The 142,405-nt window shown below is 34.5% G+C and overlaps 12 protein-coding genes, 2 long non-coding RNA genes, 1 other non-coding gene and 2 pseudogenes across 23 annotated transcripts; 4 read left to right on the top strand and 13 right to left on the bottom strand.

Annotated features, from left to right (window-relative positions):
- The first annotated feature begins 3,086 nt into the window (after nt 1-3,086).
- Nucleotides 3,087-6,740, top strand: LOC106425481 (serine/threonine-protein kinase KIPK1). 2 transcript variants are annotated; one of them, XM_013866214.3, is made up of 3 exons: nt 3,087-3,250; nt 3,931-5,656; nt 5,745-6,740. In XM_013866214.3, exons 2-3 carry the CDS (start codon nt 3,945-3,947, stop codon nt 6,595-6,597), a joined length of 2,565 nt encoding a protein of 854 aa, XP_013721668.2. In that variant the 5' UTR covers nt 3,087-3,250; nt 3,931-3,944; the 3' UTR covers nt 6,598-6,740. The 2 variants fall into 2 exon arrangements, with proteins under 2 accessions (XP_013721668.2, XP_013721669.2); XM_013866215.3 differs by lacking the exon at nt 3,087-3,250 and adding an exon at nt 3,320-3,672.
- Nucleotides 6,741-6,943: 203 nt separating this feature from the next.
- LOC106425482 (putative pre-16S rRNA nuclease) lies at nt 6,944-8,485 on the bottom strand. 2 transcript variants are annotated; one of them, XM_022720722.2, is made up of 7 exons: nt 8,349-8,485; nt 8,121-8,272; nt 7,973-8,030; nt 7,691-7,759; nt 7,504-7,599; nt 7,323-7,372; nt 6,944-7,236 (listed from the first exon to the last, which is right to left on the bottom strand). In XM_022720722.2, the coding sequence occupies exons 2-6, from the start codon at nt 8,267-8,269 to the stop codon at nt 7,334-7,336; spliced, it is 411 nt and encodes a 136-aa protein (XP_022576443.2). In that variant the 5' UTR covers nt 8,270-8,272; nt 8,349-8,485; the 3' UTR covers nt 6,944-7,236; nt 7,323-7,333. The 2 variants fall into 2 exon arrangements, with proteins under 2 accessions (XP_022576443.2, XP_013721672.2); XM_013866218.3 differs by having other exon boundaries at nt 7,323-7,412; nt 8,349-8,478.
- Nucleotides 8,486-8,781: 296 nt separating this feature from the next.
- On the bottom strand, nt 8,782-11,913 carry LOC106425533 (growth-regulating factor 4-like). The gene is made up of 3 exons (XM_048778008.1): nt 11,314-11,913; nt 10,769-11,063; nt 8,782-10,037 (listed from the first exon to the last, which is right to left on the bottom strand). The coding sequence occupies exons 1-3, from the start codon at nt 11,501-11,503 to the stop codon at nt 9,623-9,625; spliced, it is 900 nt and encodes a 299-aa protein (XP_048633965.1). The 5' UTR covers nt 11,504-11,913; the 3' UTR covers nt 8,782-9,622.
- Nucleotides 11,914-25,130: 13,217 nt separating this feature from the next.
- Nucleotides 25,131-27,063, bottom strand: LOC106425542 (fructose-bisphosphate aldolase 8, cytosolic-like). Its single transcript, XM_013866264.3, has 3 exons — nt 26,865-27,063; nt 26,268-26,495; nt 25,131-26,204 (listed from the first exon to the last, which is right to left on the bottom strand). Exons 1-3 carry the CDS (start codon nt 26,890-26,892, stop codon nt 25,384-25,386), a joined length of 1,077 nt encoding a protein of 358 aa, XP_013721718.2. The 5' UTR covers nt 26,893-27,063; the 3' UTR covers nt 25,131-25,383.
- Nucleotides 27,064-29,908: 2,845 nt separating this feature from the next.
- LOC106425486 (delta(14)-sterol reductase) lies at nt 29,909-32,884 on the bottom strand. Of its 2 annotated transcripts, none has more exons than XM_013866219.3 (13): nt 32,642-32,884; nt 32,418-32,535; nt 32,267-32,337; nt 32,110-32,166; nt 31,937-32,028; nt 31,533-31,580; nt 31,280-31,400; nt 31,145-31,191; nt 30,965-31,046; nt 30,804-30,880; nt 30,602-30,721; nt 30,402-30,476; nt 29,909-30,189 (listed from the first exon to the last, which is right to left on the bottom strand). In XM_013866219.3, exons 1-13 carry the CDS (start codon nt 32,675-32,677, stop codon nt 30,036-30,038), a joined length of 1,098 nt encoding a protein of 365 aa, XP_013721673.2. In that variant the 5' UTR covers nt 32,678-32,884; the 3' UTR covers nt 29,909-30,035. The 2 variants fall into 2 exon arrangements, with proteins under 2 accessions (XP_013721673.2, XP_013721674.2); XM_013866220.3 differs by having other exon boundaries at nt 32,432-32,535; nt 32,642-32,875.
- A 444-nt stretch (nt 32,885-33,328) lies between these two features.
- TRNAF-GAA lies at nt 33,329-33,401 on the bottom strand. The gene has a single exon. It is a non-coding gene; the product is annotated as a tRNA-Phe (tRNA).
- A 1,268-nt stretch (nt 33,402-34,669) lies between these two features.
- On the top strand, nt 34,670-35,616 carry LOC106425470 (peroxiredoxin-2E, chloroplastic-like). Its single transcript, XM_013866204.3, has one exon. The coding sequence runs from the start codon at nt 34,767-34,769 to the stop codon at nt 35,454-35,456; it is 690 nt and encodes a 229-aa protein (XP_013721658.2). The 5' UTR covers nt 34,670-34,766; the 3' UTR covers nt 35,457-35,616.
- Nucleotides 35,617-36,057: 441 nt separating this feature from the next.
- On the bottom strand, nt 36,058-43,567 carry LOC106425527 (cytochrome P450 76A1-like). The gene is made up of 3 exons (XM_013866251.3): nt 42,504-43,567; nt 37,060-37,472; nt 36,058-36,934 (listed from the first exon to the last, which is right to left on the bottom strand). Exons 1-3 carry the CDS (start codon nt 43,012-43,014, stop codon nt 36,308-36,310), a joined length of 1,551 nt encoding a protein of 516 aa, XP_013721705.2. The 5' UTR covers nt 43,015-43,567; the 3' UTR covers nt 36,058-36,307.
- Nucleotides 43,568-59,878: 16,311 nt separating this feature from the next.
- Nucleotides 59,879-63,552, top strand: LOC106401932 (pyruvate kinase 1, cytosolic-like). Its single transcript, XM_013842547.3, has 15 exons — nt 59,879-60,111; nt 60,182-60,376; nt 60,454-60,609; nt 60,695-60,772; nt 60,879-61,010; nt 61,106-61,186; nt 61,301-61,372; nt 61,480-61,569; nt 61,658-61,802; nt 61,926-62,014; nt 62,104-62,199; nt 62,306-62,373; nt 62,468-62,567; nt 62,886-62,945; nt 63,193-63,552. Exons 1-15 carry the CDS (start codon nt 60,043-60,045, stop codon nt 63,343-63,345), a joined length of 1,584 nt encoding a protein of 527 aa, XP_013698001.1. The 5' UTR covers nt 59,879-60,042; the 3' UTR covers nt 63,346-63,552.
- Nucleotides 63,553-64,763: 1,211 nt separating this feature from the next.
- Nucleotides 64,764-68,455, bottom strand: LOC106400002 (annotated as a pseudogene).
- A 1,548-nt stretch (nt 68,456-70,003) lies between these two features.
- Nucleotides 70,004-71,592, bottom strand: LOC106402075 (60S ribosomal protein L24-2). 2 transcript variants are annotated; one of them, XM_013842718.3, is made up of 5 exons: nt 71,462-71,592; nt 70,985-71,060; nt 70,800-70,901; nt 70,551-70,699; nt 70,004-70,452 (listed from the first exon to the last, which is right to left on the bottom strand). In XM_013842718.3, exons 1-5 carry the CDS (start codon nt 71,470-71,472, stop codon nt 70,302-70,304), a joined length of 489 nt encoding a protein of 162 aa, XP_013698172.1. In that variant the 5' UTR covers nt 71,473-71,592; the 3' UTR covers nt 70,004-70,301. The 2 variants fall into 2 exon arrangements, with proteins under 2 accessions (XP_013698172.1, XP_013698173.1); XM_013842719.2 differs by lacking the exon at nt 71,462-71,592 and having other exon boundaries at nt 70,985-71,071.
- A 15,908-nt stretch (nt 71,593-87,500) lies between these two features.
- LOC111198911 (beta-galactosidase 15-like) lies at nt 87,501-89,982 on the bottom strand. The gene is made up of 2 exons (XM_048778007.1): nt 89,423-89,982; nt 87,501-88,278 (listed from the first exon to the last, which is right to left on the bottom strand). Exons 1-2 carry the CDS (start codon nt 89,783-89,785, stop codon nt 88,165-88,167), a joined length of 477 nt encoding a protein of 158 aa, XP_048633964.1. The 5' UTR covers nt 89,786-89,982; the 3' UTR covers nt 87,501-88,164.
- Nucleotides 89,983-113,345: 23,363 nt separating this feature from the next.
- On the bottom strand, nt 113,346-115,066 carry LOC106399842 (late embryogenesis abundant protein At3g53040-like). The gene is made up of 3 exons (XM_013840292.3): nt 114,041-115,066; nt 113,816-113,973; nt 113,346-113,748 (listed from the first exon to the last, which is right to left on the bottom strand). Exons 1-3 carry the CDS (start codon nt 114,959-114,961, stop codon nt 113,472-113,474), a joined length of 1,356 nt encoding a protein of 451 aa, XP_013695746.2. The 5' UTR covers nt 114,962-115,066; the 3' UTR covers nt 113,346-113,471.
- Nucleotides 115,067-115,256: 190 nt separating this feature from the next.
- Nucleotides 115,257-119,471, top strand: LOC106400549. The gene is made up of 2 exons (XR_007339183.1): nt 115,257-117,495; nt 117,580-119,471. It is a non-coding gene; the product is annotated as an uncharacterized LOC106400549 (long non-coding RNA).
- Nucleotides 119,472-121,503: 2,032 nt separating this feature from the next.
- LOC106409376 (paired amphipathic helix protein Sin3-like 5) lies at nt 121,504-124,103 on the bottom strand. 3 transcript variants are annotated; one of them, XR_007339181.1, is made up of 4 exons: nt 122,888-124,103; nt 122,721-122,795; nt 122,336-122,546; nt 121,504-122,073 (listed from the first exon to the last, which is right to left on the bottom strand). XR_007339181.1 is itself a non-coding variant. In XM_022693047.2 (2 exons), exons 1-2 carry the CDS (start codon nt 122,564-122,566, stop codon nt 122,026-122,028), a joined length of 279 nt encoding a protein of 92 aa, XP_022548768.1. In that variant the 5' UTR covers nt 122,567-122,708; the 3' UTR covers nt 121,504-122,025. The 3 variants fall into 3 exon arrangements, 1 of the variants encoding a protein (XP_022548768.1); XR_007339182.1 differs by having other exon boundaries at nt 122,725-122,795; nt 122,888-124,101; XM_022693047.2 differs by lacking the exons at nt 122,721-122,795; nt 122,888-124,103 and having other exon boundaries at nt 122,336-122,708.
- A 1,488-nt stretch (nt 124,104-125,591) lies between these two features.
- On the bottom strand, nt 125,592-127,955 carry LOC106402101. Of its 3 annotated transcripts, XR_002652769.2 has the most exons (7): nt 127,699-127,955; nt 127,481-127,616; nt 127,089-127,373; nt 126,908-126,989; nt 126,436-126,647; nt 126,167-126,309; nt 125,592-125,928 (listed from the first exon to the last, which is right to left on the bottom strand). It is a non-coding gene; the product is annotated as an uncharacterized LOC106402101 (long non-coding RNA). The 3 variants fall into 3 exon arrangements; XR_001280597.3 differs by having other exon boundaries at nt 125,592-126,309; XR_002652768.2 differs by having other exon boundaries at nt 125,592-126,309; nt 127,089-127,358.
- A 6,923-nt stretch (nt 127,956-134,878) lies between these two features.
- Nucleotides 134,879-136,152, bottom strand: LOC106398966 (annotated as a pseudogene).
- Between the last annotated feature and the right edge of the window lie 6,253 nt (nt 136,153-142,405).

Raw genomic sequence — 142,405 nt, 5'->3', positions numbered from 1 at the left:
GGCACTCCTTTCATCGACAAAGAGATCATGTAACCACCTTGGATGACCCGAGGAAACGTAAAATTGAGTGAAGCCACATTTCATGACACTTTGAGCAATGAATGAAGCACCTCTATTAGCATTCTTGTCGATCACTAAGGCTTCCCATTCACCAATACCTACCACCGCTCTACGGACATTGTCACCTTGCTGGCAAAAGGATGGCCACGCTGAGGGCCTATTTACAGCTCCAAAAATTTCTTTAAACTCCCCAGCGAAGATCACTCTACTCACCTTCTGACTTCTCATACTCTCAACCGCTCATAACACTATGGTCGGTCTCCTTAGCTTGTTCTTAAGAAGGAAACTGACCAAATGTACGACGACTGTGACATAACACCACTCCCTTTTCATCACGCAAGACCCAAGCCCCACCAGTTAGCAACGAGTACTTCGCCCAATCCACTGCTATATTGCACATAAACCAGTTCTGACGGGGCGGTCTCCACTTCTCTACAGCTACCACCGCTGGAGTTTCTTCCAACCACGTATCTTCTTCAATTCTCTGATCCATAAACCATTCATCAGCATCTGCAGCAGCTTTCCTAACTATCTCCGTACACGTAAAGGAGGTTCCTTCAAAGATCAAATGATTTCTATTTCCATAAGTTCCACAGGAGCCATGGCCATGATCTTCTGACGCTCTCTTGAATCCCAAGATTCTTGGACATCTTGAGAAGGTAGTTAATGTTTGCAAAGATGGAGGAATCACATAAACCATTACGTGGGTGAGGCATTCCAAATAAGGACATACTTGTCTTGCTACACAGCACTCGAAAAGGGTATGATTGATTGTCAATTGATTCTCCTTCAAGACCGCAAAGCTGACATCTCATATTTTCTTCGTTTCTCTACTTTTCTTATTTCTTTTTGGTGTGTTATTTTTCATTATCTTCCTGTCGTTCTCTTCTTCTAGGTCTTTTTCTTTTTAAGTTCTTTTCATTCAAAAACCTTGTTTTCAAATATTTTCAGTTCCAGCACTTCTTTGATATTATTTTGTTAGTAAATTCACTCTTTTTCTTCATTAAGTTTTTAGTGATATTAATTTATTTTTCTTTAAAATTTTATTTTTATTGAAAAATAATAAAAATAGATTTATATAATATTATTAAATAAAATATTAATTAATTATGCTTCCATTTAAAATATTTTATGGATCCGCCTCTATTAACAATGTAAAAAAAATTCCCTTCTCGGCAATTACTACTATACTAGGTGTTTTGCCCGCACATACAGACATAATCTTCTTATAGATATTTATTATTTTATACTTTGTTAGTTCAAAAACAATATGTTAAATTATTATTTATATTCTTAACAAGTTTATACCAAACATAAAATAATTTATATATGACAAAAAATTTCATTAAAATATATATACTAATTATTGTGTTGAAGTTTTTAAAACACTCATATATTAGAAATGTTTTAGACTATATTTTTATACAAAAGTTTTTTCTTCATTAATATTTAATTATATATTGTTTTATATCTTAATTTTTATAATAAAAATATTATTTAAAGATAACAACATAATATATAAGTATTATTTTATTTTTTAGAAATATAAATATTATTACAAGATAACAACAAAATATATGAGAATTGTATTTTTAGAAATTTAATATTATTAATATAAAATTCGTTTTTAATTAAATTATTATATATAAATTTATGAAGGGTAACAACGACATTAACATGTCTAACTTTTAACGTGAGAGTTCGATTCCAAAAATTTACTTTGCAAATAATAGTATAGATAGATGGATATAGATAGATTTATCTTTTTATCTTTTTATATTTTATATTTTTTTAAATATAATATGACTTATCAAATTTGTATTAACTATTATGTTTGCGGTAAATCTAGGGATTCAACCAAAGAATAACTTTTACTATATGACCATATAATAAGATATGAAATGTCATGAGGTATGGGGGTCCACCATGTTTTTCAAGTTGATCATCTCTTAACGCTATTCACACCAAAGAAACACAAAATTTACACCAAAACCGAGAAATCCCCTATATATTATTTGAGAAGCATTGCAACATTTTTTTGTAGCCATGTATCATCACTAGAATGATTCTTAGAATCCTTAGAGAAATAGGTTGGTCCATCTAAATATATAATAAACTTTTTATTAAACCATAATAAATACATTATTAATGTGCTTCATTATTTGCTTAAATAAGATTACGGAATTGCCTAATATGGCTAAAATATATATGACAATTAATGATTTTGAATAATAAATATTTGATAAAAATAAGTGTGTATTATAATTATATTTGTTTAATTTTAAGCTATTAAAATAAATTAAATAATCATAGTAACCATATAAAAATTAAAAAAAATTATATATATATATATATATTATATTTTTAATTTTTAAAAACGAGTATAAATTACTAAAACTGTTAAAAGTTTCACATTCAAATATTGTGATCTATGATTTAAAACTTTTGTTATGACATGATACAAATAATTAAAAAATAATATAAGTTGAAAGTCTCATTTAATAAGTATCAAAAAATAGATATATAAATATATGTATCATTTTAAATTAAACTATATGCCATATAAAAATACATAAATATCTTAATTTTGAAATTTACTTTGAACATTTTTTGATAAAAAGTTTGAAAAAATATTGATAACTTAATTTTTTTAAAATATTATAAATTACTTAAACCATTAATCTCACAATGAAAATTTTGTTATCACTAATTTAGACTTTTTACTATAACATATACAAATGACAAAAAAAAAGAGCAAAAAACATCATCTAATAAATATTAATATTAAAATATATCATATATATGTTACTATCATTTAAATTTAATTATATATCTTATTAAATAGAAAAAAATATTTTTTTTGATTTATAAAATTTATTTATATGTTCGCATCAATTTAATTATATAAGTAGTAGATAATGGTTTTTTTAATTATTCAATATATATTTATTATTTTATAATATGTTATAAACATATAATATATAAAATAATTTATATATATAATGTTCATTCCGCGCAAGGCGCGGGTTTAACCTAGTTAAGAAAATAAAATTAAAGCTTGTACTTTCTCCTCCTCATCTCTATCTCTCTGGATCCTTTTCAAGCTAAAGGCCATTGATGGTTTATCTGAGCTTCATCATTCACTAGAACTTTTCTTTTAGCTTCTCAGCAAAGCTTAGCTCTTTTCTCGGTAAGCCCTCTTCCTTTTATTTTGTTCGCGAGCGTTATATATTTATTGTTACTTTTCTTCTGCAACTCTCTTTTGATTTTATTTTTCTTTGTTTCCAAGAGATTCTGGGGACCGTATTTCAGGAGGGTTTTTCATTTTTGTCTTCTGACCTTTCATTTTCTGTAATAAGTGGTCTCACTTTCATTTTGTAATTAGCTTATTTTAAAAAGAAGAAAAAAAAACTTAGCTTTTGAAACCACTTGGTTCTCTCAGATTGCTTATGTGTTGTTTTCTAAATTAAAAAAGAAAAGAAAAGATTATGGAAATTATTAGCATTTAATTGGATTAAATCGAATCCTCCTCACCCCTGTCCTGCTTCAGCTACTCCTGTTCTAATGTATTTGAGTTTCATTAGATCTGAGAGACCTTTCTGCTTAGACGTGGTTTGATTTTACTCAAAGCTAATTTTACTTTCAAAGAGTTTTTGCCTTTTAAAAAAAAAATGTTTTTTTTTGGCTGTTTTAATTTTTGTGGGTATCTGTACTTGTGTGTAGGGTTCATGATCGTGTCTGCAAACGCTATAATGGCCTAAAGCTACTTACTTTTGCATTTGTTGTAGATCTGTTATGCTTCACCTTACATTTATCATTCAATAGACACATTGTTCTCTTACCAATTTTGTGTGATGGTTCTTTTTACAGGGTAACTATGATTGATGCAGGATCTTGGTTTCGGATACAAACCATGGAGAGTTAGTTACTGTGGAACAAAGAATCTGCAAGCAATGGGAGGCTCCTGTGAAATTGTGGAAGAGAGAGATGAAGCAACACATTCTGGGAGATATGGTAAAGCAGTTTTGGGTAATGATGTGGAGCAGAGAGAGTATCTTGAGTATGACATGGACAAGCTTTTTCAGTCTATATATGTCACGAGGCTAATGACCTCTTCTTTCCGTAACCTTGAGACTAGCGCCAGTGCAGGTCCAAGCAGCCCTTCAATGAGAATGGCCACGAGGACTACCCCTCACTCGCCTAGAGTTTTTGGCTCTCTTTCCTTGAAGCAGGCCCTGAGAGATCGTTGTGTTTCCAGGGCCTCTGAAATGGCTGCTCTGAAACGCTTATCCAACTCCGCAGCTGCGTCTCCGAGAGTCTCTGAAGCAGACAGGATCAAGAGTTTGTATAACCAAGTTTCCAATAACAGGTCTGTGGACAAGGGTAAAGGAAGCTTGGTTCAGACATCTCTGATGCCGGTAAACAGTGATAAAGCAAGCACTTCTAGGAGTGTTCCCCAGCCTCCTATCCCCATTCATGAGCCATCTCAAGCTGGAACCAGTTTGGGATCACGCAGAGTGAGAGATCAAGTGCTTGAGATAGAGTTAGATGAAAACGTTGCATCTCCTTCTGCTCTAGCGTTTGTTGAAGATGATGTGAAAGAAGTAGACAAACATGTTACCTCACCACCTTCTGATTCTAGCAAGAGAGATGATGCAAGGGAGCTTGAGAAGAAAATTCTCTCACCCACTCTTGATTTGGAGAAGAAAGGGAAGCTAAATAACAACACAGCTACCTCAGGAACAGAGAAGAGCAGAACGGTATGCAAGGTAACGCCAAAGAAGAAGATTCTGCTTAAGAAGAAGCTAAAGATTGGCATCGTTTCTGTAGCTAAAAAGGATGAAGAAGCTGATGTTTCATTAGATTCTAGTGCAACTAAACTCCTCTGCCAAAGATGTCACTGTTCCTTGAAGAGCACCAGCATCGATAACCATGAGATTTGCGCAGAGAGTACGAGCTCTATGTCAAATAGCATTGGTAAAGAAGCTCATCAAGTAGCCAGTGAGAACTCCTCTACTTCCTGTAATGTTAGTCAACGCTCTGAAGCTGAGATTGTCGTCATGAGACAAAATGTTTCCTCGAGGAATGACAGTGGTAACAAATTCGACTTCTCCTTGAGCTCAAAAGACAGTCTTGGGGGTGATTACAGCAGGAGCACAAGCATGAGCGAGGAGAGCAATCTTACCAGGTTTAGCTGCGGTAACAAGCCTCACATGTCGATGGATGTGAGATGGGAAGCGGTTAAGCACGCCAAGTTGCAATACGGCTCTTTAGGGTTAAGGCACTTTAACCTCTTGAAGAAACTGGGTTGTGGAGATATAGGAACAGTCTATCTCGCTGAGCTGATTGGTACAAACTGCTTGTTTGCCATAAAGGTTATGGACAACGAGTTCTTGGCGAGAAGGAAGAAGAGTCCAAGGGCACAAGCGGAACGGGACATACTTAAAATGTTGGACCATCCTTTTCTTCCTACGTTGTATGCTCAGTTTACTTCGGATCATTTGTCTTGTCTGGTCATGGAGTATTGTCCTGGTGGAGATCTTCATGTCCTCAGACAGAAGCAGCTAGGCCGGTGTTTCCCTGAACCTGCAGCAAGGTAATGATCATTAAAAGTTATAAAAGTGATGATAAAAAATTGTTTTCAGCTTTCCAAACTAAAAGTGATGATAAAAAATTGTTTTCAGGTTCTATGTTGCGGAGATTCTACTTGCACTGGAGTACTTACACATGCTTGGTGTTATATACCGAGACCTGAAGCCAGAAAACATTCTAGTCCGTGAAGATGGACACATTATGCTTACTGATTTCGACCTCTCACTTCGGTGTGCAGTGAACCCAACTCTTCTCAGATCAACTTCACCTCCCGGGAACAACCCCGCAAGAACTTCAGGTCCATACAACACATCCAGCTGCATACAACCATTCTGTCTCATCGAACCATCTTGCCAGCAGGCTTCATGTTTCAGCCCAAGGCTCTCTTCAAACCAACAACAAGTCCAAAAACCAAAAAGAGCTCATCAACACTTGCCTCAGCTCGTGGCTGAACCAACGGAAGCAAGGTCCAATTCCTTTGTGGGAACACACGAGTACTTGGCTCCGGAGATCATCAGAGGAGAAGGACACGGCGCTGCGGTTGACTGGTGGACTTTTGGAGTTCTCCTTTACGAGCTTTTATACGGGAAAACACCTTTCAAAGGTCACAACAACGACGAGACTTTGGCCAATGTTGTGTTGCAGAGCCTCAAGTTTCCTGATAGCCCGCTTGTGAGCTTCCAGGCAAAGGATTTGATCAGAGGGCTTCTGGTTAAGGAGCCAGAGAACAGGCTCGGGTCAGAGAAAGGTTCTGCAGAGATTAAAAGACATCCTTTCTTTGACGGACTGAATTGGGCTTTGATCCGGTGTGCAATACCGCCAGAGCTACCGGATTTTTATGAGTTTGGCGGTGGACAAGAGGCTGCAGGTTCACCTGAAGGCAATGATAATAGGTATCTTAAATGTAAAGCCATAGGCGATCATCTTGAGTTCGAGTTGTTCTAAGTTAAGTGTCTTAAAAGCAAGATGAGAAAATTTTTTGGTAAAAGTATTCATAGTAAACGTTGTTGTAAGTTAAGTCCTCAAGTCAAATATGTAAATTTTAGCCTATTCTGAGACATCATAATCATATACATTTGCCCCCTAAACGAAACTCATAAGACGCTTAAAAGCGCATAAATATTGGGAGAGGCATAAGAGACTTGTTGTAATAACAAAAAAAAAAGACAAAAATGAGTAGCAAGAATTCAGGAGCTGCTCCTGCTATAGTTACAGCTTCTGCAGCCAACACCAAGGTAAGCTTCCATGGAGGAGAATGAAAGAGAAGAGATGAAAAGTGGCTATAGCAGAGGAAGCTAAGAGATGCTTGACTCGAACATTGGAAGTACGTACATAGTAGTAACACAAAGGCCTTATTCATATTTGCCTAAAGTTTAAAGATATGATTACTGCCCAAAACAAAGGTCGTGAGAGATATTATTGTGAGATGATAGTTTCACAACAAATCATACTCATTTATCTGAAACTAGCTCTTATAGCTGATTATAGGAGACTGTTAGCATCCAATCTAACTTGTCACTACCCGTTTCTCTTTCACTCTTCTGGCTCAGTTTTTACATACCTGTTTGCGTAATCTAAATACTCCTGCAAGTAACAACCAAACATAACATAGGTTTCATCAGAAGACAGACTTCATCAGTCTCTAACCAATGCAGAACTAGTAACCGTACCTGAAGTATAACTACAGCGGCAAACTTGTCCAACATCGTCTTCTCTTGAACTGGATGCAGTTTCAAAGGCTTCAACATCAGTTCAACGGTCTGTGGCCACCATTACATGAGATCCAAAGGCTTCTATACTATATACAATGGCTTGCAAGATTTTTGAAAATCTGTAAAAGAAAATCTATACCTTTGATGATAACCGCTCGTCCCAATAAGTGTACTTCACATCCTTGAGTTTTTCGGTTTTACGAAGCTCCTCAATGAAAAGATTCACAATCACAACCTGTTCCAAGTTTGAAAAGTCTTCTTTTTATGGTTTATAAGTGCAAGTACAGAGCAGTGGAACAACACTGTCAGTGAAAAAGAAAACTTACGTCTTCTACGTTGTTCAGTTTGCCAAAAGGATAACCAACTACTAAGCCAGACACAGAAAATGACTTGACCTGCATGAGTAAAGGCAAGTGATTGGTGCACTAGAATAGAGTTCATAAGTAGATTTGTTAATAGATTAAACATCTAAGTATTGATCAACCATAACAATCTTGGTACACACTGATCTAAACTATCAAGCTATACACTGATCTAAAATCTCTGAATCTTGTTTAAGATCAAGTCTAGACTCTAGTTGAGAGTACAGGAAGAAAGCAAGCACGTACCAGATTCTGAAAATCTGTAGCCATCAAGTCAATGTTTGTTTTCTTCCTTAGCAGAACACTGAAACACAAGTTAAAGCATAGCAACAGCTTCAATGTTTGAATCAAGTTTGATATGTATATATATATATATTAGAAGGAACCTGTGTACCTCAAAGGAGACGCAATCATATTAGAAGGGTCTGAAACAGCTAATCCAACATACTTATCACCCACATCTAACCCGAGAAACCGACCAGGTACTGACACTTTTGTCTTCAACGCATCACCCAGTAACCTCAATGGCTTCACATACTTCATTTCCTGTACAAATTTGAGAATTAAAAATCAAATATTTGTAAATAAAGTGCAGAGCTTTGAGGGTTGCTGTATTAGAAACCTTCAATTAGACAATGAAACAAGTGTTTGAGAAGGTTTTTAGAGCTTTATACGAACAAAGGTTGGAACTTTAGATTGATGTTGGGACTGAAACGCGGAAACTTTGAAACTGATCAAATGGGCTTCTAGGGAAGCCGAGCGAGATGATGGAAGGGTTTAAGGGATGGACCGGACCAGTTAAGGTTTATTCCGGTTCGGTTCGCTTCTGTATAGTTCGAACGTGAAGGGTGAGATTCCAATCTTATAAGGTGGTGTTTTCTTTCTTAAACCCTTCAGTTAGAGCGGAGTGTTTCCTTCAAACCGTGAACCAGCTGATTGGTAATATACTGGTTCTCTGGCATTCGATCGATTTAACTTAAACCGGATTTACAGCATTCTTGTATCAATTCTAAGGTTTGCTTCTACACTTATATCTAGGCATGCGGATTCGGTTAGTTTCGAGTTATTCAGTTCGGGTAGTTCGGTTTTTGGTTAGTTTGGATTATTCGGTTCGGTAATGTAATTGGTTCAACATAAATCTTACTAAATTAACTTGAAATAAAGTTCAGTTTGTTTCAGTATTCAGCTAGTTCAGTAATCAATTTCTGAAAATTCTACTTTTTGATTTCCTTTATTTTTGGTTTAATTTTGTTAAAATTTTGGATAGATTTGGTTAATTTCGATTAGTTCGTTTATTTTAATTTGAAAGTTGGTTGGTTCGGTTTGGGTTCTTCAAAGAAGAAAATTGAAGTAACCGGTTGTCGAACCGAACCGAAAACTGAAGTTTTTTTAGAAAACCTACTGAATCGAACTGAACTTCTCACCAAACTAACCAAAAGTTTGGTTCGGTTCGGAGGTTTAGTTAGGTTCAAAATTCCAAGCCTTATTTAAATACTATTAACTTAATCGAGTTTTATGCTTTAACTCCCTTGTTCAGTATTTTATGTTTTGCTTCACAGATTAGTAGTGAAAGAATCCAATGTTCCCTTCTCGATTCACTTTAGGTATGATTTTCAGTTTTCAATGTAGGTTAGGTTTCAATAGATTAGAATGACTCCTAATCATTGACATTGTAACCAAATCTTTTCTGTAACCAGCAAATTCATGAAAACTTTAAAAGAAAGGACTGATAGGCAGCTTTGAATGCATAAAATATCTCACTGATGTTACTGGAAGTCTTGATTGTAAAGCTAAGTTCCATCTGCTTGTACAAAGACTCAAAACTGACATAATTTTTTGGCAAAAAGGCATATTCAAAGGTAGCTAAAAGAGGATTTGTTTCATATAACACTTTCTTCAACGAAAGATTTGAGTTGAGATTCCCATTTGTTGAAGAAGACTGGAAGTCGGAGAGGCTGACCTCAAGGCTTCAGCCAATGGTCCATCCATATTGTAGTCGTTTCCTCCACTGCTCAAACAATTCATGTTTTGTTGATGCTCCTTCTCATTGTTGTTGTTGTTAATCATGTTTGCTTCTTCTTCTTCATTGCATGTGGAAAGTTTTAGAGAAACATCTGATGAAGCGTAACTGGGCATGGAGATGGAATGATGACAAGTCGATGAGCTCATTGGACGTGAGGTTGAGTCTGATGATTGTGGCCAGTCCTCAAAGAAATGCCTCAGGATGTGACCATCGTTTGTTCTTCCATTATTGTGAGCTTCATATGGTCTCTTTTTGTTGTTGCTTTCTTGTTTCATCTCTGAAGAACAACTGTGAGAGACAAACTTTTGTGATTACAACAAGACATGAACATTTTCAAAAGGTGATCCAAACAAGAAAGTTTCGTATATTTAAGTAGAGATTAAAGATTGATTAACTCAATAACCAAGTACTACTAACTCTACATAATTTTCCATTATCAAAGAGACTTGGTTAGAATCTGAAAGCTTTTCCTCATATGTGTTTTAAGGGGAAGTGGTTGCAGAATCTGAGAGCTTTTTTCTGCTATGCAGGTTTGGTCAGCTTTCACTGAGGTCCTACCATCTCATCATTTCAAATACATCTCTCTCTTTCTATTTCTGTGATTGAAAAGTCTCACCCAACTAGCAAAATAATAGATTCTATCAAATCCAACTGTTATCAATATTATTCAACAAAGGAAGGAAAAGAAGAATATGAGTTTTTATTTTGTTCACAAAATGATGATAATAACTCTCTGTCACCCAATTGCCAAAAAAAAAAAACTCTCTGTCACCTAATTGCCAACATTACACCTTTCCTTACAGCATTACTTCACAGTGAAATAACTATTCACAAATCCCGAACAAAAAGAGTTATAACTACTTCAACACATCTACCAAAATATATGTATTCAATTCTTTGTAATTAGTCTTTCTGTCTTTTTTTTTACTGAAATAATTAGTCTTCTGTGCAATATTCTTGTCTGAAGACTCTTGACCAAAGCTATCAATGACTTGAATTAAACAAAGTGTTTTTGGTACCTTTGATGACTATTAAGGTGGAGATGCTGAGTTGAAGAATGAGAAGAGCTAGAGGAGAAGAAAAGATTGTCTGGTCCCTGCCCAAGCTTCTCGCCTAAGGCAAAAGAAGATGCGGCATTTGTGGCAGCATTTGTGGTGGTTTCCACAGGCTTTCTTGAACGGTTTCGACCACGGTGGATATGGCGGTCGCAATACTTGTAACTGGCTACAACATCCCTCGAACATCTCCATTTCTTCCCGTCCGTTCTCTTGCACCTCCCTGGCTCAGGATCCACTGCTCCTCTTCCCCAGTACCCTGTTTTATATTAGTGTGTGTTCATTAGTAACACGTTGTTACTAACATACTAATAACCAACGAAAAACGTACTCATGACATCAAGTTTCTCTTCTATGTTGCTCATAGGTCTTCTAGAAACAGGATTTCAAAGGAGCCCCATATATAATATATTTACTTTATTGTTTAGCGAGCTTATAACTTATAGTTTATATATCTTAAAGATTATATCAAAATTAGACGTATAGACAAGGGAGAGAGAGAGACTCACAGGGTTGGTGATGGGGGAAGTTATGTTGCAGAGGATAGTGAAGGAAGTTCAAATGAGATTGATGGAAGAGACTTTTCTTGATGGGCAAGAGGAGCTCTTGAGGAACAGAAGCACCAGCCAGCATGTATCTGTATATCAGTGCTTGTAGCTCAAGTTCTTGCCACTGTGCCAAGCTAAACAAGTTTCCCATCTCTACAAAATTCACATACAAAATTCACATACAAAATACAGACAAAACCCATACAAACAAATCAGCAATAGTTTCAACTTTTAAGTGGAAAAAATTCCTTGCACGCTTACTGAGCAACCTAGACGAGGAAGAATCAGGAGAGAAACATGAGAAGGATGAAGAAGTGGTGGGTTCAGGAACAAAGAGAGGTAGAGCAGTAGCAGAAGTTGCAGTTTGAGATTGAATCTGATGGGAGAAAGACTTGGACATCTTAGTTGCATAGCTTTGTTCTTCTGACTCATTCTGCTGCTGAATTCTCCATTGCTTCAGTTGCAAGTCCATGGAGTGGAGAGACAGAGAAAATGGGATAGTATTTCTCCACTTCTTTGTGTCTAAGAAAATCTGGCTTAATAAGCAAAGATACCCAAACAAAGGTCTTATAGTTGATAGTGTTCTTTAGACATGCGGGGTTTGGTTTATTAGGTTAGTTCGGATCGGTTGAAATATCACCGAAGTAAACCGAAAAATTTTTGGTTCGTTTCAGGTTTCGGTTTTTAAAAAATTTGCCAAAGTTTTCGTTTTTCGGTTAGTTCGGTTAAATTTTCGGTTTAAATATTCAAAAAAAATTGGTTAATTTCAGTTAGTTTGCTTATTCGGTTAGTTAGTTATTTCTGTTCGAATTTTGGTATGTCGCCTATTTCGGTTAGTTATGTTATTTCAGTTTAGAATTTGGCTAGTTCAGTTTGGAATTTCGATTAAGATTGGTACTGCTTGAATTTTTTTGTTAGAAAACCGAACTAACCGATTACCGAACCAAATCAAAAACCAAAAAAAATTACTGAAACCGAATTTTTCAATTCGGTTCTGCTAAAATTCCCAGCCCTCGTGTTCTTGAGTGAAAATAGTTTCCCTCTTTATTTAACATAAAGTTATGTATGTCAGAAATCTAAGAAAGAAAGCACTGCAAGATGTAGTAATAGTAACCTGCAGTGTTTATGGCTACCTGCCTTGGAAAGATCACTTCCTTTGTAATTCCATATGTAGTAGCTAGGGGTGTTCAATCCGGATATCGGTTCGGTTTCGGTTCGGTTTTTTTCGGTTTTCGGTATTTCGGTTAGTAAAATATAACTACCATTCTAAATCCATATTTACTCCGGTTCGGTTCGGTTTATATACCGTCGGTTTTCGGTTTATTCGGTTTTATACCAAAAAACATAATTATTTAGTTTGAGATCATATAAAATGAATTTTAGAGTCATATTGTTAGCACATTCATTTCTTAAAAATATATTACATGTTCAAATAAATGAACAAAAATGTAAAAATGTTTCTACCATCAAATAAAATCATCAAATCTATAATTAAAATCAGAGCCTGAAATTTTGAAAATAAAAATTTGAAACAAAACAGAAACATGAAAGAAAAGTTTTTCCACTCTTCCATATTTAGTGTTCATTAAAGTCATAATTTTTCGATTGAACACGAAACTATGTTTGTTTATAGATAAGAAAAAAGTTGTGAAAATTTTCCATTAATTATTTTTCATCAAATTTATCATCTTCATATTAATTTAGTGAATACTAAAATAAAGCAAAAAGATAAAAAAAAAGACTTAGAAAATAAGATGTATGAATTGCGATGTATTGTTATTTAATTATAGTTCAAGTGTTTAACAAATTATATAAGGTTATTTATTACTATAACATGATGGTAATAGTTATTAACACAAATTTAACTTATATAACAAATAGATTTTCATGTATTGTTATAAAATAGATACATATTTACATGTTTCTACTTATAATCGGTTTTGTTCGGTTTATTCGGTTTAATCGGTTATATACCAAACCATATCCAAATCCTACGGTTTTTATAAAATTATATCCATTCGGTTTATATGGTATATACCAAAACCAAACCATATTGTCTATTTCGGTTCGGTTCGGTTCGGTACGGTTCGGTTTTACCATATTGAACAGCCCTAGTAGTAGCTTAAGGATAAAAGAGAAGTGAGAACCCTATCTTACCCTATTAAGATAGTGTTATTAAGATTCATTCAATGTGATGTAGAGTAACCTTCAATTGATGTGATACAGATGTCATTTGTTTCAGAGATTGTGTTACAAATGTAGTATCAGATTCTGAGAATAATTAATCACTTTGGATTTGACTAACTCCATAGTCAACTGATATCCTTTAAATGTTATTGTAAACTCCACTTGGAGAGAGCTGCAGTATCAAGATCTCTAGATGCTATCAAATTAGACGTTGGGTAGCTAACCATGATTTTCTAATACAATGAATTGCTTGATTTATCTTTAGGATTTAGCGTTGTAATTTACCATATCACTATTTTAAAATTTTGCATTTCTACTGATTTAATTATGTTCATTTCTTTTGTCATGCAATATGTAACTATGTTTGTTTTTAGCTAGTAAACTATTTAATTTATTTATTAAATTTGTAACCGTCTTTACTTTTAACATTTTTATTCATAAAAACAATGTGTAACGTCTATGCATTTGGAAATTTTTAATTACTAGTAACATTTTTACTTGTATATTGAACATGGCTAACACTAACTGTGTGGTGGATTGGTGGCGATTAGTTTATTTTTATACAAATTATGCGATTTTTGTATTTTCAAAGAAATTGAAACTTGTTTACATCTTAAAAGTGTATTATTTCTGAGCGTTTATAGACTTGGAGAGATATGATATAGGTCAGTAATAGTATATGTAAATATCAACAACATGGAATGATATATTTACCATGCAAAGTAAAACTTAGAAACATCTATTAAAATGAAGTAAGAAACATTCATTTATTTCTTCACTTGGCTGAATAAATACAAAAAACATTCATTAATTTCAAAGTATGTTTATTTGGTGATGCCACGATAGTATTATTTTGTAGTTTTTAGGAAATAAAGTAATTATGTATGTCAGAAATTATAGTATTATTTTGTAGTCTTTATTTAACATAAAATTATGTATGTCAGAAATCTAAGAAAGAAAGCACTGCAAGATGTAGTGATAGTAACCTGCAGTGTTTATGGCTACCTGCCTTGGAAAGATCACTTCCTTTGTAATTCCATATGTAGTAGCTTAAGGATAAAAGAGAAGTGAGAACCCTACCTTACCCTATTAAGATAGTGTTATTAAGATTCATTCAATGTGATGTAGAGTAACCTTCAATTGATGTGATACAGATGTCATTTGTTTCAGAGATTGTGTTACAAATGTAGTATCAGATTCTGAGAATAATCACTTTGGAGTACTGATATCATTTAAATGTTATTGTAAACTCCACTTGGAGAGAGCTGCAGTATCAAGATCTCTGGATGCTATCAAAAGTGTATTATTTCTAATACATGATTTTTTAATACAATGAATTGCTTGATTTATCTTTAGGATTTAGCGTTGTAGTTTACCATATCACTATTTTAAAATTTTGCATTTCTACTGATTTAATTATGTTCATTTCTTTTGTCATGCAATATGTAACTATGTTTGTTTTTAGCTAGTAAACTATTTAATTTATTTAATTAAATTTGTAACCGTCTTTACTTTTAACATTTTTATTCATAAAAACAATGTGGAACGTCTATGCATTTGGAAGTTTTTAATTACTAGTAACATTTTTACTTATATATTGAACATGGCTAACACTAACTGTATGGTGGATTGGTGGCGATTAGATTATTTTTATACAAATTATGCGATTTTTGTATTTTCAAAGAAATTGAAACTTGTTTACATCTTAAAAGTGTATTATTTCTGAGCGTTTATAGACTTGGAGAGATATGATATAGGTCAGTAATAGTATATGTAAATATCAACAACATGGAATGATATATTTACCATGCAAAGTACTTAGAAACATCTATTAAAATGAAGTAAGAAACATTCATTTATTTCTTCACTTGGCTGAATAAATACAAAAAACAATCATTAATTTCAAAGTATGTTTATTTGGTGATGCCACGATAGTATTATTTTGTAGTTTTTAGGAAATAAAGTAATATAGAGAGAGAGAGAGAGAGAGAGAGAGAGAGAGAGAGAGAGAGAGAGAGAGAGAGAGAGAGAGAGAGAGAGAGAGAGAGAGAGAGAGAGAGAGAGAGAGAGAGAGAGAGATTCTTCTATTCATTCCGCACCAGTTTCGGCGGCATTTATATGCACTACTCTAAAATAACCCAAACCCGTAAGGCCGTAACGTTGCTGCTCTTCCATAAGAAACAAATATCAGAATACTAATTTATTAGAGGCGGGACCCGGCTGCTCTTACTCAGTTATATCATCGAGTACGTTCAGTATTTCTTTATAAACTTTTGTTTGAATGTCTGTGTTAAAATATGGATCTTTCGAATATTGTCAAGTAAGTTTTTTGTTACGTTATGACTTATGAGTCATGTGCACTAAGTAACACCTCTTGGCACTTCTTGCATCTTGACTATAGGGGAAAACAAATAACAGCCAACTGTGTAAAAATAATGAAATCTGAAGGAAACTAAGTGTGATTGTGTGAGAGCTTGAAACAAACAAAATACGGAGAAGCCACAATCTTGAGTCACTCACCAAACAAAGAACGTTTCATTTGAACCGCTCAAAACTATCCATAATTTCAAAAAGAATTATGAAAAATATACTATGATAACCATCACATTCTTATTTGCTTTTAGTGTTCCATATGCTTGTATAGAACAGAAAGAATTTTTTTTAGAATTGTTGTTGTGGACCAAAAAAAAGACGACCCGGTCACTCGATTTCTAGCGGATTTGAAAAATCTAGTGAGCTGAGCCGGACAACGAACGCTCTAGTTTCCGACGAGGGAGCAGACAAGGGTCCCACTATATAAAGTGAGAGACGGAGACCAAATAAGTGAATGATAAGTGATAACCAAAGAAATTATAAATACAAAGAAAATCAGAAAAAACGCACTTGAGTTTAGACACGTACCTAAAACCATGTGGTCCGGCAAAAAACGCCTTTACACAGTAGTGACTTTTTTTTTTTTTTTGAAACTTGGTGACTTTTTTGTTTTAGTTAATATTTTTATTTATAGTATACATGGAATAATCTGTATAAGTGTACCACTCTTCATTTTATTGTATGTGAATTCTAAACCAAAGAGAAATTTGTTTTCTCTCGTACTTATCAAGCAACATACATATTTTTAAGGTATGATTTGTAGTTTATAGAAATTATATAATATACATTAAATAATGTGATATAATATTGCACTACAAGAAAACACAAGTTTTACGAGGACAGTTTTCCTCGTGACTTCGTCGTAAAAGCAGTGTTACGAGGAATTAGCGAGGAAACTCGTTTCGTCGTTATACGTTTGTCGTAACGCATATATCCTCGCTAATTCGTCGTAACATAGCGAGGAAATAATTTCGTCGTAAAAGCGAAGAGGAATATTTTATCGTAAAGACCACGTAAAGCTTCCACGTAAGGACGTCGTTAAGTTTCCTCGTAAATACCACGAAAGACTTTCCTCGTAAAACCCACGTAAATAAATACTCGTAAAGTAAACGTAAATACCTTGATAGCTTTCCTCGTAAAGACCACGTGCACTTTCCACGTCATTTCCTTGTAAACAATTCCTCGTAAAAACCACGTTAAGCTTCCACGTAAAGAAGTTGCAAAATTAGCTACGAATTTACTTCGTTTCGTTATTTTACAGAAATATAAAAAATTATAATTAAAAAATAATTTAAATTATTTAAATTATTAATAAAATTAAAATTCTAAAAAAATCAAAACCAAAATATTTTATATATAAATAAGTTTTGAATTCATAATACAAGAACCGAAATTAAAAAGAACTAAGGGTCGTTAATCGCCCGATAGAATTCATCACTCCCCGCCGTTACATCCGCCTCGGCATGTGTGTCGGATGTTGACTCGCCTGGAATAGGATTTTGTTGTCGCATGGTCCTCAACAAAGTCTTCCATTCCGGATTTGTGGCCGCTACAACGTCCAAGAAGCCCTCGAGTCCACCCACACGAGCTGTGCATGCAGATCGCGTCGAGCTCAACTCGTGACGCAGCTCAGCAGACTCTCTACGCAGCTCACCGGACTCCCTACGCAGCTGAGAGACTTCATCATCCCGTCGCTGAACATAAGACGATGTCGCTCTCGGAACATCGTTGACAGAACCAATCCCTAACGTCCGTCCCTTTTTTTTAGGGACAACCTTAAAAACAAAAAATAAATTTTGTTAGTAAAAATTTAAAGTTAAATTAAATGAATAATTAAAAAAATTAAAATTTTAGAAAATTTACCTCCTCGTAAATCTTATTCACTTCAGGTGTGGATAAGGTGACGGGTAATCCATCGGTGGACTGCTGGGTCAGCTGGGTCTGGCGTTCTTCAACCCGAGCAGCCAAATCGTTGTAGATTTGCTCGGACTTGCCATCTATAAATCGGCCCGCCTTGTTCTTGTGGGTCCTCTCGTAAAGTTGCATAAGAGACGGGAATTCTCCCGTCTCTTTGGCCTAAAAAACATTTAAGAAAGTTGTTAGAATATATATAAAAATATACTAAAAATTTAATATAATTAAATATTTAATTACCATTTCCAAACGGACACCGGCGTGGGGTTTTTGGCCCGTAGTGTGAAGCATCGGCCCGTTCCCGTGCTCATCGACTGTGTTACGGAAGTTAGAGCAAGACTGGGCGACTCTAATGGAATCAGGAAGACGCCAATATCGGATGAGGCCATCCCAGACATCCGTGGTGAGCTCAGCGGGTTTGCCACGCTCATACCCCTTCACGATCCAGTCACCTTTCCAGTTGAAGACCGTGTCCAACAAGCGAACTTTCGCCTTCGCGATAAACTTCTTCCTCACCCTCTCAGTGATCCCCAAGGCCCAATTATATTTTTGTTGTTGGAAAAAATAATTTATAATTAGTTTTTCAGAAAGAAATATATATATAAATAATGAAAAAAATTAAAGATATATAATTAATTAATAGAAACTTACAGCGTAAATTTTGAACCACGTCTTTCTGACGTAGTGAGGCGTCTTACTCCAGTTCGGATGTGGCATGGAGAAGTAACCTTTTATCGTGTCGGTTACGTCCGATGCAAGACATCCGTCAATCCCAAACCTGGAAAATACAAATTTAAAATATAAATTATTTTTTTAAAGTTATATAAGAATTTAAAACGAATAAAAAATAATGAAACATACCACAAAGTGCCGTCCGGTCGGTCGGGGTCGATGACTGGTAAACCTTCTCTGCCTGGCAGACGGAGAATGTCCTCTACAATGTACTACGAGTAAGGAGCACTCGAAGGCACCATCAAATCGGGATGAATCTCGGCGGGCATCGGAGGTGCCATCGGAGGAGGCACAGGAGGAGGAGCCATCGGGGGAGGAGGAACCGATGGTCCACTAGAAGAAGGAGACCCAAAGACTCTCTGAGTGTACTGAGTCTCGGGGACAGTCTCCTGACCCGAAGAACCGGGAGCTGATGAAGACGACGGGTCTAAACGACTACCCGGCTTACCGAACATCTCTCTGTAATGGGCAGTAAGTCTACCTTTTCGAACCTGAGAAAAAAATTAATTTTTGAAATTTTCGTCAACAGTATATTTTCCAACATTATCCACCTAATCAACACTAAATAACATAAGATCCGTAAACTTATCTAAATTCCCTATACTAACCACCTAATCTACCTAAACTAACCAAATTAGAGAGGAATTAGAGAGGCTTACCATTGCAACGAAACAGGGAGGAAGTGGAGAGGAAGTGGAGAGGAAGTAGAGAAGAAAGAAAGAGTGAGCGCTCGGGGTGTATATATAAGATTACATTCCGTCGCAAATTCCTCGTAATTTTACGACGAATTACAGAGCCCGTGTTTTTTTTACTACGAAACAGCGAGAGATTACAAAGGCCCGCGTTTTATTATACGAGGAAGTTACGAGGAATTACAAAGGCCCGTGTTTTTTAGATACGGGGACTTTACGACGATTATGCTTACGTGGAATTACCGAGGAAAGCTTCCCTATAAATATACCCGTAACTCTCCTTCTCAACCCACACCCAAACTCCCAAATCACACTCTATCTCACATCATACTCTCAAATCCAATCCTATTCAAATTATAAAAATTTGAGAAAAAAGGAAGAGAAGAAGATATTGGAATTTATGTTAGTGAGACTTAAGTAATATAATTGCTGAAAATCTTGCCACATGTAAATTCAGTATCTTTCTTCTTTTTCTTTTTTTTTCTAGTTTTTACAGTACGAGGTGTTTACGACGATTTTGGTTACGTCGTTTTTACGACGATTCCGTCCTACGTGGAATTAAAGAGGGCAGAGTTCATCATTTACTTTACGTGGTATTTACGATGATTTATGTTACGAGGTTTTTACGACGATTCCATCCTACGTGGAATTAAAGTGGGCCGCGTTCATCATTTACTTTGTGTGGTATTTACGATGAATCTTTCCTACGTGGTATTTACGACGAATCTCTCCTACGTGGAATCAACGAGGACTTCGTCGTAAGTTCGACGTCAACATACGAGGAGTTAACGAGTATTCCGTTTAAATCCCTAAAATCTGAAACCCCAAACCCCATATTCTTTATCTTATACTTCATATATTCCAAACCCTATCTTTATTTTCATTCCAAACCACAATTCCTTATCTTCTAATTCATATATTCCAAACCACAATTCCCACTTTTACTTATTCATAAAACAAACTCCCACATTTTCTTATTCACAAAACAAACTCCCACATTACCTTATTCATAAAACAAACTCTCACATTACCTTATTCATAAAACAAACTACACAAAATCGAAAATACATCAATCGGATTCATCGACATTCTCGTCATCACTAGAAATGTCATCATTTTCATTAAACTCGTCTTCAACAGCTTCGTCTGTGGCATCATCGGTAAGGTCTTCGTACTCGTGATTATGCGGATCAATGAGAAGGATGTCATCAATTTCTTGTTCAGGTTCCTCGACTTCATTTATCTGTTCTTCTTGCAATGGGAGTTCTTCTCCAATGATGATTCGTCCTCGAGGTGTAACTTTGATCACTGCTAACCAATTTATACCTGAATCTCTCATCCGAGGGTATGGAAGGAAGCTAACTTGGTCTGCTTGTGAGCTAAGATGAAAGGCTCGAATTTGTTGTACCGTCGTCCACCGTTGACATCAACTACACCGAATTTGTTAGACCGAACACCTCTGTTGACGACGGGGTCGAACCATTCACATTTGAAGAGGACGCATTTCAGCTTCAGTATCCCTGGAAATTCGACTTCAATAATCTCCGTCAAGATCCCGTAGAAATCTGTTTCCCCTTTCACACATATTCCATAGTTACTGGTCGCCCGCTGTTGTGTGAAAAGTATAGCCTCGCGTGAAATACATCTGTGATGTGGTGACCTTTACAAGTGGAGATTGAATTACTTCGTGTAACCATTTAGGATAATCTGTATCGTCGTTATAATCAACGTGCAAAAGTAAAGAGAATGTTTAAATACCGATCATGTACGAAAAAAGAGTTTGAGATAATACCTGATTTCGCAACCACTTTATGAAGTGTTGATCTTTGCTTTTGTCTACGTCACTTGTGGATATACCAGGAAATGTTTCTTCGACTTGATAAACAAATAGGCTGTAAAATCACATTTTATAATAGGAATGAATCTCTCCGAATTAATATAACTTATTATAGTTAATTAGATGTGTTTCGAAGTGTCCATATATATGTTACCTTTCAAAATAACGCATCAATGGATCCTCACAATTGAGTAGAATATAGGTGTGTGCACTATGAGTGTCTTGTTCACTCGACCACCAAACCTCTTTAGACTTCCCACCGAGTCGCCCAATCTGGCTAAAGATGTCTGGAACACCAGCAACTGCATATGTTGGCGCAACACCACCATCATCATATCTTCTTGGAGCTCTTCTCCGGGTACGTACTTTTGACGCAAAGTAGTACGATGTGAAGTGAGAAACTTCTTCCGTCAAACTTCCAGCAATTATAGAACCTTCAACTTTGGCGAGGTTCTTTGCTTTTCCCTTCAAATATTTCATGGCTCGCTCATACTGATACATCCATCCGTAATGTACAGGTCCACAAAGCAATGCCTCATATGGAAGGTGGACAGCTAGATGCTCCATGACGTCAAAAAACCCGGGAGGAAATATCTTCTCCAGGTTGCACAATAAGATGGGAATGTTCTCCTGAAGCTGTTCTACAACTTCTTCTTTAAGAGTGCGTGTGCTCAGATCCCTGAAAAATACTCCAATGCCTTTTATATTCCAAAAACAATTAAACACATTGTTAGTCATATATTATTTTACAAAATAGACCGTTATAAAATTATTGTCATATAATACACTACGTACCTTCAAGTGCTTCATGTACGTTTGTTGGAAGTAGCTCCGTAAATGCAAAGGGCAGTAGTCGTTGCATAAAAATATGACAATCATGACTCTTCATCCCGGAGAACTTTTGACCCTTTCAACACATCTAGAGAGATTCGAAACATACCCATCGGGGAACTTCACTTCTGATGCCACCCAGTTGAACAATACCGACTTTTTTTCTGAAGACAATCTGAATATCGGAACGGGAATTTGTCCATTGCTTTAAATATGTAACTCGCTTCTTGAGCAAATATCCGGCAAGTCTAACCTCAATTTTATGTTGTCTTTTGTCTTCCCTGGGACATTCAATATTGTATTCATGATGTTCTCAAAGAAATTCTTCTCTATATGCATCACATCGAGGTTGTGGCGTAGAAGAAGATCCTTCCAATATGGCAACTCCCAAAATGTACTCTTCTTGTGCCAGTTATGATGAACAATGTAAGAATCGGGCATATTACGAGGGACATGCCAATTACCACCCCAACGAACTGTTTCATTAGCCTCATAGTAGTCGATTTGCGCTTCAATTTGTTCTCCAGTTAGATATGGAGGAGGAGTATCTCTCATAACCCTTTTGTGCCTAAACAAATTCTTGTTTCTTCGGTAAGGATGGCCAATAGGAAGAAACCGACGGCGACAATCAAACCAACTTGTCTTCCTACCATTCTTCAGTTGAAACGCATCTATCGTTCCATTACAATATGGACAAGCTAATCTCCCATGTGTAGTCCATCCAGACAACATCCCATAGGCAGGAAAATCACTTATGGTCCACAAAAGCATCGCTCGCATCGTAAAATTTGTCTTCATTGAACAGTCATACGTCCTCACCCCTATTGAACACAAATCCTTCAACTCTTTTATCAGTGGTTGTAAGAAAACATCCAGGGACCTTTTTGGATGGTTCGGACCAGATATTAATATGGTCAAGAATAGCAATTTCCGTTGCATGCACATCTCCGGTGGCAGATTGTATGGTGTAAGAAAGACTGGCCACAATGAATATTGTCTCCCTGACATTCCAAACGGACTAAATCCATCTGTGCATAGTCCGAGATACACATTGCGGCTATTGCTAGCGAAATCCGGATATACTTTGTTGAAATGTTTCCAGGCTCTTGCATCTGATGGATGAGTCATCTCACCATCCGTTTGATTATGCTCGGCATGCCATCTCATCTTCTCAGCAGTCTGCTCTGATTGATACAATCTTTTCAATCTGTCTGTAATTGGTAGGTACCACATCCTTTGGTACGGTATCCTATTACGTCCCCGTCCTTGCGGCTTGAATTGTGGCTTCTTGCAGAATCGACATTCTTCTAGCTTCTCATCATCTCCCCAATATATCATGCAGTTGTCGATGCAAACATCTATCATCTCCGAAGGCAACCCAAGACTATAAACCAGTTTATGAATCTCATAATAAGAATCAGCAGACACATTGTCTTCCGGCAAATACTCTTTAAACAAGTCAGCTCATTCGTTCATGCAACTTTCAGGTAGATTGTGATCAGTTTTAATATTCATCATTCTAGCAGCCAACGATAATTTAGAGAGACCTTCTCTACAACCACTGTAAAGTGGTTGATTCGCCGCGTTTAACATTTCGTAAAACTTTTTTGCATCTATATTACGTTCTTCATCTTCATCATGAGCTACGAATGCATCAGCTACCATATCATGAACCCTATCATAATCTACCATCTCCTCCTGATGGTAACTATGTTCATTATGCAAATGATGATCAACCGGTTCTTCCTGAAAATTCCTATTACTACTACTAGCTTCATTCTGATCATAATTAAAACATTTTCCATGTTGAAACCATATATGCTAATTTGGCGTGAAACCTCTATTTATTAAATGCTTCCAAACATTTTCACGGTTTGCCAGTTTCGAATTGTTGCATTTCCGACAAGGACAAAATATCTTACCACTTTCTTGGGCGAGCGGTGTTGAATCTGCTTGATGCATAAATGTCTCCAGCCCCGCAAGGTATTCTTTCGTCACTCTCCCGTTAGCATCTCTATGCATATACATCCACTTCCGCAACTCGTAAATAGTTCCGGAGCCAGCTATTTTTTTTTCTTTTACGTTTTTTGTTGTTGGTGTGTTTAAAATGATGCTCAAACATCCATATTTATAGGAAATTTCGAATCTGGTAGTTGTAATTTTCCTATAAATTTACGACGAAAATTAATTTGGTGCAAAAAAAAACGTGTGTCACTTACAAAGTTGGTGGATTCAAAATTTCCTCGCTAAATCCATGTAAATAGTTTCCTCGTAAATAACACGCGAAGTTTACGTCCACTTTACGAGGAACGTACGTGAAACATAATATCATCGTTATTTCCACGTAAATGACACGTCACATTACATCGACTTTACGACGAACGGTTTTTGTCGTTAGTTTACGAGGAAATAACGATAATACCGTTATTCACGTAAAATCCTCGTAAAGTTGACGTAAACTTACGAAGTTTGTTTTTCCTCGTTAATATTCCTCGTTAAGCTTGAGTTTTCTTGTAGTGTTGACATAATTAGCGTTAGTAAAATTGGTTAGTAATGATGTTAAATAATTATTGTAAACTGAAGTACTTACGCAGGTGATGAAATCAAATGTGTTAAGTCTTTTTTTTTTGTTTAACACAATCAAATGTGTTAGTCATATTTATAAATATTAATATATTTATGACAAGTGATCGGTAACTTTAAGCTATATAAATATTAGTTATTACATAAAATGTAAATTACAGCTATTTCATATATTATTTTAATATATTCTATATTTTATATCATTATTATTTTACTTTTAAAAAATTATCCAATACCGCAAATATATATCGTCACCAATCAAACAATATTCCGCACCGTTTTTTATTGAAAACCTACCACATTTCAATTTTGCACGAACTGCACTTGTACTGTCCCGCATTTTAATTTCGTACCGCTTTTATTATCAATTCCGCCGTCACCAATCGCAGCCATGTGTGGGTTCATAAATAGTTAAATACCTGTCTACCCACAAAAGCCACACTATATTTACGGACTATGCCATTTACATTCGTTTCCGGTGGGCCGGGGAATGAATGTTTCTGGTTGCTTAAATTTGATCCTACAAACAGAGACAAACGTGCTAGCAAACCATATTAACTCAACATTTTGGTCGAACATGACAAAAGCTTCAATGATAGTTAGTGGAGAACTTAATAACACCATTCAAAGAGTAGGCCCAATTTACTTCATGTTCATATAAGCTCAACAGAAATAACCTCACATGGCCTTTTATTTGTGCGTTTTTTTCTCAAACACTCACCATTCTAAACAACACCCAACGAAAATCAAACACAAATCGAAAACAAAAATCGAAAAAAGCATCGTTAATCCGATATTGTCAAGCAAAAAAAAAAAAAAAAAGTAGAAGAAACCCTTAGAAATATATCGAGGGTGATGAGTACGTCACAACAAGGACGCTCCTCAGTACTTGTAGTCCTTCACGTGAAGGCTCTCCGCGGCTCCATCACCAAGCTTAGCATCACCTTTGTATGTTCCGAGCGTGGCTTCAGAGTTAGCCTTGCACCTCACATACAACGCCTCTTGAGCGGCCTTGACGTTCTCCTCTTTACCCGCCCATGTCTTCAAAGTGCTCTGCTGCAACGCACGTCCGAAAGAGAAAGACAATGACCATGGCTTCTTGGTCTTCAACTGGTTCATCGCGTTCAAGTTCTTGGTCGCCTCCTCCTCGCTCTGTCCTCCAGACAAGAACACGATAGCTGGAACAGCCGGTGGGACGGTTCTCTGAAGAGCACGGACGGTGTGCTCAGCGATAACCTCCGGCGCAACCTTGGCGCTGTCGGAACCAGGTGTGACCATGTTAGGCTTCAACAAAGTTCCCTCAAGCAAGACGTGGTGGTCGCTAAGAGCCTTGTAGCAAGCAGCAAGGACACGCTCAGTGACGGCAGCACACTTGTGGATGTCATGGGATCCGTCAACAAGAATCTCAGGCTCAACGATGGGTACAAGACCGTTCTCCTGGCAGATAACAGCGTATCTAGCCAACCCGTAAGCGTTCTCGTGGATGGAATGCTCTGATGGCTCGTTCTCGCCGATCTTGAGAACCGCACGCCACTTGGCGAAACGTGCACCAGCTTCGTAGTACTTCTTGCAACGCTCACCGAGACCGTCGAGACCCTGAGTGGTGGTCTCACCGTTGGTTCCGGCTAGCTCGACGGTACCCTTGTCGACTTTGATACCTGGAAGAACTCCTCCTTCCTTCAAGATGTCAACGAAAAGCTTGCCTGTGCAAACCAATCACAATCAAAAACCTCTGCAACACACATAAACAAGATTTGATGCCTTACCATCGGAGCTCTTTTGGTAAAGAGTTTCCTCGAAGAGGATGACACCGCTGAGGCAAGGGAGAGCACCAGGGGCGGTGAAGAGAAGCTCACGGAGAGCACGTCTGTTTGTCTCAACGTTCTCGACGTTGATGCTCGCAAGACGCTTTCCGATGGTACCGGTGGACTCATCGGCGGCGAGAATACCCTTCCCGGGTGTGCCGATGTAGGCAGCGTTAGCGATCAACTCATCTGTACACAAACGGAACAAATCATTACGAGAAAACAACTGAAAACCTTCAGATCGAGAATACAATTTGATTCGATCTTTCACTACAAGTCAGATCTACGCTAATTTCCAATAGAATTCAACTAGAGATTCAGTTTCGATCCACAGAGCAAGCAACAGTACCGCACAAGCAATCACTAAACGGAACAAATCACTACGATATTGAAAATAATTTGAGTAGATCGTTCACTATTAATATACATAGTCAGATCTACGCTAGTTTCATCGAGAGATCCATTTCAATCAACGGTAACAAATACAATCCAGATCTAGATAGTTAACAACGTGAACACGAAGCGATTACAAGTGAATACGATGGAGAAAGAGTATACCGGCGTATTTGCTGGTGAAGGCAGACATGGTTTGTGACGGATTGATCGAGAGAGAATATCAAAAAGATGCGGAATAAAGCAGACGAGAGAGAGAGATGTGAGTTGGTGGACCACTAGAAGGGAAGGCTTTGGTATTTATAGATGCAGGTGAGAGGTTGATTAAGGGTTTAGATCTCTGGCATCTTCTCCAAGTAACAGTTTTTCAGCCGTTGGATCTCTCTCACGTGGTTTAGAGTTGGCAGTTTTTGGCTTATTCTCGTTTTTACCCCTATATTAGTTTATAAATAAAGGAGCAGCTTACGGGGGTAATTTGGTAACTTAGAAGTATTATTTCTGGAAATGCATGACTCCTACCGCACCATGGACGGCCCAAAAATAAACCTTCTCTAGCTCCAAACCGTCAAACGAATTGTAAACTAGTTTGTGTATTATATTTCTTCTTTTCAACTCTATTGCATCATAATATTAAGCATTTAGACAGTTTGACTTCGAAATTCCATAGAATATTATTTTCTAGAACAATAAGCCTTTTTTCTAGATTCGCAAGAAAAATGCGACTTTGATATCTCTGAACATAGAAAATTAGATCCGAGATTTAGACAGAGACAGATCAACCGTAACAACGGCAACTCTTCGTTTGCATGTATCATCAGCATCAATCAAGATATCAAACTCATTTGCTTTTCTAACAACATGACCGTAGTATACAACTTGTTTTGGTAAGTCTTAAACGTGTCTTGTATGATCTCTAATTACAGATTGTACTGTACTTTCATTCCTTTAGGCTTTTGGATTTAAATCATACATGTCATTTTGACAATTATATTGTGGTATATAGTGCAAATCCTACTATATATTAATTGAGAAGTCACTTTAGTGACTTTTGCTTACGTATCGATTATAGGTGACTTCTTACAAAATTGTTATAATTTGATTAGTCGATAATTTTAAAACTTTTTTTATTTATTTAGATCTAAAAAAAAGGTAAGTCTATAACCAATTAATATCACTTGCCAAATAATTTACATAATTAAAAATAATGATTTATGGTAATAATTATAGAAAGAGAAATAAATTCATCATTTTTATATTTATAAAATACATAAAATAAAAAATGACAAACATTTTATATAAATCATTTTTAAAAACATTTATCAAATTATTTCTCTTTGCTTATTGTATATTTTAAATTATTATAAAGTTTGTATGTCATCTATGAGAGCTTATAAATTAATTTATAAAATTTAACTTAAAATCTCATCCTACTATCCTACTATATATTAATTGAGAAGCTTTATAAATCATTTATAAAATTCATACAAGCTTTATAAATCATTTATAAAAATTATAAATATATTTATAAATTTTTTTATCTTAGCTTATCGTATGTTTTAAATTATGATAAGAGGTTTTAAGTCATTTATACAAGCTTATAAATTAATTTATAAAATCTATTTTGAAATTACATTTTATATTAAATGAGAAATCACTTAATTAATTTTTTGTTAGGTGTTGATCATATAGAGAGTTTGAGAAATAATATTATAACCTATTTGTTAATGATTTTCAGTTTATTTTATTTTATGAGTAAGAAAATCAGTTCTAGAACGAGTTTTATCATTATCCAAACGACCTAAATATATTACAAAATAATTGATGGTAATTAAATATTTGATTTATATAATATATATAGTGCTTCATAAAAAAACAAGTTTTAGTCAAATCCGTACTTGTCAAGTATTTCTAAACTATATAAAATATTTCAAAATTTTCAGTATTATATATACCTTCAAAACTTAAGCAGGTTTATTAAAAACTGAATCATGAATATTATATATAACTAATTTTAATAAAATTACCAATACAAAATATCAAAAAGTATTTAAAATATTCATATTTATCCTTTTTTAAAAACAATCATTTTTAGAAAAATATTTAACAAAAAACACATAATGATAAAAATATAGTTTAATTTAAAAAAATATAATAAATATATTATTACAAAACATTCAAAACCGCGAAATCGCGGACATCCACCTAGTTGATTATGAATAGAAACAAATGTTCCCGTATTTAATCATACTTAAGAAAATAAAATAATGTTTGACTTATAATGTGGTGTATTTCACCTATAAACCCTTTTTTTATGAGTTCTCTTTATTCTCTTTATACAATTCCTAAACTTCGTCATCGATGACCAAGAAAAAGACACCCTGTTTTATTTATCTTTTTGCCTTTTTGGTATGCATCAATATAGTGCTTTTCATTTCCATAAAGTATATTATTATATTGACATCCACATCAGAGAAATGTAAGAAAATTTACTTTTAAGATACATATTTTTAGATCTAGATAATGGAGATGGTGCTTTGTCTACGATTTTGGACCTGTAAAAACTAGGGCTTCAATTCCGAATATTTTGGTAATACAAAAAAAAAGCAAACAGTGACCATAATAATAGCAAGTTACTTGTTTTCAACTAGTAATTACTATTCTTTTTAATTTACAAAAAAAAAAACTATTATTTCTTGCATACAGAGTTTGTTATGGATCATGAACTCTGAAGAAAGTCAATTATGAATCTGGTGAATAATTCTTTTTGAGAATTATTGATGTTTATGCATCTCGGAAGGTCAATTATGAATACATGACATGTGATTTTGGATTTATTAATTATATCTGATTTGGTTTTTCAACTGTTCGTTTTCAATAGAAATTATTGTTCAATGCCTTAACTTACAACACTGTCGGTGTTTGATTAGCTAAAACCTTACTTTTTACAGAGATGGAAGTACTGCGTGTTGTCTGAAGAAGAAGGCCAGTCCTAGCATCATCCACAACATTACTTCAAGTTTGTCGTCGTCTTCAAAATCATTTACGTCTTTTCACTGGTCATATGCGTATTCTTGCTAATCGTGGCTCTTGCCAAACGTAGAGCTTGGCGTGGCGCGCATGAGAATCTCGAGCCTTGCAAGTAAATATTTGATTTATGGTAGTAAGTAAAAGAAAACATGAAAAGAATAGTTTAATATGGGAAAAAAGGATTTGCGATGTGTAAAAGCTATAATGGAATATACAATATTCTAATGTCAGATCATGAAACAAGAAAATGAAAGAAAGACACAAGGATGAATATATCTCAAAGGATCCATGACATTGCACTATCATTAATTAATAGACATAAGGAAGGATTCTATAGGGAACCAGTCTAAGATACTTAGGCCAAATCTCCTTGTACTTCTCTGCACATCGTTCCTCGTCTCTTCGCTCTCTCCATATCAACAGTATCAGGAGGTATATCGGGTAGAAATATGGAACCGGAGAACTGAGACAATGCACAAGAACAACATCGTAGAAACATCTTAGATTAGTTTTGTCTAAGTGATAAAACAATGAGCTTGCAAACCTTTTGGAAAGTTCAAATGGTGTTACCAATCAAACTCTCAGGTTACAGATCAACATTTAAACGTTGGACACAGCAAGCATCAAGTCAACATATCTTAGGCTTTGTAAGGTGCACTCAAGCAGAAAATTTACCTTATTCCACAGGGCAAACTGAAAGACAGAGCAAGCATCAAGTCGCCAAGGTAATTACAGTGCCTTGCGATTCCCCTGCCATGTTTAAAATAGCATCTAAGTTATCGTAGTATTGTTGACCAGTCCCAACATGATGGAGAATCAAAGATAGAGACGGTGAAACCAAGAAAAGAAACTAAAGAATGAGAAAAGGACCATACCAATAGCCTGAAGCAAGCAACTTTCCACCAACCACCACTGGAGGTTTGCCCCATATAGGTGTTTTAGGGTTTTTCTTAAAGATATGTTTTTGTTTGTTAGCCCCTCTAAAAACCATGTACCTGCCAGAAAAAAAAAAAGAAATGTGGGTTTCTTAGTTTAGTTTCTGAGAATGTATATATAACCCAATAACAAAGAACTTACCCTATCAAGAACACAAAGCAATTGGCTACAATACCAGGAACAGTTAGTTCTACTTTGTTGTGCAAAAGCCACCATCCCTGTACCAAGTAGAAGACAATCCAGTCACAGAGTGATCAAGCATTCAAGAATGTTGTTGTGTCCTACAACAACTGTTTACATGCCTGGATGCTAAAAGTGAAAGGAATCCACAGAAGATCTCCAAACACCAGCATAAAGCCCAACCTCTCTGCAATTATGTCCCACCTGCGGAAAAAAAAATGACAATCCGTACTTAGAAAGACCCAACTAAATGAGATAATAAGACAATTATGTTCTATTTGCTCAAGACGCCATGAACTTACGTGGAGGTCATATATTCTTCATGAACAAAGTAGTCCAATATATATAACTGCAATCACAAAGTTAATCAAAGCTAACAAAACGCGAATGATCAGAGAACTTCAAGAAGTAGGAGTTGCAAGTAAAACCAAATGTACCGCACAGAAAATCTGGTAAAGAATCATGGACTGACTCAAGGAACCATCCTGGACACATTTTGCAAGAATAGAGAGATTGATAAGCAGCCATCCCATCATCCCGGCTCTGACAAAGAAAAACCTACACAACAACACACGTAATAACTCCTATCATCAGAAACATGTGTAAACGAATCAGTGATCCTGAAGCAAATCGAAGCAGCGATCCTGCCCGGGCATACACATAGAAGAAGAAAAAGGAAAGACGGATTACTTGAGATCAATGCCAATAAACTGAGGATTCAGCTGTATTCCAAACCACCTATCACATGAAACAAACAAGATGAGAACAAAAAAAAAAGTCAAAGCAGCTGTTTGGAAGTAGCAAGTGAAGACAAAAAACCATAACTGACAAAGTGCAAAAGCTACGTCACTGCTAATTGATAAGAATAAAGAGCAAACTTTAGTCTTCCTAGGAGAAAGAAACAACTCAACATTCTGCATGCTTCTATACCAATCATTTCCTCCAAATCGTTATTTCACACTCATATCATACAACAGACTATGGATTCTTCCTTAGTTTTGCTCTTGCCCAAGTAAAAAAATAAATATAAATCTAAAACAACGGTTTGTGGAATAACGAAAACATGTATATCTACAAACGTATTATGACAGTACCAGTCGTGTACAAGATATCCTGAGACGTGAGGTTTTAGGGAAGAACTCTTATCGGAAGAACTGCGCCCAGTAATGTACAATACCAGTGTCACCTGAGCCACATTAAGAGGCGCAAATCTGATACTGTTGTACAAGAAGAAGAATAAGATCAAAGCAAAGCAAACCAATCTTACCAAAACACAGAAGATAAAAGTAGCTGAGAGCAACTCAAGTCCTCTATCAGCAACCACCTAATCAAAAGCAATTACAATCTTCAACTCAATTAAAAAAACGAGTATATCATTACAGTCTTAACATTCGTCTTGATTTGATCATGGTAACAACACTTACAAGAGGTGACAAAACGCCGAGTTTGGCAGAGATTCCCAAAATAGCAACCAGCAATGACAGTGCGAATAGACCTAAACATGTTTTGGGAGAGATTAAACGTTTCGAGCTCAAATAATCTTGTATATAGTAGAGTAGAATCAGATCAAGTAACCATTGCATCGGTACCGAAGCTGAGAGCCATCTGATAAAACGACGCCGCGGATAACTTTTCCGGGGAGGATTTCTCCGGCGACGGCCAAGTAGACGAAGTAGAACACCAGCACGCAAACCTAAATCTCGGAGAAACCGCCAAGGTTACGCAATTTGATCAGAAGAGCACTAAAAATCGCTTAAGAACAATGACGTTGAATCAAAAGGTACAGAGTGATGGCTTACGGATTGCGATGATGGTAGGAGAAGACGGGGATCCATATCTAGCAGAAGGATTCAATGTAGAAGACGAAGCATTCGAAAGTCGAGTGTATCGCCCTCCTCAGCTCAGATGGCAGTAGGGATTCTTTTAGTGGGAAGCTCCGTGGACTGACTCACTTGTTTAATTAGTTACATTTGCAAAACAACCCCTATACTCTTTCATTTCATACGAACAAAACCATAAACCAAATAATTGATTTTGTAATCCCTAATCAAGGTCTTCCCCTTTTTCCGGAACGGTGGGTGGCTGTGTGGTTTTTGGTTTGGTTGCATATTTGGCTCGTTAGCAATCTTAATCACAATCTGGAGAAGATTGTTGTTATCAGTTTGAATCACGACCAGTATATACTGTAATTATATTTTACATCTGAAACAATATACAAGTTGGTTTTTAGCAAAAAAAAAAAAAACAATATACAAGTTGGTAGGTTTTCCGAAAGGTTAAGGGTGAAGACTTAAGCCCTTCTGCACATTGGTGCGCTGGGTTCGAACAAATGTAATGCCTAATGAGGAAACACGGGCTTAGTAAATGAGATACGTTATGGGCTTATGAAAGAACTTTTTTCGGACCCGTTCTTCAAAAAGCCTAGTTTTAAGTTTTTTATTAATACGAAACGACATCGTAATAATTAAGAGAAATAAAAAATAGAATGCGGTGAACGTGTATCGAACACGCGACCTTCAGATCTTCAGTCTGACGCTCTCCCAACTGAGCTATCCCCGCAAGTTGTTAATAAGGTACATATTTTGATTATAACTAAAACTATATGACAGCTTATACTATAATTAGTGTATAGCAATTGGGTTTAACCACCATAACTCATTATGACATTCCAGTTCCACAAATGTATATAGGTGTATTCATTATATAAAGGTGTGTGTGCAATTGTAATGTAACAAAAATATCTATACAATACTAAAAATGATATATGAACTCCATTGAACATATCCATGTCAGCATAAAAAACCAGCCAATCAGAAATCTTCAAATTGCCATGTCACATATGTTTTTACTCTTCACAGAAAAAGTCGGATCATATGTATAGGCTTACAAAAATTTGAGATAGTCCGTTTTACGCCCATCTCATCTCACCCTAATCTTCAACGTCATCGATGATCGTTCCGGCTCTTCCTCTTCGTCGGAATCGCTTTGCATCCCTATCAATTGCAGTTACCATACATCACTCTGAATCATTCAGTATGCTCAATTCCAAATGGCCTTTCATAAAATGGAGAAACATGAAATAGTTTGACACGTTGGAAAACTTGAAAGTTTTTTAAACCAAAAAAAAACTTGAAAGCTCTTTGTGTGATGCTTTTTATTTGCTTTTTTTTTGGGCAGAGATGTATGAGCCGAGCATTTAAAATTGAACAACAGAGCGATATGAAGTTTACAAATGGGTTGAATCAGGACTAGAACAAGATTAAAATATTGGAAACGTATTTGACAGCTTATGACCATGATTACTTTTATTGTCCAAAATGTTCAGTAATTGAAATTACTACTATATAGGAACATTATTTCAAAGGTGATAGATATGACATGACAAAATTATGGTTATTTAGGAATTATAAATAATATTTTTAGAATAATTTATAAATAATATTTTTAGAATATTTGGTTATTTAGGAATTAAATATAATTAATATTTGTTAATACATAATTTATATTTTAAAAATTCAAATACACATTTGGTTCTTAGTTCGATTTCAATTTAATTTTGGTTTTGATTTTTTTTAGTTCGGTAGAGTTTGGTTCGCGGTTCCAGATAAATATATTTAGATTTATCCACTAGCTTATATACAAATTCATTTAAAATAAATTTATCTAATTTTGAAAACGTGCTTTCCAAATGCAGATCACTAGTAAAATATTAAAATCTAACATTTATTTTTATGTTTTTTTCTCAAATAAATAAAATCAGTACACCCTCGGGACCATTCCCGAACAATAGGCCCATTTACAAACAAAAGGCCCAATTTTTGAGCTTCCTAGTTTCCCCCTTACTTTTCTCATCCGGGAAGTCACCATCTTGAGTCACTCACCAAACAAATAACCTTTCATTTGAACCGCTCAACACTATCATCCATGGCGACTTCTATCTCCGTCTCCAGACTCCTCTCCTCCTCCTCCTCCGTCGCCAAACCGTTACGTTCCCCAACCTCCGCATTCACGGCGCCGCTCTCCTTCACGCGCTCTCTCGCTCCTAATCTCTCCCTCAAATTCAACACCCGCCGCAGCAGCTCCGTCTCCACCACCAGATCCTTCGCAACAACCATCACCTCCGCCATTTCCGTCGGAGACAAACTCCCCGACTCCACCCTCTCCTACCTCGACCCCACCACCAACGACGTCAAAACCGTCACCGTCTCCTCCCTAACCGCCGGGAAGAAAACCATCCTCTTCGCCGTCCCGGGAGCCTTCACGCCCACCTGCTCGCAGAAACACGTCCCCGGATTCGTCTCCCAAGCCGCAGAGCTCAGATCCAAAGGCGTCGACGTCATCGCGTGCGTCTCCGTGAACGACGCGTTCGTGATGGAAGCCTGGAGGAAGGACCTCGGGGTCAACGACGAGGTGATGCTTCTCTCCGATGGTAACGGAGAGTTCACGGGGAAGCTTGGCGTGGAGTTGGATTTGAGGGATAAGCCCGTGGGACTCGGAGTTAGGTCACGAAGGTACGCGATCCTTGCGGAGGATGGTGTTGTGAAGGTTCTGAATCTTGAAGAAGGAGGTGCTTTTACCAACAGTAGTGCTGAGGATATGCTTAAAGCTCTTTGATTCTTTCTGTTTGTGTTCTGTTTTTGCTGTCTTCTCATATGTTGGACTTGGAGCTTTCAGATTCTATGTTTCAGCATCGGATAATGTAATAACTAATCGGAATGTTTAGACCGTATGTTTGTTTCGAGTTATAGCTACTTTGTGTGTGCTTTGAGTTTTCCTTTGGTTGATTTAAGGTTATCGGTGAATCGACATTATTGTCCAATGACAATTGAGAATGTTTATATCTCAAGATGAAGTTCTAGAGAAAATAGTGGTACTATGCTGGCTATTCTATTTCTACTCAAAAGTTAAAAACAAAAAACAAAAATCGCGACAGAGGTCTGTCTGCAAATTAGCTCATCGTTTTGATAAAATTCACATCTTGGGGTAATCTACTTTTCAAAATCAATGGCTCTGATACATGTTAAGAAAAAAGTTTACGTTCGTTCTTGAGTGTGTTCTTGGGTGAGGCTATTATACTGTTTTCTTTTATTTTAAAGTGGTGACTGGAGATGAGAGGGCCAAAAGGTTCCGACTTTTGGAAGGGACGATGGGTTGGTAGCTAATTACATGTCACGTTTGCATACATACATTCTAGTAATTGCTTGCTACGTATTCATGTAAGCACAATAGCTATTTAAAAACAAAATATTTAGTTTTTATTTCCAACCAACAAAAAAAAAAGACAAGATAACGACAAATGTGATCAACTTAACAACTAGATCAACTATATCGTCAATCAAATTCTCCAAAACAAACTTAAATAACTACTCACATTTTAGATCCGTTTTATTGGGAGTATATGCTTATTGGATCCGGTTTTGATGATTGAAGTGTTAAACTATACATCGCCAGAAGCATGCCCAAATCTAATCCCCTCGATAAGGAATGGGAATCGCTTCCAAAGGAACAGCTTTCTTCAATGTAATACCAATCTTTTCTCCCATATCCATTTCTTCTCCCTTGAGGCCATCAGCTAAGGCCCAATCAAACGATCTCACCATAGACCCAATCGCCAACGGCAACACCCGTGACGCCAAAGGCAAAGCCGGACACATCCTTCGTCCCGACCCGAACGGTAAGAACTCGTAATCTTGTCCTTTGAAGTCTCTTGGATTCGGGTCGGTTATAAATCTCTCGGGTTTGAACATATTCGGGTCCACCCATGTTGCAGGGTCACGACCAATGGCCCAAACATTGACCAAGACTTGTGTTTCTTTAGGGATAGTGTATTTGTCGAAGATGTGACAAGTGGACATGGCCTTGTGTGGGACCAGGAAAGGAAGAGGTGGATGAAGCCTTAGGGTTTCCATGATGACCGCCGAGAGATACGGAAGGTTCGGGAGGTGTTCCTCTTGGAGTTTCTGGTTCGGGGACTTGAAGTAGGTTCGGAGTAGGTTTTGAAGTTTGGTTAGGGTTCTTGGGTTGTGTAGTAGCTCAGCTAATGCCCACTCCAACGTGCTCGTTGTTGTGTCCGTCCCCGCCGTAAACATTTCCTATCAATTCAAACATTGAATAAACGTTACGTTTAGTCATACATTAAACAAAATATGAATATATTACTTACGAAAACAAATTTGAAATAATAGAATAACCGTTAGAAGTAAAAATATATACTTACGAAAACAGTAACGTTGATATCTCTTGCAGAGAACCTAGCAGGTTCTTCGTCAACTCCATCGCCACCGCGAAACCCGAGAAGAACATCTAAGTAATCCTTCGTTTTCTCATCGCTCCTTTCTCTCTCCCTAACCTCAGCTCTTTCTTTGATAAACTCTCCGGCGATCTCAAACGCGCGTTCCACGTGAAACTGCGTTTTTCTTCTGATGCCTTGTGGGTCAATAAACCTTAGGAGTGGAAAGAAATCGGCAACGTTGGGTTTTCCAGCGAACTCCATCACTTTTCCGGTGTGGTATAAAAACTCGGAGCCTCTTTTTGAATCGGGATCAAGCAAATCTCTTGAGAACATAAGGTTTCCTATGAGGTTAAATGCCATCAAGAAGAAATATCTCCCCACGTCGATAGTTTTTGTACCTGATACATATGTAAAATATAAATGGTCCACGTTTTAGTATTAGTTTCATGATGAATATTTAAATATTTTAGGTTTCTTTACTAAACTTTTGAAACAATAAAATCCTATCAAGAAATCACTTGAATTTGACTAAAAACCTACATAGTTGAATATCATTTTTTCTTGAAGTGAATGTGACTTTATACAATGTAAAATAGTATTACTTGATATATGTAAATTATGAATAGTATTTTATTATTATAGTTTCATGATATAAATTTTGAATGTTTTGGGGTTTCTTTACTAAACTTTTGAAACCTTAAATGCTAACAAGAGATCACTTGAATTACTATTATTTTGAATCAAAAGCCTATTCTATCACTCAACCTAAAAAATTATATAGTTAAATATAATATTTTCTTGAAGCGAATGTGACTCTATAATGTAAAATAGCATTACTTGATATCCTCTCTAGACATTATTTAAAAATATAAATTATTAGCAATTAATAATATAATTACTATTTATTATACATAAGAGTTTAATTTAATGACCCTTAGTTTAATCGTTTTTTTTTAATTCTCACCAAAAAAGATTGACATAACTTTGAAAATTTGTGATATGGCATCACTTAATTGTGATATGTATAATTTCCTTTATAAATGTTCATTTTAGCAAAAATAAGTAAATATGGTAATACTAATAACTAATAACTCGTAAATCAACCATGAAAGTAAATTTTCTTTACAAAAAATGGGAGGCTTGGATGGTGAGCAAAAACCCTTTTGGAACTTCAACTCTTACATAAAGGTCGAGACCTATGAAACCCCACTGAGCTTCCGGTGTCTATGAGTCGCCGGCTCATTCTTCAACATGCACGCTCTATGATTCGTTTTGTTAGCAAGTTTATTAATAGAGATTAATCATTTATTTCCAATGTAGATCCAACTTTCTATTCACTCGTGGGATCCGGGCAGTCCGCATGTTCACCAATCATTGATGGTTACAAAAAATGTCATTTTTAAATGTAATAATGACTAATTATTATTTCTATATCTGATATTTGGTTTAAGTATATATATTTTAGGAGCAAAGTTTGTCAGCTACACGGAGTATGCTCTAATACGGTAAAAATCATCCAAAGTATTAGAATATGTCAATAACTACATCATGTTTATGTTAATATATGCCATATATACGAACTTAAATTTAATATGGTAGCAACATCATAATCTGGTTTAATTGAATTTAGAATTAGTTATTGAGATCATTTTGTAATTTTATAAACATGCACCTCTATTAATAAAACCTGACCTAAACCCATAAACCGACCCGACATAAATATTCTTTCCTTACTCGATTTAGTTAGGGTTCTAAAGGAAAAAAATAGGGGTTTCGAAAAGAAAGAAATTTAGAGAGATTTGAGGGACAGAGAGAGCCTCTTTCTTCGATTGACACTCTAACTTCGATTAAATCCAAGTAAACAATTAAGGGTTCACAGTTGCTTACTTCATCGTGTTCTTCGATTCAACAGTCTGTCTTTGTTTCTCAAACCTGAAATCGATTCTCTCTCTCTCTCTCTCTCTCTCTCTCTCTCTCTCTCTCTCTCTCTCTCTCTCTCTCTCTCTCTCTCTCTCTCTCTCTCTCTCTCTCTCTCTCTCTCTCTCTCTTTTTCTCTGTCTATATTATGAAGAAATTGAATCTCTCTCTGTCCTCTTAAATCTCTCTCCAGGGGCGGATGCAGAGTCATTATTAGATGGGGGCACAACATTTTATTTCATTATGTCTAGTTATAGGATTATGGAGCATTTCTTAAATTTAAAGTAATTACTGCAGGAAAATAAAATTTAGTTGGGGGCACGTGACCCCATTCCTCATCACTTGCGTCCGCCACTGTCTCTCTCAGTCTCTCTTTTCGAAATCCCTATTTTTTTCCTTTAAAACCCTAACTAAATTGATTTGGGGAAAGAATAGTTATGTTGGGTCAGGATTATGGGTTGGGTCGGGTCGGGGTTTGTTATTAGGGTTTAGGTTTATAAAATTACAGAATGACCCCAATAACTAAGTTTAGAATAAATTAAACTTGATTATGATGTTGCCACCATATTAAATTTAACTTTGTATATGTGGCATGTATTAACATAAACATGGTGTAATTATTAACATATTCTAATACTTTGGATGGTTTCCACCATATTAGAATATACTTCATGTAACTGACAAACATTTTTCCTATATTTTATAAAAATTATTTGTAAGTGTGCCTTACAAATATAAAACTAAAAAATATTAATCAAATAAATTTTCTGTTGAATATTTAATTGGCTAAAATTTTATTTAAATTTATCGGTTCATTAAGTAAATTAACAAATTTATTTTACCAGTTTTAAAAAATTATAATAAAATATATCAAAATCCAGAATTTATTAAACATATATATATATATATAAATTTAAAACTAGGGGATAACACACATATTTAAATAAATATTTATGATAATATAAATAAATTTTTATTCTTAGGAAATATAAATTTAATTATATTGAAGTTTAAATAAAATAAAATTAAAATAATTAAACTAAATAAAAAGAAACAAGAATACATATAATTACATTTATGATTTTTTTTTGGTCAAATCCATAAAATTAAAATATAGAAATAACAATACTAAAATGTAAACAAAACAAACTAAAACAAATTATATTTAAAATTATTATTTCAGCGCATCGTGCAAGAAAACTCATAGTATGTAAATTACATAAGTAGACATTTTATTATTAGTTTCATGATAAGATTTGAATATTTGGGTTTTCAATTAACTAAAATTTTCAAAACCTTAAAATCTTATGAAGAGATGACTATAGTTAGCTAAAAGTCTATATATGGGTGAATATATATAACATTTGCTTGTAGTGAATTGACTCTATACAATGTAAAATAGTATTACTTGGTATATATGTAAATTGTGTATAATACACATTATTATTAGTTTCATGATCAAAATTTTGAATATTTTAGGTTTCTTACCAAAAGTTTTGAAACCTTAAAATCCTATCAAGGATCACTTGAGTTGGACTTAAAGACTATGGGTGAATATATAATATTATTTTCTTATAGTAGATGTGAGACTATACAACGTAAAATAGTATACGCGATGTATCGTACCACTGCACGAGAAATTTAAACAAAATTTATTTACATACCCTTAGTTTATATATCTAATTTAATATGCGCCCCATACTAAATATTACTCTAGATCCGCCACTGACTGCACCCTAGCGTAGCTAACACATAAAAACCACATGAGTCTAAGCACCGTCTCAAACTATGGGCTATGTTAAATCCACCAATTACACATACTATACTAGCCGACGGCCACATATATAGTGGTGATGATTGGTTCGACTGTGGCTATAGAATGTTAGCCGTAAAAGTATAGCTGTAGATAAATTGGTTGTATTTGTAAAGTTGTTACTGTAGATTATTTTTACAGAGACTTTTGCTGTAGTTAAATTTGTTGTAGCTATAAGCTATAGGTTGCAAGTATTTTAAAATAAAATATGTGATGTATATATAAATTAATTATTATTTTATCACTTAAAATAATTTTTATTAATATTTTTAAAAATTATCAAACTTTATTGTTATTTAAAATGTGATATGTAATTAATATTAATATTATTTAAAATATTTCAATAATTTAAAAGCACCCAAAATTAGAGTAAAATATTTATAGATGTTTTTTAATATGATTATCTTATTTATTTGATATTATAGATATTTTTTAATTCTACAGTTTTTACAGCCTAAAAATGAAAGATGTAGATTTTTTAACTAAAATACATAAGAAAAATGTTTGCTTTATTTTTTTTTGTAGTTTTAAAAATAAAGCTAAAGCATGATTGGTAAAAATTAATAGAAATTTGATGTAGGCTTTAGCTTTGAAAAATAAAGCTAAAGCATGATTGGTAAAATTTAATGATTTAGAAAAAAATAAAACTAAAGTAGGTAGATAAAGCCCAACCAATCACCCCCAATATATACTAGATCTCGATCCGCGCAACCGCGCGGGTTTTTGTTTTCATTTATTTTTATATAAACATTTTGTTTCGATTCTAAATTGGTATATATTATAATATATATGTATCTATCAATTTTTAAAACATAATAAGTTTACGGTATATTTTTTTCATTGAATAGATTGTTTCAAACTTTCACATGTATTTGTATCTTTTTTATATATATATTTTGGATTATTATTTCATTATTAAAATCGTAACTATATATATAAAGATTCGTAAAATATTGTTTTGTTATCATAGTCAAAAATATTGTAACATTTCACAAATTTAGAAAGTTTTAAAAAAATTAAAATTTTTTCTTCATAGATTTATATTATCGAGTAAATAATTAAACATTTAGTTTTTGTTTAATTTTTAAAATAAAATTTATAGTTTAAAATTTGTTTTCATTGGTTTAATGTAGTAAAGATTAATCATTGTTAGATAATATGCTTTTCGTTATTTAAAAAAAATATTTATAATTTTAAAGTTAACATCGACAAATATTTAAATAATTAACATATGGAGGTATAGTATTACACCATTAAATTATATCTACTTAATTTATACTATCTATAAATCCAATGGATCATCTAATGTTTAAATCTAATTATTGATAGTCCAATAAATATTTCTGGTATGTTCAAATTTTAAATGATAAGATTAGAGATTAGATGTAACATGAATTTTTAGGAATATGTCCATTATGTCTATTTTTTAAAAAAATCACACATGAATCAAATTTATGACTTCTGTTTTAATATATAAGATATTTAACGAGTTGACTTTGCATATATTTCTTTTAATAGAAATGGTTTAAAATAACATTAGTCATATAATTTGCATGTTCATAAACTTTGTCCTAAATTCAAATTCGAAGATGGCCGTAATACCGAAACAAGAGTACCGAGCTGTGAAAACTACTGTGTTCCATCTATATTTGTAAATTGTAATAAAAACCTTTGATTGTATATTATTAATACAACGTACCGTTTTGACCGCCCTCCTCCACGAACCTAAGCATCTGATCGACGCACCTAGAGCGTACGTCACTCATAGCATCAAGACGGCGCGTGACAAAGAACTGAGTGGTACAGAGCCGACGCAGCATCCGCCAATACGGACCGTACTGAGCCGTGATCAGCGAGCCATCACTACTCTTCCCTCCTTTCATCGCCTCATAAATCTTCCGACCAGCCAAAGCTGCGTCGTGCTTCTTCAAAATCTCCCGAGCCACTTCGCTCGAAGAGATCACAACCGTCAGCATCGAGCCGAGCCGCAAAGTCATGATAGGTCCGTGACGCCGCGAAAGATTAGTCAATGAGTGGTGCGGCGGTAAACCAGCCAGCTGAAACATGTTGCCTATCACTGGCCATGGATTTGGTCCCGGAGGCAGGTTCACACGACGTCGTTTGGTGTGAAAGAGACATGCAACATATATGAGGAGGGTAATGGATGCAAATATTCCGATTAGCTCGTGCATGGTTAATAGTTTGATCATGTTTCTTGTTTTGCTTTGAAAATCTTATACTACAAGACGTCTTTGCTTTATAGGCATCATCAGGTTTCTCGCGTGACACTTAGAAGATAACTGGTAACGTACACAAGGAGAAGGTAATGGATGTAATTAAATTCCGATTAATTAAGTCGTACTCTTCGTTAATTGTTTAATCATTTGCTTTTAGTTTGTTTTATCAAAAGTAGTACGAAACGGTTTGGCTATGCAGGAACCAGATTTTGTGCCATTTAGAAAATACTATAAAGTTGATAATATTGATTGATGTTTTGACAAGTTTGTCGCTACTATGTTAGGAATCTTTATCGAATAATCGATTTGAAACCAAAGAGAAGAAAAAATCGCGTAGAAAATGTGTGTTACGATTAATTTGTAGGCCCATTTAAGCAACCGATGATAACTGCATATTTGACTGGGCCGAAACTAGAAGGGGGCAGTAGACAGAGAGATTGTGTTTTCTTCGAATCCAATTCCGGGTTGTACTTCTTTATAAAGAAACTGTTTTTATTTTATTTTAAAGAGTGCAATAGATTTTGATCCGCCGTTTCAAAAGGTGGGTTTATCTTCAAAAAAATGAATATATTCGATATAATTTTTTATCGTGTATCTATATTTAAATGTTAAAATTTTATATTTGTGCAAATTATTACATGTGTAATGTAATGATAAAAATAAATTTGACTATAAAATATGTAAACATGTTTTAGAATATACACAAATATAGGTGATAAAATATGTTATTAAGCTTGAATAAATTCAAGTAGATTTTCTTGTATTTATTAGCATTTTGAGGTATTAACAACGTTAGTTAATAATATCTGCATCCGAAAAACATATATACCATATGAATAAAAAATACTTTTTTCCTTATTTTGATATCCATATATAAATACTTTGATATAATATAAAATTTAATTTGTTAAATACTAGTTTTAAGGACATAAAAAGTATGGATATAAAAAACAGGGATAAAAAAAGTGGGGACATACATAATATGGAAAAACGTTTTGTTGACTAGGGAAATATGGATGAGAGAGTTGTGTACATGTAAATGGTATAGAAACCCAAATTTGAACATGGTTAAGTACATATTGAGTGTGTGTGGATGGATATTTGTGGACGGTTATTTATAGACGAGTATGCATAAAAAGAATGTAAGTATGTCAATGTGGATGGTTATTTGTGGAAGGTAATTTGTAGACGAAATTACCGCCGCAACACCGCTGTTCGAATCAGAATCAGTCTTATTTGTGTACAGTTGTTTGGTTTTTGCAGCCACAGTATTAGACCAAACATCGAGCCTAAATCAAAAACTTTCATGAATTTTTATGGTTGTACTTTGACTTCATCATCACAAAAGAAATTCCATCGATTTATACATATTCCAACACGTGAAGTACTATTATATTGGAAACAGAAGCACCAAAGGTCTTAAAAACATGTAAGAAGAAAGCTAATACTAAGATAAGAAACCTTCATACCTTCAATAATAAGGAATCCTAGTCTTGGTAGCATTCTGTTCAAGCCGATCGATTGCAACAGCCCTAAAACTATCGACACATACCGAGCTGGTTTGTAAACTTTCTTCTGATGATAATAAGCATACTTGGCACACATTGTGGTTTTACCAGCGCCTAAACATTAATAGTCAACACACGTTTCAATACCAGCGTTGTTACCATAGACTAACACATACTCATAATCAGATTCTTGGTATTCTTATAATTAATACGAACATAGAAAAGAATCTACTAAAGTTAAAGCTTTACCTCTTTGGTATTCTCGAACCCTAGGACGGATTGATGTAGAATGATGTGACGCCGATGGAACTGGCTGTTGGATTGGCTCCCCACAGAAAACCTTACAACAACACAAAAATGTAAAAATCGATGAGAACACAAACAATTTACCCAAGAACTGATTCCATAAGCTGCAATATAAAGCAGTTGAAGCACAAAAACAACATCAACCACACTGGCCCATAATATAACACAGTGCTCCTCCGCCTAAGCCACCATCGGATAAAAAGGCAGAGAAGTTGTGGACTGAATCAAAGCAACGACATATGCTTTTAATACCATTGCTTGTCATTACCAAAAACTAGAAGTAGAGAGAGAAGAAGATGCTTCTTTGGCTCCATCGTCCGGAAAAGCTCCAGTGACACAGCTGATTGTCAGGTGATGAGAACATGGTTTGCTTATGGCCATATTACATAACAATTCTACAAAAATCTAGTTTTAAGTCGACTCAAGCGAGAGTCATCTCGAGTCATTGGAATCGCCGCAAAAGTCAGATTCTCTCTGTTTAAGGTATTTTCTCTTTTTTTTTTGAACGCTGATTTATTATGACATTACATTTATGAGAAAAATTACATAGACAATCGACAATACTACCTGTCTTCTGAAGATCTACGCCTAATTGCATCAAATGAGCCGTCCTATGAAGATCCATTCCTGACCAGATTTACTTGCACCATGTTGAAGATTCCTTGTAAATCTTTCTTTTTGTAGTCTGCATTAATAAATCGCTCTTCTCCGGGACTTGAAACCTAGATTTCTTGTAATCTGCAAGAAATTGCATAGTCTGGGATTCAAACTCCATACCTGGGTGTAGAAGCCTTTAAACTTTAACCAATAGGCTACGATGCTTCCACGTTTTCTCTTTCTCTCTCTTTTCTATCAATGTGGAGGAAGAGAGGAGGGTCTCCGAATTAGGGTTCTGAATTAGGCAAATAATTCTAAAATTTAAATCAATAATGTAAACCAAAGATTCAATTTAGGAATAAAAAGTAACGAGCGAGATGTTGGTTTGCATGATAGTATGGACATTCAACAACTAAAATGTGTGTGTTAGTGTTAAGTGGAAAATGACTTATTATGTAATTTTAAAGTCAAAATGTGACTCAGAAGGTAATTTTCTCTATTTTAAAAACTAGTGACTAGTGAGAGAGATATTCTTACCCTCTAACTACACTGTTTTTCGTGAATCATTTGGTATAAAAAATATCATAAATGATAAAGTTCTAAGCAAAAAAAAAAGGCATGGAGCTGAAGATCCATGAATGAAAGAGGCATAAGATGAAAAGGAATCCGGATACCATTAGTTGCATTGTATCCTTCAATGATCCTTTAAATCTTGACTTGATATATTAACAACACGAGCTGATGTTGTGAAGTTTTTAAAAGATAATAAAGTGAGAGTTGTTGGAATTGGGCTGTTTGACGATTCGGTCACAAATAAGACGGAAGCTAATGTCCATCTAGACTCGAGGGAAGATTTGGAGAAAGCTATGAAGCTGACTGGTAGAAGAACATATCCAAGTGCAAATGAAAAACACAATCAAATATTCTTTAAGAGAACAAAAAATCGCTTACATGTATTCTACATCAGTAGTTATGATCATAGACTTCCTGAAAAAGAAATTATCCAGCAAGTCAAAGAAGTTTTTAGGAGCAAAATAGTTGATGCTGCAGTTGTCAAGAAGGTGGTTAGACCTAAGAACCAGGAAACCAGTGATTTGACGGTTTTTGTTACCTCATCATGGATAACATAATCAAATACGGCTGATGTGCTATCTGTGACTACTGTTGGCGATATGAAGGTTGAAGAGTGCATTCCAAAGGATGGTGTCTTCAACCCCTATCTTGATTCTCGGGAATTCTCTAATGGAATGCGTAATTTTAAATTTTTATTTGTCAATCATATTTTAAATTGGTAATCAAAATGTTAAATTCCTATAAAGAAGATTTTATCTAAGTCGGTGTCAATATTATCATTTAAATCATATGAAGTTTTTACAATTGAAGATTTTATAACCAAAGCTTAATGTCAACGTGAATAGTTTCTTTGCCTGAAAACACTATTAATGAACTTATGTGGGGTCTACGAAATAATATAAGATGTGAATCTTTTTGATACCAAAGTTACAAGATAAATTTATCAGATTTACATGTGAAAATGGACAAATTGATTTGGACAGTGTCATTCTTTCGGAAAAGGATTTACGAAAAATGATTGAAGATCTCGTAGAATGTCAAGCGTTCAAGATAGAGACTGAATATATTTGTGACATTAGCTAGTTCGAAATTTGTACTTTAGATCTTGTTCTTTTTATTGATATTCTCTATCGGTTGATTCAGTCGGTCCAAAAAACACACACACTTAATATCTATACTATTATTTGCGAAGTAAATTTTTGGAATCGAGCTCTCACGTTAAAAGTTAGAGCGGTTAATATCTATAATACCCTTAATGAATTTTCTAAATAATTAATTATATAATCAAAAACGAATTTTAATTAATAATATTAACTTTTTGGAAAATAAGATAAGTCTTATATATTGTGTTGTTATCTTAAAATATATTTTTTAATTATAAAATTTAAAAATAAACTATAAAACAATTATAATAAATTCAGTGGTTAAAGTCAATGTTATCTTTAATAAATTTTAATTAATTTATTATATTATACTATTATTTGCGAAGTAAATTTTTGGAATCGAGCTCTCACGTTAAAAGTTAGAGCGGTTAATATCTATAATACCCTTAATGAATTTTATATATAATTAATTATATAACCAAAAACGAATTTTTATTAATAATATTAACTTTTTTAAAAACAAGATAAGTCTTATATATTGTGTTGTTATCTTAAAACATATTTTTCAATTATAAAATTTAAAAATAAACTATAAAACAATTATAATAAATTCAGTGGTTAAAGTCAATGTTATCTTTAATAAATTTTAATTAAACATACATATTTAATTAGATTTTTGTCATATATATATATATATGTTTGATTTAATTTTTTTGAAAACATAAATAATAAGTTATTATGATGGTTTTTGAATTAATAAAAAATAAACTAATAAATATTTGTTAAACGATTAAGCCCGCATATGCGGGCAAGACACCTAGTACATAATTAATTAGCTATTATATTGTTTGATTCGAGTTTCTAGTGTTTTTTGACTAATGTATAAGATAGCCATAGAATCTATTACTCCACCTGTTCCAATATACATGAAATTTTAGGCTATTGCACAATTATTAAAGCACTTGTTTTTCACCTAAAAATCTTATTAAAATATGAGTTCAAATTTATTCAACTAACTAGTATAATTTCCTGTGCTTCGCACAGTCATGTTTAATGTATAATCAAATGAATATAAAATATTGATTTTTATTTGACAAAACAATAAAAATTATTAGATACTGTGAAAATTAAGCGAAAGCATTTCTCTTGCATAAATACAACTAAAATATTAACATACTTTTGTAGATAATTGAAGTCGGTATTTTTTTGTAGTCTTTTCGTTTTTTCATGTATATTTTTGTTTTCTCGTATTACTTTTTTTTTTAATTTTCTTCATTTCCAATGGTAGATTCAGTTTGAAGTATTTGTTATAAGAAAATCTACAAAATTTGGTAACGTTATATTAAAAAAAGTGTGTCAATCCGACAGTAAAACTGAAGGGTTTCGTAGAGATCTCTTGCACAACTTATCCAACCATTTAGTTCCTGTAAGGAAAGCTTATTGCTTAATCATCGTTTCATCGATTGAAGAACATATTTTACCCTAACAAATATGATTTAGTTCAGTTGTTTCACGAGTGGTGAAGTAAATGGATTTTCAGATCCGATGTTGAGTGTTTTGTGTTTGTTTTTAGAAGAAAACAGAAATTGAAATGCTTTTGTATTGACAACGTTTGTAATTTTTTTGGGTTTTACAACTTTACACTAATCATCATTGGTTGTGGTGTATAACAGGTACATCCAGTTGCGTATTCACATACTGACAGACCCAATAAAGAGATGATTCATTGACAGAGATGGGGTATGCACTTAAAAGACTGGAGAGCTCTAGCTTGTGGTATTGACCATGAGATATGTTGGATTTAGTGAAAACGAATAAACAAAATAAGTTAACAAGAAGAAGAAGGAGAAGAAACAAGAGAGTTTGATGAACTGATTAGTTTTATGCCCCAGCTGTTGTAATGGAGTTTGAGTCATGTGATGATGATTATAACTACCATAACTGCTACGCTACACAATTTGGGTTTCGGGTTAGAGTAAAGAGCTCATGGTTCAAGCCATGTAGCAAAGAGAAGTACGGTGCTCTGCTGCTGCAGCCTAGGTTTCAAGAGATTAAACGATATGAATCATGTAAGAAATGCAACTCGAACTGGCTGTACTGCTAATGAAAAGAATGAGGCAAGTAGATTATAAGGGTGTAGGGTTCTTGAAGTTTAAAAGGACATGGAACCAAGAGGAAGTGTGTAACTAAGATATATAACGTTTAAAGGACACGGCCCAAGAGGAAATGTTGTACTAGCTCCAGACTCAGATGCTAAGACGATGAAGTTGTACAGGGCTCCTTATGAGATTAAGAGATCCTTAGAGTAATCAGAATATAAGTGAGAGTTTAAGTAGAGATTAGGAAGAGTTTATGAAAGATTAAGAGACTAGAGAGCCGTTTAGTGTCTAAGAGAGAATCATTGTGTCTTAAGAGATTTGAGAGACTCAGAATTGCTTAATGTTATTAATGAGTGAGGTTACATATTTATAAGAGAGCTACAAGGGTTTCCAAGACTCGAAATGGGCACTATTGAAGCATGTGGAGTCAAAGGTTGCTTTAGGGATGGACGGATGAGAGGACTCGCATGCTTCCTCTCTTTACAGCCTGTCACAGCCTGGCATGCTCTTCCCTTATCCTCTCAACGTTCTGATCCTTCTCCTCTTGAGTAACTCTTCCGCGTTTACCATTTCACTTGGGCAATGCACGGTAAGTCTTGGTCGAGGCTTGGATGGTACGGACTGTACGGCTTGTACGGCCTTGTACGGACGTCCGTACCATACTCTCTCTAAACTCTACTCTGCCTCATCTCTTCATTTCCTCAACCCCTCTTCTCTTCTCACTTATATGCTTAACTCAACTCAACACTCCCCCTCAAGCTTAGCTTTGTGAAAGCCTAAGCTTGGAAAGCCACAAGATCTTCCTCATTAAAAACCTCACCAAAGAAAACCCAATGGGATAAAACTTTGATGAGGGAAAAAGAGTAAAGACCTTGCAGCTAAGGGGATTAGCTCCTTCTCTTCCCAAGATCAATGAGGCCCAACCTGATGTGAATGGACTCCATTGTCTTCTGTCTTGTAGCCTTGGTGAACACATCCGCTAACTGATCTTCACTCCTTGTGTAGCATGGCAAAATGACTCCTAAGATGATCATCTGCCTCACCTTGTGACAATCAACTTCAATGTGCTTGGTTCTCTCATGGAACACCGAGTTGGATGCAATGTGATTGCGGCTTGGTTGTCACAATGCATGGTCATTGGCGTGGCTTGATCAATCTCCAAATGCTTCAAGATGCCTTTGATCCACACTAACTCATTGGTGAGCTTCAGCATAGCTCTATATTCAGCTTCTGCACTTGAGCAAGACACCACCTTCTGCTTCTTACTCTTCCAAGTCACCAAGTTGCCTCCAATGAATGTGCAATAGCCTGTGGTTGATCTCCTGTCTGCTCTATCTTCAGCCCAATCCGCATCACAGTATCCCACCACTTCAGTGCTTCCGTTGCAGCCCATCCATACTCCTTGATCAGGTGAGCCGTTGAGATACATCAAGATCCTCTCCACCATGCGCCAGTGATGCTCCTTAGGCACTTGCATGTGTTGACTCACCTGATTCACAGCAAAACAAATGTCAGGTCTAGTTATAGTAAGATAAATCAATTTGCCAACTAGTTTTCTATAGAGTTTAGGATCCTGATAAGGTTTGCTGTCTTCAATCTCCCCCTCTCGTGGGACTTTGTAGCCATCCTCCATAGGCATCCTTGCTGTCTTGCCTCCATAAGCACCTGCACCTTTCAAAAGATCAAGTGTATACTTCCTTTGGGACATGAACAAACCTTCCTTGGATCTACATATCTCAATTCCAAGAAAATATTTCATTTCTCTCAAGTCTTTAATCTCAAACATGGATTTAAGAAACTCCTTGGTTGCTATGATACCTTCCTTATCACTTCCTGTGATAATGATATCATCAACATACACAAGGAGTGCAATCATACCTGAGGAAGTCGTGAGTGTGAAGAGGGTGTGATCTAGTTCAGACTTTTTGAAGCCTCGGCCATTTAGAGTAGTGCTCAACTTGTTGTACCAAGCTCTTGGTGATTGCTTCAGCCCATAGATAGCTTTCTTCAGTCTCAACACATTCCCTCTCTTCACTAAGTGTTCAAGACCTGGAGGTGGATGCATATACACTTCATCCTCAAGTTCACCTTGTGGAAAAGCATTCTTCACATCCATTTGCCATAACCCCCATCCAAGATTCACAGCCAAGCTTAATACAATCCGGATTGTGTGTAGTTTAGCTACTGGTGCAAAGGTTTCCATGTAATCTTCTCCATAAGTTTGAGTGAAACCTCTTGCAACTAGCCTTGACTTCTTCCTCTCAATCTTTCCATCCGCTTTGTACTTGATTGTGAATATCCATCTACTAGTCACAGCCTTCTTCCCTTTTGGTAACTCACTCTCATACCATGTATCATTCTTGATCATAGCTCCTGCCTCAGCTCCAACTGACTCCTTCCATTCTTTATCCATGATTGCTTCTTCATAGCTTCTTGGGATGTAGTTCTCATCCAAGTTAACCATGAAGGCACAATGTTCTTCTGGATATTGAGCAAAGGAGCACACGGATTGAGAAGGATGCTCCACAGCTTGGGCATTGTAGTACACTCTCGTGTTTACCCAGCTAGAAGGATCCTTCCTTATCCTTGTACTCCTTCTTAGTGGCTGCACAACCGGTTCTTCTTCCTGTTGTTCTTCTACCACTTCATCTTGAGAAGGTGTTTGTATCACACCATGATCATGACCATGACCATCAGAGCCTATGCTCTCTTCTCCTATGCTCTCTACTCCTCCTTCATCCTGATTAGCCTCTTGCCTAGGCTCCTCATGCTCCTCTCCTCCCTCATGATCAAGGTGGGATGGTGAACCAACTTCAGGAGGTGTAGTTGCGTGATTCCTCGGATCCTGGGATGTACTGATTCCAAGACCTTCAAGGATGATCCGCAGGGTAGTGGCTTTGTCTGATGTTAAGTCCTTCAGGTCTTCTTGATTCTTTTCTTCATAGTATCCTCTATCTTCCAAGAACTTCACATCTCTAGATACAAGAACCCTCCTTGCTATAGGATCATAGCATTTGTATCATTTCTGTGTAGCTGAGTATCCTATGAACACAGCCTTAGTACTTCTTGCTTCTAGCTTATTGCGCATCTCTCCTGGTTTGAGCACAAAGCATAGGCATCCAAAGACTTTCAAGTAATCAAGAGCTGGTTTGTACCTGTTCAGAATTTCAAATGGAGCTTTCTCATTCAGAACCTTGGTTGGAGTTCTGTTTATCAAGTAACAAGCAGTGGCAACTGCATCACTCCAAAATCTCTTTGGAACATTACTCTGAAACATAAGTGACCTTGCCACTTCCATGAGGTGCCTATTCTTCCTCTCAGCCACTCCATTTTGCTGTGGAGTATACGGACAGCTTGTTTGATGTAGGATCCCATGTTGTGATAAGTGTTGCTTGAATGCATGGCTTGTGTACTCTCCTCCATTATCTGATCTCAAAATTTTAATCTTAGCATGATAATGGTTAGTCACATAAGTTTGAAAGTTCCTAAATGCATCAAGCACCCTATCTTTGGTCTGAATTAAGGTTAACCAGGTGTATTTGGATTTTTCATCAATGAATGTGACAAAATACTTATAACTATCTCTAGATAAGCAAGGGGCAGTCCACACATCTGAATGAATTAGATCAAAGCAATTATCATAAACGGTAGTAGACTTTTGAAACACAGTTCTACAATGCTTGCCTAAAATACAAGCTTCACAATCTTTGTTCTCAAACACAACACCTGGTACCATTAAGTTCAAAGCTTTAACATGAGGGTGTCCTACTCTAGCATGCCACAATGCATTTTTATTCAACAAAGAAGCAGAAGTAAACGAGCAACTATAATCAGGAACAGAAGTGAGTTCTTCAAGCATATATAGATCTCCCTTAGTCACCCCTTTCCCAATCAATCTGCTGCTCTCAATATCCTGAAACTTCACATCATTAGGACTAAAGATCACATTGCATTGTAAATCATTAGTACATTTCTTCACAGATAATAGGTTTGATGTGAATTCAGGCATGTAAAAAGCTCTAGATTCTTTGTTAAACAACTTAAGCTTTCCTATTCCCTTAATAGGTATCTTATCCCCATTTGCTATCATCACATGCCCATGAGTAGGTTCTATATCCTTAATCAAGTTCTCATCACTTATCATATGATGTGATGCACCAGAATCAACAATCAATGGTTTATATACTCGTTTAGCATTATGACATAGATTACTAAGTGATGGATGCATCTTATCAGTTTTAGCAATGTGTGCATTTCTATACTCATTCCTAGCTTCTAACCGTTCTACTAGTTCTCTAATCAAGTGATCATCCTTATATGCAATCATAGAAGCTCCAAAGGAATAACCATAAGTGTTACCGTTTTCCTTTAGCATTTTGAAGAGAGCATCAAGGTCTGATCTCTTGATGTAGTCATCATTGCTGCGTGAGCTTGAGGCGCCCGTGTAAGCCACCAGCGACTTCCCATTCCCATCATTGCCTCCAAGCCCATCCACTTCACTCGTCTTGCTGGTGCCAGCTCCACTTGAACCTTCAGTCACATTTGCCCTTCCCTCACGCTCCTTCATGAACTTGGCCGGCTTGAGGTGTGGGTGTAGTATCCAGCATTGGCTCTTCTTATGACCATGCTTCTTGCAATGATCACAGTTGCCATTGAACTTCCTGTCCTCATACTTCCCGTGAGATGCCTTGTTTGCTTGTGGAGCTTCGGTTGAGTCCTCATGAGCTGCTTGATTGGCAAGAGAGAGCTCCCCCTTTCCTCCAAACAACCCCATAGATCCCTGCTCCCTTTGGATTTGTGTACACACCTCCTCAAGGTCCGGAAGCTTGTCTGACCTCAACATGTGCTGGATGAGTTGAGTGTAGGCCGGGTTCAGCGTGAGAAGCAGCCCAAAGACCTTGTCTTGCTCGCGCCTCTCATTCAACTGATCTGGATCAGTTGTGCTCGGCCTCAGCATCTCCAGCTCTGACCATAAGGACCTGAACCTCCCCAAGTGCTTAGTGAACTCCATATCCTCTTGCACTAGACGGTTGATCGCTTGCTTCACTTCAAACACACGGCTGAGGTTGGAAGTGTTCCCATACACCTTCTTCAGCGTGTCCCACAGCTCTTTGGCTGATTCACAGTAGCTGTAGGCATCCAAGATAGCTGGGTCCAAGGATGCGTGTAGAACCGTCATCACCAGCATGTCTTCTTGTTGCCATTTCTCCACAGCCGCTTCATTGGAGACCTCTTCTTGATCTCCTCCCTGAGTAATGAGTTTCGGAGCCTCCCCTGTTGTGATGTGCCCCCACAAACCCTTACTTCCCACCGCAGTCTTCACCATCCGAGACCACACAAGGTAGTTGCTACCTTTGAAAGTAACCGCTACCTTCATCCTCATGTTCATCCCATGTTCCATCTTTGCTCAGCTTGACTTGAAAAATTGAGTCTTGAATCACGTACACACCAACCTTGAGTCTAGAATCACGCAAACACACATAACATAGCACAACTTCAACTAGAACGTATCACAGCTTCAACACCTTCAAAGCTACTCGTGTGTAGCTTCAAAGCCTTTAGCTTGTAACTCTCTACAGATCAAACCCCAGATTCAAATGAACCTGGCTCTGATACCATATGAGATTAAGAGATCCTTAGAGTAATCAGAATATAAGTGAGAGTTTAAGTAGAGATTAGGAAGAGTTTATGAAAGATTAAGAGACTAGAGAGCCGTTTAGTGTCTAAGAGAGAATCATTGTGTCTTAAGAGATTTGAGAGACTCAGAACTGCTTAATGTTATTAATGAGTGAGGTTACATATTTATAAGAGAGCTAAAAGGGTTTCCAAGACTCGAAATGGGCACTATTGAAGCATGTGGAGTCAAAGGTTGCTTTAGGGATGGACGGATGAGAGGACTCGCATGCTTCCTCTCTTTACAGCCTGTCACAGCCTGGCATGCTCTTCCCTTATCCTCTCAACGTTCTGATCCTTCTCCTCTTGAGTAACTCTTCCGCGTTTACCATTTCACTTGGGCAATGCACGGTAAGTCTTGGTCGAGGCTTGGATGGTACGGACTGTACGGCTTGTACGGCCTTGTACGGACGTCCGTACCATACTCTCTCTAAACTCTACTCTGCCTCATCTCTTCATCTCCTCAACTCCTCTTCTCTTCTCACTTATATGCTTAACTCAACTCAACACTCCTTTGATGGATATTGGGAACAACGTTAACACAAATTTGACTATGTAGAAACAGTTTTCAGCGTTGTTATGTGTTGCCTAATTTGCTGGACGTTGGAAGAGGAGACTACGTGCCTTATTCTACCACTATTTTTGCTGTATGCAGTTGACTATCCCAAAATATTTCTAGCTGATGGTCCATGGAAGAGGAGACTTAAGTAATAGATATAAACGATGCAGACCAACTAAGGAATGTATTCTGGGCTTATGATTTCTCTTAAATTTCTTTGTCCACAACTAAGGAAGAAATGTTTACTTCTAATGAGTTTTTCCTTTGTACACATCTAAAGCATTGACTCCAATCTATGATTTGTCAGTCTCAGTATCATTTGAATTAGTAAATTTTAGAGAAAATGTTTTTTTTTCAAAAAATTCCAATGAATTCAAAAATAAGAAACATTATATATTTATTTTATAGAATCTACTCAACTACCATTAAAGATTTTAATTCCAAATACAATCATAATCAAGAAAAATTTGTGAACTCTAACAAAATAATTAGTGAAAATAACATTTATAATTAAAATATATTTATACAAATGCTCATTCAAATTTAAGAAGTTTTGAAATTATTTTGAATTTATCATCCCGCCGTATGGTGGGTTAACCCTAGTATTTCTATAAGATTAGGAAAAAAAAAGCTAACCTGAGGCTCGGTTTGATCTAGAGAGTAAACGTGAATCTTTGTTTCTACCACCGCTTCTTACGCTCTATTTTTGCCTTCTAGTTATCACCACACTTTCTTATTTTTTTGTTACTTGTAGTGCTTCTCAAGTATGTTAGGAGCCTTGTAAGTCTGGTTTAAGGTGAGCTTCTAGCTTTCCTTCATCTATTTATCACCACATCCAATAAACATTTCCTAGCAAATCAAGATTAATTTAATATATTTTAAAAATTGATCACACGAATTGCTTTCATAAGGATAAATATTAAAAGTAGGTTAGAGGAAATAAGGATTCATGGAAAATCAACATGATGCAAATTAAGATTGAAGTATTGAAGAATTTGGGTGTTGTATTTAGACACTAACTTGTATTTTACTCTTCAGCTGCCTTTGCACTAAGCTTCCCATAAAACTTGTGTTTTTTTTGAAACTTAAAAATTGTGTTTTTTTAATCATTGAAAAGAATTTCTCTGGAAGAATATCATCAGAAGCCATCGCTTTACCTGGTTAGAAAATGAAATTTCATCACTCTTTAACATGAAGAGTCAAAATGGAGGCATTACGATAATTTTAGAAAGTACCTTGAATGCAGTAAGAGATGAATTTATGACAATAGCATTGTGAGTCAAACCTCCTTCAACAAGAAGAGTAACTGTTACAAAAATCGTGTGATAACGAAGTGGTGTGAGAAATATAAGAAAACTTGAAGAAGAAATTTTTGAGGAGTTCTCTCTCTTAAATCCTCCCAAAAGAAACCTAGCTCCTCTTTGCTGTTAGGGTGGCCGGCGGCGCCTCCATTCCTCTTCCGTCGCCGGTCGCCCCCCCCCCCCCTCTCCCTTTTATTTTCTTCTTATCTCTCATCTCTCCTCTCCCTCCTCTCCTTCGGTTCCTTTCTTGGAGTTCTAAGGCTATGCGTCGCCGCGGCTCAGATCTGGCGTTTGGCTTCGGATCTCTGGAGAATCGCAGCGGGGGAATGGATGTGAGGCTCCTTTCTGATGGTTCGTGGTGGTGGTGGTCTAGATCTGGGTCAGATCTAGATTTTGGTGGCGGGTTCTCTCTCTTCCTCTGCCTCCTCGTTCTGTCTTCTCGGCTTGGGTGAGTCAATCCGCTAGGCTGGTGACGTTTCTGTGTCTCCGTGGTGGCTGAGAGGCGGTGTCTCTTCTGCTTCTTCAGTGGTCGTCGGTGCCGTTGTTTTAAGCCAGTCGATCGGTCTCTCGGGGGTTCGTCGGAGTTGCCATCGGTTCCAGTCAGGTTGGTCTGTTACGGGTTCTCCGTAGCGGGGGCGCATGCGAGGAGGCCAGTCGTTGGACTTGTCAACCACGGCTGTTCTTCTCGGTGGTGGCGCGTGCGGGATTGCAAGTATCAGGGGCTTGATCTAGGGCTTCCTCCTGGCCGCTTTGACTCAAGGCGGAGCTTGTTCTCTCCGTCATCTTGATGCAGGTTCGGTGGTGTGTGGCAGCTTTGGTGGCTCCTTCTCCAAATAAAGCTCCTCCTTGTCTGCGTGGGTGCCTTGGCTACGGGTGAAGGCTTTGATCCGTGAAGGCTGCCAGGCAAGTTGCTTGCATAAGCTGTTCTTGAAGAGCCCTATCATAAAGGACTGATCATCGGGCATGCCAAATTCTACCGGGTTCAGTCCTCGGAATCACTGAGGGTTTCATTTTGCAGCAAGTGTTAGTTCAGTTTGTCTTGTATCTTTTGCTTTTGATGCTTAGCTTAGAGTTTTGTTCCCTGCATAGTTAGGATTGAGTGTGTGTTTAGCTTTGATTTATGCATTCTGTTTCTTTGTTGCTTCAGTATCTTTCTGTAAAAAAATTAGAAAATGGTAATAACATCTTACCATTGTTACCAAAAAAAAAATATAAGAAAACTTTTATCTAAATTTTTTATTTTATATAGAAAAATAAATGGATCAGTTACTAAACCAAACTGTTTTTTGGCTTCGAAACTGATTTTCTTTTTATTGATTTAAGTTTTTCTTTAGGGAAAATCTCCAAAATAGCACATTTCTAAGTTTATATCACAAAAATAGCACTCAAAAACTAAAATGACCAAAATAGCATTTTATCTTTTGAAAAATTTAAATTTTTTTATTTTTCAAAATTTGAAATCTTATCCCCAAAACCCCACTTCTCAACTCTAAACCCTAAAACCTAAATTCTAAACCCTAAACCCTAAATTTAAAACCCTAAACCCCACCCTTTGAGTGCTATTTTTGTGACTTTTAGCCTTGAGTGCTAGTTTGGGAACAAAAACTTGATTTAATGCTATTTTGGTCTTTTTCTCTTTTCTTTATTTACATTTTTTCTTTAAAATTTTAAATATTATCCATTTGTCAAATTTTTATTGGTGAAATGACTTGTGATTTAATATATAAGAAATTACAGTATAAAATAGACTACAAAATATGATTAGATATGCAAAATTTGATAAAAGCAAAAATTAAACTGAAATATGAAAACACCTTATATTTTGAAACATGAAAAACTTCCTAAACCATTGTGTATTTTGAAACGAAAAGAGTGAATTGTGTATTTTGAAACAAAAAGAGTGTTATACTAATAACAACAATTTTTTTTACAATAAAAATTGAACAACTTTTTTTCTCTGATGATCCATTTGCTTTAAAAGCCCAAATAATACTCTACTTTTTTCATGCAGGGCGTATTCGTTTGATGGTTTTGGATTATACGGATTTAGAAACCATGGATTAATAGTAGATTAGAAAACCTTGGGCTAGCTAGAGCTGTATATATAATACTATGTTGTTGACTTGTTGTTCACGTAAAGTAGCATGCGTGAGGGCTGTTCAATATGGTAAAACCGAACCGTACCGAACCGAACCGAACCGAAATAGATAATATGGTTTGGTTTTGGTATATACCATATAAACCGAATGGATATAATTTTATAAAAACCGTAGGATTTGGATATGGTTTGGTATATAACCGATTAAACCGAATAAACCGAACAAAACCGATTAAAAGTAGAAACATATAAATATGTATCTATATTATAACAATACATGAAAATCTATTTGTAAAACACTTGAACTATAATTAAGAACCTTATATAATTTGTAAAACACTTGAACTATAATTAAATAACAATACATCGTAATTCAGACATCTTATTTTCTAAGTCTTTTTTTTTTTTTATCTTTTTGCTTTATTTTAGTATTCACTAAATTAATATGAAGATGATAAATTTGATGGAAAATAATTAATGGAAAATTTTCACAACTTTTTTCTTATCTATAAACAAACAAAGTTTCGTGTTCAATCGAAAAAGCATGACTTTAATGAACACTAAATATGGAAGAGTGAAAAACGTTTTCTTTTATGTTTCTGTTTTGTTTCATATTTTTATTTTCAAAATTTCAGGCCTGATTTTAATTATACATTTGATGATTTTATTTGATGGTAAAAGAATTTTTACGTTTTTGTTCATTTATTTGAACATGTAATATATTTTTAATAAATGACGGTGTTGACAATATGACTCTAAAATTCATTTTATATGATCTCAAACTAAATAATTATGTTTTTTGGTATAAAACCGAATAAACCGAAAACCGACGGTATATAAACCGAGCCGAACCGAAGTAAATATGGATTTAGAATGGTAGTTATATTTTACTAACCGAAATACCGAAAACCGAGAAAAACCGAACCGAAACCGAACCGATATCCGAATTGAACACCCCTAATGCGTGGTTAACAGTAGCGAATGTAAAAAAAAAAAGGTACAATTTGCATTAAATTAAGAAAACGTGGATTAAAACAGAAAAGAAAAAACGAGGACTTGTTAGGTCAAATCTCAATCCCTTAAAACTTTCCCCAAAACCTCTCTCTCACTTTTAGTTTTTTTTTTTCACTCTCCGATCGAATTCTCAGCCGGCGAACATCTGAGATCTCTCTTCTACTCTAAAGATGCATTCGAGCCATCTTCTCCTCGAGGAGCCCATCAGGATGGCTTCAATCCTCGAACCATCCAAATCCGTAAGCTCTCTCTCCCATTTCGATTTGCGATGTTCAATGGATGGACTGCTAACGTGATGTATTGTCTCAGAGTTTCTTCCCGGCATTGACTAAGATCGTCGGGACTCTCGGTCCGAAATCCCGATCCGTCGAGACTCTCTCCGGCTGTCTCAAATCCGGCATGTCAGTGGCTCGTTTCGATTTCTCTTGGGGTGACGCTGAGTATCACCAGGAGACGCTTGATAATCTCAAAATCGCTGTCAAGAGCACTAAGAAGCTTTGTGCCGTATGTTGTGAATCATTTGTTTTTTGATGTTTTTTTTTTTTGCATAACCTAAAAATGAGATGTCTTTTGTTTGTTAGGTTATGCTTGATACTGTGGGACCTGAGCTGCAAGTTATCAACAAGTCTGAGAAACCTATCTCTCTTAAAGCCGATGGTCTTGTTACTCTCACACCTAATCAAGACCAAGAGGCGTCTTCTGAAGTCCTTCCCATTAACTTTGATGGGCTTGCCAAGGTTTTTTCTTTATATATATATTAGATTACTTTATTTCCTTTACTTATGTAGCTGTCTAATGTGAGTTCCTGTTTGATGTTTTCAGGCGGTGAAGAAAGGAGACACTATCTTTGTTGGGCAGTATCTATTCACTGGTAGTGAAACAACTTCAGTTTGGCTAGAGGTATAGTAATATTCAAGCTTGACAAATGGGAGCTTTAGGTGTTTCTCTATATTGTTGTTTTGGACAATTTATGTGTTGTAAGACTAACCTACCAACGAACCTGCAGGTTGATGAAATTAAAGGAGATGATGTCATTTGCCTGTCAAGGAATGCTGCTACTCTTGCTGGTGCTCTCTTCACTTTGCACGCCTCTCAAGTTCACATCGGTCTGCCAACTCTTACTGAGAAAGATAAGGAGGTCTGAGAGTTTCCTTCTCATCTACAAATCCAATGATTTTTTTTTTCACACACATTCGTATCTGACCAGATTGTTTTTATTTGGTTGCCATCTAGGTTATAAGCACATGGGGAGTTCAGAACAAAATTGATTTTCTCTCACTTTCCTATTGTCGACATGCGGAGGATGTTCGCCAGGTCTGTATGTTTACGCTATACTTCTTGTTGTGTCGTACAAACACATATTCTATGTTTGCACTGAGCTTCTTTGTACTTTTTTGAACAATAATCAAAATTTGTTTCATAACACAGACTCGCGAAATGCTTAAAAAGTTGGGTGACCTCTCTCAAACACAAATATTTGCCAAGATTGAGAATGTAGAGGTAAGTGCAATGCATGTATTGATTTTTTGGCTTTATACTATGTCTCTGTTACTTATTCTTTCGTTTTTCTGTAAGGAGAAATCTAATTATTCTTGTACTTAATTTAGGGACTAACCCACTTTGATGAGATTCTACAAGAAGCCGATGGAATTATTCTTTCTCGTGGGAATTTGGGTATAGATCTTCCCCCAGAAAAGGTATATTGGTTTGGTCATTCAATTTGATTTTTCGGGCACTTAACTTATACATTCTGTTGTAATATTATCATGGTGGGTTCTTGTGCAGGTGTTTTTGTTTCAAAAGGCGGCGCTTTACAAGTGCAACATGGCTGGAAAGCCAGCCGTTCTTACTCGTGTGGTTGATAGTATGACTGACAACTTGCGACCAACTCGTGCAGAGGCAACCGATGTTGCTAATGCTGTTTTAGATGGTATGTTTATTTTCACGTATGCTTCTTTAGTGGTGCTTTCAACACTTCTATATAAAAAACTTCTTGGTTTGGTAACCGTTACGAAATTATGGAGGTTCTTACTCCAATTTACTCTTACTGCAGGAAGTGATGCAATTCTTCTTGGTGCTGAGACACTACGCGGATTGTATCCTGTTGAGACTATCTCAATCGTCGGAAAGATCTGTGCTGAGGTAAGCTTTATGACATATTTCTTTAGTGTCATTTTGTTGCTTGTGTCTTCATCCGTTTTGCTCTTACATAGTTTTTAAACATTTCATAGGCCGAAAAGGTTTTCAATCAAGATTTGTACTTCAAGAAGACTGTCAAGTATGTTGGAGAACCGATGACTCATCTGGAATCCATTGCTTCTTCAGCTGTAAGTCTGTCTTCTGTGTTGCGGAGACATAAGAAAGGGTTATACTTTTTGGTTTTAAGACGCAAATTAGCATCATAATTTAGAATCAAGATTCACGTTTGTACAGGTACGAGCAGCTATCAAAGTTAAGGCATCTGTTATTATTTGCTTCACGTCTTCTGGAAGAGCAGCCAGGTTCTTAGCATTCGTTTTGCCTGAAATTGTTCTTCGTTTTGTTTGTTCTGTGCATATTTTTCTAATGAATTGCTATCCTTTGATCTTTGTGCAGATTGATTGCCAAATACAGACCAACAATGCCGGTTATTTCTGTTGTCATTCCACGGGTTAAAACAAATCAGCTGAAATGGAGCTTTAGTGGAGCCTTTGAGGTATGTTTGCCTCCTGATCTCTTAAGTTTAGAAACCACGGCCATGTCATTCTCTTGTAAAGTTTCAGATAATCAAAGACACATGATTCATAGCTATTGATCATTTGATTGTGGCCTTCTTTTTATCTTACTTAAATGTGTTGTATCAATTTTAGGCACAGTTCAAGAAATACGACTCCTCAAATGTGTTGTATCAATTGTTGTTTGTGATTGTTTACTTTGTAATGTCAGAATTTTAGGGAGGTTTCTTTTTCTACCGTACACATATATGCAGTGCATGTGATAGTTTAAGGTTACTAACCTCTGTGGCTCTTATCAGGCGAGGCAGTCACTTATTGTCAGAGGACTCTTCCCCATGCTTGCTGACCCTCGTCACCCGGTAAGCCATGTTTATTGTCTTGTCTTTTGCATGTTGTCTCTCCATCTCTACTTGAGAAACAGTCTCATATGTGGTACACTTATATCACTCTTTTGACCAAGGTTGTTGCTACGAATCGTGCATGATATCAGAGTTTGATTCTCTGGTTGAACATCTCAGAGGCTCAAACAAGTCTTTAAGAGTTTTAGTTGGAAGTGTTTTGGTTCAAATTCTAACATATGCAAAACTATGATGTTCTCCTTGTCAGGCGGAATCAACAAGTGCAACGAACGAGTCAGTCCTGAAGGTTGCACTAGACCATGGGAAACAAGCAGGAGTGATAAAGTCGCATGACAGAGTAGTTGTGTGTCAGAAAGTTGGTGATGCATCTGTGGTGAAGATCATCGAGCTAGAAGATTAATAAATGGGGAGGATAACAAACTGCTACCTACTTTGTTTTTGCTTTGATCCATTGCCGGAGTTAAGTATATACTAATCTTCGGGACTTGTGGTTTTTGTACTTAGGAGATTTCATGTCTAACGATTCCCTTTCTTTTTTCTTCGCTATACATTTGGTTGCCTTCAGATTAAGCTACGGTAAAAAAGTATACAATGTTACAAATTTTCATTTGATGGATTATGTAACATACAAACAAAGTATTTACTGTGTAGCTTAACAAAAACGAATTTATGGGAGTCATTTGTGCCACTTCGAACACACTCATGGCTGAGTTTTGAAGCCGTTAAGGTACACTCGTTTTGACCTCTAATGGTGAAGATGTATCATGTGAATATTACTTGGAGGATGTAGGGAGTGAAGAAGCACTTGGGAAACACAAGTGCAGTTGCTGGATGGAGTATAGGGTTGGGAGTTCGTAGTGACAGGATTGGAATCATAGTCTGAGATCAAATGGTCCATGAAACAGATTGACTGCACACACTCGGAAAGAGGGGATATATGTTGATTCATTAAACCAAAAAAGCTTGAAGAAAGAAGATTACACCAAAAAACTTTTGATTCTTTGAATGATAAGTCTGATGTTTGATTTCTTAGTGCATTTCATCGAGTTTTGTTTTGTTCTACTTCATACTCATTTTGTTACATATGTTTATAGGTTGTATAAATATACGTGTATGGCTAATTTTAGTTATTTTGTCGTGTGCTTTTTCTTAAATCGTATCCAATCAGAGATGTGGTATGGTATAGGATTGTGTCGAATAATTCAAGTTTGTTTTTCGTTGTTAAACCAATATATTTTATATCATAACATGGGGACAAAACTTGGGTTCACCCCATAAGGTGAATTTTATAATTCATCCCACTTCTTTACACTAATTAGACTGGCACATACGATTAATGAAAAAAATATTAAATTTAGAAAAAAAGAAAAAGAAATATAGCTTTAAAAAAGGAACTAACGTTGTTAAGCTATGCTGCCGTTAACAGTTTTGATCTGATTTTTTCTTCTTAATCTATCGGCGTTTTCTTCTTCTTTCCAAAAACTCCTAAATATTTTTTCAGTTAACTTACAGGTTTGAGATACGTCATCACTCAATTAACATAATTAATCTCAAGTTTAATTATGGTTTGTTATATATATCTCTTGATCATATTAGGGAGATTGAGTCAATTAGGTTTTATTGCTTTATTTTGATCGTGACAAAAAATCGATGACTAATGATTATACATCATATTGTACCCATGCCCATTTTTATTCAAGTTTAGCAAAACTCCAAGATTCTCTCTAATAATTGGACCAATATATCTTGAAGTATCTAAAATTGTTAAAGTTGGTCCAAAAGAATACTATAAAAGGTTTTTTCAAAAAAAAAAAAAGAATACTATAAAAGGATTAACGGAAACAGAACAAGGACAGACAAGCCAGAGAATAATTTGGCTGAACTAGGAATGGGCCGAATGGCCAAGAAAGCATCAACCATCATTTGACCAAGCCGGACCTGAGAAGATGTTGTCAGATGCAAACCGTCCGGTTCAAGAGGTAAACCCATTGCATCAACACAATTCACGTTCTCAAGATCTGTCTCCAGTTGTGCTTTCCTTACCACGTCAAGATATGGTCCTGCGCCTGTAGCAAGAGCCACCTTTTTGTTGTTTATTGTCCAAACCATCAGAAAAAACATAAAATATATTAGAAGAATGCCTTGTTCGGAAACTCGCTAGGCGCTACGCGTGCGGTGCACCCGGGCCTAGCGATTTATCGAAAAAGCGGGAAAAAATCGGGGAGTACGCGGGGAAGAATTTTTTGTATTTTTATACGTATACTGCTCCATTTATACGTATATTACCAATTTTTATGTATAATACATGTTTTTTTACAAACAAAATATATGTTTATGTAAAAAAATTGTTACGTGTTAATGTATTCATGTTGTCATGTTGTGGGTTCATGTTTTGCTTTCGTTCATCAGTTTGTTGTATATATAAGATGTATCAAAATCTCTTCCATTCATGGTGAATGAAACAAAACCTTCAATTCTTCTCTCGCAACTGATTAATTTCCTTGATATGCATTATAAATGTTGCATATTAAAACGAAACGAGGAAGTTTAGAGGTTGTCTTCTCTTTCACATTTCTTTATTGATAAACTCACACAGATTATAAAGTAAAGTTCTTAAATTTATAAGACATCATTAAAACTGTATTTTTCTAAAGCAATATTACTCGATTTTACAGAAAAAAAGAATTAGCCTCTCACTTCACATAACCACCACCATCATCATCATCATCATCATCATCATCATCATCATCATCAACACAAACCATTGTAACAAGGTCAAGCCTTGTCGACTCCGCCTAGCTAAAACGCCAGACATCAAGCTCTAATTCATTCAACAAACCCAAAGACAACCCATTTGTCCTCATAATGAGCTTTCATCTCTTCTCCGTCTCCACCGTCCGTCTCGACCACGAATCTCAAACAATTTTCCACTGTAATTTTTGCTTCAGACTTTAATAGACGCTCAAGAACGTGGTAGTCCACGTCCGCCTAATGGCCGAGTTTTAACTTTTACGTATTCCACGCTTCTTACTCGGCCTTCCGTATAATTCAACCGAAGAGGCCCAACTCGCCACGTCCACCACCCGAATCACGTTTAATCGGCCGCTTAATCGCCAACTCGGCCGATTTTTTGAACAAGGGAAGAATGTATTAAATTTATTGGGATTCCAACTTATAATAATTGTCAAGCTTTTCGGTCCGAACAAAATAATCGTTTATATATGATGAAAAATTGATATTGTTTTTATCGCAGATTAAAAATTTCTCTATGGAGTTGAACCAAAAATTTTTTTTATCTATAAAAAAAAAAGTGTTCGATGTGAGATTTTCTTTTTCTATCGAGATAATTGTTTTTTAGCCATTAATCTGGACATAATTTATCTTATTTTTCTGAAATCATGTTTTTGTTTTCAGTTTATCGATGGAATTGAATTTTCTTCAGGCCATCAATTAGTACTAATCAAATCATGTCTAGTCTACTCTAATCAACATACCTGAACAATAGGAAGATTTGGATGTTGTAAATCACTTCGAAGATCACTGAAAAACTTGACTAGTCTCCTTTTATAATCCGAAGCATCCACCATATCCACTGTATCCGACTCACCTTGGTACCACAAAACCGCTTGGTACGAGCCACCTCCACTAGCCACTGCTGCTTTGGCCCTTTTCACTGTCTCCTCGTAAAGAAACTCACCCTTTTGCCATTGGCTTAGTTTAGTCCCACCCTAGCAGCCCCGGGACCGGGACGGGGACCGGAAACTGGGACGGGAGCGGGGACGGGAAACGTCAAACTTAAAACTTGTAGATACGGGTACGTCATAGAAACGGCGACTATATTATAAGAAAATATAAAAATATCCATAAGTCTGAAACATAAGTTTTAACAGAAGCAAGAAGAAGGTAAAGAAAATGCTTACGTGTTTTGTTGCTTGTGATATAAACAACAAAGAGACAAGAAGGGAAGGAAAGTGCTTATGTGTTCTGTTGCTGATATATCAGCAGAGAGAGAATGGTCGGGACTTTAGTTTCAAAGAGAAAGAAGAAGATGGACGTGCAAGAGACTGAGAGTGGAAGAATCGAAGAGACATAGACTATTACTTTTTTTAATTACAACTTTTGATCTTTTCAAAATTAATAGAATAAACACATTAAACATTTAAAACATATATGGTTTAATTTTTTACACTTTTATAACACAAAAATTCATGGATACGTCTATTTTTTTTTGCAGAAACGTTTCCGGAACGTCTCCTTCTCTGCCCAAGCCCGTACCCGACGATTCTTGACGTCCCGGGTTCACCTCACACATATTGGGGACGTTTCCTATGCGTACCCGAGACGTCCCCGTCCCCCCGACGAACCCGATACGTGAGACGGCACCAAGTTGGAGTACCCGTGCAACCTAGGTCCCACCTACAGAGCAAGGAACCAAACCTACCTTATCAAACCGGTTTACCACCAGGTTTGCGAATGACATTCCCGGTCCAACACCATTAGTCTTGTTAACGTCAATATCAGCATGGAGTGGCTCTTTAGCTTCTTCCCATTCAAGCTTAGCTGTGAGGTGGAGGATTGAAGGGTTTGATCGACACTCGGGAGGAATTACACCGTCCCACACGATGATGTTTTTGGTGGAGTCGTTATAAACGCCGCCTCGACCTGCCATGTTGCTTTGACCGGCCAATATGAAAATGCTGATGTTTCTTGGAATGGTTTGGGAAAGGATTCGTGGTGGAGAAAGAAGAAAAACGATGAAGTAGAAAAAGATCTTGTTCATTGTTTTCGAAATGAGGAGACTAAGATCGAGAGATTCAGATTAAAGACATAGTTGAAGTAAGATGCACAAGAGAATAATGTGTTTTACTTTCTTAGTCTTCTTGTTTTGTCTCTTTCTTAGTACTATTTAGTTGAAAATTCTTGTTTTTCTTTTCAGATTAAGTAAGACTAATTAGTCTGGCTGACTTTATATCTTTTCATGCACAACTTGATCTTATAATATCTCGACTCCTACACATATATGATTTTAAACATTGAATAGTTAATAATAATTGCATAAACTTCTGGGAACAACCGGTTGAAACATTGATTTTGGCTTCCAAATTTTTAAATATATTATACATACGTCCTATAACTGTTGTTAAATATTTTTTGTATTAAGATTAACATCAAAATATTTATTTCACTAATTTCAAATCCAGAGCTGGAGTATAACAATAAACTGTGACATAAAATAAAAATTCATAACATAATGACCTAATCCCACTCAAACCAATAGGAATGATTCTAATGTCAGCAAACCTTAAACCAAAAATTTCATTCAAAAATCATTGTATATTGGAAGTTTTGCTCAAAAAGAAACCAGTATATTGGAATTTTATTAGGATTTTTACTTCGTTCATGATTCTGAAAATCCAACAATGTGAAAATCAAACCCAAAACTAACTAATAAACACTTTGATCATGGGTTTGTAAACTCTTTATCTTTGGCATATATGCTCATCATCTTTTTCTCCTTCGAATTATTTTTCTCATTTAAACACCTAATACTTTGATCAAGTATCTGGCGATCACAAGAGAGTAAAGTCAAGTATCCATTTTTGGGTATGTCAAATTGAATATTTTATCAAATTGGAAAAACGGTTTTCTGGTTTAGTTAATTTAATAAAGTTAAAATTAAATTACTATTTTTAACTTCATTTAGTTTGATTCATATTCTTAGAGCTCTAAATATATTTAACAATTATAATAAAATTTTATATATGTTGTTGAAAAATAAAAATATAATGTTGGCCTCGCATTAATAAACAATTAATAAACATAGCATTTAATATTTTTGAAAATTTATGTACATATATGAATATATATATATATATATATATATATAATAACTAAATCCTATTAATTGGTTAATAACTTGTAATTTGAAGACATTTTATAATCTGTATGCATGAAAATTTAAGTAAAATCTTGTTTAACAATTTTGTATTTTCTTTTTAATTAGGAATCTGATGTGAGAAATCTTGAAATTTTTTTTAATCATTTGATCAAAAATATAATCATACAAAGGTTTACTTAAAAACAAATATCTCAATTATTTTATTTTGTTATTTTTTTAAATTATGTTTAAGATATATATATATATATATATATATATATATAAACCTATATATTTTGAAAATTTATTGATTTTTTCCTTTTTTATTTATGTTGTTTAATTAGGAAAATAAAGTAATAAAAATAAAATTTGTTTTATATAAACAAAATATTTATATTGTATATTTCCGTTTTCTTATTCAGACGGTTTTATAGAAAATGAAAATAAAATTTTCATTAAAAAGGAAATAAAAAAACTGTTAGTAATGAAAAATTTGTATAATTTTTTATTCATTAAGGGTATTCATGTAATTGATTTTGTGAGTAGTAATGTGAGCGTGAAACATATGAAACCAGATTCTCAAATTCTCAAATAATGTTGTAGAGATTTGACAAGAAAAAACTTAATTAGTCTAACTTATAAACCCTAATCCTACCCACCAATTAAATATTGAATCCTAAACTCTAAACCTAATATAATAATATAAAAATTCTTTTTATAACTTTTAACAAGTGTTATTTAGGAAAACTTCCCCATTATATAAAGTTTGAGATAAAATGTTGTTTTAGTGCTATTTGATATTATTTCTCATTTGTTTAATTCATATTATTTTGATTAAATTCAAACAAACTGCATGGCCAATTGGCCACTATCTTGTTTTTTTTTTTGTTTATTGTTTTGTTTTACATGATCGTACAACAAAAAGGAATATAAAGTTTCAAACGACTGCATGGAAAGATGTACTTGAGGTATGGAGGATCATAAATTCAAACAAACTGCATTCCGTAACATTTTGATATCCATTCTCGTGTTCATGTGAATTGCAATCACCATATCCTCCACAACAAATTCAACAAGAAAACAGAGCTGCACTCGTACCAAGAGTGCAGATACAATTGAGATCAAGAAGTTAAGGTGAGATCTGCTCTTCTTATACATCCAGGATGAAAGAGATTGCGCATACGGAAACGTTATTGTAGTACTTATTCAAAATCAGTGCCTATAGACAAATCACAATGATAAGTTTTGAGCAAACATACACCCTCGTTTAGACAGATGAGGAGACTTTTAGTGAAATGAAGTTTATAAGGCACCAAAATTCTCAAGTCTGAGATTAAGAAAGTTGCAAAAGGTAAAAGAAGACAAACGGCAATAACAAAAGTTTTACGTTCTGCAGAATATTCGGAGTTCAACATTAACTAACAAAAGTATCCCCACTAGCAGAGAACAGAGAGTGAGAAGAAATGGTTTTGGGCTCTTCAGCGTTTGCCACCACCACCTCCCAACTTAGGACCACCCTTTGCAGCAGCCTTGGGGATCTTAGCCTGAATCTTCTGTTGCTTTGAGGCAAATTCAGCTTTCTTTGCCTTCTTCTCATCCTTGGTCTTCTTGATTCTCTCCTTGATATCACTGTAGAGACAATCACAAATTCACACTCATCTGTACTCTTTATTTGAAATCTAAGAAGTTGTTATAACTGAATGAATCGAGAGATTGATAAGACTGACCGAAGAGCAGCTTCTCTAGCAGCGTCACGAACTTCAGGCTTCTCAGCTCTCTTCTTCTGAATCACCTCCAAGGTAGCACCAACAATAGACCTTGAGTAGGGCTTCTTGGTAGCACGTCTCCTCTTCTTAACAGCTTCTTGAGCTGCGTCCTATAAAGACCATAATTTTCAAAACAAGGCCACTGTAATAATCCAAGGCATATGGACTTTATCAAAAACTATATAACCAAACTAATGATTATTTTGGTACCTTCTTGTGCTGCTTCCTGTACATGGTAGTCCATGCGAGCTTGGAAGGTTTCAGTTTATTATGAAAGTAGTGCTTGCACTTAGAGTTGATGAACAAGAACACCTTATGAAACAGCAACAGATATACAAGAGATTAGAGACTGTAAACATCAATATGACCAGCTATAAAAGATGATTAATAAATACCTGAGAGTCAGATCGGATGAATCTGATACCCCTTCCTGGGTAAATTTTGTGGCCACTGAAACGACAAAGCTCCGTCCTGCATCCCATAGATAGCCAAAGAATGAGACACACAGCTTAGGTTTAAAAAATCTAAAACTAACATGCTAGAAATGAGTCACCCAGTACCAAACTGAGACCACTAACATATGTTTCGAGACTCAAACAATGCAACTCATTACAGGAACATCAGAGAGACATGGTAGCAGAACCAGATCTATTTACAGATCAACATAATCACACCATCCTCGTTCATAAACCCATCAAAGTACCCAAATTTTTTACTACAAAACTAACATTCCATTTTTACTAAATGCGAAGAGATGCAAACGATAAACATTCCATTTTTTACTAAATCTAACGCTACGATAATGAAATAACGAATCAATTAGATGAAAAAACAAGGCACAGATCAAGAGAGAACTGAGAGATTTGATTTACTTGAGAACCATGGTTGCTGTTGCTGCTGCTCCTCTTCTCCCTCCTTCTCAAGCTGCGGCCGAAACCCTAGTTCAATCGTTTTGTTTATATAAGAAGCTACGACGAGATTGCAACAGACATTTTCGTGTCTATATAGTAATTTTATTAGCCCACACTTTAAAGCCCATTGTTTTTTTCGGCCCATTGTTTTTTACTGACAGCAGCTTCTCCTCAATAACCCTAATTCAATCAACAAAGTATTACACCCTGGATCGCATTTTGACTTATTAATAACACAATCAATACTATTTTACCTTATCTTACACTTTTCTTTACTAACATTGCATGTTTCATTAATGTCAATCAAGTAATATTAATAACACATCTATATTAGGTCATTTTTTTTCGGACCCAGCCCACATCAGATCTCTCTTGGGGCAGATTAAGAAATCAGATCCAATTCTCACATTTTTTTTCTTTAGACCATTGAATCCAAGTTCAAATATTTTTTTTTTCAAATATTCTTAATTTTTTTTTCTTTTCTTAATATAATTTAAGCATTCATAAAAAAAAATTGATTTTTTCATTGAAAAGTTTAAATCTTTATTAAAAGTATATAATTTTTTTTATTAAAATATTAACCACATAATAAAATTAATTTATCAGAGTTATACCAACTTAATTCATTAAAAAGAAATAAAGTTTAATTTTTAAAGATAAATAGTCATTTAAAATGAAATACCATAAATAAAGATAAAAAGTTTATGTCTTTTATAAAATAAAACACAAATATATGAAAATATGATATTTACTAAATATTTATCAATTGAAAGAAAAAAAACAAATCCGCGTTTTCAAAACGCGGATCAAAATCTAGTAAGTCACTTATGTCTACTGACTACTAAGACACTTTTTGCCAACCAAACCCTGAACTATCATATATTTAGTTAGCTTTTTATTACAACAAAATCATATCCCAACTAATGGGACCCACTATCTTTTTTTTTTTGTCAAAACACCCACTATCTTCTCTCATTTCTTAGTTTTCCTAAAATCTTGTTCTTCATTTTTTTTCACAGATTTAACTTTTCAAAAATAATTGCTTCCCAAATTATGTTTTTGTTTAATTGAATACATGTTAATGAGGAGAAGAAGAAGGGGAAAAGAACATGGAGGTGGTTCGAGGCTAGTCGAGTTGGAGAGACTCGATCCGAAGCTCTTACCAGGTCAGGTGAAGCTCGTGACGGGGGCTATATTTTGATCAGACGAGGAGCTTGAGGCGAACAATTCGGCCGGAGAGTCATCGTATAACGTAGTGGAGATGATGCGGTGGATTTGGCCGAAGAGTAAGCCATCGACGTCACCGGGAACATCATCAGACTCGATTCTCCTTCCCGGCGTCGTGACCTTGTGTCTCGCCGACGGATGGATCCGTTGCGAGCAACTCAAGAACATCAATGGCTAATTTTGACTTTTTTGCACGTTCGGTCCTTTATGTTTTGTATAATTTCGTACCTGACTCCTTACTATTTAAATATACAGATATATGATATATCATCTATTAGACTTATTAACATCTAACTTCTTGATTGTTCATCCCAGCTCGTCCTAATTACATAAATGTCTCTTCATTTTTGATTTCTCGCCAAATTAACTGATGTACATGTGTGTCGATGTACATACATATCGATGTACATGTGGATGAAACATATAAATATGTACATATAAATACAGATGAAACATCATATGTATTGCACAAATTGTCACAATTTGTACAGTGTACAAATGAATCGGTGTACGTATAATTTTCTATGAATCATTGTACATGTAGGCAATCAAATATGCGTGTACACATTAATAACATATTACCGTTTAAATATTAAAATGTGCAAATATATATCAGATGTACAACTTAAATTGTGTACATGTGAATTATTACACATGTACGCTATGTACATAGCGTAATGTACATATAGATATACAAATGTATCACAATTCTGAAGTTCATAACAAAACTATACATATATTCTTATGCAGTTTGTCAGTACAATTCAAAACTTTGTCAGTATATATTTGATTATTTTATCTATACATATACAATGTTTTTTGTTGTTATTATATAATTTTTTTCCGATAGACTTGATAATTTTTTATTAAAAATTGTGGAACTAAACTATAATTAATATATTATAGGTTGATAGAATTGGATATTAAACAAATTATGACACAAAAATATTTTTTCCACCGAACACATTCTTGAAAAAATGAACAGTACTATTTTCACAGTTGAATTATTTTAATCTTTACCTTCTATAAGGTTTTTGAAAGGTTTCAGATCAACCATCGAATTGTAACATGCCATTTTAATGCTTTTAATCATATGCTTAATGAAAACTTACATTTTTTTTAATTTAAAGTCATTTTAAAAAATTCAAAATATAACATATAACAAAATATAACATATAAGGTTTCCTCATTTTTGAAATGTAAAGTCGTTTAAAATAAAAATAAAATATAACATACAAAGTTTCCTCATTTTAATTTAAAGTCATTTTAAAAAATTGAAAATATAACATATAAGAAAAAATTCTAATTTTTTTATTATATGATTAATGTGATTGTTTAATTTTTTTAATAATATAAAATTAAACAAAAATGAAGAAGGGTGCAAAAATTGTTATCAAATCTTTATTATTCATAGTCATTAATTGTCATATATATGTTATCATATTAAGTAATTTCGTAGCTTTTATTTAAGGAAAAAATATACGCTTCTTATATTTTAGTCAATATAATGTTTCCTAGTAATTGGGTTTGGACCAACATTTTTTCAATTGATTCTTAAATTGCTACGTAAGCTAAATTGACATCTTAATTAAATGACACCTAAGCATGGTCTCTTTTTAATTAATACAAACTTAAAGTTATAATTTTTTTAATGATTCTCAATTAATATATATGAGATTAGATTTGTTAAGCCGCACTTTATGACCCATTATAATGACCCATAGTTTCAATTGACTATAGGTGAGGTACTTGATCTAGAAGTTTGATAGAATTTGAAAGAATTATAGATTTCATTAAATTGTATTGTTATTCAATTGTGTATTCCATCTACTATGACACGTCCCCGTGCTTGCGCAGAGTTATTGACTTTTTTTTCTTTACCATAAGTTGTCAAGGAGTTGTTGTAGTTTGTTAAGTTGTTATTGAAACTGTGCAACATGTGTGAGTAGAATTGTATATCACGTGTTTATTTTTTGGTAAACCGTAGGTCACTTTGTGTGGGTAAAACTGATTACATTGGGGCGATCTTAAGAATTTGTTATTTCTAGTGTTCAAATAGCTTATCCCAAAAATACGATTATATGTTTGTTGTTTCTCTGAAATTGTTTACACTTTTTTTTATTAGTAGTTTTATATGTGTTATGGTTAGTTCACTGTTTTGGTGTTTCTTTTTGGTGCGAAGAAAGTTATTTTAAAGTTCATTGTAGAGTTAGTAATTGAAATTGCATCCACTATACTTTTTTTTTTAAATAAAAGATTGAAATGTCTTTATTTTAAAGTGTTTTTATTTTAGGCTGTAATTTTCATTTTTTAATCGAGAGAGTATAAAGAATCTTGTTTACATGACCAATGTTTATGAATTATTCACGTTAAACTTGACTGATTTATAAAGTTGGGGACAACAGTAAACAAGTAAAAACACTTCAACGCTCCTTTTATTATTTAAAGTCATAATAATTCTAACACTAGTAAAAATAGTTTACAGCAAATCAAAAAGACAACCAAAGTTCAAAGTAGAGTAAACATGTGGAAATAGACAATTGAAATGAAACAAAAGCTAACTGGGGTTGACGGTTAGATGGCCTTGCGACTTGCAACAATCACTCACAGGCAGGGGCTTTTGCGTTTGTTCTCGTCAGCTGCAGAACCTGGCAGACTTGCTTCACCAACTACCAGTGAAATCTTTGGCGCATCACCCATGTTGCTGGCGCCTGGCAAGTTCTGTTGCTTCATCTTTTAGGAGTGATTTAATAAGAGCTACGGGTTTCAAGGCTTGTTTGAGGAACTATATATACTGAGGCCATGATCTGTGATGATTAAAGAAGAACATATTTTGCATAACATGAAATGCATCAGCTGTATTCATAACTCGACAAGAGAACTTCCACTTGTCACATAAGCTTTGAAAACAGCATTTGCTTGTCAAAGCAGCATCTCTCATCACTTCTTTTCATAAGGGACATTTTAGTTTAGGAGGAAGTTCCCCAACATAACGTATTGTTGACGGTAATCCTTCCATTTCTTCTCAAATGCATCCCTGAATTTTGTTAAATTGATACAAAACATTCAATATTATGTAAAATAAAGTAGCATAGACTTGGGGGATACCAGTAGGTGGTTTGATCCTCTTAACATGATTAAAAAGAAATTTTGAAATGTAGAAAAGAGCAGGCGAACCCTTATTAAATTAGTATCATATTAGTCAAAAAAATGAAATTAGTATCTATCGTAACACAGTCCCAAGCAACACGGAGTTGATTAATTGTACTGTAGTACATATTACTGAAAAGAGGAAATGATATGCAAGATCAGAAAATTCAAACCTGTAACAGCAGCCTACACAAATATATTTCGCTGAATAATCGATTTTCAAAACATGCCGGTTCAAATGCAAGTTTTCTTTGACCATACCATCTACGCAGAATATGCTCTTCTCTCTGTCGTGCTCTTATACTCCCTCATTCATATACTGCTCCTTCACTTTCTTCAGTTCTTGCCATTGGGAATTGTAAACTATAATAGAATATGTTATATTATTGTGTTGTGTTTAATAAGAGAATACAATATGCATATATATAGTGGTAACATTAACATAATGCTAACACTAGATAATACTAACTTTCCTAAACAATAAATGTAAATATGCTAGAATATCTTGAGAGTAACTTGTTATTCAAATCTTTCCTTTTAGTCTTGATGGTTTTCATGGGTTTCACGGGCTTCACAATCTTGGTCCGTAAGATACACATCTTACGGTCCACATATCTCTAATACTCCCCCGCACGACAAACGTGGGATGCAACACGCAAATCTGCAATCACAAAGCAGACCACGTATGTCGTGGACACTATGTCAAGGAAAACAAATCAGTAGGTTCCTCTGGGAATAAACTTCAACTTAGACAACGAGGGATGAAAACTTCAGCTCTTCTTTGGTCTTGACAAGGGAATACATCCCGTAGACGCAACTGCAGCTCCAAAAACAATCGTTCTTAACTTGGACAGTCCATAATTGGACTAAAATTGACCAAAAAACATGAGTGTTCTACTAGAACTCCCCCGTAATGGTTAAACTATAACCAATAAAATCTCAAACTATGAGAAAACAAGAAGACATATACTTTGAGAAATTCTAAACTATAGAAAATCTCTAACAAAAAAAAACCCACGTGAAACCACAAACTCATAAACCCACTAAAACTTTTGATAATTCTTGCATTCAGCCGTCTAAACCATAACTATTGCACGTAACTAATTAGAAATAGAAAACAAAACCTAGTAACTTTACTAAACCCCAATGACTCACACCCACGTACGTTACCACGCCGTCTTCATCGTCCGTATCATCACCATCTTTTTCAACATCGCCAACACCAACGATGATCATCATCATCAAAGCTTAAAACTTATAATGCGGAAGCTTTAGTTTTGATCCCTAAGAATCAAATGCTCTGATACCATGTAAAGTATAATAGATTATGTTATATTATTGTGTTGTGTTTAATAAGAGAATACAATATGCATATATATAGTGGTAACATTAACATAATGCTAACACTAGATAATGCTAACTTTCCTAAACAATAAATGTAAATATGCTAGAATATCTTGAGAGTAACTTGTTCTTCAAGTCTTTTCTTTTAGTCTTGATGGTCTTCATGGATTTCACGGGCTTCACAATCTTGGTCCGTAAGATACACATCTTATGGCCCACATATCTCTAATAGGAATTAGTCGCGGTGTCTATTGCTTCAAATGAGCAACCACAATGATGAAACGACCTCCAAGGAGGCAAAGGTAAAGAGTCACAAATAAGGTGGAGAAGTTCGCTGAGTCATAAATGACAGAAGTAGTGGCCATAGAAACTTTCATCAGATCTTCGACGCTGGTGTAGCTCTTACGCCTAATGTCCATCTTGCCTTTAAATCGGTCATCTTGTAGTCTTAACAGTCACAAGTTGAGGAAAAAAAAGATTTTTGATTCATGAAGCACACACTTCCTTATTTACAGAACCAAAAAGAGTAAAGCGCTGAGCAATATTATTACCAACCTGATCTTCCAAATTCTCTGTTTAAGAACAAATTTTAAAAAAGTGATTATTTTGAAACGTGAATTACAAACTTGGTTTTATAGATGGTACAGAAATAAACGAAAGCGCGATACTAAGATTTATATGTATTTAGTAGAGACGGAGGTGATGGAACAAAGAAGCCAAAGGAGGAACCTTGATCATGGGTTTGCCTATGATTTGCATGTGCGCTTGCGTATGAGTCCAGAGGAAGTGATGATTCCAATGACCCGGCTCCAGTTGGATTGAGTTATGGCGCCAATCGAGCAGCATTCACTGTTTCGGCGTAATCTCCGGTTAGACTGTCGCTGGGAGAAAGAAAAAAAGAAGTTTATGAGTGACATTGAGATCATAATAATCAAGATGCTTCTTCTCTGATGGACTATCTGAATCCTTTGGAATATGAAAGGATTTTACATTGGCTTTAGATATTTAATTAATGATATTTAAGTGGACATTATTTAATATTAATTTTGTTTTTAAGTCCAAGTTTAGAGTTCGTTAAGGAAGTTGTAGGATCCACGAATAAATAAAAGGGGAACTGGACTGTATATCAAACAAATTATAATTCATTCTATGTCTAAATACCTCAATACACCAATACACCATGTATATTTTATATAATAATGCTAATATGCCTCCTACACAACCGGTCAAACCTGTAAGAAAAAAAAAAACTAAATTAATAATACTTACCTAACACACATACATCGTGGCCTTTGGAGAATCACATACCTTATAGAACGTGAGTAGTTTCTTTTCTATTTTTGATCCACTGTATAACCACCAAAACCATTTCTGGAGTAGCTTTGCCTAGGAGATGCCCATCTGCAAAGGCTCGCTTGGCTACTGATGGGAAGCTTTGCGCATATGAAATCTATGGAGTCGCTGACAACATAAACGGTACCGATGTGAGGTTCGTCAACTCTTCCTTCAATCGCCCCAATCTCTTTGGTTTACTAGGCGGTTACATACTATTCCCACGGATGTCACCAGTTACACATATTTTTATCGCTGTGAATGTCCTAGAATTGATCAGAGAAGATAGTTTTTTGTAACATTGTGTTCTATTCTATTATATGCGTATGGAATAGAAATTAAAACAATATATATTATGAATGTTCTATTCATGTTATATAATGCGAAAGTCTGTTACTATATTTATTTATCATGTATTGTTCCATTTGACGATTAATAAAGAATGTATTATTTTGTTCACCAATATGTACTATACTATTTATTTTGTTCCTTTCTATTTGGGTTTAGGGTTTATATTTGAGTTTAAGGTTTAGTAATTAAGATTTAAGGTTTAATATTTGGAAGGCGAGGTTGAGGTTTCAGTTTAGTGAACCTATCATGTATCGTTCCATTTGACGATTAGTAAATAATGTTATATTTTGTTCATTAATGTACTGTAGAACCTAAAATCTACACTAAGTATTTGATAGTGATCGAAAGTTTGATTTAGGGCATATAAAAGATGTAGGCAACAAGATCTTTAGAATACAACGATGTTAACAGTTTCCAGTAGGTAAAAATGAACTTTATTGATGAATAGGATCGAATACAATAAGTTGAACTAGATCGAATTACACAAGTGAGATCGATAAAGGAAAGGATCGAAGAACGGGAGAAAACAAGGTTGATGTATGTGTGTAGCTCTCTCTAGAGTTTTCAACCTGCCTTCCTCCGTGTTCCTCGTCCTTCTTTTATAGTAAGTCGATCCTGTGATGTTCGTAACGGCTCCGAGATCTCCGTCTCTTTTTCTGCGATCTCCGTGACCTCGGCGAGACCTCTTCAAACTCGATTATTTGGTGTGGGCTTCAGCTCCCTAAGGCCCATGTCTTTGGTCGCGGCCCGTTAAGGTATTGCCCAAAATTGGGTCCAACATGTACTATACTATATATTTTGTTCTATTCTATATGGATTTTAGGGTTTATACTTGGGTTTAGGGTTTAGGATTTAGTGATTAGGATTTACGATTTAATATTTGAAAGATAGGGGTTGAGGTTTGAGTTTAGTGATAGCAGTTTAGGGTTTAATATTCAAAAGTTAGGTCTGGAATTAGCATTTAAGAGTTGAGTGTTGGATTAGAGTCATATTCTATTCAAAAGTTAGGTCTGAGTTTAGTTTAATATTACAGAATATTATATACACTGTTTTCAAATTATGATAATTGGGTTTAGGGTTGATAATTAGGATTTTATTTGGGTTTAGTATTTTAAAGTTTGGTTTGGGTTTAGTATTTAAAAGTTGTGCATTGGGTTGATATGAAATGCATTCTTTATATCTATTCATTTTTATGTCATTCAGTCACATGGTTATTGTTTATATTTGGATTAGGATTTATGAATTATGATTTAGTTTTCAGTGTTTAGGAGTTGGGATCGTGTTTAGTATTTAAGGATTAGGGATGTGGTTTTAGTCCTTCTATACTACTTCGTGTGATATGGAATATAACATTCAGTGCATACATATGTGGTTAATAAATATGTAACGTGGATGTCTCTTTTTTCTCCACTCATGAACATATATTATTTACTATAATACTAGCCATAGTTTTTTTTGTCTAGGTCATCTCACATTCTTCCCTTGCACTTGCTACTTGTATGAAGAAGGATTAAAACCGGATCAAAAGAGACACAATTGTTAGTTACCTAATTATGTCAAAATTAGTGACATGCACTTAATTATCTTCCCAAACTTAGCTATTTTACAAATTCACCCTAAATAAAAACGATGATGTGGAAAGTCTTAAAGAAGATTAGAAACTCTCCTATTATAATATAGACTAAACTTTAACCAGCGTAACCATGCGGATATTTGTTTTCATTTTAATACATATATATTTATCTTATATAAGTAATGGTATATAGTTTTATTGTTAATTATATATTTAAATATTTATAATAACTATTTTAAATACAATAATTTTATATTTTACAAATTGTAATTTAATTAATTGTTACAAACCATCACATCAATATGTCACGTTTCATTATATATATATATATATATATATATGTATATATATCTTAATAGATTTTTTAATTAAACAAATTAATATATGCCTGAAACAACATATTTGAATATTATTTTATACTTAACTTATGCTAATTTTTAATCTACGTTTCAAAGTGATATATTATTTTGTAGAATTTTTTTATATATATTCATTTTAAATAATATATAATTATGTATATAAAAGTTTGAGATATGTTTATTTTTATGCATGTATTATATAGTGTACTAGTATTAACCCGTTCCACTAACATATCATACTTTTGTATCATAAAGGTTTTATATTTATAAAAATAAAATATATTAAGTTATCTTTTTAATAACTTATCAACGTCTACAATCACATTTCCTCGCGGAAACCTTCTCGACACACTCTCGGTAAAAGCTCTCGAACGTAAGTTTCAAAGAGAGACGAACCCCAGAACCAAAAAACAAACAGTCCAACTCGACGGATGGCCGAGCTGGACAGAATGCGCGACTAGCCTATAGTAATTTTTTTTAATATGATATATTATGATTAACAATATATATTACTTTACATGACTAAAAGGAAATGATTTGTGAGAAAGACTGACATATTGTAGATAAATATTTTTAATATTTTCAAGATGATTTAATAGTAAAATAAATAGAAAATGACTAAATTGTACCAAATAAAAAAAGATCTAAACATCTTTAAAATGAGGCAAATATATTTGAGAACATTAAAAAGATATGGTTCTAGTAGTATAGATATAAAAATAAATTTAAGAGATTTTATAGGGATGGTTCATTTTTAAAAATATCACACATAAAAACAAGTTGTGACTTCTATTTTAATAGAATAGACTAGATTTCGATCCGCGCAACAGCGTGAGTTTTTGTTTCTATTTATTTTTATATAAACATTTTGTTTTCAATTCTAAATTGGTATATATTATAATATCTATGTGTCTATCAATTTTAAAACCTAATAAGTTTACGGTATATTTTTTCATTGAATAGATATTTTTAAACTTTTACATTTATTTGTATTTTCTTATATATATATATATATATATATTTGGATTATTATTTCATTATTAAAATCATAACTATATATATAAATATTAGTAAAATATTGTTTTATTATTATATTCAAAGATATTGTAACATTTCACAAATTTAAAAAGTTTTAAAAAAATTAAACTTTTTGCTTCATAGATTTAAATTATCGAGTAAATAATTAAACATTTAGTTTTTGTTTAATTTTTTAAAATAAACTATATAGTTTAAAATTTATTTTCATTGGTTTAAGGTAGTAAAGATTAATCATAATATGATTTTTGTTATTTAAAAAAAATCTTTATAATTTTAAAAGTTAACATCGATAAATATTTAAATATTTAATATATGGATGTATAGTGTTACAACATTAAATTATAGCTATTTAATTTATATTATCTAATAAATTCAATGGATCATCTATTGTTTAAATCTAATTATTGATAGCACAAAAAAAATTTCTGGTAGGCTAAAAATTTAAATGATAAGATTATATATTAAATGTAACATGACTTTATAGAAATAAGTCTATTAGTTCTATTTATAAAAAAATCACACATGAATCAAGGTTGTGACTTCTGTTTTAATATATAAAATTCTTTCAAATTCTTGTGTTATTGAATTAAATATTTTTAATTAATTTTAAGTTACTTTAAATTTTATTGTTATTCAATATTTGGTAGCTATTATAATAAGGCCATTTCAAAATAATTTAATAAAAAGTATATTGTAAAAATGTAAAAAAGAATTGCATTTATGAATCTATTTCTATGCTTTTAATTTGTATGTAACTCTTTATCATGTTCACATATAGAGTTGTAACCTATGCCTCTCTACGTTGTCACATATCTGATTAACATTTCTTTTTAATTTATTTCAGAATTATGTCGGGTGGGGGGGGGGGGGGGGGGGGGGGGATATACTTGCAGAAATAGTTGGACATGCAAGTTATTGTAGTCGAAAAAGAGAAATACTATAAAATGTGTTAATTATATGTAACTTTGATTATGGGGTTACATATGTTCTTAGTAGATGGAAAGGTTAAAGCGCATGATTCAAGAGTATTATACAATGCTTTAACTAGAAGAATAAACAATTTTCAAGTACCAGAAGGTAAAATTTTTACAATTTATTTATAAGAACATGTTGAAGCATTGTTTATCATTTAAAATTTCAGGTAAATTCTATCTAGTCGATTATGAATTTGCGTACCAAATAAGTTTTTTCCATTTCATCGTATTCGAACTGTCAACAAGAATTATTGGCCAAAGGCGTGATCCTAACACTGCATCTAAATTGTTTAATCTTCGTTATGCTAGTTTGAGAAATGTGATCAAGAGATATTTGGAATGTTTCAATCAAGATTAGCAATTTTTCAATTTGCATTTCTTTTTTTGTCATCAGTATAAACGGACTCGATTAAGACTCTTCTAACCAAACATGGGGTTTTTGTCTATGAACACAAAGTGAACCGGTTGAGTGAGAGCACCACATGTAAGATAATCCGCCCTTGTGTTCTGAGTCCTAGGTATATGTTTAATCTCAAAAGTGTGGAAACTTTCCTGGATCTGTCGTATTTCTTTAAGGTAGGAGGTCATTCTTCTAATTTTGAAACCATTTTCACCAATTGAGAACAATCAGTCGCATAATTTACACGGAATTGTCACATATTTTTTATTTCTAAAATTAATTTCTAAGTTTTATTTTAAAATTTATTATTTATTTATAATTTTACTTATTTTAACTTTTTTTTTACTTTTTTAAAACAAAAATTAAACATTTGTTGTACACTCTATGTTAATTTTTCGTAAATATTACATCGATTTTACGTGTACATCGATGTTGATTTCTCGTAAATGTTTGCGAGGAGTATAGGAGGAAGTTCACGTTAATTCGTCGTAAACATGTACGAGAAATTAACATCGACTACCTAGTAAAATTGTCGTAAAGTTTACACCTTTTGAACAATGACTTAACTTCAAAATTTTACGTGAATTTTATAACAAAATATTATGAGTCATTTACGTGGAACAGTTTCCTTGTTGGTTAAGGATGACTTCACGACAAAACATTGTGTCTCGACGAAACATTTTCATCGTAAATTTTACGGGATTTTACGACGATTGATCCGCTATGACGGACAATTTATATTGATTTTGATAACATTTTTAATTAACACTCGATTTATGAAGAATTCACAACGATATACGTAGCCGTAAAGGAAATCTTTTTTTTTAGTGGGAACTTATCTTGGCACTATGATTTGAGGTTTAAGTGGCTAATCGATAAAACTTAATATACTTAGGGGCCCCTACAATTTTAAATTTTGTGGGGTGAGGAGAGGGAACTAAAGCCAATGTCTTTTTCATTATACCATAGGCACGGTCAGAGCCATAAAACAAAGGCTTTAGGCGCCAAAAATTATTAGTAGGGGCGCCAAACTAAGGTAAAAGGCCGTGTAGTGTAGTGGCTTTGAGATGTTGCTATTGTCTTTCACGTTGGTGGTTCAAAGCTCTTCATCCTCTTTTTTTTTTTTTTTTTTTCTTCTTGATAATGATGACTATGAAATGAACCGTGAATACGTGATGGAACATCATTTTCCATCACCACTTGTAAAATAATTAATAGTTTCTTCCTTTTTCAATCATACTAGTTTCTTTTATTATATTAAGGAAAAAAGTTTCTTAGCTACACGAAGTTTACACTAATATGGTGAAAACCATCCAATATATGAAAATATGTCACCAACTACACGAAGTTTATGTTAATATATGTCACATGTACGAAGTAAATAATAATATGGTGGCAACATCACAATCGAGTTTAATTGATTTTAAGCTAAGTTAATGGGCTCAATTCGTAATTTACTAAACTTAATAAACTTAGTGATTTTTCAAGTTTAGTAAACTTAGTAATTTAATAAACTTTAACTAAAAAATAATAATTTATTATACTTAATAAATTTATTAAACTTAATAAACTTAATAATTTAATAAACTTAATAAATTTAAACTTAATAAAATTAATGGTTTATTAAGTTTAATAAACTTAATTGATTTTATTAATAAACTTAGTAATTTAATAAAGTTTAACTTAATAAACTTAATAATTTATTATACTTAATAAATTATTTAACTTAATAATTTATTATACTTAATAAATTATTAAACTTAATAAACTTAAACTTAATAAACTTAATAAATTTATTAAACTTAACAAACTTAATAAATTTATTAAACTTAATAAATTTAATAAACTTAATAAATCATTAAGTTTATTAAGTTTAATAAATTACAGATTGACCTCATTAACTTGATTTAAAATCAATTAAACCCGATTGTGATGTTGCCACCATATTATTATTTACTTCGTACATATGACATGTATTAACATAAACTTCGTGTAGTTGTTGACACATTCTCATACACCGGATTGTTTCCACCATATAATAGTAAACTTCTTGTAGCTATGAAACTTTTTTCCTTTAATAAACTTAATTGATTTTGTTAATAAACTTAATAATTTATTAAACTTACTTAATAAACTTAATAAATTTATTAAACTTATAAAAATTAATAAATTTATTAAAATTATAAAAATTAATAAATTTATTAAACTTATAAAAATTAATAATTTATTAATAAACTTAATCATTTAACAAACTTAATAAACTTAATAAATTTATTAAGTTTAATAAATTTATTAAGTTTATTAAGTTTAATAAATTTATTAAGTTTAAGTTTATTAAGTTTATTAAATTATTAAGTTTATTATGTTTAATAATTTATTAAGTGTAATAAATTATTAAGTTTATTAAGTTAAAGATTATTAAATTACTAAGTTTATTAATAAAATCAATTAAGTTTATTAAACTTAATAAACCATTAATTTTATTAAGTTTAAATTTATTAAGTTTATTAAATTATTAAGTTTATTAAGTTTAATAAATTTATTAAGTATAATAAATTATTATTTTTTTTAGTTAAAGTTTATTAAATTACTAAGCTTATTAATAAAATCAATTAAGTTTATTAAACTTGAAAAATCATTAAGTTTATTAAGTTTAGTAAATTACAGATTGACTCCATTAACTTAGCTTAAAATCAATTAAACCCGATTGTGATGTTGCCACCATATTATTATTTACTTCGTACATGTGACATGTATTAACATAAACTTCGTGTAGTTGTTGATACATTTTCATATATTGGATGGTCTCCACCATATTAGTGTAAACTTCGTGTAGCTAGGAAACTTTTTTCCTTATATTAAATATGATGTATAAGATAAATATTAAACACGACCCTAATTAATAATTCATTATACGCTTTATGTTTTATGTTTTAATTCTTTTCAATTGTATTTTATTCTAAAGCTACGTTCACATTTGGTGATGACTGAAATGGTTGTGTTTCCCACCTCTATATATGCCTTCTTCTCTATTTTTTCTTATTGGTTTTCATACTTTTTTCATAATCTATTTTAAGAATTTCTTGAAATCTGAATAAATATAACATTATTAGAAGTTAGATATGTTTTCTGGAATTCAGTAAAAATTCAATATAATTTTATAAATGAAAATATTTTTAAATCTGTTTTAGTCTTATGAATAAAATTCATTTTATGGAATTTGATTACCTAAAAAGAATGTTGACAAAAACCTACAAAAACGATTGAAGTATTAGAATTTTTCAAAAATAACGAATGATTTTTGTCCAAACAAAAAAATTGCTTGTATGGAATGTTTTTTCCCAAAATTTTAACTCTTTAAAATTATATCGTTCGTGAATGATTAACGGATTTTATAAATAATATATTGATATTTATGAACTACATTTTCTCGAAAATAAGTTTTAATGATAGTTTTCCTTGTTGTGATGATATTTAAAAAAAAAAAAATAGAAGTAAGGGGTAACAATTTTTGCGTCCGCTTTAGGCGCCAGATGAGTCCGGACCGGCACTGGGCACGGCTTTGCCATATCACTAAAACCCGGAAAATAAGTAGCAAATATAATCATCCTCTTTGTTCATAATTGCACTAGTGAGTCCATACACCAGGTTGGTTGATTCCTCATTTGTGCTGATGTATACAAGACTGCTAATGTGAGAGCATCTCCAAAAAGTCACTCTATTTTGAGTTTGTATAACTCTATATTTGAAGTTTAAAATTATTCTCTTCCAAAATCAAAACTTCAAACCTAATTTCAGAATTATTTATATTTTACTCTATGATCTTTATATTTGTCATAATTAATTTAAATCCATTAAAATTTTATAAATATATTATACATATATAAAATATTAAAGCAATGTTAATTAATAAAATCTTACACTAAATATATAAAATTATAAATAAAAATACATAATTAAATATTAAATTACAAGAAAAATACCAAATTATTCCATAAAATTATTTCTCTAATTCTGTATCTTCGGTTACACATAATTTGTTTGGACAATATTTTGGAGGTTCTGGATCAAATTTACCAAACTATTAGTGTTGTTATAAAATTTAATTTTGTGTAATAATTATGTCTTCATGTACTTTTTAAAAATATTTTTTATTAAGGTTCTTTTGTAATATTTTTGTTATCTAATTTTATTTTATGTGTAAAACTTAAATTTATTAAAAAAATTTGAAAGATTTATGAGATATAAAAATTTTAAGGCTTCATCCGATAAACGAGAAAATACTTAAAAATCAAAAATATAATTTGTAATTAATTGTAAAGATCAAAATGTAAATAAAATGATGAAACTTCAAATTTGAAGTTTTTAGTAGTGATAGTTCTCAAAACTGTAAATTTGAAGTTTTAAATTTTCTTTCTTTTTTGAGAGCAAGAACTCTATATTTGAAGTTATAGAGTTTCTTTTGGAGATGCTCTGAAAGACGTCAAAAACATTTGACATTCTTGCTAAAGTAAATACTCAACTTCTTTTTTTATGATGTTACACAACCTTTTGACTTTTTCTGTCACTTATTCATTCTCCTTCAACCAAAAGATACAGTTCTAAAAGTCGCAAAGACTATGTGGTTAAGATCGGCATCAACATCAATCCTTGTTGCAAAATATCAAATAGAACGGTTTAAGTTCTGATTGTTTTTGCTTCCATGTTTTTTACCTTTTGTTATGGAATCAAGACTATAGGTCTTACTTTCTGTGTAATCACGTTTATAAAACCTCAACTTTGATTTCAAAGTGATATTTACATTTTGTTAAAAAATAATAACAAATAGAATAAATAACTTAATCTTTTCGTACATTCATTTAATAATCAATAAGAACCTGATCAGTACAGAGAAAAAAACCATGCAAATAAGAAACTTAAGGTTTTGTACAGGTGACTTGAACAAAGAGTTGAATATCTTTATTGCAGTGACTCGTACCAAACATCTCGTCCGAAACCAAAAGCACACACTTATGTTTTCCAAGACAATTCTGAAAAAATAATATTTCAGAAAAAGATTCACTGACATATTTATAAGATTAACTGAGATACCAGATTTTGATCCGCACTTTAAAAATGCAGAATTTGTATTTCTTTAGAAATTAATTAAAAATAGATATACTAATTTGCTAAATGTATGATTATGTGTTCTAAATTATTTGTCATCTAATAAAAATGTTTGTTTGAGTTAATTAGAAGATATCTATGTATCTATGTTTGTAAAATAGACATAGGCTTTGATACATATAATTTGACAATATTTGTATTTGAGAGCATCAAGAATTCATTTAGTAAAATATCAAAAAGATAGTATCTCTAAATCTATGCTCACTTAGTCACTTATCTATGGATAGCTACCAATGTAAGATGGAAGGCATTTTAGTTGTCTTGAATAAAAATAAAAATGGGACCTAGCCATGAAAAATTATTTTTTCAGAACAGGTGGAAGGCATTTGGATTATTGGTAGAAAAACAATAAATTAGGGTTTATCTGAACCAAAACCAATGTCTGTCAAAAAGTTTTAATTGTAAAGTTGTTATTATTACATACATTCTACTAAATTTCATAGATTCCTACTTTTTAATATTTTATTCAGAAAACTTAGGTTCATGAAAGTAGACATTTGTTTCTCGCACGATTGTTTTTTTTATGTAAATTTTCTTGCACGAATTTGGTTGTGAAAATTGTAGAGGATGTAACCTTCATTTATAAATAAAGCTTTCCCGGCCATAACCCATGACAATGTATACCTTTTCCGAACCGAGTTGTTACCATACTTGAAACTTTTCCTTTTAAAATAAACGTAAATATTAAATAACTAACGAAGACATAATCTATATTATGGAATAAAATCCCGTGTATATCTTGTTTAGTTTAGATATATTCATCCTTGATTTAAATATGAACCAGTTTTGAGTAATTACGGGTTTAATTCCTTTTTAAAAAATAGGTTGCTGGTTTTTGATTGGTTGATTGATTCTATAATTACCATATTAATTAATTTTGTTTTAAAAAGAGAGTTGCATGGTTTTGTAAATAACTCCAACATGCAAAGGCGGAATCATACGAGTGATTCTACTTTAATAGTATAGATATTATTTACTAATCTACAACATATTGATAATTTTGCTAACCTTTTTGACGATCCTCAAGGTATTTGATGCGCCGCAATTTCCGTGTCTATAGTGTTCACACTTACCAGAAGGATTGCCATAATCAGCGAAATTGATATTCCTAACAACATCTTTAGATGTCTTTTCGCAAGAAATATCCATCTGCGGAATTTCGAGATCAGATTCTGCACACCTTATATATTCATTGCCCATGTCTTTGCCATGATATATGGAATTAGAGAGAAAACGTCTTGGGGTACTGTTAGTTTTGCTGCCTTTTGCATCATCAGAAATATCTATATTAGAAGCTAAACCAAACACAAAGGAATAAAACAAAAATACTAGCACGATGTAGCCTCGGTAATGGCAGTGTGAAGTGTCCATTTTGTTGTCCTCTAATCAAAAGTAACAAAAATGTATTAGGGACTACTCATGAATGTAGTTATATGTTTTTAACTTGGATTAGTTAAGTTTTGAAGCGACAAAGTCGTGTGTAGATGTGGCAAAGCAAGTTTCTCTCAGTTTGTAGTCCATTTTTAAATTCTTTCTTTTCTTGGTTTCGTAGTTGATGGAAAAATGATATTGTTTTGACTTTTCTATGATGAGTTAGTAATATATTATTTTGAAAGAAAAAAAATATATTAGGTCCATTTTTTATTTAAGAAATCACATTAAAAAAATCTTATATATTAAAAGAGAAGTCATGACTTCTTTCATGTGTGATTTTTTTTTAATTTGGACCATCAATTAAAAATCTTATTAAATGTATTTTATTAAGACTAATAATACATAGAATCTTTAAAATACTTTAATCATAAAATCTTTTGATATCTTTTTATTTTAAATATAAATATTTTTTTTTAAAATCTAACAAATCTGTTTTAAAAGATTTTTACAAGATTTTCATTTTCGAAATTATATTTAAATATTTTCACTAATTTTGAAATTAGTTTGAAATATTATCCTACATTAATAAATTCAGTAATCGTTTATAAAAAAAAAATCCTGTAATATTTTATATATTATATAATCATAATCAATCATATTAAAAGAAAATTATTATATTGAGATAAATATAATAAAATTGTATTAAATTTATAATTTTTATTTTCGTAAGTATAAAATATTTATGTTCAAAAATAAAATCTAATACGTTGGTAAGATGGATTAACATTAACAAACTATATAACACATGTATAAAAATTAACATGTATTTCTTTAAAGCTTATAATATAAAATCTTTGTAACTACTTTAATCATAATATATTTTCATTTTAAATATAATATATATTTATATATTATATTTTAAAAATTCTAATAAATCTGTTTAAAATATTTTAACAATAATTTAATGTATTTTAAGTTATTGTTTATAAAATGAAAAATAAATAAATTATATCCTATTTTATCTACTTTATAGTCATGATCATGTTAAAATACAATTATTATACTTAAATAAATATGATAAAAGTATATTCAATTGATAAATTTATAAATATTATTTTCATAAATATAAATTATTTATTTTAAAAATATAATATGATGATAGAACGGCTTAAAATTAGCAAACCATATAATACATGTCTAAAAATTAACATATCTTAGAATTTTGTTTATACAATAATATATTATCTAAAATGAATAAACATAAAAAATATTAGTAAAATAAATACAGCTTTGAAATACGGGTCAGAATTTAGCATAAATTAAATACAAAATAATTTTCAAATATGTTTTTTCATGAATATATTAATTTGTTTAATAACTAAATGTAATACAATAAGATAAATATATAATAAGAAGTGAAAAAACATATGGTTTTAAACAATTGATTAATTATAACATGTAAATTATAAAATTATTATATTTGAAATAGTTATATAAATATTTAAGTATATGATTTAAAAATATATACCACTAATGTTTAAAAATAATAATTTATGTATAGAAAAGTAAAAAAAAACACCTGCGCGGTTGCGCAGGTCAAAATCTAGTATATATTAAAAGTCAAATATTGAAATTGAAACTAAATTCTAGAAACTCGTTAACATAGTTTATAAATCTAAATAATATCATCTATGTATAGATACAATGTAATTATCAACCCAAATATTAGCAGTTTTGTATTTTCTAGTTTGTTCTGGTGAAAATTACAAGTTTTAGAATACATTTTTTTTTATCTGTGGTGAACAGTGATCATTTGTACTACATGTTTCATGTTCTGGAACCACATATAACACCGGTGTCAATTTAGTCCAATGGGTTGCCTAAAGCAGAGACATACTTTGAGCTCACTCAAAGAAAGGCTTTAAGTAAAAGGAAATAACAAAATATGTAATTACGAAGACTGTTAACTCATTGAAGAAAGATACAACCACTACACTACACTACCAATGATTTTGGTCAATTTGGCGCCCGTAAATTCTTATACGAATGTAGTGCCTAAAGCACAAGCTTTCTATGCTTTAAGCCAGGGTCGTCTCTGTATAGGACATGCATATAAAGAGGAACAACAACAAAAATGATATTAGCTCACATTCAAGGAAAAAAAGTGAGTGGGGGCGAATAAATTAATTAATTAATATATTTATATTTAATATTATTGTATAAATATTTTTATTTATATATTATATATATCTATATTTAAACAAATTTAAAGTTAATTTAATTTAATGCAACTAACTAGAATAATCTAACAATACTAAAAGGGAGATATACTCAAAGGAGAGGATGTCCACCTCAGATTAAAAAATCAGCCAATCAATAGGTGACATGTAAGCCACAAGAAAACGTTTTGATATTAGGCTTTCTCGAAGACATTTTGACATATTATAATGTTTTATTTCACGCCTTGGCCAAAACTTTCGGTAAACAGACCGACTAATCCTCTTCGTCTTTCCATTTACTTCGGAGTAATCCTGCAGTTTTGATCTCTTCATTACTCCTCTGTAACAGCGGCTTCCCACATTCAAGTCATAAGGCTTCATTATTGACTGCAACAATCGATGGCCATGCAACTGTTACGAAGCCTCAACCTCAACCTTATATAGACCTCTATTCAGAGACTCTTCTCACCTAATTCACCATAACCAAATATTCACAGCAGCATATGGCTACCATTGCCAGATTGCCAGAACGGAGAAATCAACCGGCATGGCTCTATTGCTCAATTCTTCAACAACGAATCTCCTGGCTAGGGAAAGGCGGAGCTCCGATTCCGGTTAATCTATATCTAGGAGACTAGGAAACGAAGGTGGCATGTAAGCCAGATACGGCTGTCAGAAACTGATGTCATAAAAGTGGTACGAAAACTGAAGAGAAAAATGGTGAGGATATTATTGAGAATGCGAGGCAGAGATTTGAGACAGATAGTGATGTGTGAGATGCCCTTTCGCCGGAACATTTCTGTGAAACAGCTGCTAATAGTGAGTAGAAAGAATGTTTTAATTTAACGTGAGTTGAAACAGATACATGGTTGTTGCAGACTTGCAGTGTTAAATTGTTAATGACTTTTCCACTTCTTTTGATTTTACAGATCCTGGCTTTGCGTATAGTTTCTCCTTCTTATACCTTCATCGGATACAGATCCATATCCCATCGGCTTTCTGGGATTTTCGAGGTTTTGTATAGTGTTTCATATTCCTGGGGTCATTCCCACATAAAAGACAATTGTCTCTCCGTTTGTAAGAAATTTAATCTAATCTCTTTTCAGCTTTTGAATTACACTGCTTCTCGAGGATGACAGTTTCTAATTAAATTGTGATGGTTCACAGGACAATAGTATCACAAGAAGTTACACTAGACTCGGATTATCAAGATCGACGAGTGGTTCTTGACTAAGCCTATAGTCTATTTACAATGCAAAGGAGAGAAGAAAACAGTGTTCCTGATCTGAAAATAACAAACGTGCTTTATATTTTCAGAGGCCATGAATCATGGTAGGTTCGTATTTCTCTTTCGGAATGTAGATCAATCGTGAGACAGCTGGTTTCTTGCTCATTTTTGTTCTGATTTTTATATAGCTAAAGGAAGAATTTTCGACATCTGTAAAGTTTTGTTTTTTTGTTTTTTTTTGGTCAATTGTAAGGTTTTGTTTTATCTTGACCCAGTGCAAAAAAGGCTGCATCTTTCCTTCGTTCTTATCTATTGTCCAATGTCCTTAGGATTGAGGTATTCTTACTGCATTTCTCCATTATAAAAGGCGACTAGATTATAATAGGTTGCCTTATTTTTAAGGTCATTATCATCACTGTCTTTGTGATATATCTGTTTTGGTTTTGCTATTTTCAGCCACTAACCCAACTTTAACAGAACAAAACGCTAGAGATGTGGAATCTATGAGGAAGACAGCTTTAGATATGATACATTTGATGAATGAAAATTTTGTCCTTCTGATTTCACAGCTGACACACACGTCTAAGAAAACAAATTCAATGCTGTTTTTCTCCGCCATGGAGCTCCCAAGTCAGAGGTGGTGAGTTTCCAGAACCAGTACATCTTGAGCAGCCTTTAGGATCATTTCATTGCAGTGAAATACTATCTCATCCGACTAAAACAAAACCCTTCCATGTGTTTCTCTGTTCCTTCTAGCTTTACAGTTGAATTATGTTCCCAAGGTGAATGTGATTAGGAACATCACTTGCCTATTTTGCATAGCTGAGCATACATCCCTAAAATTGTCAAAACTCTCTTTCAATTTTCAGCATCGGATGCAGAAGGTAAATCAGTTTTCTTGGACAGTTTATTTTGTTTTTTTTGTTTCCACGCTGATGACTCTCCCGCTTATTTAAGGAATGATAAGTTGGCTGTTTGTTGGATAGAATATGGTATCCTCTTTGATCTAATGTGCTCGAGTTGATATGGTTTACTAGGTAAATGACCGAGAATGATCCACTTGGGATTATCCAAGAAAATCAAGAACGTGGTGCCAAAAAATGTGTTTGAGAAAGCAGAAGAGGCGAGGGATCATCGGTTGGTGGATGGATCTTGGTTAATGATGCTTTCACTTCATATAAGCCACACCATTGACTTGAGCATCCTGGCATGGAATCTTTGGCAGATGAAGAATGACACTCAAATTCAAACATAGAGAGGTAATACCAGATTGACTATTAGCGAAATGAATTTGTTGTATATCGTATCTTCTAATGACGATGTTGAACAAGAAAAACACCATAGTATAAATATCTATTTATCTTATGTTGGTTAGTCTACCATCACAACATAGTTAGCTCATCAATATTTTCGAAATTCATTCATTAATTTTTCTCTAACTGTTATAGGAGGTAAATGAAATACTGTCCCCAGAAGCAGCGGAAGCTGCATATCGCAATGACAGGTGGACAAATCATATCCAAAGGTTTGCCAAAAATGGTTGCTCAAACGCTAGCCCTTTGTTCAGCTCTTTGCTCAGTTGGCGAGTGGGTTGATTGCCTCATCTGCATGCGAGGTGTGGGCTGGCAACATTGAGCAAAACAGAGAATATGAAGCGTATTACATGATCAATTGAAGGCGCTTCCTGTTTCCGTGTTCTACAGCTTCTTAGCTCACTAACTTCCGCTATTGATGATAGCAATACTGGAACCGAAGAGGAAACAGAACACGAAGAACAAACATTGTGAAAAAACTAAATGGTATTAGAGTTCCTCAAGAACATAGCCAGTGTATCAGTATGACTGAGTTGCAGCTACAACAACCAATCCAATGTAAACCCCGGTGATCATGCCCTTGGGGTCTCTTCTTTGCCCCCTCTTTTTCAGGAACTCTGAGGTTCCTATTGAGATTTTCTTTGTCCAAGTGAGAAAATTCCAACTCCATCAATATTACAGCAGAATCATGCAAGTGTGATTGGCGGAGAAGTTACGTATGCGATCCCCATAAAATATGAAAGGACGTCTGAATGTGCAGCTTTGAGTTGAGGAATGTACTGATGCTGGTGCTCTTACAAGAGAATGAAAAAATCAGTTATTGTCAAATAATTATAGTTGACGTACGTAAACAGTTACGGTTAAATTATTCTAAATAAAAATAATTTAAATATATATTTTTCACCGAGTACTTCAATTTTATGGTGTCATATTATTAGGCTAAGACATCAATTTATCATTTAACTATTTTATATTTGATGAACATATAACTGTTTTTGGAATTACAGATTAATGAATAATTTCATCATATTGTTCCTTCTTTATATCGGAACTACAAAAAAATTGATTAATAAAGTTTGATGTGCGTACAACTATTAGATTACACTGAATCATAGAGGTTTTCCAAAAAATTAAAGTAGTATTTTATTAAGTATAATATGATCGAGAATTGGCTAAAATAGCTCTTTCATGCCAAATACTAATTTTGTTATATACTCCATGTTACATATAGAGTGTTATTTTAAGTTTTTTTTTTTGGTATAAAAAAATTGCCCTCCTACAATTCCAATAATAATTTTGAACATTAATCTATTTTTCATCGTTTTGAATAACTAATAGATTTTGATTAAATTATTTTTATTAAATTAATTACACATTAAATAAAAATATATTTGAGTATTATACAATTAAACCGAAATAAGTATAATTTATTAATGTCAAATGGTTATGTAATGGAAAAATGTCACTCTATTTCATTTTAATTGTTGTTTTAGACTTGAACACACAGATTAAGAAAACATTTAATTTTACATATATTTAAAATAAAAACATCACTACCAATACATTTAATCACATTTCAACCAATGAAAAACAAGATTGAAATATAAAATCAATAAATTTTGTATTAAATTATAAAACGATACTTATTTTAAAAGAAAAAATTAACTTCACAACGATAATTAAACTTAAACGCTTTGAGTAAAATTTATTTATATTTTGTAGTGAAACATTAAATAGCTCTTTGTCGGTGACGAAATAAAACATATGGCAAAGGATACTTGTGTTTCTTGGAAATATAAGTTTTGTATGCGTTTGGAAATATTGAGTTCTTTGTTTTAGTGGAGCTAGGGTTGTTTTAGAGCAGCTCTAACCATGACTGATAACACCAAATTCTATACAACATAAAACAACACCAAAACTAATATTTATATTATTAATATTTCAATTTTATGTGATTTATATTTTATGTTTATTTATAAAAAATGGTTATTTATGTTATCACTCTTTATGTATTTTATTTGTGTTTCTTTTAGTTAGTTTATATATTTATTTATTTTGTCAAATATTAATTAAAACTAAAATATTTAATATTAAAACTGAAAATTATATAATAAAGGTTTAATAATGTAAAAATTAAAACAAAATAATATGATACATTTATTTGACTATAAGTTAAAATATCAATAACACTAATCTACATATAATTAAATAAAAATAATAAAATATTATTTTAGTATTTTGTGTGATAAATAGTACTACATTAAGTTTCGTATAATACTATTCACAAAACACCAAATCTGATGAGATAATATCATATTTTGTGTAAATTTATCTCTAATAGAATATTAGATATTTGGTAAGATTATATCATATTTGATATTTCATTGGAGTGAAATTATACTGAATTTAATATTTTGGTGTTTCATTGAAATTGACCTTACAAGAGACATAGTACAAAATTGTTAGTCGATAAATTGAGATAGTTTGCAGATTCACTTATTTATAGATTTTATTTCTACCATGTTGTAAGGGTTGACGATATTTTAGTATGATGCTCACTCAACTCTTACATGTAGAGTTAGTATGAACTATTTAGATGCATTGTATTTATAAAAATGATTTTCACATATATAAATACATCTTATTTATAGTAAAATATACGTTAGACATAGTTTTGTATATTTCTACATCAACAAATTTTATTTAAAAATATATGTAACAATAAAATTCAAACAGTTTTTTTTTTCTGTTTTTCTAATATTACGGATACTGCACTATTTCTATAAAAACATGGTTACAAACTAAAACTTTTCTCAGATTTTTTTCAGAAATATTCAGACAATACTATGGAAGATTTTATTAACTTGAACAAACAATTAAAAATAGTACAAAAGATAAAACTCGAAGAAAATAAAATAAAGGAGATAGCTCAATCACAAGAAGTCGTTTATTAACTTGCCAACTTAATCCAGTCCTAACCAAGAACATTTTTTCCCATTAAAGAGAAGTATTATAAAAATTTATACCGAGACAACATCGTCAAGCTATAGCATGTCAGAACATCAAACCAAAACAAAATCAGCAACGTAATATAAATTATAATAAAATAGAATTTATCAGTTCAAATATTTAGAAGAAAATAACTCTAAACTATATATTGTCATATGTTTTATTGTCTTGGACATGTAATTTTTTGTTGCAAAATATGAAAGAAAATAAAAATTATAATATATAATCCGCGCGAAGCGCGGAAAAAAAACCTAGTTGTTTTGAAAAGGACTATAAGATGAATTCACAAACAAACAAAAAAATTATTGGGGATAAGGATGAATATGTTTAGATATACTTGGGAGATATTAACGGGAAGATCTTTGTAGTTATCTAACCGAAGTGTCGGTGTAGAGTTTGATATATATGTACGTGAAACACAAGTGAATAACAACAACTTTTGCATATCTTTACCTAGATTTACATTGTATCAGAGCAGAGATCTGAATAATCGAATTGTTCATAACGTCTTGAGCAAGGTGTCGATTAACAATGGCAGATGGGGACGAGTCAAAGCAATTGATAGTAAAACAAGGTGAGGTGATGAAGGTTTCACCATACTCGCTGTTCAGTTCAGACAATCCTGGTGCGCTCATCACGTCCGTTCAACTTAAGGGAGACAATTACAATGAATGGGCCATGGAGATGATGAATGCACTGAGGGCAAAGAAGAAGAATGGGTTCATAGATGGGACTCTACCAAAACCAGCTGAAGACAGTCCTGATCTGGAGTCATGGTTAAGTGTAAACTCGTTGATAGTCGGTTGGATTAGATCATCCATAGAACCGAGAGTGAGGTCAACGGTGACTTTCATAACCGAGGCTCATAAGTTGTGGGAGAATTTGAAGAAGAGGTTTGAAGTGGGAAACAAAGTCCGTATTCATCAGTTGATGGAGCAACTGACTTCTTGCAGACAGAACGGGCAGCCGGTGATTGATTACTATGGTCGCTTGGCAGTGATGTGGGAGGAGTTACAAACTTATAAACCACCTCCTGCGTGTAGTTGTTCTGCAGCTGCGATCTACGAGAAGGAGAGAGAAGATGAACGTGTGCATCAGTTCATCATGGGGTTGGATGAGTCGAGATTTGGGAATGTGGTCACAGCCATAATTGAGTCTGACGAGTTACCTGACCTAGGAAGAGTGTATGCCAAGGTAATCAGAGAAGAAGCTCGACTAAGTTCAGCAAAATCCAGAGAGATAGTAGCACAAGAAGCTGTTGGTTTTGCCGCTCGAAGAGAATTGGTGAGTGAAAGAGAAACGAAAGAAGGACGAGATGCAGGTGGGAGAATCGACAGCAATGGCTCTGGTTTTGGGAACAGAGCTAGAGATAGAGTGTGTCCTAACTGCGGGAAGACTGGACATGACAAAAGTAATTGTTGGCAGATCATTGGCTATCCAGAGTGGATGCAATAGAGACGTGGAAGAGGTTCAGGCAGAGGCCGCGGTGGATCTAACGGAAGAGGTGGAGGCCGTGGAACTGCGCATACAGCACAAGCTACGAGTTCGTATGGTGGCGGTGCTGCTGATCTCACACCGGAATAATGGAAGGCTATTACTCAAATCTTGAATGATGGGAGCAGGTCTTCGCAATCAGAGAAACTGTCTGGTAAGATACTTGGAGATGTGATCATTGACTCCGGTGCCTCACATCATATGACTGGTGATGTGAGAGAACTTGTGAATGTGAGGAACACTCCACCGTGTGTAGTGGGGTTCGCAGATGGAGGAACTTCGACCTCTATACAGATGGGAGATATGATACTCACAGAGAGTATTTCACTCAAAGACGTGCTCTTTGTGCCTAATCTTGACTGCACTTTGATATCTGTATCGAAATTGTTAAAGCACAGTAATTGCTTTGCGTTATTCACCGATACGATTTGTGTTTTGCAGGACCGTTCTTCGAAGACTCTGATTGGAGCCGGTGAGGAACGTGGTGGGGTGTACTACTTTAAGGATGTAAGGGGCGCGCAAGCAAACAGAGCAGATGGCAGTGGTGATCGGCTGTTGTGGCATAAACGTCTCGGACATCCAGCTTTTGGTGTTTTTGATTCTTTACATGAGCTTTCTGGTGTTATGAATAAGGCTAGCTCTAGTCCTTGTGACGTGTGTTTTAGAGCTAAGCAAACAAGAGATGTTTTCAATCTTAGTATTAATAAAACAGAGAAGTGTTTTGAGCTTATACATGTAGATGTTTGGGGTCCTTACCGTGTGCCTGTATCCTGTGGAGCGGTGTACTTTCTAACGGTAGTGGATGACTTTTCTAGAGCCGTTTGGACCTATCTTCTGCTAGCTAAATCAGAAGTGAAGAAAGTTATTGAACGGTTTTGTGCCTATGCAGAAACACAGTTTGATAAAAAGGTTCAGAAAGTACGTAGCGATAACGGTTCTGAGTTTATGTGTATGAGTGGGTTCTTTCAGGACAAGGGGATTGTGCTTCAGACCTCATGTGTAGACACTCCGCAACAGAACGGTCGTGTGGAAAGAAAACATAGGCATATCTTGAATGTAGCAAGAGCCTTGTTATTCCAGTCGAAGATGCCAGTGAAGTTTTGGGGGGAGGCCATCTCGACAGCCACTCATGTGATCAATATGACGCCGTCGCAGGTACTGAAAGGAAGTTCTCCTTATGAGATACTGTTCGGAGCTAAGCCGTCGTATGGGTCACTGAGAGTGTTCGGCTCATTATGTTATGTTCATAGAAGAGATCGGGACAAGGACAAGCTGGGAGAGAGGAGCAGACGATGTGTGTTTGTTGGATATCCATTTGGAAAGAAAGCCTGGAGGGTTTATGATTTGGATACAAATGAGTTTATAGTATCAAGGGACGTAAGCTTTTGTGAGGATGTGTTTCCTTATGTTGAAAAGCACACCGATACTGTGCAATTGAGAGAGTTGACAGGAACACCTGATGATGATTGGGTGGTAGATGTCGTTGCAGAAGATGATAGGGGTGGGTCGCAAGTAAATGATGCGACAACTGAAGATAGAGTGACAAACACGGTACCTGTCGTGGGAGTTACGGAAACAGAGAAGGAGTCTGAGATGGTTGGAAGTGATAAAGAAGGACAGTGTGAGGAAGGAAGAGTCGAGGAGAAGAGTAGTGAGAGTGGAGTGATTGTAGAAACAGAGGAGGTAACAGAGATGGGAAGAGGTTGCAGAGAAAAGGTACCCTCAGTAAAGCTACGGGACTACATCAGTTACAATGCTCAGTGTTGGGGTCAAAATCGGTCACGACGGAATCAATGTCTGAAAGTTCGTAAAAATCAGCATAACCGTTTTTACGAAAAGTAATCTTCATAAAGATATCTTTACGAACAGCCTTGCAGTAAAATATCGTCCAAATCTCAATCGAACCACTAAATACCGATTGTCCGAAGGCAACGGACATGTATCCAAATCGGCCGCGGACAAGCTCGAGTATGGAAATCAGACCGCGGACAAGCTAAGCTCGATCGATACGCGGCAACCAAGCATGCACACAGCTCGGTCGCTACGTAGCGACCGAGCTCGAGCCAAGCTCGGTCGCTACGTAGCGACCGAGCATCCGTCTCGCTCGGTCGCTACGTAGCGACCGAGCCCGAGCCAAGCTTGGTCGCTACGTAGCGACCGAGCGATCGTCCCGCTCGGTCGCTACGTAGCGACCGAGCGATCGTCCCGCTCGGTCGCTACGTAGCGACCGAGCTCGAGCCAAAGCTCGGTCGCTACGTAGCGACCGAGCGGGACGATCGCTCGGTCGCTACGTAGCGACCGAGCTCGAGCCAAAGCTCGGTCGCTACGTAGCGACCGAGCGATCGTCCCGCTCGGTCGCTACGTAGCGACCGAGCTCGAGCCAAAGCTCGGTCGCTACGTAGCGACCGAGCGATCGTCCCGCTCGGTCGCTACGTAGCGACCGAGCTCGAGCCAAAGCTCGGTCGCTACGTAGCGACCGAGCGCTCGTCCCGCTCGGTCGCTACGAAGCGACCGGGCTCGAGCCAAAGTTCGGTCGCTACGTAGCGACCGAGCTCGAGCCAAAGCTCGGTCGCTACGTAGCGACCGAGCGATCGTCCCGCTCGGTCGCTACGTAGCGACCGAGCTCAGCCAAGCTCGGTCGCTACGTAGCGACCGAGCGCTCGTCCCGCTCGGTCGCTACGAAGCGACCGGGCTCGAGCCAAAGTTCGGTCGCTGTGTAGCGATTGAACCTTTCCGAACGTCAATACGACACCAGTTCTTGCATTCTCGTCAAAACCTTCGAATGCTATCTCCCGAAGACCGTAGCAAGCTCAGTCCATGTTTCCCGCCATTCTAATTCATCGATCAAACTTCGCGGATTAGAAACCGCGGAAAACTCGTAGTAAACGTGTCGAGTCGGAAGACGGCCCAAAGGGACCTAAAACACGACTCGAGGCCCATCCTACGATTTTCCTAATCAAAAGCCCGTAAACCACAGCCTGGTTTACGCTTGGTCTACAAGGAAGGATAAATGTCAAGTTTCCGCGGATAAATACGGAAGTTTTGAAGATAATTGTGAAGATCGGGAAAAATGGAATATCTCCATTTTTATGCTATGACGGCTTAAGGGCAGAAGAGTAAAAGCGTAAACCGACCTTGGAGCTAGTATATAAGGAGTCCTAGGCGAGGAGCAAGGGGGAGAACTTTTTAGATTCGGAATTCTCTGCACTTAGAAACTTTAGGCTTATTCTCGACAAGTTCGGTTTCTATGACTGGCACTCAATTACTAGACGAACTCGCCCAGGCAGTTCGATCTCTTGTCCAGCTCTATCAATTGAACTACGTTCGGCTTGATCCTCGAAAGGGGTACGTAGGCAGCCTTTAACAAGGTTCAGTCCGAAATCAATCTAAGCCTTTTAGATATCTTTTTCGTCCTTTGTTATCGAGCTGCGACTCAACTAGGATTAGGGTTTTATTTTGCTAGAACTAGGTAACTCGCTGACGGCCCCTGCGGACAAAGCCCTTGTATTCTCTTGTAATGATCGCAACGCTCTTACGCGGACTCGAAATAAGATCTACTGTTTTCTCTAAACTCGTTTGTTATCTTTTCATGATTTCCGCATATATTCGATCACTTGTCGTTGGCTCTCGCAGAGATCCGGGACCTCTGGGAAATTAGGGTTTTCCTAGTTTCCTTATTTAAACGGAAATCGACAGTGCGAATTTCGGTTCCCACAGTTTGGCGCTAGAAGGAGGGGGGGTTACGGATTACTCTTACTCATGGCCACAAAACGCTTGATCGAAACGATGTTTGGATATATGAAAGACAAACTCGCAGCACTGACTGCTCCTATGGCCAACGCTTACGCAAACGCCGTAGTTTTCAACAAAATCGAAAACTTAGTCGCGACCTTCCGCCACAGGAAGAGCACTAAAACAAGCTCGCGATTCCTCCCTGTAAACAAGAAGGGAAACGATAAATCTTATCAAAACCCCGTAAACAAATCTCGATGCATAAGGGTTTTACCAAAACACGTTTTCCGAAAACATTTCGGAAGGAAAAACTTGTTCTCCCAAAAAAAACCGCTGAAAAACCCCTACGTTAATCGCGGAAAAAGGAAACACAACAAAACGATTACACAGCTCGGTCGCTACGTAGCGACCGAGCACGCACACTGCTCGGTCGCTACGTAGCGACCGAGCACGCACACGCTCTGCTCGGTCGCTACGTAGCGACCGAGCACTCACACGGCTCGGTCGCTACGTAGCGACCGAGCATGCACGCTGCTCGGTCGCTACGTAGCGACCGAGCACACACGCTGCTCGGTCGCTACGTAGCGACCGAGCACGCACACTGCTCGGTCGCTACGTAGCGACCGAGCACGCACACTGCTCGGTCGCTACGTAGTGACCGAGCTCAAGCCAACTCTCCACTCGCTACATAGCGACCTGTAAGGCCTCAGAAAGGTCCTCCTTTGGGTTCTCTTTTGAATCCTCGTCGAAACGCTTTTCGTTTCGTCTCAATCGGAGTTTCCGTTGAGATTTTACGACGAACACAAGTGGGAATCTTCTCGGCTTGCTTCCACTCGCTACGTAGCGACCTGTCAGACTGTCAGTCGCTACGTAGCGACCTGTAAGGCCTCAGAAAGGTCCTTCTTTGGGTTCTCTTTTGAATCCTCGTCGAAACGCTTTTCGTTTCGTCTCAATCGGAGTTTCCGTTGAGATTTTACGACGAACACAAGTGGGATTCTTCTCGGCTTGCTTCCACTCGCTACGTAGCGACCTGTCAGACTGTCAGTCGCTACGTAGCGACCTGTAAGGCCTCAGAAAGGTCCTTCTTTGGGTTCTCTTTTGAATCCTCGTCGAAACGCTTTTCGTTTCGTCTCAATCGGAGTTTCCGTTGAGATTTTACGACGAAAACAAGTGGGACTCGTCTCGGCTTGCTTCCACTCGCTACGTAGCGACCTGTCAGACTGTCAGTCGCTACGTAGCGACCTGTAAGGCCTCAGAAAGGTCCTTCTTTGGGTTCTCTTTTGAATCCTCGTCGAAACGCTTTTCGTTTCGTCTCAATCGGAGTTTCCGTTGAGATTTTACGACGAAAACAAGTGGGACTCGTCTCGGCTTGCTTCCACTCGCTACGTAGCGACCTGTCAGACTGTCAGTCGCTACGTAGCGACCTGTAAGGCCTCAGAAAGGTCCTCCTTTGGGTTGTCTTTTGAATCCTCGTCGAAACGCTTTTCGTTTCGTCTCAATCGGAGTTTCCGTTGAGATTTTACGACGAAAACAAGTAGGACGCTTCTCGGCTTGCTTCCATTCGCTACTTAGCGACCTGTCAGACTGTCAGTCGCTACGTAGCGACCTGTAAGTCCTCAAGGGTTCTTCCTTTGCGTTCTCCTTTGAATCCTCTTCGAAATGCTTTTTGTTTCGTCTCAATCGGAGTTTCCGTTGAGATTTTACGACGAAAACAAGTAGGACGCTTCTTGGCTTGCTTCCATTCGCTACGTAGCGACCTGTCAGACTGTCAGTCGCTACGTAGCGACCTGTAAGTCCTCAAAGGGTTCTTCCTTTGCGTTCTCCTTTGAATCCTCTTCAAAATGCTTTTCGTTTCGTTTCAATCGGAGTTTCCGTTGAGATTTTACGACGAAAACAAGTGGGACTCGTCTCGGCTCCCTTCCACTCGCTATAGCGACCGAGATGACATCCTCACTCGCTATAGCAACCTGTCAGGCCTCAAAGGGGTCCTCCTTTGCGTTCTCCTTTGAATTCTCATCGAAACGCTTTTGGTTTCGTCTCAATCGGAGTTTCCGTTGAGATTTTACGACAAAAACAAGTAAACCTCATCCTAAACTCCTTGGCTTGTTTCTGCTCACCCTACCTCCATCTTTGCGTTCACTTTCGAATCTCGATCGAAACGTCTCTTGTTTCGCCTCGATTGAAGTTACCATTGAGACTTTACGATATAAAAAAAAAAAACCGCAAAGACCTATTTTCTCGCATGGATTCAGATTAATCGTATAAAACGGCAATGGTTAACTTAACACCTTAGCCGCCTTAACTATACGATTACGTTGGACCTTTTTACAAAAATCGACGTCTTATCTAAGGAGAAGATAACAGTCAAGTTCGGAAGATAAATGTCAAGTTTCAAAGGGTAAACACCAATATCGGAAATGGCGAACATACACGAGAATAGGAAACGGAAATGAGCACGCAAAACTGAGAAGGGACAAAACTGCATCTTCGAGAGAACTAAGGTATTTCCGACTTGAAATTTTTGAAATCAGACTTGGAATTTTCGTAGGAAATTACTTTGAGGCTGCCATAGAACTTTAGGGAACGTAAAACCTAGGCGGATAGTCTAGCGAACTAAGTTTTAAGCGATTTTTCCTGTCTCGATATATTGTCCCATAATTGTTCATCCAAATCTTGCAAACCGATCTAAACTCTCCGAAAGTCGAGAAATGATCGCCACGCATATCAAGCTCGCTTCCTAAAGAGAGAAAAAGTTAGAGACATGAACGTCGTCTTAAAACCGATTCGTTTCTGGCAATTTTCTCGGAACCGACATATCCCAAGTCGTCAACGTGGAAACAACCAAATCACAGTCCAAGCGTCGTCTATAAATCGTCCCGAATTATCGATCATTCCAAACATCAGGAGAGGAAACGTACACAACCCTTCAAAGTATCGGTTCAACCGTTTTTCTTTCGTAAAAAAAAAAAGGGGGAGTAGGTACGTATACTATACTCGTATACTCCCAAACTTCAAAAAACTTCTGCAAATCGTCAAGAATAGGCAAACGACAATCTTAATATTCGTCTAAACGCTAGCAACATATCCAGACGATCATGAACATAATCTCAAAAACTATACATCATTTCTTGTCGCAATCATGCGTACAGAAAACTTGTACCAATATCAAACTGAAACTCGACGATTAGCCAAAGTATTGAAGCCTTTTCCGGCTTCAGAAAGCCAGTTTCGTTTTAAACTTAGCGGCGAGAAATCTTCAATCACCAAAGCATTTCTTTCAGTTTCCGTTGTACCAAGTAAGTCACGGAAAAGTATCGAAAACATTTGCGACGAAGAAAACTCGAGAATATATGTAGCATCGTGCACATTAAAAGAAGCACTTTCCTCCCGATGGTTAGCTAGATCCACTTCTGGTTGACCAATTCTTTCAAGAAACAAATGTGTCATGAGAATCCTCTCGAAAAACCTATGAAAAACGTTCCGCGACTAGATCGTATTGAAATAAACTTCGGTAATACTCCATGGGTAACGCCAAGCAACCTTCACCTAAGATCAAAATCACAGCGGGAACGTTTCTCGTAGAACCCGCAGAAACAATGCTACTTTGACATATGTATACATATCACTGATTTACGACCTTCGTAAAATCGGTTATATGATATGATAAATTATCGTATAGCCCACAATCGGAAATCATATGATAAATTCTTCATAACGAAACTAAGTCCTAACAACCAAACGGTTAACGGAAAATCTAAACTTTTCGAAAATTGACCAAGTTCAATACGCTCCACAATTCACTTTAAGCCCGCAACGTTTTAACCACAATACGCGGCATGTAAGGAAAAATTCGTAACAAAGCTTCTAGAGCTATACGAAACATCCTAAAAAATGCACGAAATACATCTCGGAAGGCCAACTCTTCACAAAGCACCATGAAGGAAAACACTTGTTCCCATGGACAAATTTACACGACACCTCAGTCATAATTCCTCGATCGCAAACAAAACTATTAGCATCCGAACAGGAACAACAATTTTTGGCTGCGAACATTCTTAGTCAAACCAGAATGTTTCTCAAACACAGGGCTAATACTAAACCCTCGCAACATCGCGAAATATCTTCAAAGCCCGCGAACATTTCAAGCACGAAACGTGGCATACGAAAGAATAACAAATCTTCAGCATCGCGAGACGTCGCGGACGCCTGAAGATTAGTTCTTCGACGAAATTTCCTTCCTCGATAAAAACACCTTCATGGAAGACCAGACAGTCATACGCACTAACATCTTCTCAAAACATATTCTTCGCGAAGACTCAAAATAGTAATTTTTACCATTAAGTTTGTTGCTGATCACAACAAACTCTTAACGTCCTAAACAGACTTAGCCATCTCGTAGAAGATGACTCTCTTACATCCGACACAAGGATAATAGCGCTATAAAAGAAATCCGAAATTTTGGTCCAGCACTTCCGGTCTCCGGAGAGATGCTCGATTCCAACCATACAAGTCGTATAAGCCGAGAACCTATCGCGGACTTTAAATCGGTATGGAATCAGGATGAAACTGAAACGGGATACGTAAGTCGAATTAGTCATCGCACCCTCTAAAACCAGGAGTAAACCTAGGTCTTGCCCTAAACCCAGCGCACTGGTCTCTAACATCTCTAGGCATAGTATCAAACACCCTGATACGAGATCCCAAAATTTGTCTCTTTGCCAATATTCGAACGTCTTCAGAAAATCCCGCAAGTTTACACACTGCGGAAAACTCTCGAAACAGATTATGGATATGGCAATTCACACAGAGTTAGATTACGAGACGACAACTCGTAGTCTTCCCTCTACACCCATACAAAATGCCATCGGCAGCAACACGCCTTATAACCGCTACATAAAAACTAGACCATAAAGGTCCTACTGGAAAACTAGTCATAAGAACCTTAACTCCAAGATGAACTACGAAAGGCTTGATCCCTTCAACAAGGGTACGTAGGCAGCCGTCATAAGGCGCAGCCCCAATCTTATCGCGTTTTCTACTTTTAGGAGAGCGAGAAGATCACTTACCACAGACCTTTTCAACCATTAATTCCGCCTAACTCACCTACCTTGCCTAACTTGCCAAGCCACTCGCTAGAACCTCACGCTAGAAGCTCATGATTCTAACGAGCTGGGGGGCTAACTGTTGGGGTCAAAATCGGTCACGACGGAATCAATGTCTGAAAGTCCGTAAAAATCAGCATAACCGTTTTTACGAAAAGTAATCTTCGTAAAGATATCTTTACGAACAGCCTTGCAGTAAAATATCGTCCAAATCTCAATCGAACCACTAAATACCGATTGTCCGAAGGCAACGGACATGTATCCAAATCGGCCGCGGACAAGCTCGAGTATGGAAATCAGACCGCGGACAAGCCAAGCTCGATCGATACGCGGCAACCAAGCATGCACACAGCTCGGTCGCTACGTAGCGACCGAGCTCGAGCCAAGCTCGGTCGCTACGTAGCGACCGAGCATCCGTCTCGCTCGGTCGCTACGTAGCGACCGAGCCCGAGCCAAGCTCGGTCGCTACGTAGCGACCGAGCGATCGTCCCAAGCTCGGTCGCTACGTAGCGACCGAGCGATCGTCCCGCTCGGTCGCTACGTAGCGACCGAGCTCGAGCCAAAGCTCGGTCGCTACGTAGCGACCGAGCGATCGTCCCGCTCGGTCGCTACGTAGCGACCGAGCTCGAGCCAAAGCTCGGTCGCTACGTAGCGACCGAGCGATCGTCCCGCTCGGTCGCTACGTAGCGACCGAGCTCGAGCCAAAGCTCGGTCGCTACGTAGCGACCGAGCGATCGTCCCGCTCGGTCGCTACGAAGCGACCGGGCTCGAGCCAAAGTTCGGTCGCTACGTAGCGACCGAGCTCGAGCCAAAGCTCGGTCGCTACGTAGCGACCGAGCGATCGTCCCGCTCGGTCGCTACGTAGCGACCGAGCTCGAGCCAAAGCTCGGTCGCTACGTAGCGACCGAGCGATCGTCCCGCTCGGTCGCTACGTAGCGACCGAGCTCAGCCAAGCTCGGTCGCTACGTAGCGACCGAGCGCTCGTCCCGCTCGGTCGCTACAAAGCGACCGGGCTCGAGCCAAAGTTCGGTCGCTGTGTAGCGATTGAACCTTTCCGAACGTCAATACGACACCAGTTCTTGCATTCTCGTCAAAACCTTCGAATGCTATCTCCCGAAGACCGTAGCAAGCTCAGTCCATGTTTCCCGCCATTCTAATTCATCGATCAAACTTCGCGGATTAGAAACCGCGGAAAACTCGTAGTAAACGTGTCGAGTCGGAAGACGGCTCAAAGGGACCTAAAACACGACTCGAGGCCCATCCTACGATTTTCCTAATCAAAAGCCCGTAAACCACAGCCTGGTTTACGCTTGGTCTACAAGGAAGGATAAATGTCAAGTTTCCGCGGATAAATACGGAAGTTTTGAAGATAATTGTGAAGATCGGGAAAAATGGAATATCTCCATTTTTATGCTATGACGGCTTAAGAGCAGAAGAGTAAAAGCGTAAACCGACCTTGGAGCTAGTATATAAGGAGTCCTAGGCGAGGAGCAAGGGGGAGAACTTTTTAGATTCGGAATTCTCTGCACTTAGAAACTTTAGGCTTATTCTCGACAAGTTCGGTTTCTATGACTGGCACTCAATTACTAGACGAACTAGCCCAGGCAGTTCGATCTCTTGTCCAGCTCTATCAATTGAACTATGTTCGGCTTGATCCTCGAAAGGGGTACGTAGGCAGCCTTTAACAAGGTTCAGTCCGAAATCAATCTAAGCCTTTTAGATATCTTTTTCGTCCTTTGTTATCGAGCTGCGACTCAACTAGGATTAGGGTTTTATTTTGCTAGAACTAGGTAACTCGCTGACGGCCCCTGCGGACAAAGCCCTTGTATTCTCTTGTAATGATCGCAACGCTCTTACGCGGACTCGAAATAAGATCTACTGTTTTCTCTAAACTCGTTTGTTATCTTTTCATGATTTCCGCATATATTCGATCACTTGTCGTTGGCTCTCGCAGAGATCCGGGACCTCTGGGAAATTAGGGTTTTCCTAGTTTCCTTATTTAAACGGAAATCGACAGTGCGAATTTCGGTTCCCACACTCAGCACTTGAAGAATTCCCATCACGTTCTTCCTGCTTCAGCAACCACATCAGAGTCTTCGATAACAGTCCAAGGTAAAACACCCTACCCTCTTGCAAATTACATTTCTGATGAATATTTCTCTCCAGATCACAAAGCATTCTTGGCGGCTATAACAAATGAAAGAGAGCCGCGAAGTTTCAAAGAAGCAATGCAGCATGAAATTTGGAGAAATTCAATGAAGAAGGAGATGGTGGCGTTCGAGGAAAACAAAACCTTCAGCATAGTGGATTTGCCACCAGGGAAGAAAGCCATAGGGAATATGTGGGTATACAAGCTTAAGTATAATTCCGATGGTACTTTGGAGAGACCAAAATCTCGCTTGGTGGCTCTGGGGAACAGGCAGAAAAAGGGGAGAGACTTCAAGGAAACATTTGCACCGGTTGCAAAGATGACAACAGTGAGAAGTTTGTTGCGTGTAGTAGCAGGGAAGGGGTGGATCGTGCATCAGATGGACGTGCACAACGCCTTTCTACATGGTGATCTGAAGGAAGAAGTATACATGAAGCTTCCGCAGGGTTTTCAAGCTTCAGATCCTAACAAAGTGTGTAGACTACACAAGTCGGTCTATGGATTAAGACAGGCTCCTAGGTGTTGGTACTCTAAGTTAACTGATGCCCTGAAAAGGTATGGTTTTAAAACCTCACGAGCTGATTACTCCCTATTCATCTATTCAAGCAAAGGAGTGGAGCTCAGAGTGTTGATATATGTCGATGATTTACTCGTGTGCGGCAATGATATAAAGGTGGTTACAAAGTTTAAAGAGTACTTGAGCAAGTGCTTTCATATGAAGGATTTGGGGAAGTTAAAGTATTTCCTTGGGATAGAAGTTGGAAGAGGAGAAGAAGGGTTCATGTTATCACAACGTAAATATGCGTTGGACTTAATAGCCGATGTTGGGTTACTAGGCTCAAAGCCAGTGGCGACTCCGATGGAACAACATCACAAACTCGCGTTAGATACGAGTGGGTTCATCACTGATGCTGAAAAATATAGAAGGCTGGTGGGAAGATTGATCTATCTGTCAATTACTAGACCAGACATATCGTATCCGGTTCACATTCTCTCACAGTTCATGAAGGCGCCTAGAGAGAAGCAGTGGGATGCAGCATTAAGAGTGGTGAGGTATCTCAAAGGGACTGCTGGTCAAGGGATTTTGCTGCAGTCTGGAGGTGATCTTAGCCTATCGGTATATTGTGACGCCGACTGGTCAGCGTGTCCAGTTACAAGAAGGTCGTTGAGTGCATATGTGGCATTGGTAGGAGATTCACCTGTGTCTTGGAAGACAAAGAAACAGAAGGTGGTGTCGCATTCATCGGCAGAAGCAGAATACCGATCGATGGCACAGGCAACAAGAGAAATCAAGTGGCTACGCCGGTTGCTGATTGACTTGGGTGGGAAGCAACTGAAGCCTTCGAAGCTGTTTTGTGATAGCAAGTCTGTTATTTATATTGCCGCGAATCCATTGTTTCACGAAAGAACAAAACATATCGAGTCGGATTGTCATCAAGTCAGAGACGCGTTGCAGGAAGGTATCATTGAGACAGTTCATGTCAGAACAACTGAGCAAGTCGCCGATGTGCTGACTAAGGCGCTTGGTAGAGTGCAGTTTGAAGCGTTATTGTTCAAGTTGGGAGTAAGAAATTTTCATATTCCTAACTTGAGGGGGAGTATTGGGGATAAGGATGAATATGTTTAGATATACTTGGGAGATATTAACGGGAAGATCTTTGTAGTTATCTAACCGAAGTGTCGGTGTAGAGTTTGATATATATGTACGTGAAACACAAGTGAATAACAACAACTTTTGCATATCTTTACCTAGATTTACAAAAATGAAATAGAAAATAGTAGAATAAATTGTTAAGGAAACAAAATAACTAAAGGAAATATAACGTGACTATGTGAGGAAAAAAATGGTATGACAGGTAAACGAGAAAGAAATAAAATTAGAAAAGGAAAGTCATAATATAATTAAAAACCACTTAAAGAGGCAGATGGAGATTCGAGCAGAAGACCAGTGGGGGCAAAATGAAGTATTTTACCACCTGAGCTGAAGAATCTTTAATAACTATCATGTACATAAACTAAACTGTAGTGGTTTGTGGGGGCAGCTGCCTCCTCCTTGGACACCGTAGATCCGCCCATGTTGAGATAGATGAAGAAGTAGCTAAGCTCCATCGTCTGCACACACCGATAAAGCTCCCATGCCTGGTTAGGGCCTTTTCCGTCTGGCTCGCCAGCTGGGACACTCAATCCTCTCATGCGCACTTCTCTCTCACTCTAAGCTAGCATCCTTACATGGACACGGTTCGGTTTCTGTTTTATCTAATGTTATGTTAGTTAGACGAAACTACCGTTGTCAGTTACTTTATCACATGTAAACGCTTTGGTTGCCTTTCTCTTAATGCTACAGAGATATGTGGCTTTAAAGGTGCAAAAGAGTGCTCATCATTATACTGCATAGACTTGCCTATTCATATGGTTAAGGAGATTTGTTATCACATGTTGGTTGGTTTGAACTACTTGTATAGAGAGCTTTCTATTATACATACTGATCTAAAACCTAAGAATGTATTGTTATTTTTGACGACTGATCCTTCTAAAAATCCTACGACTCTTGTTCTCCCTAGTGGCAAGGAGAAAACAGTTATAACTCTAATGGAGATTTCGTCAAGAATCAAAAGAAAGATGTTCATAGAAAGGTGAAGGAAGTTGAAGGAGTGTCCTTCTACTTCTGTCCGTAACGTAATTTGGTTTGATGGCAGCGAGAAAGTGAACTAGTGAAGCAAGGAGGTAGAAGGTACCATGTGGCATCTGCTGACCTCAAGTGTAAACTTGTCGACCTTGCCACTGGAGATGTACTTCAACCATTGCCTTCTAAACTCCAACACTTATTTCTATCTTCAAGAGATTTGTTCAACAGACATGGTTATTGATCATCGACACATCAGAAGACTGCTGCGCTTCTGGCCCATGAACAAAGTCCTTACCCAGAAGGACGAGTTCACTGAGCAAGATGCAAATGACTCGACTGATTTTCTTGTTACAATACTTGATTTCGTCTCTGAGAAACGACCAACTTTGTCCGAGTGTCTTTTACATCCCTGGATCAGTTGTGGTCCACGCTCTATAGAACCTTCTCTTATTACCACTCGAGATAAGAACCTGAAGCAAAGCTGAGAGACCGAGGAGCAAGAAGCTGTGGTTCTTAAAATGAGAAACGTTGCCATATCCTCCTCAGAATCCAAACCGGGGATGACCAAATGCTCCTCTCTCCGATTGCCTTTGTGCTAGTGAGAGCTTTAAGCCAGAACCACCTCAAGCTTGTTTTACAGACTAGTTCATATGTGCAGCGTGATATATCGTTTGTGTACTTCTAAGAAACAAAAGCTGTTTATTATTACATACCAAGACTGAAAGACATTGAGAGAACACGGAGAAGAAAAAAAACTAAGTTCAAAGCATAAAGTTATAAACCGCAGAGCTTTTCTTCATGTTTTGTTTTATTACAGCTTCCCTTTATCTCCCACCGTGACATTAACCTTCCTATCCTCTTCATCCATCTCTCCAACGTCGTTAAAAGTTTGACCAGTCATCTGATCTGCTGCTTTCAGCTTCGTCGCAACTTGTCCAGGCCTCGTGTCTTCTACTACGTCAACTGTCACAGTCGTCTTCCCCGAGCCAACATCATCACCAGAGGGTGTTGTACCTGTCAGCTTGCTCTTTATCGCTCCCGTCATGTTCCCTAACGCACCCATTATCGTCCCTCTCCCTTCTTCACCTCTACAAAACAATTAAAAAAAATGAAGGCTTCCACAACTACATATTAAGACCCTTGCAATCTCCATACCTTTGAGAGACTGAGTCTTTAGTCTCACGAGCTTTATCAGCGGCTGATTCGGTTCTCTCTTGGGTCTTCTTAGAAGCCTCTTCTTCAAGTTCTTTACCCTCAAGTCTCATCTCTTCCATTTTACGCCTAGCTTCTTCTCCTGCCTCGTTCATTTTCTCCTATTAATCAACACCAAAATATTTTTTTAGTATATATCTTGGACATAGCAAGAGCTAAGCTAATTACCTTGGCGGTTTCTTTAGTCTCAACAGTTTTTTGTTTTGTTTCCTCTGTCTTGCCCGACAAGAATCCCATGGCCCTCTTCGCCGTATCCACAGCACTATCCTTCAATTCACCAATCTTGCTCACTCCCGCATCTTTACCTTCTGTTGCCTTCTCCGCCGTATAGTCCTTATACTCGCCCAATTTCTCAGCCGTCTTATCTTTTGCTTCTTTTGCCTTATCTGCCGTGTAACCCGCTGTTTCCTTTGTCTTCTCAGCTGTTTTATCTTTGGCTTCTTTAGCCTTCTCGGCAGTGTAGTCTTTATACTCGCCTACCTTCTCAGCCGCCTCTCTCGCCTTATCTGCGGTGTAGTCTTTATACTCGCCCACCTTCTCAGCCGTCTTGTCTTTTGCTTCCTTTGCTTTATCTGCGGTGTAATCCGCACTTTCCTTTGTCTTCTCAGCTGTTCTATCCTTGGCCTCTTTAGCCTTCTCTGCGGTGTAGTCTTTATACTCGCCCACCTGCTCAGCTGTCTTGTCCTTAGCCTCTTTCGCCTTCTCAGCAGTGTAATCTGCTGTCTCCTTTGTCTTATTGGCAGTCCTATCTGTAACCTCTCCGGCCTTTTCTCCGGTGGCGTCTTTCACCTCCCCTGCCTTCCCCGATGCAACCTCGGCTCCCTCTTTCGTCGACTCTGCCGCATCGTGGCTTTTACCAATCACCGCATCTTTAGTTCCCTGCACCGCCTTCATCACCGAGCCTATAATCCCGGGTCTTTCAGTTTCCTCCACCACCGCCGAAGGATGCTCAGTTGTTGTCTTCTCAGTCACCTTATACGTTACACCTCCTTCGTTGACGTCTCTCAAGTCGTCAGCCGCAAGCCTCGCCGCGGCCTCGGCTCTCTCAGCCTTGGCTTCTTTCTCTGCCTCTCGTTGTCCTGACGCCATGATTTGTTTGGTTTTTTTTCTTGCTTGATACACAAGAAAGCTTATGATGAATGCTTGATTTTCTTTCAATTTATTTGTCTGGTTAATTATCTAGTTAGAGCTGCTTCGTTGGTTTTATAGCAAGCAGCTTGGTTCTATTGAGATGCCATGCAATGCTCTCCGTAGATTTATAACTGCCACGTGTAGTTTACTGATTTCATTTTTTGCCATTTTTATCTTACAAGTAGCCTTGTGCGGCGACACGTATCTGAGAAGATAGCTGAACTCAGGAACCATGCCACGTGATCTCTTCATGCAACGGCGCCTTTTGACTTAACGTATAAGCAAGTAGTTGGGGTCGGTTATAAAATAATAACAACAACAATACTAATTCAAATTGTTAAATCACAGACTCCAATGAAAATTAAAATTGTTAAATCACAGACTCCAATTAAAATTATTACTATGTGTACCAATTTAATCAGGAAAGTTAAGAGAGCTCGATACAATCTTCACACAAACGAGTAGTTTTGTTTCAGTGTTTTGTTATGAATGAATTCGATTACTTGTATTTTTACTTTTTTTTGTAAACTGATTACTTGTATTTTTATAGTTTAATATAAGTAAATATAAGTGTCAATATCCAACACAATATATGAATGTTTACTTTCGACGTAGCTTTTTTTTTTTTTTTTTTTGAACTTACTTTCGACGTAGCTTTCCAACTCATCTTGCGACAACTAACTTTAGCAATACTCATGATCCGAGTAATCTTTGTTCACAGCTCCTGTTTTCAAGAGAAACAAGATTTTGATTTTGTTTAACAAAAATTAGCTTATCCAAATTTTTGTAATAGTATATGGTCTTTTTATTTTCAGAAAACTTAATTTCATTACCATACGTTCATAATTGTTTTTTTTTTTTCGTCTATTGATTTTATTTTAAGCTCAAACGAGCAAAGGAGTTAAATTTACAACAGAAACAACAAACCACCTATTAAAACATCACATACAACCATTTGAACAAACTGCTCGTAGAAAACCCCAAAAATAACCCAAACAAAAGATCAAATAAAACCAGTCTTGATCTTACCAAAAAACCACCTTGCCTACCACCACTACGAGGCGAAACCCATAGAAGAAAGGCATTCCTCATACTGAAAGAGATGGAGAAGCCAAAAAAGAGCACCAGCAGCTACATAAGACTGAGAATAGCCACCTTTGATCACACTTTGAGCGATGAGGAAGGCTCCTCTATTGGAAGATCTTTCTTCTTTTTGCAACCTCCATCACTCAAATTTTTCCAACCTCTTCATAATCTCAATATATTGGCATCTAAAGCTTGGCCAAGCCTTTGGTTGTTATTTTACATTGTTATTGATTGTTTTGTTGTTTAGTTAATTTAGCTAGTTAACTATTATTTGTGTACCAAGTTGAATTGTGTGATGAATAGAGAGTCTATCCATGAGTTCCATCTCTATTTAAAGATTACTTTGGATTCTTACATAGGCTTGGAATACCTTTACATTAATATAAAAGAAAAGATTATAAGGTTAAGAGCTCACCTTCATTGATTATTTTTTGTTATGTACCTCATCATGTGCATGTGTTATACTGTATGTGGTTCTAGAGCACAAAACCTGTAGTACAAATGATCATTTTGTTACCACACTTCACAAAACTTTAATCTCACAAAAATTCTAAAATTTATGATTTTCACCAACCCAGACTAGAAAGTGCAAAATTGCCAAAATTAGGGTTGACATTTGGATTATATCTATAAGTAGATGATATTATTTGAATTAAAACATTACTTAAGCTAGTTTCTAGAATAAAACTTTAATTTAAATATTTTGGCTTTCAATAAACATATATGCGTTTTAAATGTGATTTTATAAATTTTAAATGGACCTAATATATTTTTTCACCCAAAATAAAAAATCTATTACTAAGTCATCGTGGAAAAGTCAAAAGGAATGTTATTCCCCACCCCCAAAAACAAAGAAAAAAAAAAGAGAATTGAAAATAGAGCGGTAAACTGAGAGAAATCTGCATGGCCACACCAACACACGAATTTCCCGTTGCAAATTAATCCAAGTTGAAGAACAAAACTTAGTTTTGTTCCAAGTTAAACTATATATAACTACTTTCATAAGTAGTGCTTAATACATTTTTTTTACTTTTGATTACGAAGACAACAAAATGGATACTACACATAGCTGTCGTCGAGGCTACATCTTGCTTCTAGTTCTATCTTATTCCTCTGTGTTTGGTTTAGCTTCCAATATGAGTATTTCTAATGATACAAGCGGCAACAAAACCGACAGTTTCTTTGAATCTCAAAGTACTTCCACTGAATGGGGCACAGACATGGGCGACAAATATATTATGTGTACAGAATCTAATATGGAAATTCCATGGATGATTTCTTGCAAAAAATCTAAAGAAGTTTTTACAAGGATCAATTTTGCTGATTATGGAAATCCTTCGGGTAAGTGTGAACATTATAGACACGGAAACTGCGGTGCAAAAACTACTATGGAAGTCGCCAAAAAGGTTAGCAAAATTAACGATATATGTTGTGGATCAGTGAACAGTAAATATCGCAATGAACATTAATGTAAAATATAATTTATGCAGAATTGTCTTGGAAAACACCAGTGTGTGTTTAAGGTGTCGGACGAGATGTTTGGTACAAGTCACTGCAAAAAAGAGGCTAAGTTCTTTGTTCAACTCACTTGTACAAAAGCTTAAGTTTCTTAGTTGCTCCTTAATTAATAAGGTCTTTAAGAAAATGGTTGCGTGGTTTATTTTCTTGTAATGATCAAGCTCTTGTTGATTATTAAAGGAATGTCCGATATAAGTTATCTATTCTATTTGTTATTTTGCAATAACTATTGACGTTGATGCACCCATCGTAAACGACTTTAGAGCATGATTAACCCAAAAAACCTATCTACTCTATTAAAATAGAGTCTTACTTTTTATCTACTATAGAAAAGTTGTCATTAAGTTTTGGACCTATTCTAATAGAGTTTTATTAATCTAAATATAAATATACTCAACTCTATTAATTTGGCAAATCATTATCTGTTACTAGTGGCTGAGCCTCCGCACAAGCGCAGGGTAGTGGACATTGTTGCTCTCTCAGTGAATGCATGTGATACCATGTTTGTAAAGTTTGTTTTTTTTTTCCTGTGGTCATTGATTTTCAAAGATTTGAATTGTAGTAGGGTTGAGGTGTGTTATGAATTGTGCTTTTTTTGCGGTTGGTGTTGTTTATTAGTTGCTTAACATAGTCGTTTACGCGGTGAAGTTTATTTATGTGTTATTTATTTTCAAATAATGATTATAATTCTAATTTTGTAAGATATTTCTGTTTTTCTATTTATCTAATTTGTGATTAGCCATTAGGTGTAAGTGTTTTTGGGCCTTTACGGACCAAAAATGTAGTGAAAATATTGTCAAAAACAAAATTGTAGGTTAGGATACCGTAACCGGACAGATGGTGGTGATTTTGCCGCTTTTTTTTTTTTTTTTTTTTTGCTAAACTGTAAATGTTCATTAATGAAAATAAAAGGATACAAGTTCTTTAAGATCCAAAAAAAGTGAAAAAATCTTAAAGGACAACCATTAGGATTAAAACTACAAGTCTTAATGCTAAAAACATGATCTACAACCGGTTAGGAAATCCGACGACGCCATAGAACACGAACCCTAGTTTTCCGACGACGCTTCAAAGTACGAACCCTAGTCTCCCGACGACGCTTTGAGCAAGACCGAAGCATACTCTCAGCACGAACCCAGCAGAGACTGACGACACTTATCCTCAGCACGAACCCAGCGAAAACCGACGACGCTCTAAGACACGAACCCAGCAAAATCCTTGAACATTCAAAGCACCGATCTTAACGTGTACGAGCACCCCGACTCGACACAAACAAGGACAAGACGGGCCGAGATATAGGCGTCCTTGCAAAGAGCTCAAATCAAAACCTATAAGCTGTAGAAAAAGCCATAACTACTGCAGCTAGTCAATAAACAAGCCGCAGCACTGCGAAATCATGGCGTAACGTCTGAAGCCTTCAAGTTTCTTTGGAACCTGCTGACCACCGCAAGCGACGAAGAGAACTTGCCAAACGCCGAGACCGAGAACCGGGACTCGGTTCCACAGCTTCTCAAGCGACCTGAATCACGCGAAGGCCTCCGAGAGAACAAATCAGAGAGAGATTGGGATCCAAGCACGAGCAAGAACAATGCCAGAGCAGAGCAAGGAAAGCGTCGACATGAAAGGGACTGTCAACAACGCCATAGACGACGTCAAGAGACAGCACCAGCCCACAGTCCACACGCTTGAAACCGGATGAGAAGGAGGAGACACGCGAAACCTACCACTCTCTGGTGGCGCCACCATTTGAAGGATGAGACCAACAGTGACTTTCCTGGCCGGAAGCGGAAGAAGAACCTCTCCAAGACGCCAAGGACAGAGGCCAAGAACAAACCGCAAACACCGACCCAACTTGCTGGAGAAACAGAGACAGCCACCACGACTGCGACTCTGAACAACAGGAGAAGAGAGACCTCCGACACATTGCCTCAAACTCAGACGGAGGAGAAGAGCGGCAGTCCGTAGATCTGAAAAACTCGCTCCGCCGTCACAAACCCTAAAAGCCGACTCTTCACCACCTCACCTCTCCCAGACTTCGCCATCACTCCAAGCAAGTAAGATAACCACCGGATCTGGCCTCCGTGCACCAAGATCTAGACTGGAACGCCGATGACCACCTTTGACCCACTCACAGATCTGAGCAAGGAAACCATGGAAGAGACAAGGGAGAAGAGCAAAGAGGAGAGGAGAAAGGGCCTCCGGCACCAGCAAGCTTGCCGGACCGGAGCAACACGATGGCGCACGGCGTTTGTAGCAAGAAGAGTTGAGAGCGTTTGTCGCCATCTTGCCGTCTTTGTGTAGCTCGGAAGATGTTTCAAAAAATTTCTGATATGCATGTGTTTGATTGTGTTATTTTTGTCTTGATTGAGCAACCACTTACAGTGTATAAATCATCAAAGCATGTAGGTCATTTGTGTGCCACTGATACATATTAATCTTTTTACTGCCTTCACCACTGATTGTTCGAGAGTATATGTAAATTAATTAACTGTGAGTGATGCTATCTAGAAATTGTTTGATTTTTATGGTGATGATTACATTAAAGATTTAACAATTACGAAGTACATATAAGATATGTGTTGAAAATTTTAATGTTCACCTGACAAATAGTCGTGGAAACCAATAATAATTTATATTAAAAAAGCAAATTATTATTGCTGTCGTGTGATCCAAGTTAATAGTCCACTCGCGTTTTTATTCATTTAGTCGTCGACAACAAAAGAAAAGATGCAAACAGACTGGCGGATCTAGAATATATTCTGAGTGGGGGCGAAAAAATTAATTAATATATTTATATTTAATATTATTGTATAAATATTTTTATTTATATATTATATATATCTATATTTAAACAAATTTAAAGTTCATTTAATTTAATGCAACTAACTAGAATAATTGTTTTGAAAAAGAATGTAAGATGAATTCACAAACAAAAAAAAAGAAATAAAAAATAGTAGAATAAATTGTTAAGGAAACAAAATAACTAAAGGAAATATAATGTGACTATGTGAGGAAAAAAATGGTATGACAGGTAAACGAGAAAGAAATAAAATCAGAAAAGGAAAGTCATAATATAATTAAAAACCATTTAAAAGGCAGATTTGGAGATTCGAACAGAAGACCAGTGGGGCAAAATGAAGTACTTTACCACCTGAGCTGAAGAATCTTTAATAATTATCATGTACATAAACTAAACTATAGTTTTTGTTTGGGGGCAGCTGCCCCCTCCTTGGACACTGTAGATCCGCCCATGCAAACAGAATGTAATGTAAATTAAAATAGTGTTGCAGTTCACAATATAGTCTTTATGTATTTAAAATTTAAAACCCAACTTATAAAGAACGAAAACACAACACATGCTTGGAAAGGAGAGTACCTTAACTTCACAAGTCATTATTCATTATTTATACAAAAAATATGCAATCAAGAAAAGAGAGTTCAAAAATAGTTTGGATAAAGTTTATTGTGCAGTTAAGTGTTTGATATGTGTGATGTTAATATTGTTGATATTAGAAGTATGTATTCAGATTTTGTGGTGCTGAGATGGTGGTTAATTTTGATGTTTACTTTCAAAGTATTTATGGGATTTTTTTTACTTATGTATGGTGGGTGGTCAATTGTTTATGAGGAAATGGTGAATACGTTGATTTGGGGTGAAATTTTAAAACTATTTGTTTGTAAGACAATTATATTTTTTGTGACTTTTGTGTGGCCTGATTTTTCTGTTAAGAAATAAAAAGGATAGTAAGTAGAAAATGCTTTTTCAGGGATTGCATTTATTTGGTATTCTGAATATTGAAATTTAAAAAAAAAATAAACAGCAGATCTGTGGTTTGAAATGAGTTGAAATTTGAGGAACTTGAGAAGTTGTTTTGTCGCCCTTACTTGATGAAGCCTAAAAAGAACATAAAATGAATCATTGCCATAGAAAATTCGAGAATCATTCCGAGAGTTACATTCACCGACTTGTATTATCAGTGGAACATGCTTTGCAATGGGCTTTACAGGTTGCAGATACCGTTCTGAATGTGAAAAACGATCCATCTTCACCCTCGTTCGAGTTAACCACCCTTACAGTCTTGTTTTCGCTCACATTTATCATTCGGCCACAATTCATACCTTCTTTATGCTCTCCACCATAAGAAACTTGACCACCAAACTTGCTTCCTAAAGCAATAGTTTCAGAGTAGTTTTCCTTGCCTTCTGGTAACTTTGAGTTTTGAGTAGTTTTATTTCCATCATCCTCAGGGGGAGTGTTTCTCCTTGCTCCAGGTTCAGTACAGCCTGCACAGACTCGACGCCATTCACTCTAAACTTTAAAGTTGTTATGCTCAAAACTTCTGGTGGGAGATAATTCAACCTCTTCTCACACAACCTTAGGCTCCATTGATACATCACTAACCTAACTATGATTATCTTCACGCTCCGTTAGCGAATCCTTTCTGAGTGGTGACACCAGCTCTTTCCTGTAGAACCACAAACAGATGTTAGGGTAATTTTTTCTTTACGTATATTATCTTTCTCAAGCCTCATAGTGTCATAAACTCTTGAAAGCCTTCTTAAGACATATAGTTGGTACTTTAGGAACCATTAATTTTCCCATACTTAGTAACTCTACCACCATCAGTCCGAACTTATGAGAAACTACAACTATATTTAGTGAAAAGAAAAGCCTATACGGCTTGAGTTCAAGAACAGTGGAAAAAGAAAGGAGAGACAACCGATTACCTCGGTAGTCATAGCTGCACCAGGATGCAGTTTATCTTGCACAAAAGAGCTTCCTATAGTTGGACTTTCTTTATTTGGTGTTTCTGGAGGTGTTAGCGGTTTAAGGATTGAGACAGGAGAACAGTCACAGGTGTTGGCTTTCACTGGCTCATGCTGCTCTTGGCTGTCTTTAGACTTTGCAACATCTATCATTGTCTTGTCAGTTTGAGACCTAGAAGGAACGCCAAACATGAGCTCAAAAAGATCACCCTCAACTTCATTACTTTATTTGACTGTTCCAAAGCACATATATCTTCATAGTAATTCTTGATTAGCTGATATCGGTCAGTATGAGCTTGTGTATCAGAGTAACTGAACACTACATCTGGGGAGAAAGAGGGCTTACTTACGGCAGCAATGTAATGAAGCGGATCTTCTTTATGCTTTCTGTCACTGATATACTATATTTCCGCTACTAAACCTGCATTGGGGACACAACAGACAACCCACGGTCTTGTGTATCAGAATAAATTATGCAAATAGTATGGCTTCAAGAGAACGTAATTTTGTTACCGCTCCCACTTGCATCAACATAACTCAAAAGCAGAGTCTTGAAGATCTACCTGCAACAACAACATGACTGAGAAACGATCCATTCAAGATTTTGAATAACACTGTTTAAATAATTAAATCAAATCGTCACTTAATATAGGGCTTGATATTCCCTGGATTGCCATACTATTTGCATAATATATTCTATTCGACAACACAACCTATACATTACCATACAGATCGCCTTTAAGAACACAACCTGCTTCAAACTCTTTGGATGAATAGAACCAGAACCAGTCGAACTCAATCGCTAAACTCTGTTTTGAAGAATGGATAGGACCTTGAAAGTGTTACAAAAATTAAGATAAGAGGTTAAAGAGGCTGAGAGCAACGTTTCAGAAAATGTTTATACCGGCTCACACGGTTCTGAGTTATGCACCTTGTATCACATATTCATGTTGAGGTGTAGAATTAGGTTAGATGATACAAAAAAATATGAAATTCAGGGACATAGAATATCAGGCCATATCTCTTTGCCATAAATAACAGATCAAGCCCTATGAAGATCTTGTTTTTTGCAGGATCAGGGCTGTAGATGGAGCCAAGCAGCCCCTTTTTCTTATCCATGAAACCGGTGGTCGATTCAGTTGGAGCTTTGGTGGTGATTTCGGATTCTTAGCCATGAATACGGTGGTCGATATTGCCGGAGCTTTGGGGCTGGAAATCTGATTGTTTCTCATCCATGGAAGCTACCAGATGAGATTTGGATTCAGGGGAATTTATATAGGTGGAGTCAAGGGAGATGAAGAGCATGGATGACATAATGGAGTTGAAGCTGTTCATAGCTTTGATGGTGGTGGACGACGTTACAAAATCGAATTCTCCGACTGTTGGATTTTGCTTTAAATTTAAGACGACAAAAGGAAAAAAGAAAAAAAATTGGGACTCACAGAATTGCCCACATGGTCATGTTTAGAAGAGAGAAATACGTAATCAAGAGAGACGCGGGATTGGGTTAGGAGATGGGTCAAATGGGCTGCGAATTGTTGAAACTTTTTTTTAATTTCAGATCCAGTAAGAGATGACATGGCATATTGATTAGTTCTCAATATTTTTGCCCATGTGGCATGGTTTAGGAAGCAATGATTTAGCCCCTTTTATATAGTAGGATTAATGTTGCTAATATTTTATCATCAAAATCGTTGCTAAATTAACCAAATTACAAATAATAGATATTGTAGGCATAAATAATAAGTAGAATTATTATAAGAATTGCAAGATTGTAGGGATATTCTAGTTTTTTAAAAAGCGTTTTGCTGTGCACAAAAGTATGTTAAGAATGGTAGGTTTTAATTTGAGTTGCCAACTGGATTTAAATTTTATTCGTTTTAGTAAGTTTACTCACTGAGATATGCAGTGTTGAAGAATTAATATACTGTATACATTTTCCTAAAATTGTCTACACATGAGATCAACTATTACAGTCAAATCGATCCAGTAAAAATACTATCATACGTGATATTAACTTAATGATACAGACAAACTTATATTTTATCTTTTTATATTAAATTTATGATTCTAGGGCCGGTCCGCCCTACGGGCGGGATGAATATTTAAAAATAATTTAAATTGTTAGAATAAATATTTAATGTAAATTTTTGTTAATTAAAAATATTAGCTAATTTTTGTACATGTTTTTATTTTTTCAAAAGACTAAATAAACTATCCTATGTTGATAATTAGTTGTGTTTTTTTTTCTTGGGGGTGGCACACATTATTTCTTGCTGAGTATTAATGTTATTATACTGGAACTTACTATCATATAATAACTTATGTGGTGCATTTTATATTTATTATAATTGATTATTTATATATATATATATATAAGTAGAAGTTATTAATATTGTGTAAGTTGTGATTGAGATGTAAGAGTAAATTGTAGGCTAAAAATCTTAGGGGTTTTTAACTTGTTTTAGTTTTTTTTTTCTGTTTTTTGTTATGTTTTTAACTTTAAAAATGTTTATAAATTATAAACTGATAAATTCCCATTGAAATTTTTTAATTGAAATTTAAATATTTATAACAAAACACAAATGAATACAAAAACATACGGAAGATATATTTGCATTGGATATTGAAGACTATATATATATATATATATATCTTATACAGTAAAACATATATCATATAAAACTAACTAATTATTTAAATTTTGATTTTAATAGTTGCACTGTATTTTTAATAACAATTATGGATTACTAAAAAGAATATACTATTTGAATTTTTATTAATATATAGTGTTATCCAACAGAATATGCAAATGATTATTTTTACTTAACAATATTATGGATGTACAATTTAGTTATTTTGTTTTTTTTACTATTACTATTCTGTTTTTACGTTTGTAATTATGATAGAATAATTTGTGGTGTATGGATTTTATTTTATGCGGTTGTATCACGCACCAGTTGTGTTGATTTATTTGAAATATATTTATTTTATTTGTTGTGTGAATAAAGTAGTACGACATATTCCATGGATAAATTAAACTGTTGGAACACAGTAAATACATATTAGAGATGCATGGCTCTGTATTTGAAACCAATAATTTGACTTATGTGTAAGTTTTAATATGATGGCTATATTTGAAACCATTCAGGAGAATCACTTTAGGATCTTTAACAATTGTTCTCTTTATTCCTACTCTTTACTTTTGCCCACATGATAATTGAACTCCTTTTTCACATATCATTGTAACATATGCTCGCAACACTCGATACATGTTCATCATTCATGTGTAGTATGAATCTGGAAATTAAAGCTGCGCATTGCTTCAAGTGCCGTTAAAGATATATGTTGTAGTCCACTAAAAAGCCATGAGCATTAGATAGCTCAGATGCAGTTTCAGAAGCTTATCCTCTTCCACAAGTAATGTTTTGTTACGATGGTTTCATTGAACAAATCGTTGCTAGCTTGGCTGACGTGATCAAAATCGTGAAACCTCTGCACATTGCAATTTTATTATAGATTTCCTGCTTCCAGTCTCCAATCAAAGCTATTGCCTGAAACAGAGAGAAATAAAAGAGCAAGTTATTTGATATAAAAAATATTAAGTCATAATTGATCTGAACTAAATTTTTAGAGGTTAGTGATAGCATATGAAAAGACTGATGATCTATCCAGTTCTCATATATAAGATCATTGCCATAGGATCCTTGTTCCATAGAAACCTGTCTGTTCATAAAGCACACCCAAGATTTGAGTCCACATTCAATCACATTCAAGATGTTAATTCCTTACTCTACATTCAAACACTAAAACAATCTGAGAAGCAAACACCAGAACCACCAATCTCTTAGCCTCATTCAACATTTTCAATGTGTTAGGGTTACATTGCTTCGTGAGAGCGTTCTGGTAAGTTTCAGTCACAGATCAGACAAAACCTGCTCAAAGAGATGTGTTAGATTTTGGTGAGACATCATCAACATCAACATGCTCCAGAAAATCTGAACTAAACATTGATTTCTGAAATGAGTAATCATCTAGAGAAGCCAAGTTTGTTTCTTTACATGTCTCATTTCAGAATCTGTGAGAATTTTTTAGATCGCCGGTCTTGCATTCCCTAGCCTGGCTGCAAGAAGGGAAAAAAAGAAGAGCTAAACTTATTGGTTCTCTCTAAACAGAAAAAGGTAGAATTGTTCCTTAGAATCTAACTTATCTTTCTTTCAACTCATGGGGAGTAAGGTGACCACAGTTTGCCTTGTTGATCTGTTGTACCCATCTGCAGAAAAGATTTACAACACATTTCATAGGCTACTAAGATAACAAAGTGAGTAATTTCTCTATGCATTTACACAGAGTATAGACTGTATGATTTGAGATCATATCTCTAAGGCTTTCAAGATATACAATGCGGGTAAGCTATCAGATGTTCAACAGATCAACAGCACATGGAGTAGCTTTACTAATTAGATGCAATGTGAGCTCAAAGTCTAGCAAGGTAGAAATTTTTAAAAAAAACACAAAAAAAAAAATAGTTACTTTTCCATCTTGATAGTTGCCACGACACGATTCTTATCCTCTGGAGGTTCATTCACTGTACTCTTAACAGCAGTGATCTCACCTACAATGTATACGGAAATGGAGAGCAATATCAGTACGTTGCATGAATACAAACTATAGAATCCAAAGCACATAATAAGGCCATAAATAATGTTCGTACCTGGAAGCTGTGTGTTGGTGTCAGCTAATCCAACCAGCTCGGCTTGGTTACGGAACCGGAAACCTTCTTAGGCAACGGTGAGACCGGTTCGGTTATGTCATCAAATTATGTATTATCATTGAACCGAATCAACAGAGGTGAGTCGGTAAGTCTGAAGTTTTGAGTACATCGGGCCACGTCAAAACCGATGTCAAAACCGGAGAGGGAATATATTTATCCGGCGGCGAGCCTCTCCCAGAATTTTGAAAGCCGATGAGCATTGATGGTGGCCTGCATCATAGTTGACTGAAAACATATTAGATATTTCTCAGAATCGATAAACAATGAGAAACCACCAGAATGATCTAACACAGATCTTAAAAAAAATATAATAACAGAACAATTGATCTTACATTCACGTCAATCAGAAGCACATCGTCCCACATGATCTCACCACCACGCTTGACATTTCTCGGCTCCCAGAAACGCAGCAGTCTAGCCTCGACGACGGATGAGCAACCACCGGTCTTCCAGTCCGAGAAGAAAACTCTTGAATTAGCCATAACAACACAATTTCAGTAAGTCGACAGAGATAGAAATAGATGATGAGTTCGATCGGAGAAGCACTCACATATTTATACGGATCTGACACCGTCTCAGAGTGAAGAACGCCTCAGTCAAGAATGCAGAGTGGGCGATTGAATGAAGAGAAATTAAGACGCACTATAACTCAGCCAGTTTCATAAATGGTTAAGCAGATCAATCGTCACTCGTCGCCGGCGCAGAAGAAGGGAGAGACGTGCATATTCAACGATCTAGGGTTAGAGCAAGCCGCAACGTCTATAGGGCCGTGAGTGAAAAAAGGCCCAACACACGAAATCGAATCAAACCCATAAGATAACATTTCTCGTTTAATGAAACGCAGCGCTCCGTCTTTAGGGACACATGTCGGCGTGAGATGAAGCGACTTATCCATGTGGAAGCTTACGTGGATGGCCTAAAAAGAAACTAAACTGTCTTTTATATATAAAGACTAGGGATTAACCCGGGCTACGCCCAGGATTTTTATTTTTTTCTAATTTAAGTTGTTAAATTATTTATATTTAGGCTATGATTTATATTTATATAAATGTTAAACTGCATGTCATAATTAACATTTATTTTTAAATTTTAACACGTTAAATTAACATATTTTTTACTATTTAAATATCTTTTTGTAATTTTATTGGCTATCTAGTTATCATATTTAGCAAAACTATCTTTTGAGTGTTGGAATAAATGTTTTAGAGATTTTATTAAACTGCAGAGTATTTTTGGATCGACCACATGCTCAACATTCGATCGATGCGTAAAAAGATGGTCGATCTCCTTAGCCAGGTAAGTACAATTTTAGCAAAAATATCTTTTATTTTAAAATATTAAGTATATAACTATTCTTTTTAATATTTTTTTAATTGTATTTTTGATTAAATTATTGTATTATAATGGTTATGTAAATATTTTTTGTGATGTTTGAATTTTTGTTGTTCGTATACTTAACCTAGATGATATTGATGTTTAACAATTTATTATTTTCTGGAAATAGAAAATAATGATATATCAAAACGTATCTAATACTTGTTAAATGATAGTATAATGTAAATTACATCCATTATTTGAAAATAAACATTTGTTGTTTTTATTTTTATTTTAAATCAGAAATTATTTTTATTTAAAAATATTATTCATATATAATATAATAGTTTAAGTTTGGAAAATTAATCTATATATATAAATTATGTATATTTTTTAAAACATAATTTAAGATATTATATATTGAGTATCTAAATAAAAGCTGAATTTCTTATCTTGAAAATCAGATATTTATATTTTTGTCTTCATGTTATACTCACCAATCCATCATTGATATTTATAACTCAGTATGTTTTTTAAAAACTTAGTTTTAAGTAATAAACGAATTTAATAAATTAAATTCATCACCTATAATGTTTTGTAAACTATATTTGAAAACTCTCTAAAATTATATTTTAAGCATAATATTATTATTATTTAATTTAAGTTATTTTAAACATAATATATGCTAAACCAATTTAAATTATATTTACAATAGGACCATCCTAAACCGGTTAGTAAACCAAAAACAATACTAAACTAACATGAACCAATACCTGATTCGGCGAGGAAGGAAGTGTTTCGGGATAAACGCTTGAAATCTTGAATGGTTATTAACTGAAATGGTTTGATCATGAAAGAGTTAGTATGAATATTAACAATAAAATTATAGATTAGATTAATTTGAATTTGTAAGAATACCTTTGAGTCTATGAAAAGCAATTCAATTCCCACGAATAAGTTTGGCTTTTGGAAGTTGCGGGTTTCCAAACAATGAATCCACCTAACAAAAAGTTTGTTGATATAAAAAATTTCATTCAAGGTCATTAAAGGTTTCTGGGACGGCAAGAGTTGATAGTGAAACTATTTTTTTGCTCGAGTGTTTTGAAATTTTCCTTAATAGTGTGAGGTTGATGTGGATGGAATAATGAGTTTTATAGAGACTTTCTTGATGTAAAACTATACTTTTTTTTTTCTTTTGTTTAATGTGGTATTTCTATTTTTATATAATTTACTACCATTTTAAGATAGAAGTACATTTTAAGATAGATGCTTAAATCTTAATGTACTTTTTCCATTTTTTAAAATGTTTATTTCCATTTCTTATATTTTTATTTACGTAATATCTATATTTTATATTTTTAAATAGATATTTAAATATTAATGTACTTTTCCATTTTTTAAATTGTGTATTTACTTATATTATATATTTTACATTTTAAGATAGATGTTTAATGCTTGATGAACTTTTTCCATTTTTAAAAAAATTGTGTATTTACTTATTATTACATATATAATTCATATATTATATATTTACATTATTTACTTATTATTTATTTTCATGTATATGTATTTCCATTTCTTGTACTTTTAATTTACTTAATATCTCTATTTTACATTTTAAGATAGATGTTTAAATCTTAATGTATGTTTTCCATTTTTTTAAATTGTATATTTCCATTTGTTATACTTTCTATTTACGTAATATCTATATTTTAAATTTTAATATATATTTTTAAATCTTAGTGTAATTTCCCATTTTTTAAATTTGGTATTCACTTATATTATATATTTACTTATTATTTATTTTTCTTTATATTGTGTATTTCTATTTCTTATACTTTCTATTTACTAATAATTTTATATTTTAAGATTGATTTACATTTTAAGATAGATGTTTAAATACTAATGTATTTTTTCCATTTTTTTTAATTGTGTATTTCCTTTTCTTATACTTTCTATTTACTTAATATCTATATTTTACATTTTAAGATAGATGTTTAATATTTAATGTACTCTTTCCATTTTTTTAAAATTGTGCATTTACTTATTATTGTATATATAATTCGTATATTTATATATTTATAAGATTTACTTATTATTTATTTTTCTATAGATTGAGTATTTCTCTTTCTTATATTTTATATTTAGTTAATGTCTATATTTTATATTTTAAGATAGATGTTTAAATCTTTACGTATTTTTCTATTTTTAATGTAAAACGACAATGTTTAATAAAAGAACTTGGACAAATAGTTAAATAGTTATATTTATGTTTTTTTTTTTAATAAAATGGTAATGTTATATTATGAAGATAACCCGTTTTTTTAGTGAACAATGGTAATCTTACATATGTTTAATGTAGTTTTTCCATTTTTTTATGTTGTATGTTTACATATTATTGTTATTTTTAAATGTAAAATGGTAATTTTACATATGTTTAATGTAGTATTTCCATTTTTATGTTGTATGTTTACATATTATTTATTATTTTCGAAATTATATAAATTTGTTTTTTACAAAATAGTAATGTTACATTATTGAGATAAGCCGTCTTTTTTTTAGTGAAAAATGGTAATCTTACATATGTTTAATGTAGTTTTTTCATTTTTTATGTTGTATGTTTACATATTATTTTCTTAAAATAAAAATATAAAATGGTAATCTTACATATGTTTAATGTAGTATTTCCATTTTTATGTTGTATGTTTTACATATATTTATTATTTTCAAAATTATATATAATGTTTTTTGTTTTTTTTATAAAACGGTAATGTTACATTATGGAGATAAACCGTCTTTTTTTTAAGTGAAAAATAGTAATCTTACATATGTTTAATGTAGTTTTTACATTTTTTTATGCTGTATGTTTACATATTTTTTATAATTTTCGAAAATAAATAATATTAAAATGTAAAACTATATTTTAATGCCATGTGTCATCTTTCGAGATTATATTATATATTTACTTATTATTTATTTTTCTTTATATTGTGTATTTTTATTTCTTATACTTTCTATTTACTAATAATTTTATATTTTAAGATTGATTTACATTTTAAGATAGATGTTTAAATACTAATGTACTTTTTCCATTTTTTTAAATTGTGTATTTCCTTTTCTTATACTTTCTATTTGCGTAATATATATATTTTACATTTTAAGATAGATGTTTAAATCTTAATATACTTTTTCCATTGTTTTTAAGTTGAGTATTTCTTTTTCTTATATTTTCTATTTACTTAATATCTATATTTTACATTTTAAGATAGATGTTTAATATTTAATATACTCTTTCCATTTTTAAAAAATTGTGCATTTACTTATTATTGTATATATAATTCGTATATTTATATATTTATAATATTTACTTATTATTTATTTTTTATATATTGAGTATTTCTCTTTTTTATACTTTATATTTAGTTAATGTATATATTTTATATTTTAAGATAGATGTTTAAATCTTTACGTATTTTTCTATTTTTAAAGTAAAACGGCAATGTTTAATAGAAGAACTTGGACAAATAGTCAAACATATTTATGTTTAATGTAGTATTTCCATTTTTATGTTGTATGTTTTACATATATTTATTATTTTCGAAATTATATATAATGTTTTTTGTTTTTTTTTATAAAACGGTAATGTTACATTATGGAGATAAGCCGTCTTTTTTTTAAATGAAAAATAGTAATCTTACATATGTTTAATGTAGTTTTTCCATTTTTTAATGCTGTATGTTTACATATTTTTTACAATTTTCGAAAATAATTAATATTAAAATGTAAAACTATATTTTATGCCACGTGTCATTTTTCGGGAGAAATTTTTTTCGCTGATGTGGACCCCCTATGGAGCCTCAAAAGCTCCCTTTTATTAGTAGAGATATTTATGTTTAATGTAGTATTTCCATTTTTATGTTGTATGTTTTACATATATTTATTATTTTCGAAATTATATAAAATGTTTTTTGTTTTTTTTTTATAAAACGGTAATGTTACATTATGGAGATAAGCCGTCTTTTTTTTAAATGAAAAATAGTAATCTTACATATGTTTAATGTAGTTTTTCCATTTTTTAATGCTGTATGTTTACATATTTTTTACAATTTTCGAAAATAATTAATATTAAAATATAAAACTATATTTTATGCCACGTGTCATTTTTCGGGAGAAATTTTTTTCGCTGATGTGGACGCCCTATGGAGCCTCAAAAGCTCCCTTTTATTAGTAGAGATATTTATGTTTAATGTAGTATTTCCATTTTTATGTTGTATGTTTTACATATATTTATTATTTTCGAAATTATATATAATGTTTTTTGTTTTTTTTTTATAAAACGGTAATGTTACATTATGGAGATAAGCCGTCTTTTTTTTAAATGAAAAATAGTAATCTTACATATGTTTAATGTAGTTTTTCCATTTTTTAATGCTGTATGTTTACATATTTTTTACAATTTTCGAAAATAATTAATATTAAAATATAAAACTATATTTTATGCCACGTGTCATTTTCGGGAGAAATTTTTTTCGCTGATGTGGACGCCCTATGGAGCCTCAAAAGCTCCCTTTTATTAGTAGAGATTTTTCTATATATTAATTACAAATTTTCAGTTTTTATATATTTTCTGCATTTAAGAAACCTACATAATTGACTAAGTTGATGTCCACTCGAAATGATACATGACATGTTAATAAATTAATCATTATGTTAGATTATCATTTAGTTACATTTGTATAATTTGTAATCTAATTATATAATTATAAGAAACATATATATACATATATATTATTTATAAAAAAGTATTACAAATCAATACAATACATACTAATCTTACAATGAGTGTATTATTTAAATCAAAATTATAATATTTATTAAATTATGATTATCCATTGTAAAACGGATTAGAACATAATTTTATTGTTATGATAAATATGTTCTTACAGTTTGTATAATAAATTACTTTTCACAAGCCCTAACAATGAATATATTTGACTTCTAAAAATAAAGCTTTATTTCATGTTTACAAATATAAGAACGGGAGGATAAATCTCTCCATCTATAATAAATCGAAAATGAGATTTTTAAAAGAGAATACATGTATAACACATCGAGTTCTCTTCAAAGTCAAAAATGTAGTCCATCTAACAAAACATTAAGTATGTGTAAAATTATATATTAGATTATTTTTGTATAAATAAAAATAATAATCCCGCGCATAAAAGCGCGGGTTAGAATCTAGTTATCTATTCTATTAGGGTTTCTTAATGTTTATTTAAGTAATTAAATGTACTTAAGAACTCTAGTTAAGAAATTTTTAGATTCTATGCTCTAATGATAGTTTCTTAATAAATTGTTCTTAAAAAAAATATTAAACATTGTTTTATTAAAGATAAAATTTATTTATTAAATAAAACATATTAAAAGATAACATTTTCAACATAGATTTTAAAATAAAAAAATTAAAACAAAGATTAATAAAATAAACGAGAATAATTTGAAAGAAGCATCCGAGCTGAGTTGTTGTCTTTATCATGTCCAAATTTACTCCATATATGTTTAACCAAATCAACTTTCAGTTGTCGATGCATTTGTCTATCATGAATTCTAGTTCGAATACCCATCATATTGGCGATATTTATAGGAATATCTGTAGAATACGTGATATCCACATGTGAACTTCCGTTGTCTTCTCCTTGTTGGAACTCGGAAATTTGAGATCAAATTGAGTGTATCCATCTTATTCATCTTCTACTATCATATTATGGAGTATGATCCATGCTCTCATAATCTTCCCAATTTTGACTTTATCTTGTTTGGGACAGGTTCTTCTTTTTCTTCTTAAATTCATCTTCTTGTTTAATGTTCGTCTGTTTTGGCTTATTAAATTTTTGGTTTTAGGCAAAAGTAAGAACCGAAAACGCGAGGTGAAAACTGATGAACTAGTCCACACTCTGAAGAAACTGTCCCAAACAAAACGACCAGGGGTGAGTTTCATTCTCCATTGTTTGTTATATATATGAGGAGTTAGAGATAGTGTTAGATTTGTGTATATAATGACAGAATAGAAGTGGAGATAAGGAGGCTAGAAGGGAAAGACAAAAAGAGAAAGGAGCAAAGATCGTTGAAGAAGCAAAGAAACAACAAGTGACTCTTTTAGTAGTTGGACAAGAGAAGAAACCTCCTGTATGGAGGCTACTGAAGAGATGGGCTTGGAAGAGACGCCGTGGACATGCCGGTGTTCTCAAATACTGTCTCGAAAACGCTTTTTGCATGACCATAGCTGTTAAACCAAAGAAGCGCAAGCATGGTGGTCACATAATCACCACCAAACGCCACAAAAACTTCTGGCTTCTCGCTTAAGAACACCAACTTGCAAGCTTTTCATCCTTTATTTTGTATTTGTATCATCAAAATCTTTGAAATAAAATTCTCATTCTTCAATGGATTATTGAAATAACAAATGTATTTGCACAAGAATTATCAACAATTTCCCCCTATCCTCATTTGTTTAAAATGATTCTGTTAATAAACACAACACATTGGAAAGCAAGTGAGACTACTGAAGCCAATGCTTATAAGCAATACGGTGAAGCTGATCATACCCGGCAAGCACTCCTGCTCCTGCTACACCAAGAAGCATGTTGGCAGTAACTCCTCTATACAGCGCAAAGAACCCTTCATACTTCACTATCTCTCTCAATGCGTGAATGGCGTTCATGTATTTAACAGGCTGTCCTGATGTAAGCATCATTCCCTCCTAACTGTGTCAAAAGGGTAAGCAATGACGCCTGCAGAGGTAGTAATGCTCCAACCCAACAAAAAGCTAGCCAAGAAGTTTTCCTGTCACAAACTCAAAGCAACCATTTATAACCACCGTTTACTCGTACTCTTAGATTAAGCAATGATAACATACCTCTAAGGAACCAACTAAAACAATGGGTTTGATGGTATCATACATTCTAAAATACATCCCCCGGTAAAGAGTGATCCCTAGTATCGACACGCCAAAGCAAAGGCCTTTAACACCGTCGCTTGAGAGAGTTTTGCGGTACACATCGAGCATCCCTTTAAACTGTCTCCTGCCGCTAACTGAACATTCTTTCGCATCATTGCCTAAACGTGTCCTTGCGTAATCAAGATGATACATAAACAACAATGTTGTAGCTCCATCAGCGCTTCCAGAGGCTACATTTCCAGCGAACCACTTCAAGTAATCGTCCTTCTCTTTAAAACATCTGATACGGGTCTTGAAGTAACCTTTAAAGGCAAAGTTGGAAGTCTAAAAGGAATTTAAAAGAGTCTCTTTTTTTTTTTTTTTTTTTGAACACATTTAAAAGAGTCTCTTAACACACAAAACAACACTCAAAAGTGTCTAAAGAATAAGCTCTCTCTTTTAATCAAACCTGTGTAGGGTCTTGTGAGATGTCCTCTCCAGAAGGATAAAACACCTTCTTCTCTGAATATTCTGACGAAGCAGCTACCTAGACCGGTGTAGGATCTTGTGAGATGTCTTGTTTTGATCATTTCGCCTTGGTTTTGGAGTAAAAGCTTCACCCTTTTGATTGGAGCAGCTGCGGATTTGGCGACAATGGCTGCAGAACCTCCCATCATGAAATCCGTAGAGAAGATTCTGAAGAAAGACGAGAAGACGAAGACTAACCGAGAAAAAGAAAAGAAAAAAAGAAAAAATAATAAAATTGAGGGATGAGTGACACGTGTGCTCTTTCAAAGCTTAATGATCGGTCACCAAAAACCCATATTAAGGATCGGTTATTGCATTTTCATTTAATTTTGATTTAATTAAATAATGTCATTTGTTTAAAAACCCTCTTAAAAAACTGCAATAATCAATGCTCTTAACAACTTGAGTTTTTAAGATTTTAGAATGAGAAAATTTGGATAAGTATCTCTTAATAAGATTTTATTTTGATAAATACACCATTATTTAATGTTTTTGTAAACTACACTTTCTACTTAGAGAATTAACTAAATTATCCTTATCAAATAACATCGTAAGTTTCAAAATAAAAATAATAAATGAGAAGGCCATTTAAAATTATCACATGCTTAATTTAAAGGCATGTCGTCATCTTCTTCCTTTAAGATTAGAGATCGTGTTCGGTTTTAAAATTTTACAGGTTTCCGTATCACATGAAGATGTTTCATAAAGCATCAAAGGATGCCATTTTTTTATTTGAGCAGGAAAAATGGTGAAATTTGCTTTAGTTTGATTAGATATCAGAACCAGAATTGGCCAAACACATCGGCACAATTGCTCCATCATCTTGGTATCTCCACTCGGATAACAAACTCATGTTACTAAGCTCGACAAGGGACACGATTTAAAGCCAAACTATCAGAAAAAATTTCCAAAACGTTTCCAAAGCCATCCCCGAACATCTCTAGCGAGATAGCTCCTAGAGTAGACGCACCCATGCTTTACAGCCCAAATATAATCATATTATTAATTAAACTAAATCAGTCAAATTGTTTATGGTTATGATTACACCGGTTAGTTTGAAAAGATGTAGTGAATCGTATGATACATAAGGTTTAAATTTTTATTTTAGAAAATATTTGCAGACATTTTAATCCAGTTATTCATTTAACCATATTAGATTATCTGTTTATTTTGAAGATAACAGCAATGACAATATTTTTCGAATTTAATCTTTATTTATTAAAATATAATATCTAAGTTAAATTAGGGTAAATATGTATTATCACATATAAAAAGAGTTAGTTTTCAAAAATAAAAAAATAAGGTGTATTTATCAAATTTGAAAACACAAGTAGAATACTTTGGTCTAGTGGTATAGGAGCTCCAGCTGGAGTGCCCGCCCTGGGTTCGAGCCTTGGCCACTGCGGAATTTACATGTGGGCTGCAGCATCCGAGACCGAAGACCGTTACGCGGTGAGCCACCTGGTGACCTTCGGGTCCATGCTCGCTTCGGTCTCTAGTCTGGACCACCACGGTGGGTCCAGGATACTCGGTTATCAAAAAAAAAAAGTAGAATACTTTTCAAATAATCCCTTTTAGAATTGTATCTTTTGATTGAAGGAGAATAAGTGAAAGAAAGAAGAAGTCAAAGGCTGTATCACATCATAAATAGAGTAACTAGATCTAATAATTAACGTATAATAACCAGAGTAACTAGACACCAAGACGGTTTTACTATATAAGAACACACCATTGAAAAGTAAATTTGATTTGGATAACATTATTAGGTTAACAATTCAGTACTCACGTGTTGGTCCAAACTTAAGCCAATTTCTAAAGAAATCTTCTATTTCCTTGTTTTTTCTGTGCACCAGAAATCTTATATTTCTTTAAGGTAAAAAATCTAGATATTTTATAGAATTGTCTAGCTAATCTATTCTATTAAAAAGGAAGCAGTCTTGAAAAATCTACTTATACAAGTTGTTTGGATTCTTTACTTTTTTTATGTTTTGGTCTAACCCTATTTATTATAACAAATGTTCACGATCAAAATCCAAAGAAATTATTATAACAGCATTTGACTTTATTTCTCGGACCTGTAAAGCATATTTTTAGAATATGCCATCGTCCTGGACAAATCTTATTATTTAACTAAATAATACTATTATCTTAACAGCGCTTAACATTAAAATGGAAACAAATTGTCATGTACAAAAAAAACAATCCCATGGATTAACACTAGCGATCAACACTAAGTTCCATGGATTAACATTAACAAGTTCTTATCCAATTACTGAACTTACATCTTAATTAATTTTACCCTTCATAAAACCATTTAAACCAATAGATCTATAAAAAAAAACGAAGCATCCCTTCCAAAAAGGTCAAAGGCAAGTATGGTAATCGATGTCACATAGCACTACGCAAACACACATAATAATCTTATTTATCTATACTATTAAAAGGGAATCATTCTTAAAAAATCTACTTATACAAAGTTGTTTGGACTTATTAGTTAGACTAACACCATATAATTCAGTCTATTTTTAAGCCAAAGTAATATTCCATACATCAACTCATAATTTTCTTAATGTACAAAAAGAGATATTGTAACTAACAACGATATTTTACGTAATATTTTATTATTATTTTCTTAATACAGAAAATAACTTAAGGAGATAGTCATAACAAACGGATTAATATTAATGTACATATTTTTGGACCCTAAAGATTATCGAACATATGATGCGTACATTTGTATTAAAAACTTAACAATATTCATTGCACTTTTTAAGTGATATGTTATTCATGTATTTCTTGACTCTTTTTATGAAATGTTATCACAAATTTAATATCTGAAATTGAAAACTATATCAATACTAAAAATAATTGGTTTTATAATAATGTAAATTGATAGTTGTAACTATGATATAAATATATGCGAGGAAAATTCATTTTTAAAATTGATAGCTTGTGTGTTAATGACAATGTTTTGAAAACCGAACGGGACACTGATTCAACATTGCATCTGGGTCAATGGTCGGACCAGTTTAATCGGTTTAACCGCTTAATTTTAATTTAATTTTAAATTAAGTACCTATATATATGTAAGTATAACTATAAATTAATTTTGATATAAGTTTATATCAATGTTATATTTTAAAAATGATATGAAAATTAAAATTCAAAATTCAAAATTCAAAAACTAAAACTAATTTATTTATATATGTAGTAGAAAACAATATTAAATTTTGATGAAATCTTATTAAAATTTGCAAATTTTTTTATTTTTTAACTTGAATTTGCGAAAACTGGGTTTTAATATTGAACTAGGTCCGATTTAACTCAAATTCGGTTTTTAGCACAACTCGGAACCAGTTAGAAGAGCGAGTCATGATCCGACTGGTTCGATCGTACGATCCGATCAGATTTTCAAAACATTGGTTAATACAGTTCAATAATTAAAATATATATTTTTAATAATGAATATCTTTACTACTAAAAACATACATATCATCTTTAAATCTATTTCAAACAAATCTCACACTATAAAAAATAATAAATAATAAAAACATTAAAAATCAATAGTTATAATGTGAAACAAAAAAAAATACTAGATTTAAAAAATTTTAAAATTTCAAACCCGCGCTTCTTAAGCGCGGGTCAAAATCTAGTTATGATTAAAATATTTGAGATATTTTATATTCTGGAGTCTATAAATACTTTCACTTTTTTTTTTTCATTTTGTATCATTGAATCTGTAAGAATTATCCAAGTAATAAAAAATAATGTGCATTCAGTTTCTTTTTTTTAACACTGATTTATTATGATACTAGGTGGACCACCCGCACGCATGTGCAGGCATTAACATTAATATTAAATTGATAATTACATATTTACAACTATATAATACTTATGTTACATGTATATGGTTAATATGAAAGATTTGATGTTACATATTGATATTTATACTATGTTCATATGAACAAAGAATACATTAGAACGTTTAGAACACGATCACATTTAACACTAATCTTAAAACATCAGAAAAATATAATTGAGAAAAACAAATATTTCACGCATAACCCCAATAAAAAAATCAGCCATGAAATATAAAAGAGTGATTTGAATTACCTGAGATTTATTATCATTGGTTTTACTGTAACAGCAGAGATGATTTACGGTTTCCTTTTCTAAGCGTTGAGTCAGAAAAGAGGTAATTCTAACAAAAATATTTAAAGATGTAAATAATCTCAAAAGATAACAAATTATATAATTGATAGGACAACGTCAATGAGTTTCAAAGTTCTTAAAAAGCTTTGAGATTACCTTTGGCTCTCAGACGTACCGAAGAGGATCACGCACAATAAATAAATTACACTTGATTAGTATACACATCTTATATTATATTCTTGATAAGTGATTTAACTTTATAAAAAAAGAATTACCTTTTTCAAAAGGGATGATGAGTTCATGGATAAACAGAGTCGTCTCTTTTTGTTAGTTGAATCACTACTGATGCAAAAATATAGATAGAGATACAACATGGAGAGGAAGAGAACAAAAATAAACTGAGAAGAAAAATCCTCCATAAAGTTATCAGTAATGGTGTTTCCGTCTATGAGTTACTTATTGATTATCAAATACCTGCGCAAGATCACAAAAGTAGAATTTAAATTAGAATGATCAAAAACATATGAAAACTTAAAAGATAGATGCGTGAAACTAATGGGGGTGGCGTGATATTTATAAAGTTAATTAGTTTAAGTTTTTAAATGACCTAGTTTTCAAGAGAAGCTATGAGATAGAATATCCTCTAATAACTTTTAATTCAGCTATGAGATAGAATATCTTCTAATAAACTTTTTAAGATATTCTGGTTATAATATATACATAATTTTGGTAACTCAAATCTTGCTATATATATATTTAAATATTAAATGCATGATATTAGGAAAGAAGATATCTCGTTAGTTGATTGCAACTCGTTTTTGATAAAAAAAATTCCACTATAAGGATTTAAATAATAGATAATAAGGAAAGAATAAGGAATTTTAACGTTAAAACCACTCAATTAAGTTTGTTTTGGGTAAAAACCCTCAAACTAAGTATTTAACGAAAAACCTCATAAACTAACTTTATTTAATGAATTAAACTCTAACATGTCATAATTACTATTACTACCAGTAAATCTTTAGTTTAGGGGTTTCTACACTAAGTAAACATAGTTGAGGAATTTTACCATTAAAAATGAAAAAATTCAAAATATTGTAATAGGAGGATAAATTTTCAAAATACATTTTATAAATTAATGTATAACCTTCTATAAATGACTTAGAACCTCTTATAATAATTTAAAACATCTGATTTTTATTAATGTATTTATAATTTTATAAATAATTTATAATAATTTAAAACGTCTTATAATAATTTAAAACGTCTGATTATTATTAATGTATTTATAATTTTATAAATGATTTATAAAACATGCATTGAATTATTATACATTAATAGTTATTATGATACTTTATATACAAATATAATTCTTTCTATACGAATATAAAATCACTATATCAATTCAAATAAACACTTTGGTTTATTATTTTATGTAATTTATAAATATATAAAAAAATTGATCGCATTATTACTCTTTCACAATTTTAACAAATAGTTACCATAAATAATTATTTCTAATATTATGTAGATATTTGGAAAGTGGTAATTGAATTATCATTTCCTTTTAGATATAATTATAATAAATAAAATTAAAAATCATCGGTCAACTAAATTATAACAATTTGAAGAGTTCATTTACGATCAACACATAATAAAAAATCACTTATGTGACTTCTCAATCAATATATAGTCGGATATATATTTTTATAAATAATTTATAACACTATATAAATAATTTTAAAATTCTGATGATAAATTTATTCTGTAAGCAACGATAAATAATTTAAAAATCATATTAATAAACATGTTTGGATTTTTTAATATTTAAAATAATTATTATATAATTATATTCGAATACAATTCATCAAGTAGAGTATAAAAGTATTATAATTATCTTATATAAAAATCCGTTCATTATATTTTATAGTTTATAAATATTAAAAGTAATGAATATAACATTATTAATCTTTCTATAATTTCGAGAATTAGTTGCTATAAATTGTTATTTGTAATATTCTTTAGATTATATGGCAAGTGATGTTAAATATTTTTAGACTTACCTTAAATTTTTAGATCTAATTTAAATAAATAAAAATTAAAAGCAATCGACCAATCAAATTATAACAATTTTTTTGAAGTTTCACTTATGAACGACACGTCACCAGTCCTCACTAAAATGACTTCTCTTTTAATATATAGAGGGATTACAATTATGATATGAGAAAGATTATACAGACGATTCGACAACCGACATTACTACAATCAAAACTGTTGTTTCTATTAGTTCACTGCAGTATATTATTTCTAAAAACACCTTAAAAGA

The sequence above is a fragment of the Brassica napus genome, chromosome A4 (genome assembly GCF_020379485.1).
Source record: "Brassica napus cultivar Da-Ae chromosome A4, Da-Ae, whole genome shotgun sequence".
NCBI classification, from domain to species: domain Eukaryota; kingdom Viridiplantae; phylum Streptophyta; class Magnoliopsida; order Brassicales; family Brassicaceae; genus Brassica; species Brassica napus.
Note: the sequence above shows the minus strand (reverse complement) of the source record. Positions and strands in the feature narration are given on the sequence as shown.

What these genes read in the sequence shown, in the direction of transcription:
- LOC106399842 (XM_013840292.3), bottom strand. Translation starts at nt 114,961, where the DNA reads ATGGCGTCAGGACAACGAGAGGCAGAGAAAGAAGCCAAGGCTGAGAGA. An exon ending in AGACTAAAGAAACCGCCAAG is followed by an intron (nt 113,974 to 114,040) that starts GTAATTAGCTTA and finishes GTTGATTAATAG; the next exon opens with GAGAAAATGAACGAGGCAGG. An exon ending in AAAGACTCAGTCTCTCAAAG is followed by an intron (nt 113,749 to 113,815) that starts GTATGGAGATTG and finishes ATTGTTTTGTAG; the next exon opens with AGGTGAAGAAGGGAGAGGGA.
- LOC106425481 (XM_013866214.3), top strand. Translation starts at nt 3,945, where the DNA reads ATGCAGGATCTTGGTTTCGGATACAAACCATGGAGAGTTAGTTACTGT. An exon ending in TTCCCTGAACCTGCAGCAAG is followed by an intron (nt 5,657 to 5,744) that starts GTAATGATCATT and finishes AATTGTTTTCAG; the next exon opens with GTTCTATGTTGCGGAGATTC.
- LOC106425482 (XM_013866218.3), bottom strand. Translation starts at nt 8,269, where the DNA reads ATGAAGTATGTGAAGCCATTGAGGTTACTGGGTGATGCGTTGAAGACA. An exon ending in ATGATTGCGTCTCCTTTGAG is followed by an intron (nt 8,031 to 8,120) that starts GTACACAGGTTC and finishes CTTGTGTTTCAG; the next exon opens with TGTTCTGCTAAGGAAGAAAA. An exon ending in ACGAGCGGTTATCATCAAAG is followed by an intron (nt 7,413 to 7,503) that starts GTATAGATTTTC and finishes TGGTGGCCACAG; the next exon opens with ACCGTTGAACTGATGTTGAA.
- LOC106409376 (XM_022693047.2), bottom strand. Translation starts at nt 122,566, where the DNA reads ATGTTTGGCGTTCCTTCTAGGTCTCAAACTGACAAGACAATGATAGAT. An exon ending in GTGCAGCTATGACTACCGAG is followed by an intron (nt 122,074 to 122,335) that starts GTAATCGGTTGT and finishes GTGGTTCTACAG; the next exon opens with GAAAGAGCTGGTGTCACCAC.
- LOC106425470 (XM_013866204.3), top strand. Translation starts at nt 34,767, where the DNA reads ATGGCGACTTCTATCTCCGTCTCCAGACTCCTCTCCTCCTCCTCCTCC.
- LOC106401932 (XM_013842547.3), top strand. Translation starts at nt 60,043, where the DNA reads ATGCATTCGAGCCATCTTCTCCTCGAGGAGCCCATCAGGATGGCTTCA. An exon ending in CAACTTCAGTTTGGCTAGAG is followed by an intron (nt 60,773 to 60,878) that starts GTATAGTAATAT and finishes ACGAACCTGCAG; the next exon opens with GTTGATGAAATTAAAGGAGA. An exon ending in TGCTAATGCTGTTTTAGATG is followed by an intron (nt 61,803 to 61,925) that starts GTATGTTTATTT and finishes CTCTTACTGCAG; the next exon opens with GAAGTGATGCAATTCTTCTT.
- LOC106425542 (XM_013866264.3), bottom strand. Translation starts at nt 26,892, where the DNA reads ATGTCTGCCTTCACCAGCAAATACGCCG. An exon ending in CTTCACCAGCAAATACGCCG is followed by an intron (nt 26,496 to 26,864) that starts GTATACTCTTTC and finishes GTTTGTGTACAG; the next exon opens with ATGAGTTGATCGCTAACGCT. An exon ending in TTACCAAAAGAGCTCCGATG is followed by an intron (nt 26,205 to 26,267) that starts GTAAGGCATCAA and finishes TGGTTTGCACAG; the next exon opens with GCAAGCTTTTCGTTGACATC.
- LOC106425527 (XM_013866251.3), bottom strand. Translation starts at nt 43,014, where the DNA reads ATGATCAAACTATTAACCATGCACGAGCTAATCGGAATATTTGCATCC. An exon ending in GGAGGAGGGCGGTCAAAACG is followed by an intron (nt 37,473 to 42,503) that starts GTACGTTGTATT and finishes CATATGTATCAG; the next exon opens with GTACAAAAACTATCGACGTG. An exon ending in ATATCAACGTTACTGTTTTC is followed by an intron (nt 36,935 to 37,059) that starts GTAAGTATATAT and finishes TTGAATTGATAG; the next exon opens with GAAATGTTTACGGCGGGGAC.
- LOC106402075 (XM_013842718.3), bottom strand. An exon ending in TCATCCGATCTGACTCTCAG is followed by an intron (nt 70,902 to 70,984) that starts GTATTTATTAAT and finishes CTGTTTCATAAG; the next exon opens with GTGTTCTTGTTCATCAACTC. An exon ending in GCTAGAGAAGCTGCTCTTCG is followed by an intron (nt 70,453 to 70,550) that starts GTCAGTCTTATC and finishes TTGTCTCTACAG; the next exon opens with TGATATCAAGGAGAGAATCA.
- LOC106425486 (XM_013866219.3), bottom strand. Translation starts at nt 32,677, where the DNA reads ATGGATCCCCGTCTTCTCCTACCATCATCGCAATCC. An exon ending in GGATATCTTGTACACGACTG is followed by an intron (nt 31,581 to 31,936) that starts GTACTGTCATAA and finishes TTCATGTGATAG; the next exon opens with GTGGTTTGGAATACAGCTGA. An exon ending in TTTATTGGCATTGATCTCAA is followed by an intron (nt 31,401 to 31,532) that starts GTAATCCGTCTT and finishes GTTGTTGTGTAG; the next exon opens with GTTTTTCTTTGTCAGAGCCG.
- LOC111198911 (XM_048778007.1), bottom strand. Translation starts at nt 89,785, where the DNA reads ATGGACACTTCACACTGCCATTACCGAGGCTACATCGTGCTAGTATTT. An exon ending in CCTTGAGGATCGTCAAAAAG is followed by an intron (nt 88,279 to 89,422) that starts GTTAGCAAAATT and finishes TTATTTTTTCAG; the next exon opens with AATTGTCTTGGAAAACATAA.
- LOC106425533 (XM_048778008.1), bottom strand. Translation starts at nt 11,503, where the DNA reads ATGGGAAACTTGTTTAGCTTGGCACAGTGGCAAGAACTTGAGCTACAA. An exon ending in CTTCCCCCATCACCAACCCT is followed by an intron (nt 11,064 to 11,313) that starts GTGAGTCTCTCT and finishes AATATAAAACAG; the next exon opens with GGTACTGGGGAAGAGGAGCA. An exon ending in CACCTTAATAGTCATCAAAG is followed by an intron (nt 10,038 to 10,768) that starts GTACCAAAAACA and finishes TGTCTCTCACAG; the next exon opens with TTGTTCTTCAGAGATGAAAC.